General features: G+C 34.7%; 5 protein-coding genes and 1 pseudogene across 9 annotated transcripts; 4 read left to right on the top strand and 2 right to left on the bottom strand.

Annotated features, from left to right (window-relative positions):
- The first annotated feature begins 19,945 nt into the window (after positions 1-19,945).
- Positions 19,946-23,627, top strand: LOC126696747 (transcription factor JUNGBRUNNEN 1). Of its 2 annotated transcripts, none has more exons than XM_050393446.1 (3): positions 19,946-20,256; positions 21,714-22,009; positions 22,811-23,627. In XM_050393446.1, the coding sequence occupies exons 1-3, from the start codon at positions 20,058-20,060 to the stop codon at positions 23,201-23,203; spliced, it is 888 nt and encodes a 295-aa protein (XP_050249403.1). In that variant the 5' UTR covers positions 19,946-20,057; the 3' UTR covers positions 23,204-23,627. The 2 variants fall into 2 exon arrangements, with proteins under 2 accessions (XP_050249403.1, XP_050249402.1); XM_050393445.1 differs by having other exon boundaries at positions 19,953-20,256; positions 21,711-22,009.
- Positions 23,628-27,641: 4,014 nt separating this feature from the next.
- On the bottom strand, positions 27,642-37,050 carry LOC126696746 (uncharacterized). 2 transcript variants are annotated; one of them, XM_050393443.1, is made up of 10 exons: positions 36,861-37,050; positions 36,631-36,753; positions 36,150-36,211; positions 35,973-36,056; positions 35,815-35,846; positions 35,602-35,683; positions 31,744-31,972; positions 29,557-29,784; positions 29,065-29,357; positions 27,642-28,227 (listed from the first exon to the last, which is right to left on the bottom strand). In XM_050393443.1, exons 1-10 carry the CDS (start codon positions 36,882-36,884, stop codon positions 27,864-27,866), a joined length of 1,521 nt encoding a protein of 506 aa, XP_050249400.1. In that variant the 5' UTR covers positions 36,885-37,050; the 3' UTR covers positions 27,642-27,863. The 2 variants fall into 2 exon arrangements, with proteins under 2 accessions (XP_050249400.1, XP_050249401.1); XM_050393444.1 differs by having other exon boundaries at positions 36,631-36,735.
- A 7,210-nt stretch (positions 37,051-44,260) lies between these two features.
- On the top strand, positions 44,261-71,397 carry LOC126696745 (anaphase-promoting complex subunit 5). Of its 3 annotated transcripts, XR_007646088.1 has the most exons (21): positions 44,261-44,676; positions 44,805-44,964; positions 45,100-45,221; positions 48,579-48,828; positions 53,885-54,062; positions 54,162-54,240; positions 54,366-54,451; positions 54,937-55,066; positions 55,202-55,234; positions 56,061-56,309; positions 58,876-58,953; positions 59,072-59,334; positions 61,257-61,316; positions 61,494-61,561; positions 66,217-66,322; positions 66,433-66,574; positions 67,188-67,286; positions 68,037-68,301; positions 68,952-69,250; positions 69,980-70,047; positions 70,877-70,955. XR_007646088.1 is itself a non-coding variant. In XM_050393441.1 (20 exons), exons 1-20 carry the CDS (start codon positions 44,506-44,508, stop codon positions 71,036-71,038), a joined length of 2,769 nt encoding a protein of 922 aa, XP_050249398.1. In that variant the 5' UTR covers positions 44,263-44,505; the 3' UTR covers positions 71,039-71,397. The 3 variants fall into 3 exon arrangements, 2 of the variants coding, with proteins under 2 accessions (XP_050249399.1, XP_050249398.1); XM_050393441.1 differs by lacking the exon at positions 68,952-69,250 and having other exon boundaries at positions 44,263-44,676; positions 70,877-71,397; XM_050393442.1 differs by lacking the exons at positions 68,952-69,250; positions 69,980-70,047; positions 70,877-70,955 and having other exon boundaries at positions 68,044-68,203.
- Positions 71,398-71,524: 127 nt separating this feature from the next.
- Positions 71,525-82,022, top strand: LOC126696395 (4-hydroxyphenylpyruvate dioxygenase-like; annotated as a pseudogene).
- Positions 82,023-94,277: 12,255 nt separating this feature from the next.
- On the top strand, positions 94,278-97,389 carry LOC126696742 (4-hydroxyphenylpyruvate dioxygenase-like). The gene is made up of 2 exons (XM_050393439.1): positions 94,278-95,614; positions 96,970-97,389. The coding sequence occupies exons 1-2, from the start codon at positions 94,293-94,295 to the stop codon at positions 97,154-97,156; spliced, it is 1,509 nt and encodes a 502-aa protein (XP_050249396.1). The 5' UTR covers positions 94,278-94,292; the 3' UTR covers positions 97,157-97,389.
- A 1,538-nt stretch (positions 97,390-98,927) lies between these two features.
- Positions 98,928-102,138, bottom strand: LOC126696744 (GDSL esterase/lipase At2g42990). Its single transcript, XM_050393440.1, has 3 exons — positions 101,684-102,138; positions 100,011-100,497; positions 98,928-99,425 (listed from the first exon to the last, which is right to left on the bottom strand). Exons 1-3 carry the CDS (start codon positions 102,047-102,049, stop codon positions 99,232-99,234), a joined length of 1,047 nt encoding a protein of 348 aa, XP_050249397.1. The 5' UTR covers positions 102,050-102,138; the 3' UTR covers positions 98,928-99,231.
- Between the last annotated feature and the right edge of the window lie 2,297 nt (positions 102,139-104,435).

Genomic DNA, 104,435 nt, shown 5'->3' with positions numbered 1-104,435 from the left:
TCTACAAACTCTAGTCTTTTCTTGAATGTAGATATGTTTGGGTTAGGAGAATTCGCAACTCTGCTGCTCATACAGCAGCAAAAATAGCAATGAACTCCTACTCTTCTTTTTGTTTTAACAAAGACAATCTGCCAGTGCCCAGTAGTCTTATTCTCTGTTCTGTTCTTCTTCTATGAATAACATCGAAACTCATCAATATATGTATTGGCAGCTACAAACCTGTTGTATGCGCATGTGATTATTTTTGTTAGATGATTCCTACAGTAGCTTTTACATAAATACGTATACCTTCTAACAAGAAAATGCATTTAGCATGCATTTAATGATTCTCACTATACTAGTTTATTTTTCCTTTGTTTTAGCTTATTCATAGGAAAAAAATTCAGCCAAAAAATGTAATGACCTGGTGAAGCTATCAAAGGTTCATTCCAAACCATACCAGTAGCAAAGTTTTGAAAATCATTGGTTGCATTTTAAAATTTTGATTTTGATTTTCCATTTTTCAGTTGGGATTATCTATCTCATTGAAACTTAGTGAGTGTTCGGATCCGACTTATTTGCGCGTCTACGTTTTACATCACGCTTTGTTCTTTTCTTCTTCTTCTTCTTCTTTTATTTTTTCTTTTTTTTCAAGCTGCAACTTTTGACTATTCTCCCATGAACAGTGCACCGTGCACTATTTACAGGTCCTACAAACTTCACTTTTCAACCATTTTTTCATTAAAAATAGGTCTCACAGCACTATTCACATATTTAATAATTATTTTGCTACAGTGTTTTCAGTTTTCAGCAAAAATAAGTTGTATTCAAACAGACCCTTAATGTCAGTTTGGCAAAAATTATTTTTGCTAACTTATTTTATAGTTCAGCTTATTTTTGCTACTATTCATTGGTCCTATTTCACTTTTGGTACTATCCATGAGTCCTACTATATTATTTCAGCTAACTTTTATCTTCATCTACAATACTTTCAGCAAAAAGTTTTCAATTTTAACAAAATAAACAGATCCTAAATAGACCCTTAGAAAACGAATTGTAAAAAGAAGAAAGCAAAATATATCTCATACATCTGATATATACATCTTCATAGGAGGCTAGCTATATGTTATGAAAAAAAAATACATGTATCAAATCCATAGGACAATTATTGGAGAGAAAGAGAGGGAGAAAGGGGTACTTTTTTTGACAATCCAATCAACAACCACAATGAGCGTTTTCTTCAGCCATATAGCCTATATGTGAGGGATCATCAGTAAATGGAATAATAGAACAAACGATTAAATTGTAAGTAGTTTCTTCTACACGCAAGAAATGTGACAAGATTTAAAATTAATGATTAATTGTTTTTATCCAAATTAAAAATATCCTCCAGTAGCAAGTAATTAATAAAAAAGTGTGTGAACATTACAACAAAGAGTATTATTCTTTCCAAAGAATCTGTGCTGAAGAAAATGTTTTCCTACGTACTTTTGCAACTTTCCAGAAGCAAGGGCGGCGCCACCTTAAGGTCAGGGAGGTCCTATTATTCTTTCCAAAGAATCTGTGCTGAAGAAAATGTTTTCCTAGTACTTTTGCAACTTTCCACAAGCATGGGTTTACCAAACATGTACTGCATATACATGCATGCTTCAATTATAACTCAGATTCAGATGTTCATGTTATCAGGACAATACATAGACTAGAATTAAAGACACACCATCCGTGTATATATATATATATATATATATATATCTAGCTGCAATCAATTTTTGGAAGAGAAGTCGAAATCTTTTAAAACCACATCTTCATGAATGGGGCCATGGTGCTTTTCCATTTGCTTTGAACATCCAATTGAATTATTGAAATCATTTTTATGAAGAAAAGGCATTGTGGGAAGTGTGGAGATCCCACAAACTTGGCTCTTAAATTATAGGGCCTACTTTTGAAGGCAAATTAAAGAAGAAATTGACCAAACGAATGAGTTATTTTGGACTTTTCAGCCAAGTACTATTACAACAATCTAACCAATTGAGATTTTCTCTATTGCCACTTTGGAGCTCTAGATAGAACTGCCAATAATGTTGGTCTAATGCCATTGGGAATTCTATATGGTTTGAAAATCTGAACTCTGGAAATGATTACTTAACTAAGATATATAGCCGGGTAGGCATTGCAAATTTAATTAAGACAGAGATTGACAAAATTAGAATACAAAATGTGAACTAGAACTTATCACCTTTGATTCCAAAAAATATACATGTGAACTAGAACCATGGAAAAGCACAGGGGAAGGAATTAATGTAAAGCCCTTTTCAGTGTGGCATTTTGCCACCAAATATGACACATTGCTTAAAGATTGAAAGTGAAAGGTAGACTTTAAAAGTAGATATTTATCGTTAAAGTCATTGTATAATAATAATGTTTTTTGTTCCCATGCGAGAGAGAGAGAGAGAGAGAGAGAGACATGGAAGCACTTTTGACTTTATAAATATAATCTTAGCTAGTTCGGCCAGCCTCACTAATATTGTGTTCATCAAAAAAAGCCTCACTAATATTGTGAGATGCCTCCCCATTTCAATGGTTTGGTTATTTTGCATATACCTGGAATTAATTCTTGCTATGCTCGTAAAACATTTATCATATATGCAATTATATATAATGCATGTAGTTCCTCCATCTCCATCTCTTTGCCTGGTATTTCCCACATGACATGAGACCATTTTTTATTTAATTACACTTCTTATGATGATCGCAACAACTTATGAATTTTCTCCTGCTTTTATGATCTGTTTTTCTCTCACGTGGCCCTCAAGTTCCACGCCTGCTTCCTTATGTAATACTTGTAGGGTTTTTTTTTTTTTTAATTATGTAATTTAGTCAAGTTTTTTAACAAATGATAGTCACTCGTGTAAGGAGAACGACTTTTTAAAGTTTAGGGTTTATTTTATTTTATTTTTTCAGAAAGAAACACACGCAAGGCACGAGAAAGAGGGAGTGAAATTCTAACTCCAAATTGGTTTAATGTTAAACTTTTTTCATATATATAATTTAATAATTACAATGGAAAAAGAGAGATTTGAACTCTAGTAAGTCTCCCTTGAAAACTCTAGGTACCAACCACTTGAAGTACAAGGTTTTTATTTCCAAAAAATAAATAAATAATCTTGACCATAAATAGATACGATCTCTATTTCCCTTCAACTAAGGAGGATATCCCATCTCCTAGATATAGGGTGTCAAGGTTTCATTTGAGCTTGGAATATAACAACAAAAGTTTAAAGCTTGACATAAGCTATTGCTTGATGGCTAGCTTCAGAGTAACCTTAGTGTGCATTTGGAACGCATGTTGTATGTGTGTTTCTACGTTTTGCTGAAAAATAGTAAGCCTTGTGCATTATTCACGGGACCCGCAAGTAAGGAATTCAAAAAAAAAAAAAACCTTTAAAATTGGGTCCCCACGGCATTATTCACATATTTAAAAATTATTTCGCTACAGTGTTTTTAGTTTTCAGTTTTCAGCAATAAACAGTATCAAAACAAGCCCTTATTATCTTGCAATATAATTCAATACTTGAGTTAAACATAACAAAGCTTTGTTGTACTGCTGCGAGAGAGCTGCCGAGCTAGAAAAATTGGGTGCTATCATATAGATTTTAATTGGCTAAGTTCAAATCTCAGGTTTCAATTCTAGACAAGCTAGTGGTGGAAACTACTAATTAAGCTGGAGTACAGTAGGGGTAGAGGGAATTTCTGGTGGACTGGTGACTTGGTGAGTGATTTGTTAATGAATAGTGTCTCAATAAGGGTAGAGGTACTACAAGTTGTTAAGCCTGATACAAACTGAGTAGGTGATTTTAACTATATTTGTTGTAAAATTTTGATTTGTTAAGCTTGATGTTGAAGCTTTAATATTGTAAAAGTTGTGGAAGCATAACAATATGAACAAAAAAATTGAATTCAATAGAACTATATGGATAAAATAAAATTTGAAGCCCCGAAAAAATAGCAAAGAGAACGATAGCCATGAATATGTTGTTCACATGAGAGAGAGGGAGGATCTTTTCCAAAATAGGCTGGAGAGAAGCTATAGTGCATCAGACCTTTTATTTTATTTTATTATTTTTTTAAGCTATTACATAGCTTGGTGAATGACTATTAAGACCCTTTTGGTGAGGAATAGTTATTTTTTCTAATTTTGAAAGAATATACATTTTGAATGAATTGCTATTACTTGTAATAAAAATACAACTAAATAATTATTTCTAAAGAGTAGTTATTCAATTTTGATTATATTCAATGGTGAACTTATAATGATTCATTAAGACACACGTGCATATTTTCAGACAGTGCATCTAGCCTATGTTGAAGACTTTGTTTGAGACTCATAAATATTTTCAAACTAGTTGCAAAAACGTTTTCTTTTTATATAATGCGCTTTGTTTTCTTTGAGAAAAACATAACAAAAGTAAAAATTAAAGAAAAACCTTAATATTATTGTTCATAGATGACAAATATAATAGGGATATCTAATTTTTAACCCTGAAATCTGCAATTGTCATTTGGTCTATATTTCTAATCCTCCAAATGCAAAATAAAAAACAAAAATAAATGTTTTTTTTTTTTGAAAAATAAAGAATGCTTCTGTTAGAGAGATTCACTTAGGGCATGCTTGGTAGATTATAATAGACATTCTAATGTAATAAATATTCCAATGGTATAACTATTCAGTTATTTGGTTATGTTTTTAAAACTAATATAAGTTTTAACTTTTGAAATGTATGACTTCTTAACCATACATGTGATTAGTCTCTTGGAATTGGAGCAAGTACTAAAAGAATTTTTAGATTTTGAAATCAATAGAGCATTTATCAAACTACTTGATCAAATAGAGAGAAAATCTAAGAAAACATAGAAGGGAAAAAGAAAGATAGAGAGAATGAGGAAAGAATTACATATATAGATATTGATCTATTAGTTGTAATAGTTGTGTACCTTTTTGTTGATGAAGAAGAAAAGCATAGGAAAAAACAACTTTATTTTGCTATCAATAGAAAAGTAAGCCAAAGTCTTGGGAAAAATGTTTTTTTTTCAACGAATGAGCAAAAATTTGAAACTTTTTTTTTCTTTCTTATAAAATTAAATATTTTAAGATTAGTGTTATTAACACAACACTTTTAAAACAAAACCTAGGTGGCAAGTTGTTAAAGGTAAGAAAAAAGTGATGTTAGTTGTGAGTCCTGATAAAAACCAATTACAAATTGCCACTTAATCTTTATAGTGAAAGTAACATTAAAATGATCATATTCAAACTTATATTAACTAGGTTTAAACAAAATTTAAGTTGAAGAGGTTCAAAATTTTATTTTAAGGGCTAAAAAAGATTATTAAAAATTATATATATATATATATATATATAATTGGCATAAATGCACTTTTAGTCCCTACATTTTGCATCTTTTCCATTTTGGTCTCTACATTTTCATTTCACCACTTTTAGTCTCTAAATCAATTAACGCGTTCCATTTTGGTCCTTACCATTACTCACTTAACAGAAATTGCTGATGTAGCAAACGGAGTGCACTGTTGGCACATTAAATGCTGACGTGGCCAATAAAATAATATTAAAAATGCCACATCAGCAAAAAATAATGATTAAAAAAGACACATAAACATCCAAATTAACTTTTGACTTTGAAAATTAATTTTATCTATTTTAACAAAATAAAAAATGAAAAAAACAAAATTAGAACCTAAAATACGCATGAATTCAGATCTGGTCTCATCTTAAACATGAACAAGAAAGAACACTGCTTGCTCACTCCCAAGTGCAGGAGATCGTAGCAATATATTTCTCGGAGTACCAAGGTCGAACCACAAGGAGCAAGGTAAATTCAAAGACAATATAATTAAATAACAATTTGAGTGAAGAAGAAAAATACTTTTGCTTGGTGATTGTTAACAAGAATAATAATAAAAACTGATTTTAATTAATAATGTAAATACTAGAGCATCGGGGTGTTTCCCAATATCGATATGAAATTCTTTATGATCTAAGAAAATATCTATTTCATAATTGATTGTTCTTATACAATTAAAAACTTATGATTCGGTTGAACTGAGACAATTCAAGAACGCATGATAACCTCGATTGATAATGCGGTTAGAAAAGTTTTCAGAAAAACCCATTCACTTTAAATCCTGATTTCTATTTGAAACTATTAGAAATTCATCTACACAATAAGAAAAACATGATTGAACTTATTGAAAGTATGGAAGAACTAATACATCAAAAGAAATCTAATTGAACAATCAAATATGTCGTTGATAAAATCCTAGAAAGAATCACATTAAATATTCATACTGTATAGAAGAAACATAACCCCTAGCCCTAGCAACAAGTTTAGGCTGCCATTAGAGAAAGAAAAATACAAGGTTTTCTCTGCCAAAATTCGTTTTACCAGCCTCCCTTCAAAACCCTAATGTCTAAGTGTCCAAAGAAAATAAAACATTTACTGTTTTAATTTCCGTCCAGGTTTACAGCGGTAACTTGTGAGTTAATTTCGGCCTTCAAAAATTGAGAATTTTGAAAAACTCAAAACTGGAAAGTTGTAGATATTTAAGTCACAGTTCCAACCCATCTAGCCTTGTGTCAATTGGATTTTTGAGGAGAGAGATACGCCCAAAATACTGATCAGTGCTCAAATCAGATTTTTCCTTTTCAGATTCTGCTTCTTTGATTTCTTTCCTTATTTGAAGCTTCCAATCATGGTAGACGATCCAAGCACTACTCCAGTTGCACCTCCTTAGACATTTAAGCATGGTCCTTTAGCTCCACTTTAATTCTAGTTTGGCCTCCATTCTCTCACAAATTCTTGTAAACTCATCTTTCTCACATGATTTCCTGAAAGTAGAAAATTACACACAATGAATAGCATCTTATTCAAGAAATTATGTAAAGATAAATAATAGGGACTAATGCAAATCATGGCTTAATTGTACAAATTAAGTATAATAATAAGGAGATAACGTCCATATAAATATATAACAAGTATACATTTTAAGGCGTTATCAAACACAAAACCAAAATATTCAATCACATGAACACAAACCCAGAAAAAACTTCAACCTAAAACTTCCTTATCAAAAACCGGTTCCCCCAACCCTTCTAAAACATTCTCCAAGCTTCCTCTCTCTTTCAAAACTCAAAATTTCCTCTCTCTCTTCCAAAAAACGGAGATCTCTCTCCTCCAAAACATGTTCATGGCCAAAAGCGTCGAGCTCTACCTCCTTGCTCATCGCCACTGCCACCACCACAACTAGTTGTGGTGCTTTTTTTTCTTTCTCTAACTGACCTATTCTCTTTATCTCTTGATTTTGTTCAAACCCAAACCCAAACCTAAATGCCTCAAGCTCCTCACTCAGATCGGTGCTTTGCTCTCTCTTTGTGGCTCAAATCAATGTCTTTCTCTCTTGGTGGGTCTCTTTGTCTCAGATCAGTGTCTCTCCCTCCTCGATTCCCCTTTCTGCTCGCCCCTCCTTATTTCCTCCCCTCTCCACAACCTTCCATAGTTTTTATCTGGGTTTAAGGAGAGGCTATGATCGGTGTGATGGTAGTTGTGAAACAAAAATTAGTGGTGGTGGTCGATGGTTGTGAAGCAGTGGTCGGTTGGGTCTGGTGGTGGGTCGAAGGGTGGGTTTGTTGTTGGAGTGGGTCGTGGGGTGGGTTTGTTAATCGTTGATTGTTAGGTTTGAGATGTTTTGGTGTTCTTGTTGGAGATTAGTTTGTGTTTGTGTTTGGTTGACAAGAAAGGGTAAGAAAATCCTAGAAAATCTGAGTTTGTGTTCTTATGTTTCATCTGGGTTTGTGTTTTTATTTTATTTTTAATTTTGCTTTGTGTTGGTATGGTTGATCAGCTGGGTTTGTGTTGGTATATGTGGATTGATTTTTTTTTTTTGGATAATTTGGTTTATGTATATATACATAAATGGATTGATTTTGTTTGTACAATATTCATTTATGATTTTTCTGAGTTTGATTTTCTTGTGTTCTTATGTTTGATTTTCTGGGTTTGTATGATTTTTTTTGGGTTTGTGCTCTTCTGTCTTTTTGATGAATAGAATGGCAAATCTAAATTCATGTATTTTAGGTTCTAATTTTGTTTTTTTTTTTCATTTTTTATTTTGTTAAAATAGATAAATTAATTTTCAAAATCAAAAGTTGATGTGGATGCTTATGTGTCTTTTTTAATCATTATTTTATGCTAATATGGCATTTTTAATATTATTTTATTGGTCACGTTAGCATTTAATGTGCCAACAGTGCACTTCGTTTGTCACATCAGCAATTTCTATTAAGTGAGTAACGGTAAGGACCAAAGTGGAATGCGTTAATTGATTTAGGAACTAAAAGTAATGAAATAAAAATGTAGAAACCAAAATAGAAAAAATGCAAAATATAGGAACTAAAAGTACATTTACGCCATATAAAATTATGACCAGGTCAGTGGGTTCATTTGAACCCTTAGCCTTAAGTTAAAGCTGCCTCTGACTAGAGTAAGATCAAAAAGAAAATATTAAAAAAAAAAAAAACTAAAGCAATAATCTCTCCCACTCAAACAAAAACCAAAAAATTAATAAATAAATAAATTTCTCCCTCTCTAACACCTAATAGTTATTATTTTCGTCAAACTGAAAAGTTGACATTTTACATTTCTTGTACGGTGACATTATCCCTCTCCACCGTAATTTTGATTTACCTAACATTTGTTTCATTTCAAACTAAGACGTTTTCCATCTCTAAACCTCTACTAATCACAAGCTCAACAACTATCTGAAAATCGACATGCGAAAATACTTTCTTTGTCATGGTTTTTATTTATTTATTTAGTATATATGTATTGATTTAAAATAGACAATGATGTTAACTTAAAAAATATTCAAGTTTTGTGATAATTGAGTTCCATAACAAATGTAAATATAATTGTATAAGTAAGATATTCTTTAAAAAAAAAAAATGAAATTCAAAATTTTTTTAATTCAAATTTTATAACCAAGCGTATGAACAAAACTAGATACTATATTATAAGATCTATTATTTCCAATAATATAAGTATTTCTTCTTGACAATATTAACATACCAAAAGTTACCTCTTAGACTCGAGCAAGTATTATATGAAATAGTCTCATGAGACCTATGTCTCAATGACATGCGAGTCCCACGTGTGTGAGACCCACATGTCATTGAGATAGGTGTCATGAGAGCGTCTTATACAAGAATTTTCCCTTACACTTAATGGTTCAAGTTTCTCAACAACAGCAACAACCAAAAACTCAATGGTTCAATGGCATGATTGTAAATTGTAGTTACTAACAAAATAATGCCTATATGACATCACCAAAAAAAATCTATATGTATTTTTTGCAAGTCAAGTACCATTGCACATCGCTGCTATATTTAAAAACAAATATTAGTGGGTTTTATTTAACTCAACTACTAAAGTCTCTCATCATCAAACAAGAAATCTGAGTTTTGAACACTGCCTACATGAAAAACCAATTATTGTTTTGGCTTGATAATAAAAAGCAATCATCATGGAGAGAACACAGTTAGTTTGAAATACTGTTGCATCTCTAAAAAAACTCATATCTACTTCTCATACATTAATGATAAGAAACAGGGATGGAACTACCTAGGGGCTAAGGGGGGCCATGCCCCCCCCCCCCCCCCCCCCCACAGCCTTTAAAAAAAAAAACCCCTAATATATATATATATATATATATATTAGCATAAAAATTTTACTTTTGGCTCTAAAATTAATATACTTGGCCCCCCTCCCCCAAATAATTTACAAGCTGACCCATGAAACCAAAGATGAAAAAAATTATCAAATTATCCCTTGTTTGGTTGTCCCAAGAATATCAAGAAAAACATTTAACTAAACATTTGGACAATTTACAAATCCGGACAATAAGAAAAATCTACAAAACAATTCACATATTCAAATAATAAAAATAATAAAAAACTTTGGACACAGTCTAAGTAAAAAAAAAAAAAAAATATATATATATATATATATAACAAATTAATTATAAATCTTAACAAAACAAATCAGAAAAAACCCAATAATTTTTATCCAATTTTTACCTCTCATTTGAGAGCTTTTTGTCCCTCTCAAATGATTTCATCCCATAGTCACAAAGACAACTCCTATATTGCTAATCACTCCATCCACACACCAATTAGTGTCACCGACAACTTGGATCAGTTTGTGTCTTTAACTCAACCCATGAAAAATTTTTATTTTTTTAAAGAGCTGCTACTCTTTAACATAACCCATGGAAAATTTTTATTTTTTTTGAATGATAGAATTTTATTAATTTTTAATGTTTTATTAACTTTGAGACACACTTGGCATGTATGCATAAATGTAATACACATGTGAAACAACAATCTACTATTTTGTGCCTTACCTAAACTGTCACCAAAGCATGTGTGATTAGTCTGTTGGTAATAAACTTTGTGCCTTAGCTAAATTAATGTAGTAATGGGAAAAGCTTTATTATTAACATAGTTGAAGACTCAAAGTTACTATGTATTATCATGTGATTGTTTATTAGATATTTTTTTCTTTTCTTTTTTTTACTATACTTTTTCAAAATGAAAATTTTTTAAAGGAAAAGATCTCACATCTTTATGCTACTCAACCTTAACCAAGTAATTATAAATAAAAAATTCCTTAACCAAGACACCAATAATTGTCTCACCCTTTTTTTCGCTGAATATTAGTGCATGATGTTGATTAACCATTATTTTAGTTGTTTTATTAATGAAATACTAGACATGGATTTGAACTTTTAACTATAGTTTTTGTATTTTTTTTTTTTTTTTAGAATCTTTTATATATAGCTTTATGAAGTTATTAGGTATAAAATTATGTGAAAAGAATAAATAGATTAAAAAAAAAATTATAGTGTGGATAGAATAAAGAATTGGTCTAACCTCAGTTAGACCTTGAAAATATCAAGACGTACCAATTGACTTGTAGAACTCTTGATTATAAATATTTATTATTGAATTTTTTTAAAAAGAAAAAATACAAAAAAAATTAATGCTAATAATGCATCATTGTCAACCTCTAGTATTAATATTCCAACTTTTTAAAATTCTTGAACAAAGAACTTTGCCCCCCCCCCCCCCTCCCCCGCCCTAAATTTGAATCCTGGTTCCGTCCCTGATAAGAAAGATGATCTTCAAGTCTTCAACCGCTATCTCATGAGTGTTTACTTCAATCCTTAGCTAATAAAATGCCATCCAATAGAATTTGTAGATATAAATTATTGTGTAGACTAAAGACTGAAAGGGTGGAAGCATTTTCAAAAATTAGTTAAATAATAGGGATAGATTAAGAAATGTCAAGTAACGAATGACACAATAGTTTGAATATTCTGTAATCCCTTGCTGAGATTTATTGGATTAGTTAGTAATATAATGAATCAAGTTGTTTACGAAGGACTCAATGTGAGGAAAAAAACTTATCTATAATTTTTATTTAATAAGGACAAATTGAGAAATGCCAAGTTGCAAAGGACAAAAACGTTTGAATATTTTGTACTCCTCTATTGAGAATTTTGGGATTTGATAAGATTGTAATCTTATCAAGCTATTTATGATGACTCCACTCGTGAAAAGTTTATTTATTTAGTAAACTAGCTACACTCAAGTTCAATTTAGGCTTGGCTATTATATGAATCAAGCACGAATATAATAATTTAAAAAATGAATATAAAACTTAGTTTGAGTATGTATAATATTATATGTTTATATATGTGCACACGTATAAACTATATTTATATAAATTTGAGATTTGATGTTTAAATTTGTAAATAAGTTCGTAAGATATTAAATTATTCGTTCCATTATTTTGTCAGTCCCGCCTAGAAAATCTAACTTTTTAAGGAATATAATCTAATGTGTTATTTTTAAATAAATAGATACAAGTTTCCAAATTATCATTGTTAATTTAAATTTGAGTGAAAGAAGAATATTAACTTTTTAATTAAATAAAAAAAGGGTAATTAAGAAAGTTAGCAATAATTTATTCAATGACTTTTCAAGAGGACACCCCAACGTCAATGGAATAGAGGATCTAAAACAATTATTGAAATTTATTGATACTTAACACAGAGGTCATTTGAGTTCTGAATGGACCCAAGAGAGGGGCCCAAAGGGGCTCGAGTCCCCCGAGCCTTATAAAAAAATTAGGTACCTCCCCCCCTCCCCCCCCCCCCCCCCAAATATATATATATATATATATATATTCATATATATGCCCTTCTTCTAAGTAGCTTGCCCCCCTACCTCTCTAAATCATTAGCCCAACCCATGTAAATCATCTACCCAAAACATAACAAATTTTATTTAATAAAAAAACAAAATAAAAGCCAATGGTTTTGTGTATTTATCTTAGTTGATAATTTGTTAATACTATATAGATACTTATTTGGAGTTATTTATTTTTACTCCGGTCCTTCTAGCTTGAAATTCTAGATCTGTCCTTGATTTGAGTAGATATTTGTTCATGTGTCCTGGATGGAGAAGTATCTAAAACAATTTTGGTAAGCATCCTTATTTATATAATCCTCTTTAGAAATCAAAAGACTTATAATTTAGTATTATTAAAAATTTACACTTAAAGAAAAACTTGAAGTCAAATTCAAGTCCCTTTATTGCAAAGGGGAAAAAAATTACTTAGGAAAATAACATCATAAAAAAAAAAAAGTTAAAATGACAAATTTTAAATTTATAAATAATTAAAATGACAATTCACCAAATTTAAATGATATAAATTGTATTTTTATCCAATAATAATAATAATAATTCGCCAGCACTCATGAGATAAGATTACATCAAGGGGAGAATAGACAATTTCATGACCAAAACTTGTTGGGATCGCACAATTGCAAAGGAAGAGAAGCTGATTCTTTTGTTTGTCTATGGGAGGAAGGTTCTCAAGGGCTAAAACAAAAATTTTCCAATATCAAATCAATGACTTAGACTTTTTCTTCAATTATTTGTTTAATAAAGTAAGATCCTTTAATTTTCCTTGTATTGTTGACTTGAAATTTGGGATTCATAATTATCTCCCAACAAAGGCCTGCATTCTTCTGTTTTCTGGACCACGTTTGAGTACTTGGGTTGCACAGCATTTATTATTTTTGAAAAAATTAAAACCCATAAGATTCGTTACAGGAAAAGAGAACAAATATGATAATGACTAATGAGATTGATCTAGAAAATACTATTTTTTTAAATGATAAAAAAAGAAAAAAGTAATTATTTTTTTATAGTATCATAAAAGTTGTGTTAAAAACTTCTTAAAATAGTTTATTAATAATTATTTAAAAAGCTCTCATTAATTAGACTCTTCATTATAATAAAAAATATAACTTTCTTAAAACATCCACCTCCGAATTTTTTACATGCCGTACGTGCTGATACAGTACTTACTGTTCCTGAAAACATTTGCTAGTGTGACTGCTTTTACTGTAAAATAAAAAATAAATAAAATTGCACAATATGCCATATAATGAAAGAACTATTTTCTTTTTTTGAAATATTGTTAATAACTTTAGCAGTTGGACTGATAAGTTGTACTAAATTGATTAGAAAATCAGGTCAATGTTTTTCCATCTCAAGCCACAACTTTATAACTCCAAAAATTCTGGTCATGGAGTTAGGCTCAACTTTGTTTTGGAAATTTTGGTGGCGGAAAATTGCAATGAAAAATTTTCCATGTTTTTCTCTTGTATGTCTGGAAAATTATTGTTATCTTAGTTAGACCAAATCCAGCCTAATTTCTTATGTATTAGTATGATGTTAATGAAAATTAATTAATATGCAAATTGGGTCTAAGTGTCTAATTAAGCTGAGTAGCTGACTCACTCTTACTTTTAATTAAAAAGTGCCAAAGGTTTGCAATAAACTTATAGCCAGTCAAGATACCCAGCCGCTGTTTTAAAGGTTTCACTGTTTTTCTCTGAAATTCTTTTTTCTATTGTCATTATTATTATCATTATTTTGTTGAATATGAGATCTTCTTTATACCAGGAAGCAGTACAAAGTTTAAAACAAACAAGAACAAACTAGGACTACCAATTACTTAATTGTTTTTTCTAAATCCAATTAAGCTTAATTTCCTGTTTTCACATATTTAATTTAGCATTTTTGGATCTTAGTACTAATACAGCTACTTGGTCTCAACTTCACATCATGGAAATTGAATAGCTTTTCAGGGCACTTTAACTCTTTCTTGGAATTTTGTTTTGATGGAAAATGTCATTACTATTTCCTCACAGCTAGAAACAGTCTATGGTGTCTAATATGGCGGCCTGTTGATCTTGATCTTCTTGAGAATAGAACGTTTGTCCATTCAAAGCTACGAATTTATTTCTATTTTTGGGTGTTTGCGTAAGTATCTTTTCTTTTACTAGATAAAAATTCTATTTTAACCTAATCTAAATGTATATGTGTGTAAAACTCCCTCTTGAAGACTTGAACTTTAATCTTTACCCTCACACTTTACAAAAACTTATACTTGTGTTTGTGTATATATCTTGAATAGGACATACGACCATAAATCCAACTAAAAAACAGATATTTCTTCACAACAAATTGAGACCCTTTAAGTAAATTAATTACTAAAAAAAAATATAATTAATTTCTAATTTTATCAGTATATCATGCCTATTTTTATCTCAATCTTACCAAATTAAAATCCTATTTACTACTTTAATCATTTTCTATTTCTTCAGGAGTATTATTATCATATTATGGACATTATATAAGAGTTGGCCTATTTTATTGAAGACATCTGAATAATTTTGGAGAACTTGCTCTTTAAAAATTAGCTAGATCTACTGATTAATTATTGCCCCTTTGATGAACTCAAATCATTCTTTAATTCACTGCACTATATTATCATATTAACTAAGACTAGCCTAAACATGTAATTATGTTCCAATAAAATTTGCAAGCCAATCCTTTCTCTAAGTGTTTTCCAATTGAGCTATATTGATTTGTAAGTTGTGACAAATGTCTCCTAAATACATTACTATTTAATATTTATTGGGTGGAAGTATTTGAGTAGAAGGTTTTGGATTTTATTTTTTGGTTTAAATTACTTGAATATAGTATCAAAACTAAAAAAAAAATTCTATTTATAACATTCGTAGATGAATTTAAACTAATTAATATGTGAATTTAAAATGATTTAAGTGTAACATGTTATTTCAAAATTCATAACACTTTTTTTTTTGGTTGAACATATACCTATAGAACCCCAAATCTATGTATGTTGTTAAAAATTCATATCAAGTAATAAATTAATTCATTTTAAATCCTCAAAACCAAAAGTCAGTAGAATTTTTTTGCATTGAGTTTGGTATACATGATTACTTTATGCTTTTCCAAGCGCATAATTTGTGCACCAGGTGCATTTTTGTCTTTGATTATTTGTGCATTCAACCAACTCTGAAAAAGAAAACTCGAAGAGTGCTTTATTATTAGAAAGAAAACAATCCCTGGAAAAGGCATGGTTGAATTAGGATCAATAAGCAGACTTAAATCTGTTACAATGTATTGTAACAAAGAAGTAATCATGTTTATTCTTGGGTCTTTGTTGGGAGTCTCTGAAGTGTTTAGTGAAGTATCCGTGCTAGATTGCCTAACTTGTTTTATGCTTTGATCTTTCCTGGGTTAGGTAACTATCTATTTTTCATTTTGGTCATAGTGCTACTTTTTATTTTTAATTTCTTTTGTAGATAGGTCATAGTGCTACTCGTCTTGAAATTTTGCACCATTGTACAATTGGAATTAGATCACCGTACAGATGTACTTGGCATTGTGAGTACTCTTTTTTCATCCTCATATGACCTCATATAGCTGTCAAATTAGAAGAGAAATGTCCAAGAGAGAAAAAAAAACTGTAGAAATTAGATTTAGAAAACGTAAGCCAAATGAGAATTGACCATATTCATTATTCAAGTTCAAACCCATGTGGATAGGAAACAATATTTTTACAATAATTTTATAATAAGACTCAAATATTAAGTGCACGTTTGGACACATGTTTTTTCCTCCACGTTTGCGTCCCGTGCGTTTTGTGTGAGTTTCACGATACTATTAACATATTTAAAAATTATTTTGTTACAGTATTTTAAGTTTTCAGCAATAAATAATATCTAAATAGACTCTAAGTGTGTGTTTGGCAAAAATTAAAAAGTCAATTTATTTTACTATTCAGTTTATTTTTGTTACTATTTATAGTCTCATTGCACTTTTAATACTATTCGTAAATCTCACTGTACTATTTTAGCTAACTTTTACTTTTATCTATAATATTTTCAATAAAATTTTAACAAAATAAATGGATCTTAAACAAACCTTAAATTGTTAAGAATAAAATAATAATATTATTGATAGACTTGAAATGATAGTCAGTAACAAGTAACTATCTCGACTTTGTTACCACCTAAACTTTCTTGTAAAATTATTGTAAAATTGTTGCTATTCCAGCCGTGCAAATCTCCCTGTATTAGATTACTTTTTGCGATGCCTATGTATAGTAAGTTTCGTACGTATATAACTGTGTCAATAAAGTCATGGGCTGTAGTAATGACAATTATGTTTTATGTCAGTATGTATCTTTGTCACGTCACTCACGTCACAATGATGTACACAATACGCATATCGCACAATAGTCTTGAAAAGATAAGAGCACCTGTTTCTGTGATGTGAATTGGTTGAAATTATGCCTAACGAGCGCATTGACAAATGACAATCAATATGGGAGAATCCAAGAAAAACCTCTTTTTATTATGGTCTCTAAAATTTACAAGAATTTTTCTTTTTTTTTGGGGATAACTATGTATATTGCATAAAACTAGAAATTAACCGGTCTGTTACAGTACCTATTAGGTTTATCTTAAGCTAGGATTCTTTTCACCATAAGCGGTGGATTTAAAAATACAGCAAAAGATGATAAACAGCTTGCTCCTAATTTGGCCAATGTATCAACGTATTGGTTGGTTTCTCGATAGACATGGATTATTTGCTTGTTAGGTATTACCTTCAACAGGTTCCTGCAATCAATTAACAAATGCTCTATTAACAAATTAGCAGTGTTATTGTTCATGAGCAACACAACGCTTAAGGCATTAAGTTCAACAATAAGATTATTTACAAGAACTAATTAAGTAAGAGTTTTATAATTTAATAATATAATATGTTCTTTTTTATTAAGAGAATTAGGGTTAAATTCCCTTTTCTTATCATTATAATTATTGAATTATGAAAAAATTATCCTAATAACACCCTTTCTATCTACTCAGTACTCACTAACACAAATGAGTAGTGTGTAGTTTTCTATTTTTATTTTTCATAGGATAAGATCTTGAAATTTATGCATGATAATTATTTTTTTATAATTGAATAGTTGAGTTAAACCCGTGTGTAATGTGTATCATTAATTTTTTTTTTTTTTTTCTGTTGATAATTTGATGATTTTAATGAGGGTGAGAGATTTAAACACTAATTGAAAATATCAAAATGTATCAATTGAGTTACATGCTCTTGACTAACATTATATAATTTTTTTTTTTTTTGGATGAATAGCTAATAGTAAGTAAATAAAATGGTATAACATTATGAATTAATAATGATGAGAATAGCTCTTAGTGTTTTAAACGGAGACATCTAGCATTTACAGCTCACTCCTCCAACTAACAAATTATAAAATGAAAAGGAAATGATGAGGGTTATCAAAGTTTTACATATGGTTTCAAAAAAGAAAAGAAAAAAAGAAAGAGGTTCACATAAACCTACTCACAAGTCAAACCCACCACACAAGGGTATCATCCAAGTTCAAAATCCACTCCCTCAACTATCAAATCATTAATTTATAAGTACAAAGTTCTTGTGAGGTGATGAAGGGTTAGAGTCAGAGTTCAAGTTTCTAAAAGGAAGTTTTACACATATATACACTTAGATTAGACTAAAATAGTTTTGTATAAAAACTATTGAATCATTAAAAAAAAATGATGATGAGGGCAATCGAAGTTTTACATTTAGTTAGAAGAAGAATGGTTCACATAAAGTTGCTCACACCCAACATACGAGGTTATGACCATGTTGGTCACCACCGGCCCGATCCCATTAATGCATACGTAGCAGATTTGAAGTTCGAACAGGATTATAAGGATATAGTGATTTACAGTTGCCAAATTAGCATTAGATTGTTACATTTAATTAACATGACACTTATTTTTTGAGAATCAATTAACATGACACTTGAACTTGATCTATTGGTGTTAGTGAGGCACGGAATAATTAATTACGATAAATTAAATAATTCAAAGACTAGATTTCGATATATATATATTTTTTAATTTTTAATGCTGGCGAGTAGTGACCAAGTCAAAATGAGAGTAATATGTCCATTATTAAAACAACTATACATATATATTATTTATATTGGAATATTAAAGAATTAGTACAAATGTACAATTTGTTAAGTGGTCAAACCCTACAATCAAGTAATAATAAAAAGCTCAGCAAGCGATTGATTTGACATTGTTAATTTGCTCAAATCCAGAAATTTGAAATCTTCGATTAATGTTAATATTCAACCTATTATTTTATTTATTTATTTTTTTTATTCAACCTATTATTGTATCATAGTAAAACTTCACGGATCATTATTATTGTTCAAATCTCACAATCCAAGATCTAAGTTGCTAACTGTTCATACAACTTCAAGGAGAAAATTAGGCTGTCATGAAATCAGGGAATGTATAATGCCATTATTTAGTAAGACGATCAAATAAAGAATAGGTTGTACCTTTCACCTTTCTCTTTCTTGCAGTCCAAATAGGTGTCACAAAGAGACCAGCTTAAAAAAAAAAAAAAAATGATAGGGCACTTGGGTTTAGATCTTAGTTTTGAAAGTATGCATGTCTTGTGTGGCTTTAGGAGAGAAGAAGTGATACTAGACATATTACACATTTTTACATAAGTTTTATAAATTGATGTGTTGTTATTATTATTATTATTATTATTATTATTTATAGATACATTTATACAATTTCAATATATGCATGACATATGCTTCCTAATAATTGTTTTTTATTATTAAATTAAGACACTAATAGATATTTGGCATAAACAGAGTTTGAGCCAAAATCTTATATTTGATAATAAAAAACTTTATATGTTCAACTAATTAGAACCCATAATATGTCAATTTTTAAACACAATAAGAAATTAAGAAATTTATTTACTATATTATTTGATGTGATACTAATCCCATTTAATATCACATCAGTTATAATTTTCTTTTTTTTTCTAGAATAGTATTATTATCTTTTACATTTAATTTCCTGAGGAGAAATAAGACTCCACAGACAAGGTGGAGTAAGAACAGAAAAAACCCCTTTTCCTCAACAAGACCTTGTGTTTCCAAGTCTGACAAACCTTTTATTTTTCCAAGTTTGACAACCTAGTCTATAAAGGAGGGCCAAAGTTTATGCTGGATGGCATAGTAGCCTTGGTGTTAATGAGAAATTCGTCAATGTGTCTTCTAGACATGATTGTAGACTGATCATGGTATAGCTTTCAAATCTTTTTACCAACATTAATCTGTTTGTGAAAGCTTCAACTTTGAATTTTTCTCTATGCTAGTGTAAGTTAGCCTGCCTAAGTCAAAATGTGATGCCCACTCAGGTTGACTTTCACACTTATTAATTCCAAATTTCAAGGCCAATGTCTCATGATTTTTTATATTCCCCATCAAACCTATTGAACTATGAAACTTTTTTTTTTTTTTTTTTTTAAATTCTAAAAAATCACATAAGAAAAAAAATATCTAAAAAATCAAACATTTACTTTGTTAATTAATTCATTTAGTCATGAATTATTAGTACACCAAAGACTTCTTCCAGACGGCACACCTTATAAGAAGCTTCTACTTCGATACTAATTGAAACCACAGCACACAGGTAGAACTTAGAAGTACCAGAGAGATATGGAGGTAGCAAAGGTGAGTTCTACAGAAAACAATAACGATGAAGACAATGAAGTCATGCTTCCAGGGTTTCGATTTCATCCAACTGATGAAGAGCTTGTTGGGTTTTATTTGAGACGAAAGGTGGAGAAGAAACCAATCAGTATTGAACTCATCAAACAAATTGATATCTACAAATATGATCCATGGGATCTTCCAAGTAAGATCTGCTAGCTAGCTATAGCTCTTATCATCAGCTTTGTTGTATCGATCTATATACTATGTATAGTCTTCTTCTTTTCTTTTCTTTTCTTTTCTTTTCTTTTTTTTTGTGGAAAAGTTTCAACTGTAATTTAAACTCAGGGCAGTTGATGAAGTTAACTGGATACTGCTGACAATAATTTTCATCTCTTACACATGAACGTGTATATATATAACATAATATAACTCATCATCAAAGTAAGAAAGCAAGTACAACACTTGCTTTCATTTATTCTCTTCCCACTCTTTTACTCAAATGATCGAATGAAACCATAGGGTTTAAAATCTCTATCTGTCACAAATTCCATAAAAGTATATTGTAAAACTAATATTGTTATGTAATAATTTCAAACCTTTATTTCAAAACACACACACAAACATATATATATATATAGAGAGAGAGAGAGAGAGAGAGAGAGAGAGAGCACGATCATGAATGTTTAGAAGGCTCAGTAGGATTATCATTCAACTGTATATAATATGTTTAGTTTTTAAGAGAAATATTTCAAATTTTGATATTACCCAATTCTCTTCATGCGAAGATACTTGTGTTCAAATTCACAGTTCAAATCTCTTTCTCTCTTTTATACTCTCAAGCATTTTATACATGAGGAAGTGTTAATTAAATTATACGATTCTTGACTTCTTCTCTCCCTGAAAAAAACATACTCACATCGAGTTATAAGACAATAATAATATAAAGGGAAATATTGTTTTACACTTATTTATATCTACTGTTTAAATTTACATAATACTCATAATTAAAGTGTTCATGTGCAAATTTTAAAAGGTGAAAAGAAAATCTCCTTATTTAAAATATGAAAATGATAAAATGTTATTTAGAAGCTGCTTAAAGGAGCTAGCAACTTAAGTATGTGCAATCACCATGATATATGAATATATAAGTTCCATTTGTTTTTACTCTAGAATAAGCATAGGATCTAGGGGACTTAAGTAGTCTCTAAACACAACATATATTAAAGATCTCCCTTATCGACCACAATGTAAGGTTCACGGAAAGCAAGCACCCGAGGCCACAACATTCTCCTAATGTTCTTTTGATTCTTATTTTAGTTTCAAGATGAGACAAAACTGCACGGTTTCTTTGCATTTTCCTGTTCTTGACATCAGTGCCACATGAAAGAGATGAAGAAATATTCCCTTTTCTTCATATGCTAATAATGTCAATGTTATTTATCTTGATTCTACATTACCTACCACATTTTACTATCCAAGACCTAAATTTAGTATTTGTTTCAAGTTGAATTCGCCAGCATCTACAACTAACCTCATAGTTTAAATCTGTTGGCATGCCATGACTGACCTCATAATATATCTTGCTTCCTATATATATTAGTTTTAATTGTATCATGGACTTGCTTCTTATTGATCTTCTTTTGTTAAAATATGAAGAAGTTAGTACTGTGGGGGACAAAGAATGGTATTTCTTCTGCATAAGAGGGAGGAAGTATAGGAACAGCATAAGACCAAACAGAGTCACAGGGTCAGGGTTTTGGAAAGCCACAGGTATAGACAAACCCATATATTCAGTCCAAGAACCTCATGAATGCATTGGCCTCAAGAAGTCCTTAGTCTACTACCGTGGAAGTGCTGGCAAAGGCACCAAAACTGATTGGATGATGCATGAGTTTCGTCTTCCACCAAATGGGAAATGTAGCAACCTCACTAATGCCAATAGTGCTCAAGAAGCTGTAAGAATATTCTTCTCATTTATCTTATTACCCTTAAGTTTTGTTCTAAATTAGCTGCGCCACTTTCGCATTTTTTTAATGTTTTCACACCAAGGTATGCTAAAAATTAAAAAAAGTAGTTGATTTGTACCTTTTCCTAGACGACAAGCAACAATATCCATGATTCAGGCGGGAAATATTTTACTATTTCAGAACTCATAAGTGATTATATATAGACATTAAGTTTTATTGTATTACGTCAACATATATTTTAGTTTAAAATACATATACTTTTCAATCCTGGAATTTGGCTAAGTTTGACTTTAACATCTCAAATTTAAAAATTGCAATTTAATCTAAGAAAAAAAATTAGTAGGTATTAAGATCATCCTCACATTCATTTGCTGTTAAAAGAAATTGAATATGCGATAAAATGGGTGCTAAAGTGACAAGTTAAACAGCTATGCAGCATAACCATTTAAATGGACCGCATTTCTTAATGCTGTTTTGGGCCCTAAGGACTCTTTTGTGAAAGACAGTCAAACCGTTGAACCCATGAATCAAGGTCTTTGAACAGCGCAGACAAAAGGGATTATATATTACATTGACCACTTCCTTAACTTACGCTATTATTCCATCTAATCGCTTTTTAAACCTCGGTTGCTCAGTCCAAAACTTATTTTCTTACATGACTATGTTGGTTGCCAAGGAAGAAACGTCAAAAGTGTACAGCTATTTTGATAAAATATTTGTCAGTTTCTGATTCTAAGCAAAACAGACAAAGCTAATTTTTTTTTTAATTTTCTCTAAACGGTTTTGCAGGAAGTTTGGACACTCTGCCGAATATTCAAACGAATCCCATCTTACAAGAAGTATGCACCAAATTGGAAAGAGACCAGCACCAAACAAAATCTAACTGATTCAAGTCCTAAAACATGCAGTTTGGACTCTGACAATAGTGAACCATACATAAGTTTTGAAGACTCTGTTTTCCAACAACATAATGAATGCAAGCCGTATATCCAACAAGTTGATGAAACGAACCATTATTTTGTGGGTCATTTGAATACTCTAAATCAAGTTCCATTTACACCATCTTATTCAAACTTTTGGAACCCCAGTGGCGATGATTTCTTTACAAAAGGAAACTGGGACGAGCTCAGGTCAGTGGTTCAGCTAGCTAGTGATCCATCCCAAGTGTACAACTGTAGATGAGCAGATGAGGAGAGCATTCTTACTTGTCTCCTTCTTTTTATTTTCTTTGTTTTTTTTTAGTTCTTGGGGTGGGTGGAGGGGAGGGTAGGGGGGGTTTGGTTTGGTTAACAGTAGTTATGAACTTTAATAAATGTCATGTTTCATGAGTCAGATTAATTATTTAGTATTTTTGGAATACAATGGCATGATTCTTCCTCGTATCACATAATAGTGTATCTTACTAATTAAATTTGTAGTATGATCCATTATTTATGTGAAAGAATGAAGTATTACGCCGTTGTATTCTAGGAATATATAATAATTTTTCTGTGATCAAGTTACATACATTCTAACTATACTTTCACAGCATTAATAACTTTATAGGAGATTTTTTTTTTTTTGTATTATAAAATAAAGAATATTGTAATAATTATATATTTCCATATGTGGTTTGGACTGGTTGTATTCTCACCCGTAAAAAGCATTACTTTATAGACTTGAGGTTAACTCCATAATACAACCATAACCCAACTTGTGTCCACAGTTAAAAGACGCAACAAAACATTAGGATACACCATTTACACTAGTTGTATTTTACCATTATGCCAGAACACCTGTTATTCAGCAATAGCTTCCTAGAGATATATATAACACCATTTACACTAGTTGTATTTTACCATTATGCCAGAACACCTGTTATTCAGCAATAGCTTCTTAGAGATATATATATATATATATAAATCCAAGAAGTTAGATCAGATTTGTCATTCTGCAGATAAATATAATCTTCACAAGAATTTTTATAAGGTAGCTAGTAGGTTAGGGATCTCACGAGCACCAAAATGTTGACAGAAAGAAAGGGAGTAGAGTGTTGGATTAAGATAGTTTGACTCGGTTAATTAATTCAATTATTCAAGTTTATTAATTAAGTTAAATTGCATGCAAGCAGTGGAGGCATCAACAAATCACCAAAAATACCAAATGCAGCAAAAAATAAATTTGGTACGGTAATTTGTTGACAAATGGGAAAAATCTTTCGCAAGGCAAAAATCCCATTGGGTGATTTTAAGGTCACCACTCCCAAGAATCCACTAATCAACAATCAAATGGTCACAAATATAAGGAATCTTACCACTACACTAGTCTATCCTGAAATATCAACCTATAGTTAAACCCTTGCTCCAATACCCAATTGGGCTTGATCTTGTAGTAGACTTCTTTCCCTTGATGCACAAATCTCAAATTTGTGACTAACCCTTTTGCATAGATCCCAGTACGTGACTAACTCCAACAACTTAAATGAATGTTGTTGGCTACAAAATTCTTCACTTCATTAACAATGGAGATCAGGAAGCACTTGGTTACAAAACCCTATGGCGTACAAATGCAGTAACTTCTCATAGAGAAAAATAAACTCTTTGGTCTCTGTATCCATGTGTGACGGCTCTTAAAATAAGTCTTATATATGTCTAGGGTTGTGAGTAAAGAAACCCTAAACAAATACATAAGCTTTGGCCAAATTTCAGATTGAAAATCTTAATTCTCGATAGATTGAGCTTCTATCGAGCCATCTATCGAGCATTTCATTTAGTCTCAATAGTAGTATCTATTGAGCTATCTGTCGAAACTTAATAAAACAGCTTTTCTTCACTTGTTTCTTAGATCAATTTTCATGTCTTTAATACGAAGATTTGATATGCTTGAACAATATATTTCTTGACGTATTAAACCCAACCTAAATCTACCCAATTATAAGTAAAATGTATTTTATCAAAGATTAGCCAATTACATAAAATATAACCCTAACACACACTATTCAGCTAACCATCATTAATAGATAAGGAGCCAATCTTCCCAACCAGCAACCCCTCCGCACATGCATAAAGAATGAGGAAAATGTAAGAGTTTGAAATTCCAACCAAGTAGTAGATTAAAGGAAGTGATCAATCAAATGGAGCTCCTCAAGGCCCAAGATATGACATGACAGAATGCCAGTACTCTCATAAAGCATTATTGGAGAGCATCTTAGTGCATTCAAACATTGGCAAACCATTTATGGTGCACTATATATTCCATTATTTATTTTGGGATGACTGTTTTGCTTGTCCAAAAATTTATATATATATATATTAGTTGAAGCATAATATTTATTGTTACTTCATTCTTATTGAGCCTCAGTGTGTCATTTCAGTCAAATTTAGTCAATTTCGGTTATTCAGTCTAGTTCTGTTCGTCTGGTCCACTTGGTCAATTCCGGTCTAGTTTGGTTCATACAGTCCACTTCAGTCCATTCAGTTTATTTTAGTCTATTTAGTCAATTTGGCTACGATATGTTGCTCCTCAATCCACGATATTCCTTAAATATACAAAAATATGATAGAAATAACATAATAAATAAATTAGATAAATAAAATTGGAAAATAATTAGGCCATGTTGTTCTATTTTATATAAAAAAATTGAGATGCTCCGTGTAATGTATATTTCTTTTGTACTTCTTTCATATACTCATCTACATAAGCTTTTTACAAGTACTAAAAGTTCTTGAAATGATTATGTTAAGTTGTGATTTTTTTTTTTTTTTTTTTTGTTCTTATGGATATTCAGTAGGGGTGTTGGGGGGTCTTTCTCTTGGAGAGTTTAACTATACATTCATTACCCTTAACCCGAAGAAACGACTTGCAAACAACTTTGACCAATTTCACCCTATAAACTTATGCAATGTTGTGCATAAAATCGTATCCAAGATGCTGCCAAACTAAATAAAACCAAATTAGCATTTGTCCTTGGTGGACAAATCTTAGAGAATTTGGTCATGGATTAGTGTAGGAAATCATCCATAGCTTCAAGGCAAAAAAAGGAAATGAACGATTGTTGGGCATCAAATTGGACATGAGGCAAAGCATATGACCTAATGTAATAGTATTTTTTTTTTTTTTTTTTTTTTATCAAGGTAATTAAAAATTTTGGATTATGTGATAAATTCATAGTGTGGATTCACCCGTGCATATCAACTTCTCTATCTTGATCAATGGCTCTCCCCAAGGTAGAATTGATTCAAGCAAAAGTTTGGGAATATCTACTTTAAACTAAAAATTTTACATTCATTGTCTGAGTCCATAGCATCCTATCATCATGCTTGAGAACCCCGAGTGGAATTCTCAGTATCATATCATATGTATCTTATGCAGCTAGAAATTTTGATTTAGAATATCTATTGCAATAACTTAGTGTGTGGTTTCTCAAAAAAAAAAAAACTTAGTGTGTGTGCGTGAGGGAAGACTACACACACTTAAAAAAAATAAATAGGCTCTTAAAGAGTTCTGGATACACAGAAATAATAATAAAAATACATAAAGATGTGGCACAAAAAAAAAAAAACTTGAATTCTTGGAAAATGAACCAAAAATACAATTACTTCGTCTTTGCTTGTCCAAGGTTCCAGTTTTGGGTATGATTCAGAACAAAAAATGTTCCAATTTAGGTGAAGATGTTTTTCAATTGTCAAAAGAATATCAGACATCAACATGTTTGAGCCATATTAGTAAATAATAATGAGATTGGTAAGCTTCTATAGACGCATTTGGATGAACGGGGTGTGGTTAACCAATGTCTCTATAGAAGTTGGCATTGTATACAACTTCCATATACAATGTTGAGATGTTAATAAGTGTATCCAAAACTCTTCAAGAGCCTACCTATTTTTTTGAGTGTGTGTAGTCTCCCCTCGTGCAAACACACTAAGTAATTACAATAGATATTCTAAATTAAAATTTCCAGCCGCATGAGATACATATGATACTAGGAATCCCGTTCAGGGGTCTCAAGCATGATGATAGGGTGTTATGGACTCAAGCAAAGGATGTAAATTTCTTAGTTAAAAGTGCATATTCCCAGACCTCTGCTAGAATATCCATTGAAACTTCCTCGCTGCACTCATTGTAAGGCGTTTGGTCATTCCACAAATGTCTTGCAAAGAAAAGAAAAGCAAAGTTTGGATTCCGAAGGAAAATAAACTAACTCAGCAAAAGACTCAAAATGAAGATAATATCTGGTCAAAGGTCTTGCTTGAACGGATGTCAGTGGATGCACAAATGTTCAGTCATGAAACGGTTTGCAGTAAGTCTAGTGTCCTCATAGTTCCTCCGAAAGCAAAGGATCTATTAGCTTATGTAGTGAAAGTTGTAAGGCCTGGGAGTGGAAATAAACAAATAGATGGTATTAGCTACTGTAACAGTAGATGAGAATGCTCAGAGAAGGGGAAGACATGCAAAATCTGGATGATTTCTTGGATATCAATATTACTTTACAACATTCCATTGATGCCGCTTTGATCACCAGGCAGGACTTTTAATAAGAAGAAAAAGAGGAATCAGAGACGAGCCAAAGGTAAGCAAACTATTACAAGGTCATGCAAAGAACACTTCAAAGTAGGCTGTTTGTACAAATATCAAAAAATGGTTTATTGAGAAGCTCTAGAAGTACACTTTATATTAACTGTCCTCCACTGGGAAGGAATCGAATACCATTACATAGATATCAGTTTACCCTGTTCATAGCTCAATCATGAAAGAAATAGAAGGAAAAGAAATAGGTCGAGAAAGTTCACATTTTCCTGTAACTGAATGTGTGCCAATCCCTACATTTGAAAATTTTTGTTTATGTAATTGTGGATATTTAATATCAAGGCTGATGAAAAGAGTTTGCTCCTTGTTCATGGTGGTTATTAACTGGTTGGCTAACAACAGGAATATCCAAGCTGCTTCCTTCAATCTCAGGAGCAACTTCTCTTACATCAGCTATCCTTGCCTCTGTTGCCTGAATATCGCTCCATTCACCATCTCCAATTGGCCGGAGGTTGACCTGATCTGCTGCCACGTGGACTACACTCTCCCCAGGAACTGGGACTGCCCTAGAAACACTGAGACATGCTTTATCCACATTCTCCTCCGACAAGTCTACATGCTTTGTCAGGGGAAGCGTGTTATCAATACTTGAGCAAGACTCGGTCTTCTCCTCAAAGACTTGCTTAGTATCAATATGATGTCTGTTAAGAAAAAAAATAATTAAATTTTGATTATTAATCCCGAAAAAGTAACAAACAATTTTTTCATTACTTTTTATATTATAGTCTAATACTACAGATGTAACTTTAATGGAAAATTTTGGAATCAAGAGTGGTCTACATGTAGGCCAAACATGCTGAGCCTAGACATGTCAAAAACAAGGGGAGAAAATGACTAAACTATAGCAGTAGTTCCTCATATCATTAGCAAATTACATAAATGTCACACTATGTGAACTGTAGAGAATAATAACAATACAGGAGAAATGCATTATCTAGAGAGACACAGGCTATTGCTTGAACATGAGAAAAAAATAACATCTAGCATAACTGTTCACATTAACTATCATTTTGACATGATCATGCTTGGGAAATTCTTTGGGTGGAAGTAAAACTCAATATCATATCCCGAAATACTCGGTGAGACATATACACAAAATAAAAAATTTGAAAATGAAAATCTTTATAAACTCCTTCTTTTCTTTTCCATACTTCGTGTTTTGGTAAAACTTTATCCTTTTTCTTACCTATTAGTTCCACTTTTACATGGATGAGAACTCACATCATTTTCAATTTAGTTTAGTTTAATTTTTAGTTGGGTTTTTTTCCTCTCCCTCTCTCTCCAGTTCTATTGCTTGATTAGTTGTTTTACATCAGTGTCATTAGTACTTTATCATGTTACTTATAAAAAAAAAAGAGTACTTTATCAAGTCTTTTTCCTGTAACAAGGGGCCTTACGTCGAGCAGAATAAAATTGGGATTGATCCAGAATGATCCCTGAGTACTACGTGTATGGATAAAAGGGTTAAGATGCTAAACCTTTGGAGTTGTGTTTGTAACTTATTTACATATGCCAGAAGCTCTTGCTTTTCCTTCACAGCAGCTGACTCTTTCTGTACTGCCTCCTTTATTCTAGATTCAGCATCTGCCTCTGCAACCCTGACCTTTTCCTCTGCTCTCACAACAGCTGCTTCTAATATAACAACACGCTCTCTAGCTTTTGCAAGCTCAGAACGCCACATATGAGCCTCCTGATTAGCAGAGTCTCTCTGCTTGATCAATTGATCCTTTTCTCTACTCAAGGTCATAACCTTTTGTTCGTACTCTTTTAGCTACAAGTCAAATGAAAGCCAAAATATAGAGAGACAATTAAAAAGCGACATCTAAAATCACAACAGCATTTTGTGCAAGTAGAATTAAATAATAGGGAAGTTAGGAGATATACATGGCCATTGGCACAGGATTCTTTTTAAGCTGTTTACTCCATATCAGGTTTTATCAATACTATGCAATGAGCAATCAACAAAGTACCTTTGCCACACATGACTCCAGCTGCTTCTCGGAATCTCTTTTAACACGCTCAATTTCTGCACATGCAATTCTTCTTTGTTCATCCATTGTATGAGCTGCAGATGCAGCAGACTCAGCAGCTTCAGCTGTCTCAGATAATTTCTCAGCAATTTCTCTTATTGTTGAATCCCGTGCACGAAGGTCCTGAGCCAAATTGTGCAGTTCCTCATCCTTAACTCGTAGTGTCTCCTGCAGGATGTACTCAACACAGTTAAAGAATCAAATCTAGGTTAAATTAAAGACCAAATAGACTTGCAGGATTAGCGATGACTTTAAAGGAATAAGCTTAGCAAGAAAACAAAAACAAAAGCAATATATATACATATAAGAAAGACTTAAAAGGGATAAGAACCCCAAGATGGTGCCAACATGCCAAGCAAGGCCAGGCTCAAGCAGGACCATAACAACATCAACCACTAAACCTTGGTCCCAAAACTTTGGGTTTGGCTATGGATCTTCAAAAGACTAGGGTCAGTCACATGTATTCTTTTTTGACATTCTATCCCACCCAAAATATCACTCTGTTACATCCAATATTTAGTACCATAGAGTATAAGTGGTCTTATAATAAAAGGCACCTTTAAGGAGCCAAGCCAGCTTGATTTACATGACAACTCAAAATTATGGGACCCAAACACGTATTCGTTTATTCAATGACTATGCAAGACCAGCTTAAATTGAGGCGAGGGCATATCCACAAACAAGAAAATACACACAAGGCCCATCACAAAGACATTCTTCATCAACCTGTTCATAAATTCCTTAGCCAAGACAAATCAACATTAATTGCAGCCATAAAATAGTGGATGACTCTACAGGATGCTTATATGCCATTATCCAAACCCCCAAATTTTGCCTAGTCATCAAATAGCACCTAACAATTATGCATATTTTTCCATTGCTTCTACTTTCCAAAGTTCAATAATAATAATATGAAAACAAAGAGTTCTCTACCACTATTCTACTAGAAGCTATTGCTATTTCTTGCTAAAGTTGTCTGCCTAGTATCATGCTTCTGGTGCACTTAACTGCTTCTTAACTGTACAAAAAGAGAAACAAGGCTCTACATATATTTTATAATTTGTCTTCTAGATCAGATTTTATGTCTCAGTTTCAAGAAACTGGGTTTCTCAAGATAATCAATTTTTAGATTTTAATGAACATAAATTGTCTGATAGATTGAAAACACTATATACACAACATAGAACTTTTTTAGCGAATGAGCAGTATGTACCTCTGTACTTTCATTTGTACCAATTTTGATAGTCCAAAATCGTTCAATGTCTAATTCTATGTAACTTCATAAACTTAAAGTAAATCGTCTGAAAATTCTGAGAATATTAAGGCATTTATTAGGATAAAAGTAATTTAAAGGCTGAGCCTGAGCACTCTTGATTTTGAAACCAATATTTCAAAAAAATATTAATCTGATTACAACCCTTTTCTTTCCTAGTTTTGGGAAAAGAAAGCGGGGGGGGGGGGGAGGGAGATGTTAAAGTTTTTGTAACTCATGACTCATAAGCATTGCAATGTCCAGGATCCTATGTCCTTCTAACCCTTCTTCTTCTTCTCAAGGAAAATAAAATTGCCACAAAGCCAGAACCAGTCAATTAGGTAATTTATTGGCACAAATAAAAAATAAATATTTGCAGTAACTCTATATCCCTTGAACCAATACAAAGGCATATACTGGCATGTCTTAACTATTACAAATTAAATATTCCTTGTAGAAACATGAGAGAGGACATTCTAGCTATGCCTCCTAGATTTTTCCATCTATCTACTCAATGATCAAAGGCAGTCAAACAACAGCAAATGCATTTACAAGTGATGAGGAATGTACATTTCCAAGGAGGTTTTTTTTTTAAAAAAAATTACGAACTTGCATTTTCAAGTTTGTCAAACAATTAAAGAGAAATTGCAGGATATAAATCTATTGTAACTGCAGAAATGACAAGATTATATTTCATCCTATGCACCTGAATATCAAATGAAGGCATTAATCACCATAAACATGTTATTGATGAAGTACAAAAGCAATAAGAGTCTGATCTTTATATAAATATTATTGGATATGCAATCCATAACTGAAATTAGGACATAGTATCACTGCTATAAAATTGAAAGTGGAAAGCACAGGTAGAGTACCCTCATGATTGCTACATCATCCATTGGACCATCAGTTGTTCTATTTGTCACCATTCCTAGAGCATTTCTTAAAGAAATCTGCATTGCTGATTCAATTTCTTTAGAACATTCGAGAGCTGTTGAATTGGCAGCAGCAACTACTGCTGCGACTGTTCCTAATTTTGCAGAACCATTTCCACTTAAGGAATTCACAGCCTCTTTATGGGCCTTCAGAACCAATTGTGTTGCGCTGAATGTCAGAAGGCAATGAGAAAACAAAACATAAGTAGAGAAATAAACTGCAATATATGTATTTGATAATTCAGGCAAGAAGACAAGAACTCAAACCTAGCGAAGACAAACCTCATCAACAGATGCTCATTTTATGAAATGAAATTTAAAGAATAAAATTCAACTGTAAGAACAACTAGTTGTTCATTCATTAAATTAACCCACCTTAGTATGTTACTTTCATTTTTATTAGGTTACTTTAGAACAGAAGAATAAATTTCAAGAAGCTTTAAGTAGCCAACATGAGGTAAAGAAGAAAGAAGAACTCTCAAGGTAAAGCTTTAATAAAATATAGAATAAGATAACAGTAAAATCAAAAGACAACGTTTCTTTTTCTTTTCATTTATTTTTTTAATAAGTAAATCAAAGATAACATTTCAGTTGCAAGAAGGATCAAAGAATGTCGTAAATTAGGGAAAAAACTCAAATATAAAAAATTCAGTATCATTCTGAGCATGAAAAGAGTATGATTATGGATGCAAATGAGAATACACGTGGTGAACCCCAATTAGTCAGTGAGAATTCATGGCCAATCACAAAGTTTTGGGATTAAGTCTTTGTTGTTGTATCATTATGAGCATGAAAAGTGAAGTACTCATAAATGCTCTAAATTTTCTCCAAGATGTTCTTAGTTGTACATTTAAGGATAAGAAACAATACAATAAAGAAAAGTGATCTTTAATTTTTTTTTTTGATAGGTAATAACAAACTTTATTGATAATAAAAACACAATGAATTTACGATAGTAAACTCACTGCACTGAAAAGAATACAAACCAATCAAAAAGAAAGACTAACAAAATTAAGAAATACAAAGAATGACAATGCATAAACCCCCAAATACGGGACCACTCAAACAAAGTCCTAAGTAGCAAAGACTTCACACAGTTTACAAGTCTCTCAATTTCCTTAAAAGTTCAGGCATTGCACTCCTTCCAAATTAACCACATAAGACACGCTGGAACCATATTCCACACATTTGAAGTGTGACTCCCCAACCACCAAATTCTCTCCTAAAACCTAACTTTGGCACCCAACCCAAATCTTGATCTTTTTTTAGGAGAAAAATTAACCTGGAAGGCTGTTGCTAGTTCCACACTTCATGAATTCAGTGGAGGAAGGATCATAACATCATACAAGATATAGAAATCAATCATGTCATTCCACTCGCACAACAAACATACGGAAGCATGGACATATGAAAGGGCAAAGCACCTTCAGTGTGTTTCTTTCTTTGTGTGGACCGCAGCTTTGGATAAGATTTTTATGGGTGATAATTCGTGGAATAGGGGTTTTAATTTTGTTGATTGGTGTATTATGTGTTGTTGTTGCGGGGAGACCATAGACTATTTGTTGCTACATTGTAAGAGGGCTCATCAGTTGTGGAGCTTTATCTTTAGATCTTTTGAGATTTGTGGGTTTTACCAAGATCGGTTGCAAATTTACTTTTTGATTGGTGGAGTTGGTTGGGAAGTTCTCATCTAATATTTGGAATTTAATTCCATTGTATTTAATGTGGTGTATTTGGAAGGAATGATGTTAGCAGACTTTTGAGGACATGGATAAATCTGATGACCAGTTGCTTGCTTCACTTAGTGGTTCTCTTTTTGACTGGTCTAAGGCTTGGGGACTCACATTTAGTGATTCTATCAATGTGTTCCTTATTTCTCTCCTTTGCAATTAATTTTCTTTTTTATTTTTTGTTTTTCTCTTTTTTGTACTCTTTGGTTTGCTTTATGCTTTTTTCTGCATGAAGCAGTTTTTTGAATATATATCTTTCTTACTTACAAAAAAAAAAAAAGATAAACAAGTTGCAAACAAATCCAGACCATAATCTTACCAATAAGTCTGCTCACAATGTCCCCTATTGCTAATTTTTTTTTTTTTTTTTGATAAGTATCCCCTATTGCTAATGTTAGAAACCGCATTCCACTCAAATAGTTATCTGTTCCTTTGTTTAATAGCAAGGGAGGAGATGGGAGCAGGAATCCCTTCCCTTCTTTGGTTGTAGGGTGGAAAGGCAAGAATAAAGTAAATTACCAGAAAACTATGATTAATGATAGGAATCTGTTTATACATTGTTGAACATATCCCCCAAAATAAAATTTTATAAAAAAAATTGTTTAAGACATTGTTGAGATTTTAAGAAATTGATAGGGTCAAAAGGGAAGTACAGAGAAATTCAGTAAAGTCGGTGTCCTCTCATTTCTATTTCCCCAATTTGAGAGAACTGGAAAAAAGGGCTTTGATAGGGTACATTAAATCCCTTTTAATCATCTCCCTCTCCGTCAAATACATCAAACAAGGGGAAGGGTAATATCCCAACCCCTAACCTTCCCCTTTCCTTCCCTTTCCTTTTTGTTCATCCAATTACACCTTTCAATTTGAAGAGCTGCTCAGCCTAAACCCTCATAGTTTTCTGCCTACTTTCTATTGAGGTTCTAAAACAAACTTAGGTTTTCACCACTAACCAAAACAACAAAGCTGGAAGAAGTGATGCATCTCTTTCCAAATTCTCCCTAAATGACTGCATCCTTTCTTTTCAAAAACAATTGGGCAATTACAAATAAAAACCATCAAATATGTCAGACTCTCTCTCCCATAGTCTAACTTAATAATAATTTCATGGGACCAAATGATCAATGATGTTGGTTAATCTCTTTACTGGGGAGGCAACTTTGCATACCAACTATCCATCAATTTGCTAATATACATATGCAAACTAAGAAATTATAGGATAAATCATCACATAGTCCCTTGAACTGTGAAGCCACCCTCACAAAAGCAAACCATCTGAAATCTGAACCAAAAAAAAAAAAATGTTCCATGGTTTCGACCTAGAAGACAACTTCTCACAAAAATAAATTGTTGAGAAATTTCTTGTTGGATGGGTGGGGGGGGGTGGTGAGGAGTTCAAATACCATTTGGTTGGGTGGAATGCGGTTTGCTCTCCTATTGCTAATGGTGGTTTGGGTGTAAGGAAGATAAGTACTTTCAATCAATCTTTATAAAATGGCTTTGGTGTTTTGATTTGGAAGACACTCATGTATGGAGATGAGTAATTGCTACAAAGAATGGGGAAGATGGATTTTAAAACTGACTCAAGGGACACATGGAAGTAGCCTGTGGAAAAGCATTCGGACGGGATGGGATGGGCTGCTAAGATATGTAGGTTTTGATGTAGGGGATGGTCATCGCGTGTGGTTTTGGCATGACACCTGATGTGGGGATCATCCTTTAAAGGGTTTGTTTCCCGTTTTGTTTTCATGTTCCACAAGTAGAGGTGATTTATTATGTGATATTTTTATTGGACAAATGGCAGGGGAAATGAGAAGTTAGAAATGTCAGTTTTCAAAGAGCTTTTAATGATTGGGAGTAGGATTCAATGAGTGCTTTTCTTACTCTGCTTCAATCTAATACCCCTAGGAGAGATGGTTGTGATAAATGTATATGTGAGACTCTCCAAATAAATAACAGATGCACACAGGAATCATGACACACTCATAATTATTTATACAATCATAGAAAATCATTACAACAGACTCAGACCCTGTAAGAGGCTGCAAAAGGAAAGATCCAGAGAACTTACTTCAAGGTTGATACCCAAGCTCTAGCTGCACCTGGAGTCTCTGCACAAAGGAAGTAGTCTTTTTTCTGTGGGGTCCCAATATCTAATCACGCTAGTTAAGAAGCACATACGTTTAGAAATTTCAAACAAACCCCAAACCAATTCTTTCACTTGAAATCCAAAATATTTTCCACATTATTTAAAAAGAAAAAAAGAAATGATAAATCAGGATACAGAAACAGCAGCCATCATACTTTGGTAGTCCACTAAATCACATTGAAAAAAAAAAAAAAAAAAAAGCATTAGTAATCTTTAAAGCTAAAAGCCACTTGCACAAAGAAGTAGTTAAGAATTCAATAAAGCAAAGTTGTTAAGAAAAGCATTAATCTTACTGGAAGTTGACAGGAGACACTGTAATGGTGCTATTTGCATCAAATATAATGGATCCCTTGACAGTTGGTTCATTTCTCCTAATCCTAATGCAACCAAACAACACGAAATATCAAAGATCAAAATTGCTCCATATTAAAGTTAAAAAAGAAAAATTGAAATGCAAAACAAATACTAACTTGTACTCCATTCTCCCAGTGGTTGGGTCCAAAATCACCCACCGCTCGTTCCATTTCCTCAGCTGTTATAATGCACACAACTTAATTAGTTACGCAATCAACGACTTCCTCAATTCCCAAATCTTAAAATGGCAATTTAAACATAAAATCATTCTTATGTCAGTTCAGAATAAGCATACAGCTGTGTAGTCAAGTAGTTAGACTCTTGTTTACCCACTACACCCAACCAAAAATTTTTTCTTTTCTATTACTATTTCGGTTTATTTACGCAAACCTGAAGAAATTAGAGCTAATTACTAATTATAGATTCCGATAGAACATTTCTAAATTGACCCCAAATTTTTTTTTGAAAACTACGATTTAGCAAAGCTAAAATTTAAAAGCATTTATAAATTACCAAAGTACAAATTCTTAAAATAACAACAACAACAGGAAACAATCAAAATCTAAGAGAGAGAGAGAGAGAGAGAGAGGATTGTACGGTCTCAGATCGCTTGAGAAGTGGGCCTTGCAACAAATTCCTACCAGAACCGGACGCTAACTGGCGTTTGATCTTCTCCAAACTGTTCTCTGCATCACCAGGTCTCTGCTCCATCCCCAAATTCTTCAAGTTTATACATAATACTCCAATAACATTATTATTTTGTACATATAAAAATATACATATATTTATATAATCTCAGAGAGAGAGAGAGAGAGAGAGGGACTAACCGGAAGAACAGCATTGGAGGCCATGATAGAAGTGGACTTTTAGAGAAGAGGGATCAGGATGTCAATTATGGGAAAATGGAAGGGGCTATTTGCTATAAAAATCTCTCACTCGCTTTCGATGATATTTCGGAAAGCTAGCAAACAATGCAAGGCTGTTAGGTTTGTTTCCTGGACTTGCAGGTGGTAGTTTTAGTTGTCTTCTTTTCTATAATTATAATTTATAATTCTTATTTAGCCCCCAAAAATCCTCTTTTTTTGTGTTTTTATTTTTATTTTATTTTTTGAGCTGTTCTGTTGCGTTCGAAGGTTTACTTTTGACTATTGAGTGCTAAACTAAGCTAAGGCCCGATTCTCATTAAAAATAAAATAAAAAAAACTAAGCTAAGGCCCCGGCACGACACGAGCGACGTTGTACTTGTTAACGCCAATGCCACGGACCGTGTACGAGTGTGGACTCTACCACGTGCACCATGCCGCATTCCATTGCGTGATTACTATTGGTTGAAAAATAGTATTCTTTTTTTTTTTTTTTTTCTAATTTAATCGCTCAGTGTGAAGGTTTGAATATTAAATATATCCCATTGGAAATATTAGTAGACTCAGCTAATCAGTTGAATTACAAAGCTTTTTTGGATTTTGTTTTCAAAGATTATAGCTTGTCTTTTTTGTAAATAAATATAAAAGGTATGAATAATTGTGACTTTGTATTTACCGTCTTTCTACGTATGTTTTTATTTTTATTTTTTGAGTAATCTTTCTACATATGTTTGGTTGAAAAGCTACAAAGGTAAGAGAATAACATATATTAAGAACGTATACTGTAAGGACTCAATTTCACTAATAGGCCCAAAAGGTAATAGGATCTAAGTTCAATACAATAAATTTGTAAAGAGTGAGTTAGAAAATTAGGCTCTAATGAGTTAGATAACAATTATAGTATATTCAAATAACAATAAAACAAAGATAAACTGATTTTATCAACAAAAAAAAATCATCCTCGACACGGTCCTAGGAGATTAGTTATAGTATATATTTCTTTTTAATTTGATTACAAGTTCAATTCTTATTGCTACAGTGTTTTTCTCTCAATGCTCTGATCCCTCTCATTTAGGAGCTTCTTTATTTCTTATGCTCTCCTCTTCCTTCCATCTCCACCCTCCACGTGTAGATCAAGTTGCTAGCTTTGATCATTGTCTTATCAGCACCTTCCTGAAGTATCTAGGAGTAGCTGTAAGGCTGAAAATCACTGTCCAGATATCACTTTCACATTAATGCGCCTAGAGAATTAGCTGCAGAACATTTAATGAAGTGGTAGTAGCCTTTTCTCATATTTCTTACCTTTCCCATGTCTCGTTACTTCCTGATACTTATCCTTAACAATGGAATTGCTCGGAACGTTACTCTTGATCGTAGGTCAACCCTTCTAACCTTTGCACCGTTACAACAAAGGAGGAATTTGTCATCGAACCACCTTTCTGAACTCTTATGACCAGTCACCTTCCACTATTTACTAGCCCGCACTTCTACATCAACGTTCCCTTGTCCTTGGATAGGGCCATGGCCCAATATACGTTTCTGGGCCTATCTTCCCTACATTTACCATTAGGAAGATGTAAAATAATAAATATTTGTATTTTCCAACCTATGTAGTAGAGAGATAAAAAAAAAAAAAAAAAAATTGAGGAATAGAAAGTAAAATACTTTTATACCTTATGATTAAAGATAGAAAGATGAAAAAACGGTGATTAAAGCATTTGCAGCAATGGAGCTAAAAAGCTATAATGCTATTAGCTCCACCAATATACCAAAAAAGGCTTGCAATAGTGGAGGCAAACTTATAAATTTTAGCTGATTTGCTACAGTGCACATCTAAAAAAAAAAAAAAAAATTAATCCAACTCCGATTAAAATAATAAAACTCACTTTTTTTTTTTTTTTCATTCTTTTATTCTATCTCACCGTACCATCATCACTCTCGAGAGCTCTCATCAGTTCTCTCAAGAGCTCTCATCTCCCTCACTCATCAAGCTCTCATCTCACTCATCAAGCTCTCCACGCCGTCGCCGTCCCAGCCCAGCCCACGCCGTCGCTGTCCCAGCCCATGCCGTCGCCGTCCCACGCCATCTCAACCCACGCCGTCTGTCAAGCTCTCATATCTCTCTTCTCCAAGCTCTCATCTCTCTCATCTCCCAGCCCACGCCATCGCTGTTCTGTCCCAGCCGTCGCCGTCCCAGCCCATGCCGCCGTCCTCCCAGCCCACGCCGTCGCCGTCCCACGCCATCCCAACCGATCCACTTCAGGTTAGTGCTATCTCTTCTTTTGTAGTGAATTTTTTAATCTAGGTGTTTGTTGTTTTGGCTTAATTTTTATGGGTTTAGTGTTATTTTGTGGTGAAAAATGGTGTTGTTGCTATGTTGTTTTGGGCAAATGGTGTTTTTTTTTTTGCTAGGTATAACATTTGAATGGAGGAATGTATTGGAAATTTTCTGTTTGCAGGAATTTGTTGTGTGGTTTCTATGGTCTCTGTAATTTGTGCAGGGAAGTTTACATTTGTTGTGTTGATATAAATGTCTCTGTAAATGTAAGTTTGTTGTGTAATTTGTACTATAAATGTCTATAAATGTCTCTGTAATTTGTCTATAAATGTAATATAAATGTCTATAATTGTAATATAAATGTCTCTGTAATATAAATGTAAGTTTGTTGTGTAATTTGTCTCTGTAAATGTCTATAAATGTCTCTGTAATTTGTTGTGTTGATATAAATGTTAGTTTGGGAATTTTTTGTGTGCAGGGAAGTTTATATATATTTTTCCTAATTTTATGGAGTCATGTAGGGACACAGAGTTACATAGAGACCTAACATTTATCACAGGTATCATGAACGGGGATATAAAAATTGACTCACAATTTTTGGGAACGTCTTAAAATACTCCTGTGTCAGTTTCTGATTCTCCACTCCACCTCCACCACAAGTTGAAAATGCCTCTTCTACAAAAGGAAAACGGGGCTCTAACTTTACTGTAGAGGAAGATAAACTCTTAGTGGCAGCATGGCTCAATACTAGTGTTGATGCCATAAACAGTAATGAATAAATACAAAATACCTTTCGTCAACAAGTTTGGGAATATTTCATGCAGTACAATACATCCAGTACCACACGTACTGTTATCTCCTTGCTAAGTCGTTGGGGAACGATTAGTGAAAAGACAAATAAGTTTGCTGGGTGTATGGCTCAAGTTAACACACTTCATCAAAGTGATATAACCGAAGAAGATAAGGTATAAATTATATTGCAATAGTGTTAACATGTCCATTCACCAATAGTTTGAAGATATTAATCATGTTATATTTGTTTTAATTTTTTTTAGATTACCAATGCGAAGGCTTTGTATTTAGAGAAGCACAATAAACCCTTTCTTCTTGACCATTGTTGGCTCATGTTAAAGGACCAACCAAAGTTTGCCGATCCTAACAATGCTAGATCGAGATCATCCGTGCCTCCAACTTCAGAGTCAATATCTATTAGTGAAGGGGATTATGGGTTCAGACTTGGTGACACTTTCAATTTTGAGAGACCTATTGGTAGGAAGGCCGAAAAGGCCATTCGAAAGAACAAAACCACCGGAAAAGATGTAGGGGAATATTTGAACAAAAAATTGAAATTGATTGAGGATGTAACTCGGTTGGAAGAGGAAAAAATGTCTTTTGAGAGGGAAAAACTTGCGATTGAAAAGGAAAGTAGGGAAGAAAAACTTAAGATTGAGAATGAAAGAATCATGATTGAGAAGAAAAAATTTGAGTGGGAAGAAAGGTTAGAGGAAGAGAGAATCATGATGATAGATACAAGTGGCTTAACCGGAACATAAAAAGCTTTTTATGAACAACTCCAAGAGGAAATCATGGCAAAATGAAGATCACGTAATTAATGGGTTTAATTGTATTTTGGATGTAGCTTAGACTTTTATGTATTTTGTAGTGGCTTATATATTTTGTAGTGGCTTATGTCACTTGATGAATTATCTTAAACTAGATGTATGTATTTGTGTTGCGACTTGAAGTGCAATCTAACAAAGACTTTGAAGTGCAATCTTTTTTATCTTTTGTTAAGTTTCATTTGGTCTCGTGATAGACATTGATATAATTCTTTGATCCAATTAAACTATTATTTGATTCACTATGAGTATTACAACCACTATGAGTGCCTATTATATATCTTGCTGTTACAGCCGCTATGAGTGTCTTTCATCCAATTATTTATATTCATTGAACATTCCTAGTATCATATGCTTGGTTTTGAGATGACAGGTCTTATAATAAATCTATGAACAATGAGCATTCATAGTATTTCCAAGTAGTTTTTTTTTAGATGTATGTGTTTGTGTTGTGACTTGTGCGTGAATTGGTTATATTCATTTTGTTGTGACTTATGTCACTTGATTTTAATCTTGCATCTATAGTAATAATTGATTTCCAATTGTCTTGAAGGTTGCATCCATGAATCACTATTTGTTTCGCAAGTTCCTTCTTGATGACTCAGATGAAGATGAGATAATCGAAAAACTTGTTATGGAAACATCACAACCTAAACGTCGTCGTCGTTCTATCCAACGTAAACATTTGGTAGGCCATGAGAGGCTTTTTCTTGATTATTTTGCTCTCACACCAATATATCCACCCGCTTTATTTCGTAGGAGATTTCGGATGAAGCGTTCTATTTTTCTTCGTATTCAATCTCGAATAGAAGCTCATGACTCTTACTTTGTCCAAAAAAAAAATAGTGCCAACAAACTTGGTTTATCTTAATTACAAAAGATAACTGCTGCACTTAGAATGCCTGCGTATGGAGTATCAGGTGATTTGATAAATGAATATGTGTGGATTGGAGAAACTACTACATTAGAAAGTTTGAAAAAATTTGTTACTGCGGTAATTGATGTTTTTTCTGAAGAATACTTAAGAAAGCCAAACAATGAAGACATTGCTAGACTGTTAGCTCACGGCGAACGTCGAGGTTTTCCAGGTATGTTAGGTTCAATTGATTGCATGCATTGGAAGTGGAAAAATTGTCCATCTGCATGGAAAGGTCAATATTGTGGTCATATTCGTGAGCCTACTATTATTTTGGAGGCAGTAGCATCATATGATCTTTGGATATGACATGCATTTTTTGGGTTACTTGGGTCAAATAATGACATTAATGTGTTAAAGCAGTCTCATGTATTTAATGAACTTGCTGAAGGACGTACTCCTACAATACATTACTCAATTAATGGTCATGATTACACTATGGGATATTACCTTACTGATGGCATATATCCAAAGTGAGCAACATTTGTGAAAACAATCCAAGCTCCACAAGGACAGAAGTATAAATTATTTGCAGCAACCCAAGAGGCGTATAAGAAGGATGTTGAGTGTGCATTTGGAGTGCTTCAAGCACGTTTCGCAATTGTTCGTGGACCTGCACGATTTTTTCATCTTGAAACACTCAAAAAGATCATGAAAGCGTGCATAATTCTCCATAACATGATTGTTGAAGATGAGCGGGATGATAATGAAGTGTCAGATTTGGATTATGAACAAAATGATGGAGTGGATAATCCTCCTCTGCAAATGTTACGTGAACAAAGTGATGAATTTTTGTCATACATTGAAAGACATGGACGCATTAGAGATTGAGAAATTCATTTTCAACTCCTGTCGGACCTTATTGAACATTTATGGAAATTGTAAGGCGAGTCGTAGGAACTTTCTTTTTTGTATGTTGAGAAGCATGAGTCATAGGAACTTGTGCGGGTATGTGAGTTTTATTGTAATTTGGTTTGAGTTATGTATGTGAGCAAATCTATGGACTACATTGTTTTTGCTATAATATGTGTTCTATTTTATATGTTTTCTTATAAAGTTCATTCATTTCATAGTTCACATTATTCCAAGGTTGCTTCTGGACAATTGAGACGATAATAGGCTATCATGATAATTGAGAAATTGTTTTAGTAAAAAAAAAATGTATGAGTATAATTTGGGGTTAAAAAAATCACTTGTTAATACTAGACGATTATTTGCTATCATGTGGCGGTGGTAAAAGAATCGTCGGTGGCGGCGACGGCGGTGGCGGTGGCGGTTGAAGGTGGTTGTGATTGTTGTTTATTGTATAGGATATATTATTTTATTGTGATGTTTATATTATTTTATTGTGATGTTTATATTATTTTATTATGTTAAAAACTAAAATAGATCCATTGCTGCAGCATGTATGTAGGTAAAATAAATAAAGTAACTTTTGGTGGAACTAAAAAGCTAAATTTTTAGCTCCACTACTGTGGATGCTCTTATAAACTTTTATTCTCAAAGATTTTTTTTTTTTTCCAATTTGGAAAAAAAAAAAAAAAATTGTGAACACGATACTCGCTCAAGACATTGCTGACATGGATCATGTCTTTGTACAGCTACTACTCGTGCTCGATATGATTTTTGTATATTGCAACAAAATCTTACAATATATTTCACAAATTGTATTGTACATAAACTTTAACTTAACCATACGTTATATTGTTATAATTTTGTAGTTTTGTATTTTAGTCTCCTAGATAGCTTATGTGTAGATATAACTTTTGCTGTTGCTCCGAAATGATAACATCTCTTTTCTTCCTATTTTGTGTTTCCTACCAGGTCGGCAATTATTAAAGCTGGCTTTGCCTTTCTCTTTTGTCTTGTTGTATAATATCTTTATTTATATATATATTAAATTTATTTATTTATTATTAGTACTTGATAAGGGTAAATAAATTTAATAAAATTAGCTGATTTTCTTAGAAGGTGAAAATACTATTTTGATCATTACATTTTGGGGTTATTGTCAATTTGATTCTTATATTTTAGTAGTAGTTAATTTGTTCATTATTATTTGATATAAGATAAAATTCTACTTTAACCTAATTTAAGTGTATATATGTGTGAAACTCCTTCTTGGATACTTGAACCCCAACTCTTACCTCCCACACCCCACAAGTATTTATACTTGTGAAGTGACCATCGCATTAAGGGTGTGCATTGGTGGTCATTATTATTTTTAACTTGTAGTCAATTTAATCTTTATTATTTTTAATTTACCGTCATTATGGGTCCAAATTTAGGTTTGTTTTAGTTGTTGAGTAATTGATAATTTAAATTTATTTTTTTGTGTTTGATTGCCAAGAAAGTGCAAGAAAATTGGTGATTTGATTAAAGAAACTAAATTAATTACAAGTTGAAAATAACAACGATCAAATGGAAGGAAACCAAAAACCGTGGGTTGAAAACATTAAAATTTGCCTTTAGAGTTAAAAAAGAGAGAAGAAAAGAAAATTAGCTAATAGACTCCCTATAATTTATAGCTACTTGAAGATAAAAAGGAAATAACTCCACTCCGGCACATCAATTTTCCCGGTTCTTTTTAAAAACCCCAAATTTTCTTCCCCCATAAACCCTAACCAAATCCATTTGCCATTATCGACCACCCTACAACCAAATAAGTTAAACACCTTTATATTTCTCTCATACTCTCCCACTCGCTCACACTCACTCACTCACTCACTCGCTATACAAACGCATAGAGAGTGGGAGAGAGTGAGAGTCTGAGTCTGAGTCTCAAAATTCAAAAAAATGGCAGGGATTGTGAAACCGCCAGGCGAGTTCTCAATCACGCCACACAAAGTTTCGGTTTGCATTCTCCTTCAGATCTACGCTCCTTCCGCCCAAATCTCGTTTCATTTCCCCTTCGCCTCCGTCGCTCAGCACAACCGGCTCGGCTTGTTCCTCTTAGCTCTCACTAAGGTAAAACCGCCTTCACTTCAATCTCTCTTTAATTTCACTTCAACTTCTTCTTTCTCTCTAGAATTTCGCAAACGAATCATCTTATTTGTAGTAATTATATTCGAATTTCGCATTTTTTGTTTTCTCAGTCGTGTGATGATATTTTGGAGCCGAAACTCGACGAGCTGATTGGTCAATTGAGGGAAGTTTTTGGCGTATTGAACCCTCGTTTCATTGATCATTTAACAACTAGGCTTTCGGCTCTTTCGTCACCTGATGACTTGTTTAACTTCTTTTCCGAAATGCGAGGTGAGTTGGTCCCAATTTAAAAAGCAATGCGACTCATTTTCTCGTGTCTTCGATTTTGTGTACCTAATCACATTGCTTACTTTTGTAATTGTCTGATATGGATAGTTCGTTAATTTTATGTGTAATGTTGTTTAGGGATTCTTGGCAGCCCTGAATCTGGTGCTTTGGAAGATGAGCAGGTTATTTTGGACCCTGCTAGCAACCTAGGGATGTTTCTCCGTCGTTGTATACTTGCTTTCAATCTGTTAGCATTTGAGGTATTATGTTTTTCAATATTGTTTTGAAAGACCTCCATTTGATTTCACCATCATTTTTCTCAGTTTCATTATTGTTTAGCTGTGAATGAAAGTTACATATATATATTTTTTAAAGGTTCAATCTTTAATTATCTACCATGGTTCTTCTATATTCTTAGTTAATCTGATGTGTCCTTACCGACTACAATTCAAGCTCAATGTCGTATTTACTGTTTACATTGAGATATTCAGAGAAGGAACCTTCCAAATTCACTACCTCTCTAACCAAAGACGGCATTTATGTGAAAGTGAATCTTGGCTATTAAAACTTAAATCACCATAAATTTTAAATACAAGTACTATCTTGAAGACCACTTATATTGGTTCTGTTGTTAGATATATCTATTGCATGTATCACTTCCTCACTTCTAGTCACATGTAGTTTTATCTAGTTTGCCCATGGCAGTCAAAGACAAAGCCTTTTGTTAGGTGCTTGTCTTTAGAGCCTAGGCGAGCACCTTAAACCATGTAAAAGGGGCTAAGGTGAGAGCCTTTTTTAATTTCTAACTTTTTTATTGGAAGCTTGTTATAAAACCTATTGTTGGATTAACCTATCAAAAAAAAAAAAAAAAACCTATTGTTGTATTAATTAATTTACAAAAGCTTGTTTTAAAACTTATTGTTAGATTTATTAATTTATAGAAGTTTATTGTAAAACCTATTGTTAAAATGATAAATAGAGCTTAAACCATGTTAAGCATATTTTGAAATCAATTAGTATATTTCTTTGTGCAACAAATGATTATAATATTTCAATACATTAGATGCATATGATTTTAAGTCCTATATGTATAATAACTACATTTAGAATTTGGTGTTTTTATTTAATTAGACTAGTGCCTTTTTGTTGCCTCACGCCTTGTGTGATACAAGGCCTTGGAACCTTATGGCCTGTTTGAATGGAGGGGGGAAGGAGGGAGAGTGGAGGGGAGTAGAGTAGAGTTGGCTAAAAATAAGCTAATTTTATTCTAAATCTACTCTACTCTACTCTACTCTACTCTCCCTCCCTCTCCCTCAATCCAAACAGACCATTAAGGTTGCCTTTTGCCTTTGACTACCTTGAGTTTGCCAATGTATTTTGTTCCCTTTATCAATTTGTGTGTCTATTGTAGGTAGTCTTTTAGAGTGATGCAAGGTCATATAACAGCAGAGAAATTTAAAGGGAAGGATTATAAATTATTTACATGAATTATAGCAAGATATTCTCCAAATAGTTTTGTTGTCTGACCAATATTTAGGTTATTTGAAAAGATATTATCCTTTCTTAGGGTTCTCTTAATCCAAACCCAACTTAATTTTAAAAAATTGAGGCCAAGTTTATCCAAAGATAGGGTTGAATTCTGATTCTTCCTTCTGAGTTGTGGTCAAATTGTGAGGACTTGTTCTGTCAAATGCCTGTCAATTTCTAGCTCGTCTCATCAACTCTTCACAATAGTATTTGTATAGAGGCTTCTCCATTTCATTTAGGGAAAATACCTTCTTGTCCATTTATCTGGTAAACTATGATCTCTTGTATTTCATTTACTCTTTCCAGAATATGCTGAGATTTGGAGGCTTGAGGTGCTTTTGAAAATCAAAGCTTTTTCCTGATCAAATGCCTAGAAAAGTAAATCCTGGTGATCTGCCACGGGAGACCCTTAAAAGGCATTTTTTTCCAACATAGGCATCATATGCAAGAGTAGAAGTGTACACTACCTTAAATGGCTAGGTCTCTTACTGTTGAAGCAGAATCTTGTGATAAAATCCCATTGCATTTAATTTAAGAAATGGGGTCGTAGTCCTAGGTCCATCTTGCCTCCAATGGATTTAAAAAATCCCCCTCCCAAGTCCCAGCTTTCTACACCAATGTATATCGTGCAAAGCTTTAGCCAGATTCTGCCCTCATTTACCTTTTCAGGTTCTTTCCTTTTTCAAACATGGACACAAAAACATGTATACTACACCCACCCAAAATAAATGGAGTTGAACTTGTTATATGCAAATTACTTTTTCTTGTCAGTTACAAGTGTTAAGCATTCTGCCCTTTCAGTTGAATTGACAGGTATCTTAGATTGCAGTTGGTCAACCTTTTGACTTTCAACAATCATGTTAGACACATTTCTGAAACACGTGCATGCTAACAAATCTTAGTATCAGCATGAAAGAACTTTAAATTTCACTTTTTGCTCTAGAAATCTGCCATTCCCAATTCATAAGTGTATCACTTCTTAAGATTGCTTAGATGGTGGCAATAAATGCATAGAGATGACAGTCAGTTCCTCTTCCTCCATGCTTTATTCAAATTAAAGTTGGTCACTTGTTTGCCTTCTATCACAAGATTACTTATCTGTTACCATACATCTCTTGAAAAGATGTCTACCTGCCATCTGCATCAAATGCTTCAAGCTAAGTGGGCGTTTTTTCTGGATAATAATTTTATGGCCCTAACGACTTCTTCTATCCAAAGTTAAAAATGATGCCAAAAAAGCAATAATGTATTCTGTTAGAATAGCTGAATTCTTGATCAGCTGATAGTACTGCTACTGATGTTAAAGTATGGTTGAGGTTTGCAAAAAAAAAAAAAAAAAGGTTGCAAAAGAGGCAGACAGGAAGGCAAATAAAGAAGAAGAAAGGAATGATGTGCATTGTAAAAAAAAAGTTGCTTCTAAAAAATTCTTAAAAGAAAATATGATTCATTGTTTAACATAATACAATAAATTTGTATATGGTAATAACTTTCTGTGTATTTCTTATTAATTAAAGTTGTATTAATTTTTAGATACATCAGTCTTAATGCTAAATTGCATATTTGTTTATTTAATTTTGACAGTAGGGATATATTCTTCAATAATCTTTCCTTCATCTCTCTCTCTTCTCTTTATTTTTGATCTTTTGTTTTTATAAGAACAAGGTGGAGAGTGAGGTTGTGGGTTTAAGGCCTACTAAGTGCGTGTGTAATTACTATTAAAAAATATTGTTGTTACATTTTTCATATCTGCTTCCCACTGGTTCACTTTTTGTATTAATTTAACATCGGATGCAAACTGGAAAAGCAATGGAAAGGATTAAGAGCTAGAGCTATTAATAGTTGACATTAACTTTTGCACATATCATACTATCCTTGGTATTATTCTTTTCCAGCTCTCTAAGTTATTCAAATATTATTTCAAAAAAATCTATGTGCTTACTTTTTCTCCTTTTGTTTTCGCTTTATTTTTTCTACTTTGTAGTTGTGTTGTAATTTAAGCCTTTATGGGACAAATAGAATGTTAGATATGTGCTTTACTTCTCTCTTTCCACTTTTAGGATAACATTCTTGGTTTTTATTTTGAAGTGTAGGGTGTGTGCCACCTTTTGACAAATATAGGGGTATATTGTAAAGAAGCCCTTTCAAGTTGTGCTTCTTATGAGACAACTTGTTTTGAAGATTCCAGTAGCAATTTGGAGGCCTTTCCAGAATATGAAAACATGGACTTGGAAAATTTTGTCTTCAAGAAAGTTACCGAAGAAATTGAAGCAAGAAAAAGGGCTAGTGAGAGAATATCTTTTCATCTTCATGCGCCAAAAGCACTTTTTAATTTGGTTGAAGGTATAAATGCTTAACTTTTTACTTGTAAAGCATGTATAGATGTTATAAAAGCATAGGCCATAGAGCCCCTTGCCCCTTTTGTTTGATGACAAACTAGTAAGAAAGTGAGCTTGTGAAGATAATAGAGAATCAAGTAGTTAATTTTCCTAAGATTGCTTTCGGAAGGTATGCTATGATTGAATTATTGCATAGTTAAGCCAGTAAGACCCTAAAACCCTAAACCCTAAGTTTAAAACCCCAAAACCCTAAATTCTAAACCTGTGCATAAGAGTCATTGCTTTTCACTATATTGGTGCCTTGATCTTTGCCTTTTGGTGGTATTTTGATTAAACCGTGTTTTTTGTTTTGAACATCGCTATCATAGTTGAATATTTTTTGTAAAGCACAACAGAGTTGTATAAAATATTATGTTTAACTTCTTATGTTATTAGTTGATTATCTTGTTGCCAATTGATAATCTTGATCAAAATAGCAATGTAGAAAATGTAAAGAAATTGGAATAGCCTATGTAGGATTTGAAATTTTGAACATACAACTTTTGTGCAACTGCATGATGCTCTAACCATTTGAGCTAACGGGACTTTTTTGATCATTTGTGATGAATCTTTCTATTAGAAGCCCTTATACTTATATTCAAAAACTGTGTGCTTTACTCTAGTTAGGCCTGCACTTATGCTTTGTGCCGAGGCTCTAAAGGGCCTTTGTTTTTTAGTGTGCCTAATGCTTTCAACAACATTGTTTATAATTGTTTGGAGTTGATTGTGTTAGTGTTGATTACATGAAAGAACTTGCTATTACATACTTGCTAGATTACATTTTTTTTTTTTTTTTTTGGATAGGTAACGAAAAATTTTATTAAATAAGAAGCCAACCCAAGTACATTGGGGATGTACTTTGGGGTAAAAATCAAGAACCAAGGTTACAATGATCAAGTAAAACAGGAATGGAAAAACAAGAAAAATTTGATAGAACCACAGCCCAAACAAGGAGAATATGGCAGAAGAAAGACTTAATCTCTAGCAAGGATCGTTCACATCCCTTAAAACATCTAGCATTCCTCTCACTCCAAATACACCACATCAAAAAATGTGGCACAAGTCTCCAAAAGCATTGCGATGACGCCCAAACTTACCTTGCCAAGACTTAAACAACTCAATTACCTTATGTGGCATAACCCAATGAATTCCAAACAAACAAAACTCCAAAGACCGCAACTCAAATGCTATGGGGCAATGAAGAAGAAGATGATCCACTGACTCCCCACACCTCTTTTTTTTTGATAAGTAATAAGAATTTTATTAATCAAACTGAAAAATAGAAGAAAGCAAGTACAAGGTGTTTATGATGGTGAACACAAAGAAATGCTACAAACAAACAAACAGCAACAAACAAACAAACAACACCAAACAACAAAAATAAACTTAATGAGCAATACTAAGAGACGAAATAAACTCCAAGATAGTGGAACAATCTGAGAAGCCCCAACATCTAGACCAATCAAATAAAGTCTTTCGGCATAGCGCTTGTAACTGAACCAAGGATTTCTCGGTATCCTCAAAAGAGCGCCGATTTCTTTCCGTCCAAACAATCCACATCAAACAGCCAGAAACCATATTCCAAATGTTTGAATTAAATTTTCCCAGCCAAAAACTCCAACAATACACCAAACTTTCCACAGAACCTGGCATGACCCATTGCGTCCCAAAGATTTGAAACATATAAACCCACAAAGAGTGAGCTATAGGACAGTGGAGGAGAAGATGATCCACCGTTTCCTCATTCCGATGACACATACAACACCAATTCACCAAAATGCGACCCCTAAGCATAAGATTATCCAATGTAAGGATCTGCCCATGAACCGTTGTCCACACAAAAAAAGCGACCCTCTTAGGGATTAGCTTTCCAAACACCCTTCCACGGAAAAATGGATACAACTGCACCCCTAATGGTATTATAATAGGACCTGGTATCAAATTTGCCATTCCCTTTGAGACACCAATGAGAAGTGTCACTCCCACCTCCCCTAGGGATCCGAGGTTGAATGCACTCAAGGAAAGAGTAGGCATCCTCTAATTCCCTTTCATGAAAATCTCTATGAAATCTCAAATTCCAAATTCTAACATTACCATCCTCCTGGTAGCATACAACATCCGAGATGCAAGCTTCTTTATCATTAGAACACACATACAACTGAGGATAGAGCCTTTTTAGTGAGTAATCTCCAACCCATTTATCATGCCAGAAAAGAATACGAGTGCCATCACCCACCACTAAGGCCACATGTTTGGAGAAACTCTCCCAACCATCATGAATACCACGCCACAAACCACATCCGTGAGCCCTTCTGCATAATTTAGTAGTCCACCCCCCTTGACCCTCTCCATATTTGTATGCAATAACCCTTCTCCAAAGACGAGTTTCTTCTCGACCAAACCTCCATAACCATTTCCCTAACAAGGCTTTATTGAAATGCACTAACTTCCTGATCCCCAAACCACCTGTCTCTAGCGGAAAACACACCTTCTCCCAAGCCACCAAAGAATATTTGAAACACTCCTCAGAAGTTCCCCATAAAAAATTTCTCTGAATCCGCTCCAATCTATCAGCCACAGCTACAGGGTTGACAAATAAAGATAGATAGTATGTAGTAAGGCAAGAAAGAGTACTCTTCACCAGGGTAAGTCTCTCCCCCTTCGATAAATAAAGACGCTTCCAACCAGAAAGTTTCTTCTCCATCCTCTCCAAAATAGGATTCCACACAGATGCTGTTTTGAATGGGGTTCCCAACGGCATTCCCAAGTATTTCATAGGCAGACTACCCACCCTACAACGAAGAATGGTAGCCAAAGCATCTACATTTCCAACCTCCCCCACCGGAACAATCTCACTCTTCCCCACATTAACTTTCAAACTAGTAAATGCTTGGAAACAAGTCAAAGCCAGCCTAATAGATAACAGCTGTTCTCTAGAAGCATCACAAAACAATATGGTATCATCTGCGAACAGCAAGTGTGAAATGCGTCCAATCAAGAACAATAATACACCTTTTGCGAAGGTTATCAATTATAAGAATCTTTCCTAAGGAAGCAGACCATGAGAAAAAAAGCTACCCTTGGAGGAACCTTCGCTTGCCACACCATTCTCCAAGGGAAAGAAGTAAGAGTTGGGTAGAAAGAAAGGTAAAATCCTTTAACCTCAAAGCCTCTACTCCTAGCTGGATTTCAAAAAACCTTATCAGGGCCAACCCCCTTCACAGTTGAAGAGTAGACAATGCCCATAAACCGATCAAAAGGTTCTTGCTCCCAATCCTGAGGTGGAGGACGAAATCAAACATCCCAATGAATCCTTCCACCAAACCACCCTATAACCTCCGCCATTGAAGCATCCCTTGCCCTACTAAGCTAGTAAAGTTTTGGAAAAACCTCTTTGAGGGTACAATCCCCACACCACACATGCTTCCAAAACTTCAGTCTAGCACCATCACCCACCTCATATCGTAGGAGTTTAGAAAAGTTCAACCAGCCACTTCTAATAAACCTCTAGAGGCTAACACCTTACGCACTTGTCACCTTTTTCATAAAAAATAAGAGTTACCTTACCCCCTTTAGACAAATAAAGCCTCTTCCAACCTGCTAGTCTCCGCTTCATCTTCTCTAAAATAGGATTCTATATTGAGAGCTCCTTGAACTTAGCACCTAAAGGAAGGCCCAAATATTTCAAAGGAAGGGAAGAATGCCTACAACCCAACAACCCCACCAGATCATCCAGATTGTGCACGTCTCTAACTGGAACCAATTTTGATTTCCCTAAATTAATTCTTAAACTTGAAACCCCCTCAAATCTAGTCAGAATCTCCCTTAAAGTAACTAAATGATTAGGGTCAGCATAACAAAAAATAAGAGTGTCATCTGCAAATAAGAAATGAGACACCATCATCGAAGTACCAGCCGTATTGTGTACATAGAATCTCGAAAACTGACAAGCAGTTGCAGCCACCTCCAACATACGGCTCAATGCTTCCATAACAACATCAAATAGAAGCGAAGATAAAGGATCCCCTTGCCGAATCTCCCTAGAGCTTCCAAAGAAATCCGAAGGACTACCATTAATTAGAATGGAAAACTTAACAGTAGAAATGCAGCACACAATCCATTTCCTCCACTTCTCTGAAAACCTACAACGTTGGGGCATATACATTAGAAAACCCCAATTCACATGATCATATGCTTTCTCCACATCCAACTTACACAACAACGCTAGAATCTTTGTCTTGAGTCTACTATCAATACATTTAGCAACAATGTTTAGAGAAAGAGAGAGAAGATATCAATTTGGTGTTTTCTACTCTCTTGCTGAAATCATCCCAAAGTTGTTTAGCCATGAAATAGGATGCCTATTGTCAAAATATTCCCCCCCCCCCAAAAAAAAAAAAAAAAAAAAAAAAAAGCCTTGAAAGAAGTCCTTAAAATCAACCAAAGATGTAAAGATGATAGTGTCCCTGATGCAGGATAAACCAGAACTTTGCAACAAAAAAAAAGAAAAAAAAGAAAAAGAAAATAAAGGATAGAACCTGGGAGCCAACATCTAGGCTTGCTTGGAGTCAGCACCAAGCAGCAGAAAACCGCTAGGAGTCGGCATCAAACCAAAAAAAACAAAAGGATCTTTCATTCATCGAAATAATCTCCCCTTTGACTGGAGTACAATGTTTGCTTATATAGAGATACGAAACCCTAATTTTGTGGTGTAGGAAACCCTAATTGTCTTATCATAAATTAACCCTAACTTTAAAAAAAGTACATATAAACCTAATCAAATACTAGGGCCTAAAATAAAATTCAATTGACTAGCAAAATGAAATAATACTAAATTAAAGTAAATATCTCTTTTTGTCTCCCTCATCACTTTCTCATGCCAAGATTGTCTGCCAATGGTCGCATCTCCCTCCACCTCAGTATTTTGGATTACGGTCATCATGGCTGTTCTTTAAAATTTGATGTCTTATGTCTAGAGGCAAGGAAATGGTAATAGTGTATTTAGCTATCTAAACGTGCAGATATTGAAGCTCCTGCTGACCCAAAATCCAAGCATGGTGACAAAGTAGGAGAGGCTTCTTCATATGTGCATCCTCCGGATTATGCATTAAGAGAATTTGAGCCCAATAGTGGAATATTCCTACGAACAAACTGGCAGATACAAGGGTACTTACAAGAGCAGGCCGATGCACTTGAAAAGTAAGCAATATTCCTAAATTAAAGTTTTGTTTGTGAACTTATGAAGTTGCACTTTAGGTTGTACTGAATCTCAATTCTCAATCCTTATTCTTGTGGCAGGAATGGAAGCTCTTTCTCTTTGAATGCTTTCGAACTTATTTTAAGGCAGCTCCATAAATTGGCACCAGAGCTTCATCGTGTAAATTAATTTTCATTCTTTATTAATGCTTTTCTTTTTGGTAATTTTCTCCTACTCTCTGTTGTATCTTGCACTTTTAATATGGTGCTGCTGCTTTTTTTTTTTTTGGCTGGATTATGATGTAGGTTCACTTCTTGCGTTACTTGAATAGCCTTTGTCATGATGATTATTTTGCTGCTTTGGAGAACCTTCTCCGTTATTTTGATTACAGGTAAATCTGGATTTTAGCTTGCTATTTAATTTGTGAATGTTGTACTAGGTAAACTGCCTCTATCGTGGCTAAAATTTTCATGTTTTAACCTAAATATCTATAATTTCAAACTGAAAATGGAGAGCTGAGGTCTGGCCGCCTGGTGTACCTATATTGAAAAGAAGCTTCTGCAAAATAAGTTGTTGTCAGATTAATTTTTAGCGTTTCCATAACTATTTGTATGTAAGTATTCAGTGGCTTGACTACTTAAAAAAAAAAAAAAAAATCAATCTGACAACTTATTTTGCATACAACTGGTTATGGAAACACTAACTTAAAATAAATTATCTAAAATGCAGTCTATATTTGAAATTCTATATTGCAGCAAAGAATACATCTCTAAGAATTTTTTTATTTTATCAATTTTAACTTTATTTCCTTGTCTTCTTTTTATAAATTCAGGTTTAAGAAAAATGAACTAATCTGAAAAAATGTTGGCACAAAAGTGCAGGGACAGAAGGAATTGATTTTGTTCCTCCTGCATCTGGTAGCAATAGTTTTGGGAGATATGAAATTGCTTTATTGTTTCTAGGGATGATGCATTTTCAGTTTGGGCATCCAAAGCAAGCTTTGGAGGTGAGCATGTGGAATGCATTTCCCTTCCAAAAGAACCCTCTTGCCCATTTTCTGTACCATTTATGAAAGTAGACTTGTAGCATTCTACTTTATACCCCTGCAATTGTTTAACAATTGTTTTTCTTGGTTCTTTAGGTTTTGACTGAAGCAGTTCGTGTTTCTCAACAGGTAATCTCCTTATTTATGTAATTAACTTTGTTTTCTAGTTTGTAGCCAATGAGCTCTAGCTCAAATGGTATCTTCTTTCCTTGTAAGAACTGGATGGAGGTTGAGATTGTGGGTTCAAGACCTGCCAGGTGCATGTACTACTGACCAATAAAAAAAAAATTACCAGATTGTAATTTATTGGACTCTTGCATGAGTATATCCCATCTGCTTTTAGCTTTTAGAGATTTGTTGTTGATAGTTTGGATCAGTTGATTGTTAAATTAGCATTTGAGAATGGTTTAATATTATAACAAAACTCAAAAAATGATAAAGCATATAAAATCCTAATCTTTTTAGTGAAAAAATGGAGAAATAATATAGCTTTAAGTCTCAAAGAATCCTAATCATTTATTCAAAAAATTGGGAATCAGTTGAATTTTGTTAATTTTTAATTAATCGGCTCAGCTAAAGTAGAATTATAGCTTCTGGTTTTATGTGAATATTGTGGTATGTATATAGTAATAAGGGAATTGGCTTTCCTCTTGGTAATGTGGTAGATGCAAGATCAATTCAGTGTCAGACTCTGATTTTCTAGTGTTTAAATTAATGTTAAATAATATGTAATGTTTGTTTAAAAGATGTGGAAAATAGCTTTTACCTGAGCATATGAAACTAGAGAGCGGGTTCATCCCCATGGATTACACCAAGTGTAACTTGAAGCTCAATTTGGGCATTCTATTTACAATATGATGGGGGATTATTTGTTGCAAAGCACTAGGAGATTGTATTCTTTCTTATTTCAGTTTTTTGTTGCACAATGAGGACTGATTTATTTCAATTTGTGCAGCTAAGTAACGATACTTGTCTTGCATACACTTTAGCAGCTATCTGCAACTTGTTGTCTGAAATTGGGGTCTCAAGTACAGCTGGGATACTGGGGTCATCATTCTCACCTTTGACCAGTATAGGCATTTCGCTTTCTGTCCAGCAACAATTGTTTGTCCTCCTGAGAGGGTCTCTAAAGAGAGCAGAAAGTCTAAAATTGAAACGATTGGTGGCTTCCAATCATCTTGCAATGGCTAAATTTGATTTAACGGTAAGAATTGGAGTTACTATACTTTGTGGATTATCTCATTGTAAAATTTCTTTGTATGTCTTCCCCTGAAATTGGTAGTGATAATGTATTTCTATTATGAATTATGGAAATAAAAAACTATGCATGAGTTACAATTGCCACTTAATCCGCTTTGTGTTAGTGCTTTAAGTTACCTGTTTATCCATCATTTCCTTTCGTCAATGGCAATCACCTAAAAAGGTCATACTTAATGTACAAGGTCCCACTTCTATGGGCTCTGGGATGGGTGGTTGGTGGTAAGCAGCCTGACTTACTGCAATTTTGGAGAGACTAATTCTCATACTTGAACCTGCAACAAATTGGTTGGGCAGAAGGCTCTTGCCATCACACTAAGGCGTCAATAGCAATTACTTGAGCACCTAAAAAAGGCTTTCATATATAAGAAATATGGGACATGATATTTCCCCTATGATTTGGATTGTTCACAACACTTTCTCCCAGCTCTGACCTCTGCTTGCCTAGAGAATTGTCTCTTTATAATTAAATAAACTGTGGAGGAAGTGGAGTGATATAGTCCTTCTCAGGTTCAAATAAAATTACTTTTGAAGAATCAAATGTTTGAAGAATTTTACTCTATGTGATGTCCATAAGGAGCGGTAATTGATTATTTGATTCCTGCAATATTGGGATATTACTAGTATGTATTTTTTTGTCCTCTATAAAAATAAAATACTATGCATGAGTTACTGCTGCAACTTAATCCAATTTGTGGTGATGCATTGAACTTAAAGTACATGTTTGTCCATCATCTCCTTTGATCAATAGGAATCACCCAAAATGGTTCTACTCAATGCACAAGACTCGTTTTTACGAGGTCTGGTAGATATGGTTGATAGGTAGCATTGCCCCAAGTTGGAGAGTTTGATTCTCGAACTCAAACCTGCAACAAATTTCTGGGTAGAGGGAACTTGCCATCGCACTAAGGTCTATCCTTTGATTGATAGCAATCACCTAAGTGCCCAAAAGAAAAAAAAGAAGAAAAAGATTACAAGTAATGCATCTTAGCAGACCATCCTATCCTCCTCTTCACATTGAATCTTTACTTTAAACTATTCATACAAGAAAATTCCTTGGATTCTAACTCGCTTGAAATGCCAAAAGAAAAGATGGATTCCACAGTATAGGGTCAGTAGAAACATCCAGTAATCTGCCTGATGCAGGAGGCAGTGAGAAAGATTTATTATAATTTATGTATCAAGGGCAATTCTGTAATTTCCTAATATTCTAGAATGGGCTGTGCTTATTAGTCCATTGGGTCTTATTGAATTCTTATGACTAATTTGAATTCCAAAAGGACATATGTAACAATATATTTTCGTTTCTTATTGGATCAGTGTAAAGTGCAAACAACCCTTGTGATTTTCTAGAAGTTACCAAATATGGTAGCTTACAGGCTAATTGAAATTAGCCAAATGTGGATTAATTAGTATGAGATAATGTTCAGGGAACAGAAATTAAATAGAAAGGAAACATTAATGTTTTCTATCATTTTTTCCAAATATTTCTTTATATGCATAAATGCCCAGCAAATACTGGCATTTGCCACTATGTTTGCATTTTTATGTGTACATGCCCATCATGCACATATACATAAATAAATACTCTATTATCTAAATGCAAGATATTAGGGATGCATGAAGAGAATTTATGTATCATATACTGTGAACAGCTTCATGCAAGAATGTAAATAAATTGTTAGGGTTATTTTATGTTATTTTATTTTTTTATATAATTTTTTTTATATAAAAATTCTTGTGCATAAATGAATTGGTCCCTTGGTTTTGCACTGGATTAACTGTTTTGTGTACTTACACATGTTTCTATACTTAAAAACGTTAAGATCAATAGCTTTTATGGTTTTGATTTATTTTCGATTTAAGCATGGGGAATGTTTTTGGGAAGTGCTACTGAATCATTGCTAGATTAATAATTCCATTGAACTTTGATAAATTTTAGGATTAGGAATGTTGTGATATCCATTCAAAATGTGTGCCACAAATTACTGTGACACATTACTTCATGTCATGTATATATAATCTTTTTGAAGCTATATTTGAAAGAAAACCCATATTTTTTGATCCTTGTGACGTGATGAGTTACATGTTAAAGAGATCTAGGGAGGCCATCATCAAAATGGGTATATATGGTTGATGGTTCCCCATTGCTTATTGTGGTGCCTTTGGAGGGAGAGAAATAGTTGGTGCTTTGAAGATAAGGAGAGATCCATATCAGACTTGAAGCTATTTTTCTTTAGCACTTTAATGGATTGGTTGGCTGCTTTGCGGAACCAATCATTTTTATCTTTTCTTGATTTCTTAGATTCTTGTAATTTTTGTTCTTGATTGTTTGACCCCTTGTACACTCCCAATGTACTAGGGTGCTCCCCTTTTTTGATATCAATAAACTCTTTTCTTATATAAAAAAAAAAAAATGTTAGAGAGATCTAGGGAGTAGAATGGAATCTTATTTCTAATGGGTTTATATTATTGCATCTAGTAAATTGAAAATGTTCTACCATCATGTGCAGCATGTGCAAAGGCCTCTAGTATCATTTGGTCCTAAAGCTTCCATGAAACTCAGAACATGCCCCACTAATGTTTGCAAGGTAACATGAGGCATTTGATGATTATCATTTGTCTTTTGTCCATTTCAGATAAAATTCCAAATAATTTGATTTCTTAGTGCTGTTGCTTTCTTTTTCTTATTTTGTGTGATGTTTGCAGGAATTGAGGCTAAGTTCTCATCTGATTAGCGAATTTAGCTTTGAAAGTTCAACAATGACAACTGATGGTGCTTTTAGTACTGCCTGGCTTAAGAATTTACAAAAGCCATTGGGTTCAGCAATTTTGTCCCAAGAGAATGGATCTGGAAGCAATGAAAATGCTTTCCAGTTTTGTGTGCAGCCCAGTTCAATTCCTGGATCTGTATTGCAATTAATAGGTTCTTCATACTTACTTCGAGCCACTGCCTGGGAGTTATATGGCAGGTGATCTTTACTCTAGACCCTGTTATTTCTTGTTCATTTTTGTGCTTATTTAAATTTAAAAGCTTTTGATAATTATTGTTAGTGAATTGTCCTAGTGAAATAGGAAAACAAGGAATCATACCTTGATTTTTAGTTGATTTCTTAGATGCAACAATTATCAGATTGATATACTTCCATGCATGCATGCCCTCCCGTGCTTGTGCATGCACAGCCACACTTCCACATATAACATATTACAGGAACATAGGAGGCATCTCTATTTTCTTGGGGAAATCCTTAGAATTATAATTTCTTAGATAATAAAGACTGGACATTGCAGGTAGAATGCGGCATATGATAGAAACTAGGGAAAACTTCATTTTAAATCCTATAGTTTAAAGGGTGGAACAAATTAAACCCTATAGTTTTGAAATGTAACAAATTAAACCTCAAAAAATAACATTATAAGCTGCAAATATGTTTACATTGTTTTTAGAGAAAATTATGTTTTTAATGCTATAGTTTAGGGGTGTAACAAATTAAACCTTGAAATTTCAAAATTAACAAATTAAATCCTAAGGTTTCAAAATTAACAAATTAAACCCTAAGGTTTCAAAAAATAACAAATTAAACCCTATCCTATGTTAAACCCCAAACACAATCTACTTCAATGGGGTGAGGTTAAATTTGTTACCTTTCGAAACCTTAGGGGTTAATTTGTTACTTTTTGAAACCTTAGGGTTTAATTTGTTAATTTTGAAATTTCAAGGTTTAATTTGTTACACCCCTAAACTATAGCATTAAAAACATAATCTTCTCTAAAAACAATGTAAACATACTTGTGGCTTATAATGATAACTATTTGAAACCTTGAAACCCGAATCTATTTCTAAGTTTTGATTAATCCCAACAAGCCCTCTAAGGGTGTGTTCTTTATGCAAGAGTTTGGAATGAGAATTATAAAATCTTGGGAATTTGTGAAAATTTGGTTGTTCCTTTGACATAATTTTTTAGAATTACAATTTCCATGACGTGCAAGATTTCAAGTCCCACCTTTTATGTAGGAAATTTCAGTTCTTACAATATTTTGTACTTGTGAGAATTACTAATATGATACTTAGTGTGTGTTTGGCAAAAATTATTTTTGCCAACTTATTTTACCATTCAGCTTATTTTTGCTACCATTCATGGCCACACTTTTTGGTACTATTTATGAGTCTTACTGTACTGTTTCAGCTAATTTTTATATTTATCTACAGTACTTTTAGTAAAAAGTTTTTAGTTTCAACAAAATAAGCGGATCCCAAATAGACCCTTGAATTCAACTTTTCACTCTTTCCCTATAAAACTATGTAGAGTAAATTTTAGAAAAAAAATATATTTTTCACCCAAATAGAATGTTCCTCAATGTTCAAGGGTATTTTGGTTATTTACAAGACTATCCATAATGGTCCAGCATTATTTTTTAGTTACTAAATGAGTGTGTATATGATTATTTTAAATGATTGAAATATACTTTTTTTTTTTTACAATTTAGTAGTTGGGGGGGGGGGGGGGAGTGGATTCGAACTCTGGATGTCTTTGTTAGAAACATTAGAAGGTGTCAATTGAGTTACAAGGCCTAAGCAGTTGAAATATAATTTTTTTTATAAAATTTATTGTTACTTAAAATATGGAATAATTAAAATTCCTAGTGTTTTTGAACAATATAAATGTCAACTCTTTAAGGAATTTTTTTTTTTTGATAGGTAACTCTTAAGGAATTCTAATTCCTGGATTGTAAACTCTAAAATATATAGCTCTCAATATTTAGCGACTATACAAGTTGTAATAAATTCAAAGTGATGCTGTGTTTGTGTTCTTAATTTTGTGGTTATAGGTTTGGGAATTCTTGGATCCTTGATATTATTTCTGATATCCTTTTTTTTCCCTGCTGTTATCAGTGCCCCTCTTGCTCGAATAAATGCACTGGTTTATGCAACTTGCTTTACTGATGCTTCAAGGTAATCTTTAGCAGAAAGTATCACTTGATCATCCTGTTCGCATTTTTCGCCGTTTCTTTCCTAAATTGTAGTACCTCTTTTTTTCAACACAAATGTTATTGGACATGAGGTTTTTCCTTTTTTGGGCTGAATGTTATAAAACACGGGTTTACCTTACCTTTTCTTGTGTATCCTCAGCTCATCTGATGCAGCATTAGCATATGTGAAGCTCATTCAACATTTAGCAGTTTTTAGAGGATACAAAGGTCAGATTGAAAGCTTATCCAACATTTAACATGAGATTGCATTTTCTTGGGATAGTGTTCTTTGTTGATATACTATTTGTTTGTGAGAGATTGTTAACATTCAGAATTAGTTACCTTATGAAATCCTTATTGTTAAGTTACTTGTTTGGAATCTTTGGATAAGTAAACAATTCTCATTAATTGAGTGCAACTGGGTGCAACCAATGTCCACGCGGGTATACAAGAGAAAATTTAGTAAAGTTCTTTTAATTCCTCTGAAGAGCATATTTTATGGTTTTCTAAAGCTCTAATCTGAAGGGTCTGTGAAAAAGCCAAATTTTAGCTCATGTAAGAAGCTGAATCAGGTTTGATGAAATCAATCAATATATATCTATATATATATATACATATATACATAAAAGTAGAGAACTCAACTTATGTGAGAAAGCATGAGGTTTTGCTAAGTGATGCATTCTATGCAAAGAGAATTGAAATATTTTCAAATGCCACATTAGAAATAAATACAAATTAAATATTGATTTTTTGTTTTATTTGGTTCAAAATTTCAAGACTTTTCTAATTAAAAATAAATATTCATTGTATCTTTTGGTTCAATGTATGAAAATTTTTCATCCCTCACACATACACTCAAAGCTCTGCATTTCAATTCACAATTTTCACTTCTTGCACTTCTACCCTTTTATATATATAAAAGCAGAGACCTCATGTGGAAAAACATGAGGTTTTGCCGTATGGCGCATTCTATGCAAATAAAATTGAAATAATATTCTCAAATGCCACATTATTAATAAGAACAAATTAAATATTAACTTTTTGATTCATTTGGATTAATATTTCAAGACTTTTCTAATTAAACAATAAATATTCTTTGTATCATTTGGTTCAATGTTTCAAGACTTTTTATCCCTCACACATACACACAAAACTATTTGTATTTTAACTCATCATTTTCACCTCTTGCTCTTCTATCCCTTTATATATACCTACCCACAGCCTTTCATGCCATCCCATATCAAATACATACAGACTGAAAACGATGTCATTTACCTTCAATCTTTCAACAACATCTACCTAGCTCTAACGTTGTGTCTCATCTAATTCTAATCCATGTGAGTTAGCTACAACCAAGGAAGGGGAGCTTGTATTTTATATTGAGTGACAATGGCAATTATGATTTTGATGTTAAGGTCAAACGTTGTGGATTTGTGGGTTTTGTAAATGCTGTAATTGACGGTGAATATTTGGGATGTGTATTTTGTTTTAGAGTTAAGGAGAAAGAAAAAGACACATTTTATATCAACTTTTATTCTATCATATTCCTCCAAAGTTGGTTTTTTTTTTTTTTTTCAATTGAATAATTATAATGGATTGTGTGTGCAATTTAGAATTGTTGCTTTCTATGATGACCTCATCAGTAATAAAGTTTTATAACAATTATTCTATAATACATTTACAACATTCTCCAAAACCATCTTACATAAAATATTATAACATTATTCATGTATTGCACAGATAACTTACTAGTTTATAAAATGACTCAATTGCCCTAGCTATTTTCAATAAATGCCACACCTCCCTCTTTATATACGAAAACTTACTCCCAATTTACTTCTTTCTAATGAAGAGAGGGGGAGATCCTTGTTGCATGTTGTGATTGTGGACCGATCAGGTTTGTTGTGGGGAGGTTCTTGGAGGGAAGAAGAGGTTGCAAGAGATGGTGGTGTTGTGTGCCAGTGTAACAGTGATGGATGCTGACAAAGGCCAAATGAGATATACCCCAATCTTGAAGTCCTCCATCGCCCATTTTAAGTTGTGTTTGAACATTACAGACCCTAATGTTGGGTTAGGTGACATGCCTGGGTTGCTTTTGACCTCCATTGTCGCTTGAGTTTTGGTTTGTTTTCTTTGAGTGCACAAATCATGTGGCAGGTGAGAGTACATATTAACTGAATTTTATCAGTTAGTTGGTGACTTTGAGTAAGCCTTTTATTTATTGGTAAGTTGCATGTGCACCGGGTTGGTTTTTTACAAGGGGAGGAAGTGCTATTGGAGGTAAGAGTCCATTAGCACCTTGATGCAGGACAAAATTGAGGAATTTGCGTATGTGTGCTTGTGGTGGGTTTAGGGTTAGGAGAATTTGTAGGTTTTGATTTATAATTGTTGAGGAGAAGGTTATGGGGTTCTGTTAGGAATTAAAAGATAGTTTGATGAGTTTCTTGATGGCTATTTGGTAAAAGAAAGTTAGGGTTTTGATAGGTAACAGGAAGGACTTAATTTGGGGTTTGTAAGAAAGAAGAAAAAAGAGACAATTTATGGTGTTTAGGGGCTGTATAAACAGTACCCTTGAACAGCTTATTAAAAAAAATAATGTACCCATGAACTGTACCACAAGAAGGAGAAAAACAAAAGAGAGAAGAGAAAGGGAGAAGAGAATAGGAGAAGAACAATAAGGTTAATGTGCCCTATACTCTATCACTCATTTTATTTAACTCCATTTCCTTTTAGTGTTTATGCTATATGCATATACTCTTTTTTGTACTAATGGTAGGACTTCTATTTGACTATAAACTAAAAACCTAATAAAAGACTTAAATTGGATTTTGAGAAAATAAAACCTAAGACATGGATGGGACAATCTTAAGTGATATAGCAGGTGTGAGGTTGGAGATGGCTCTAAAGATAGTTTTTGTCTTGATCTACAGCAGGGAAAGAATACTTTCAAAGAGAGATATCTTGACTTGTTTTTATTAACGAGAGATACTAAAGCCACGGTGGCAGATTATGTTGAGATCAGACATGGCCAATGTTATTGGAATCCAGTGTTCATTCGTGCAGAGTAGGATTGGGAAGCAGATTTAGTGACACAGTTGTTAGAAGATCTTTACATAAATAAGAACTGTCCTGGGAATGAAGTTAGTGTGGATCCCTTCGCCAACTAAAGGATTCTAAGTGAAGAATTATTATAAGGTTCTGAGGGGAAGTGGTGGAGATTTCCCATGGAATAGCATCTGGATAGTTCAGGTTCCCCCAAAGGTGTCTTTCTTTTTGTGGTGAGTGGCTTTAGGGAGGGTTTTGACAATTGACAATCTAAGGAAGACACGCATTATCACTCTAGAGTGGTGTTTCATGTGCAATAAAAATGGAGAGGATGTAAGTAAATTATACTTACATTGTGTGGTGGCTTGAGGGATGAGGTCTATGAATTTTAGTCTTTTTAAAGATTCTTGGGTAATGCCAAAGTCAGTGCATGATTCGCTAGCCTAACATGTTGGAAGAAGCGGTTTGGAAGGAGAGGTAGTGGAAGGGTTTGGCAAACTGCTCCTTGTGTCTCATGTGGACCATTTGGAGAGAGTGCAATACTAGGTGCTTTGAGGGGCAAAAATCAAGTGAGGCAAAGCTGAGGTATCTATTGCTGAAGACTTTATATGATTAGGAATTCGCAATCTGTGACTTATACTGTTGAGGGGTTTCCTTGAATTCCTTGATTCTTTGAGTCTTTGTTTGCTCTTTCTTTTTATTTTATTTTTTCTGTTGTGCCAGCAGTATACTTCTTGTGTGCTTGTGTAGCACCTTTCTCTTAATTTTTTTTTATCAATAAATAAATTGATTGGAATTACATATTTGCCTGACTACAAAATTGATCATAAGTAATAAAATAAAGACTCAAATAAAAACCTGTTTTAACTCTAAAAGACTCATGCCTAGACCTTTAAATCTACATGACTGTTGCTTCAATTGGACTTCACAAGTGCACCGCATAATATAACTATTGAATAGGCAAATTTGCAAAGTAATTGCCAATCAATCTTCTATGGCTGCATCACACCTGATAAAACCTTAATGGTGGATAACCGTAGAAAGCAGAAAAATGGTATAGTAGATTGGTCTTACTTGTATAAGTGGCTAGAGGGTGGGGCCACATTTTCCTGCAATTCATCATTGCTACAGATCTTTTGTCACTTGTTTTCAATTTGTCTTGGACTTGAGGTTATGCTGGGGATGGGTATGTCAATGGTAACATGTTGGGAAGGGTCATTTATTGATCGTTGCGATAGTTTGATCTAAAATTTAGTTCCCTTATGTCTTAGATGATATCTATTGGTGAGAAAAAATTCTGACATATTATGGCCTTTGTGGTACTGTCATAGTTTATGAATTATGAGTTTGCTTCACAATTTTGATGGTGGTATCTAATTTCTTTTCTTAACTCCTTTCTTTAATTTTTAAGAGTCATTGAACTATAAAATTTTAGTTTCTTTTGTTTTTGTTTTTGAGTCCTTGTTTACTTCTGGTGGCCTTTCTTTTTATTAATAAATTCTGTTAATTAATTAATTAATTTTATACATATATATATATATATATATATCTAAAAGTTGTTTTAATAAATTTTTATTTTTGTTTGTGCATGGTGTGAAAAGGAGGTGGTGCCCTATAGTTAGTTATTATCATTGTTTTTATTTTATTTTTTCTTTTTAAAGCTGGTAAATTTACTTGTATTGGACCTTGTTCAAAATTTCTTGTGTTTTTGCTATATTTATTTATTCGTAAGGCTGTTTCTTGTGTGAGTAGCAACTCTCTTACATGCATAGACATGTGAGCATATAAGTACTTTTCAGCCTTGATGAACTATATTTTTTGTTTCGCTATATTTCTAGAGGCCTTTGCTGCTCTGAAACTAGCAGAGGAGAAGTTTTTGTCTGTATCAAAATCACGAATCTTGATACTAAAATTGCAGCTGCTCCATGAGCGTGCTTTACATCGGTAAGTTTACCGTGTGCATTGTTTTCATGATTTTTCAATATACATACTGCATGCTAATTGTACACATATGTCATGATATTTAATATAAGTTTAATATTACACTCATGTAGTGGACATCTGAAGCTGGCGCAACAAGTATGTGATGAACTTGGAGTTTTGGCATCATCTGTCACTGGTGTGGACATGGAGCTGAAGACAGAAGCAAGCCTTCGCCATGCTCGTACATTGCTTGCTGCAAACCAGTATAGTGAGGTTTAGTATTTCAATAAACCTAACTTATTTTCATAGGCTTGTGTGGTCCATCTACCTTATTTATAGTAGAGCTTCTTTTTATTATGCAACCTATAATAAATTTTGCTGTAGCTTGTAATAGATTCTAAACATCAAGTCTAGTAGGGAGACCAATTGAAAAGCTGGATGTGTTGTATATTGCAAAATACAAATTAGTAATGACCTTGGTATAATTACTAAGTAATAGTATGTCCAGTATAAGTATGTAAGGTAGAGTTATAAGTAATATAATGTCCAGTATAAGTATGTAAGGTAGAGCTATAAGTAATAGAATGTCCAGTATAAGTATGTAAGGTAGAGTTATGGTAGACATGAAAATACTATTCAAACAAATAGAGATGTTGGTTAGAGTTTCTGGATATCTAGTCTTGTCAAGATGATGCAAGTCAAACCAATGTATGAGCAAATTGATGCTTGGTTTGGTGAAAAACTAAATTGCACAGCCTAGCATGAAAATTAACAATCCTGCATGATCTATTGATGTAACTATTTGATAGAGGCCTGGGGTTCAATGTATTTGTTTTTTTTTTTTTGACCCATGGTTCTTATCTGTTTAATACAATGCTATTTGCAGGCAGCAGCAGTAGCACACTCCCTGTTTTGCATGTGTTACAAATTTAATCTACAGGTTGAGAATGCCACTGTTCTTCTTTTGCTTGCTGAAGTCCACAAGGTACACTGCTACATTTGACTAAATCCCTTGGAGGTTAAGGCAGATTAAATAAGCTCACTATTACTTAGCAAAAACAAGCTGACTATTTTTTAAAATCTGTTTCCTGTTGTCACACATGCAAATGAATAAAAGCACAACCAATTTTTGAATTGTGAACTGCACAAAGCAGCCCAAGCAAAATTGCATATGTAAATTTAATAATAATAAAACTTAACAAAGTAACTTGGCAGCCCTGCTAATGTTTGTTGATTAGAGCCCATTGCCCACCAACATTATTCTGTGGAAGTGTAAGATAATAAAAAATAAGTAGTACAAACATCATTCTTTACTGTATTGTGTATTTTCTTTATTTTAAATCAAGATAAGCATATTTTTTTGCTACTTATTATTGCTTATAAAATACTTTTAGGCACATTTTCAACATTTTGATGCTTTTTATTTATTTTTCTAAGTTAAAAGTAACATGAATTATACCAAATAATATATTTCAAGTAATTAATGTCTCTCCACTGTATCATTTGTGTTGTATTGTATCCATGTTTTGTGTTGGTATTGGGGCTTCCTAGATTTTATATTGTATTAACAAATCTTAATGATTTGATCAATCATGGTGTTTTCACCTCTCTCCTCTCGGCCTTGTGGCTCTGGAGTTATTTGTCAATCTTATATTTTACTATGATTTTTCTCTTCTAATTTCTTTTGTGTTTGAGTTCTCTACGGGTAAAACATTTCTTAATTTCTTTTTGTCAGCGATCAGGAAATGCTGTTTTAGGTCTACCATATGCATTGGCAAGTCTCTCCTTTTGCCAATCATTTAATTTGGATCTTCTCAAAGCATCAGCCACTCTCACACTGGCTGAGTTGTGGCTCTCACTTGGATCAAACCATGCAAAAAGAGCTTTAAGTCTTATACAGGGGGCTCTTCCTATGATTCTTGGTCATGGAGGTTTGGAGCTCCGTGCTCGAGCCTATATTGCAGAAGCAAAATGCTACCTCTCTGATCCAAGCTTTTCAGGTAAGTTAGGTCTTTCTTCTTTTAATTTAAAATATCAAAGCGGTTAAGAACCACCTTCCTCCCCCCACACCCCCACCTTTTTTTAAACCATTCTTGATAAAATTTGGAGAACTGATATATTATGTGTTTGAATGGTTGTAACTTTGATTACTTTTTATGCTCTAAGTTAGATATTGAATTTCATCTTCATGATTACTTTGGTTGCCAATCTGATTTTTTCTAGATTACTATATTAAGCTTTGTTTGAACTTTGCATTAAAACACATACTATCATTCAAATATGATTTCTGTTTGGCTTTCAAGTTACAACAAGTAGGAGAGGGGGACTTGAACCTAGAACCAGGTAGTGCCATTAAGCCACAAGGCTCTTGGCCTCACAAATACGATTTAGTCTCCAGTAAATTGTAATGGTTGCTAGTAAAGGTTATAAAAGCTACCTATGATGTTTTTAAAGCATTAACAACTGTTTTTTTTTTCCCTCTTCCCCAAATAAAATAGACGTACATGATTACTTGTTGAATGATTTCAAGTGTGAGAAGTTTTTATGACCTAGACAAAGTCAAAGATGTCACACGATGGATATGAAGTTTGTTGTCATACAATGGACATAAACAACTAGAGGAAAGATTCTTACAATGAATAATCTGCAGAAGAGAAATATTTGTATTGTCGAGTGGTGTTGCATGTGCAAGAACAATTGGGAGTCTGCGGACCATTTGCTCCTTCAGTGTGATTATGCGCAAGTCTATGGGTTTTGTTGTTTGTTTGTAGTCCATTGGGATATGCCCAAGTGGATGGTGGATTTGCTGGCTTGTTGGAAGGGGGGATTTAGTAAACATCATTGTGCTGATTCATGGGGGGCTATTCCACTGTGTTATGTGGACTATTTGGAGAGAATGAAACCAACGTACCTTATTCCTTATAAGGGGTTGAGCATTGGTTTGTGGAGGTAAAACTGTTTTTATTATGTTCCATTTGTGATTAAATGACTGCTTTGAGTTGGCACTCCTTTTTTCATTGGAACATTTTCTAGATTTATGTAAGTTTAGATGACTGTTGTAGCATCCCCGTGTACACAGTCTGTGTACATGGGGAGTATCTTTTTCGATCTTTAACAAGTTTTTTAATTACCTATTAAAAAAAGGACTGATACACACTGAAGATCTTTTGTTAATTTCATGTCAATTAATGTGCGCGTACCCTCATCTTTAAATGCATGTAGGAGTATCATTACTAGTATTATTAATGGGATGGAGGGTGAGGCCATGGATTCTCAAGACCCACTGGTACATGTGTAACTTATGAATTTAAAAAAAAAAATGTTGTGTGATCAAATAAAACTCTGCTGTTTCTAAATGCAATTGACAGGTCAGGTCAATTTTGCCAACTCCGTCACAGGTTCTGCTTTTCAGGGCTGTGGGACTATTAAAACAATTGGTCTCATCACTCATGTAGCATTATATACTTTACACAAATTATTCTTTTAGCTGTTTATATACTTCACACAGAATACTAATCATAATGCTTTTGTAGATAAACAGTGTGGTGCAACATTTTGTTCATTAGGGATGCCTATTTTTTCTGCCCTTGCTTTGGTTTTTTTTTTTGGTTAAATTAAAATTTATTTTTAATTTTACTGAATTAATACATTTAGAATTCTGTTCAATTTTTTCACCAGTTTCTGAGAATTCTGAGGTCGTACTGGATCCTTTGAGTCAAGCTTCTGTTGAGCTTCAAGTGCTGGAGGTAAAATTATCTTATGAGTTTGAGAAGATCTATGCATTTGAACCAATTGTGGGTTTTCTGTTTTATCTTGAATTCTGTAAGACAGCATGGTTTGGAAACCTAAAACTGTAATTATGCTGTATCCTATAAATAGTGAAAGCTGCAAGTATAATCTTTCTAAAATTTCATTTTGTCCAGTTTTGCTGAATCATGTAGATTAGCCGTAGGTGTGATGAAGTGAAATATTGTTTTAACATATAGCAGTTCAAATACATAATTTTTCATACTTTTGATGTTGCACTTGTGTGATCTCATGGCAAAATATAGTGAGAGTTCAACAGACCCACCTTTTAGACTTTGTTCTTCACTTTCTGCTGAGTCTGAAGTTTGTGCTTCCAAAAACTAGAAAGAAGCATGAGGCTTAAATTAACTTAAGATTAATTTGTAATGTCCTTCCACCATCCAAGTAAATATCCAAAATATTAGATTAACTTGCAAAATTTTGATATTTGGGGTGCACATTGCAAATGCTCATTTAGATGTAACTGACCCAAATAGAAATTTTTTTTAGCTTGTACATCAAACAGTGGTTTTCAGGTTGTTGTATCTCCTTTTGTTTTGGTTTTGGAGCATTTCAGTATGTTATATATCTTTAGTTTAAAATTTAGAACCAGTGAACCCTGGTACAAAACTAGAATGTTAGATTTTCCTAGTTAAATCCTCCAGCTGATCATGTATCTGTTGTGTGTCTTCACTAAAGTTTCTTTCGTATGGATTGATGCTTTTTTTCCCCGATGTTTGCTTTGTACAATATTCTCAAATATGATATGAAAATTCCTATTGTCTACAGTATCATGAATTGGCAGCGGAGACTTTCTACCTAATGGCTACTGTATTTCACAAACTGGGGCAACTAGAGGAAAGGGAAGAAGCTGCAAATTCATTCAAGAAACACATGATGGCTCTTGAGAATCCTCTAGACGATGAAGATCCTCTATTCAACGTCTTATGATGAAGCCAAGTTGTATATTAATCTAGACAAAGCCTGTATAATATCCATGATATCGGTAGCTTTCTCCCAATTAAAGTGTCTAGTTGTAGATATGGAAATATAATGGTTTCATGCTTGGGGAGAATGAATGCTTCTCTATTTGTTTCTTTCTTTTTATTCCTCTAGAATTTTCAGCTTTGCACCATGTTAATTTACAGAGTAGTTTGTAAGGCAATTAGGCTTTGATTATTACGTTGAAAATTTTGTCAGCATTTATGTAATTCATGTCCTTGTAATTGCTTTTTAAGGCACTATAGTAATTGGAACAAGTCTATCGTGTACCATATGAATACAAATCCTATCTCACTTTTTGTGTTCTAGTTTATGCTCCGCTAATATGATTTGTATTCATCAATTTGTTGTTCATAGCAATCGTTTCATGTTTATTAAGAAGCCGTACAAGATGAGCATCCAAAACCTCTTTAGAACTATAATGGCAATATTGTAATGGGAAAAGTGGCTGCTATATCTGCCCTGCGTGTCATGTATGTAGTGCTTCTTAGTATGTAACATGTGGTCTTTACGAGTTGATCGCCTAGAAACCTTTTAAGCTCGTTTGTGGCTGGACTATTTATGGGATTATTATTTAAGCTTGTTCCTTCACTAATTTTTGGGCCTCCTCGTGCGGACCCATTTGGGATTTCTTTGTTAATGCAATATTCGGAGCATTAATCGGTCGAGGATAATCTGAAGGAGATCTGTTTCCTTTAATTTATGGGAATTTATGGTGTGCTTGTTTCTATTCCTCAAATGACAATAGGGTAGTGGCGCACTAAGCTCTTTTTCTTTTCTGATTGCAAGTTTCTGTGTCCACAAGTTTTTTTAACAGGTGTTGTTTCTGTTGCATAATGATCTTGCCGTGTATTTTTTTTTGGGGGGGGGGGGGGGGGGGGTGTGTGTTGGTTTATGGAGGGCTGCGCCAAAGATTGTAATTTTTGTAAATTTGTTGGGTTGGAGAATAGTTGAGTTAACTTATGTCTATCTTTTTAATAATTAAATGATTGCCAGATAATTAAAAAATGTCATGTCTGCACTTCGTATTAGGCTAGACAGCTATAGGAAGTTAATAAATGGACCAATATTGCTTATTTACTAAACTTTATGGACTAGTAGTGCTCATTTAAGACTTCAAAAACTAAAAGTGCTCAATATGTAAAGATAGAGATTATTAATATATTTTGGCTAAACTTTCCAATGTATAATATCTCTAGTATCAATTAATTTTTTGGCGAAACTACATTATTGGTCCCTAAAATTTACCCTGTGAGCATAATTGGTTTCTCAAGTTTGAAACAAGCACAATTAGTTCCTTAAGTTTTAAAACTGAGTTGTATTGGTCCTTTTACTAACTGCTGTTAACGGTGTTACTTATGTGGTGTTGAGGGCCATTTGTGAGAATCCAGGTGGAAAGAAAGAAAGCCCAATAACAAGAGCAACAAAGAATTGACAAAGCAGACAGCAAAACCATTAGGCCCAAGCGGTAGGAATAATGGATCACAGGCCCAAGAAATAAACAAATGGGTCGTGAAGAGGCAAGTGGGCTCAAAGAAGCCCGGAAAGAGAGAAATAGCATCCCATGGGCAGTGTATGAGATAGAAAAGTGAGAAAGGGCCGCCGCATGCCCAAGGTAATACAAACTAAGAAAGTAAGGGGATTATCACAGGCCATAAACCCCAAGGATGAGAATAAAGTTATTGGGACAGGGAAGCCCGATGAAGTTAGTAAAAAGCCCATGAGAATGTAGAATTAGCAAAAGAGCTGAGGAAGCCCAAAGAAAGCAAACGGGTCGAGGATGCCCAAAGGAAAGCCAAAAGGGACATAGGAGCCCATAAATAAAAGCAAATCAGTGGCCATGCCAAGCCACTGAGAGAAGGAATAAACGGCTGGACTAAAAGAGGCCCAGCAGGATTAAGTTATTACAGCAGGAATAATAGAACAACATTGCAAAAAATAAAGGAAACCAAGGAATAGGCTAAAGAAATGTAAGATCCATCATCAAATAAAGCCTAGCTCCTGAGAGAAGCGGGAAAACAAAGAGCAGCCCACATAAAAGGTCAAAAAACACGAACGGTGAGCCTCCAGACCACAGTAGACGAATGGGCAGCAAGCAAGTTTTGGACACATATGGAATAAAGGCACGCGCAAGGCCCAGACACCATCAGCCTGTACCCAACCAATACAGAGCATGGTGAGGTCGGGGGGTCAGAGGATCAGAGGGCATGGTTTGGTGGTGGGGAGAGGGGAAAAATCTATTTTTATGGTTCCGGCTCAGGCTCTTTCGGGGAGGTGTCTTGCTGGGATGACTTACTACCCAAAAGAGGCAAGCTGAGTTGGAACCATTAGGTGCATGTCATGAGAGATAGGGAGAGAGAAATAACCCAGACCGTAGCAGGAAAGGGTGCCACGGCAGACTAGCAAACAAAATACTCTTCTTTGTCTGGCGATGGGAAGGACGACACACAGACGGAACAGTGATGGTTGGCCAGTACACCCAGACCAGACAAAGGGAGTTAAGGGTTAAAACAGTAAAATCGGGTTATGGCAGGCACTATAAAAGGAAGGTCTTGCCGTGAACAGAGGAAGAGGAACAACAGAACTTTGACAAAGAAATAGAAAACTTAAAAGAAATAGCAAAGAAAACGAAGTGAGAAGAAAGAAAGAAATAGTGAGAATTAGAAAGGTAGGCATGCACCGGTAGATTAGTCCATTTTCTTCCTCATGAAATCCGGCCCTCTGTAAGAAAACTCGAGAGTACTTATGCAGAAAACTACTTAGACCCGTTTCCCTCAGGGCGGTTAACCTCTGCGGCAGGACTCTTTCCTGAGAGATTGACTGCTTTGAGGAGAAACGTTCTCCCCTTTATGGTTCTGCTCCTGCGGATTGAATTTTCCGATCGATTTCCTCTAATATTCTGACTAACCCATGCTTATAAACATTTGATGTCCTCTGTTATGCTTTTTTTTTCTCTTCCGTAAAAAAGAAAACAAATAGTATTGTTATTGTAATTGATTTTAAGGGATGTTTGGTCAATTCCCCATTAAAGTGGCTAGATATTTTCTGTTTATTTTATTATTATTATGTCTGCCTGCCACGATTTGTCTGAAACAATTTCGCTTGCTGTGAACACGTCCCTGACAGATTTGGCCTAGTTTGCGCACAAGCTGGACCAACTTAAACTGAAACTGGGCTAGTCCCGACTCTCTTATCTAGAAAACTTGGGCTTAGTGCAGCAGGAGATAGCCCAACACCACTAGCACAGCCCTCCCCCCTTGCATGTGGTTAACGGAATAATGACTTGGCATTTTTTTAAATGATGTGGTGTAAGGGGGTGGGCTGTGCTAGTGGTGTTGGGCTACCTTCTGCTGCATTAAGCCCAAGTTTTCTGGATAAGAGAGTTGGGACCGGCCCTGTTTCAGCTTAAATTGGTCCGATTTGTGCGCAAACTAGGCCAAATTTTGCCAGGGATGTGCTCACGACAGGCGAAACTGTTTCAGAAAAATTGTGGCAGGTAGACATAATAATAATAAAATAAACAGAAAATATCTAGCCACTTTAATGGGGAATTGACCAAATAGCCCTTAAAATCAATTACAATAGCAATACTATTTGTTTTCTTTTTTACGGAAGAGAAAAAAGGCATAACAGAGGATTATAAGCATGGGTTAGTCGAAATATTAGAGGAAATCGACCGGAAAATTTAATCCGCAGGAGCAGAACCACAAAGGAGAGAATGTTCCTCCTCAAAGCAGTCAATCTCTTAGGAAAGAGTCCTGCCGTAGAGGTTAACCGCCCTGAGGGAAACAGGTCTAAGTGGTTTTCTGCGTGGGTACTCTCGATTTTTCTTACAGAGGGCTGGGTTTCATGAGGGAGAGAAGGGACTAATCTACTGGTGCATGCCCACCTTTCTAATCCTCACTATTTCTTTCTTTCTTCTCCCTTCGTTTTCTTTGCTATTTCTTTTTAAAGTTCTGTTGTTCCTCCTTTCCCTTATTTACGGCAAGACCCTCCTTTTATAGTGCCTGCCGTGATCCGATTTTACTGTTTTAACCCTTAACTCCCTTTGTCTGGTCTGGGTGTACTGGCCGACCATCACTGTTCCATTTGGGTGTCGTCCTCCCATCGCCAGACAAGGAAGTGTATTTTGTTTGCTAGTCTACCATGGCACCCTTTCCTGCCACGGTCTGGATTATTTCTCTCTCCCTATCCCTCATGGCATGCACTTAATGGTTCCAACTCAGCTTGCCTCTTTTGGGTAGTAAGCCATCCCAGCAAGATAGCTCCCCGAAAGAGCCTAAGCTGGAACCATAAAAATAGATTTTCCCCTCTCCCCACCACCAAACCATACCCTCTGATCCTTTGATCCCCCGACCTCACCATGCTCTGTATTGGCTGGGTATAGGTTGGTGGTGCTTGGGCCTTGCGCATGCCTTCATTCCATATGTGTCCAAAACTTGCCTGCTACCTATTCGTCTGCTGTGATCTGGAGGCTCGCCATCCGTGTTTTTTGACCTCTTATGTGAGCTGTTCTTTGTTTTCCCACTTCATTCAAGAGCTGGGCTTTATTTGATGATGGGTCTTACATTTCTTTGGCCCACTCCTTAGTTTCATTTATTTCTTGCAATGTCGTACTGTTATTCCTGCCGTAATAACTTAATCCTACTGAGCCTCTATTAGGCCAACCGTTTATTCATTTTCTCAGTGGCTTGGTATGGCCACTGGTTTGCTTTTATTTATGGGCTCCTAGGTCCCTTTTGACTTTCCTTTGGACATCCCCGGTTCGTTTGCTTTCTTTGGGCTTCCTCGGCCCTTTTGCTAATTCTACATTCTCATGAGCTTTTTACTAACTTCATTGGGTTTCCTTGACCCAATAACCTTATTCTCTTGGGGTTTATGGGCCTGCCATAAACCCCTTACTTTCTTAGTTTGCATTACCTTGGGCCTGCGGCAGCTCTTTCTTACTTTTCAACCTCATACACTGCCCATGAGATACTATTTCTTTCTTTCCGGGCTTCTTTGAGCTCACTTGTCTCTTCAAGACCCATTTGTTTATTTCTTAGGCTTGTGATTCATTATTCCTGCCGCTTGGGTCTAATGGTTTTGCTGTCTGCTTTGTCAATTCTTTGTTGCCCTTGTTATTGGGCTTTCTTTCTTTCCACTTGGATTCTCACAAATGGCCCTCAACATGTGGCATGATTTTAATTAAAAATTAAAAAAAAAAATTCCACATTAGATGAAATTGAAGAACCATACCTGTCACCAACCATTAAGGAGATTAGATCATTTAAAAAAATAATTTCCACGTTAGATCAAATGGAATTTCCATCGCAATTAGATTAGGCTGAGAAGAACCATACCTGTCGCCAACCATTAAGGAGATTAGACTGAACAGATCGGATAATCACTAGGTGGCGATTGGATTTGGGAGAAATAGGAGAATCCAGAAACTTTGAAGACCCAGTGAGATAACAACGGAAAATGGCACAATCGGGTGAGATCTTGGTAGAAAGAGACGAATAATGGAGAAGATCTAGTGAGATCTAGTTTAGATTAGATCTCATTGAATCTGGCAGATCTAGCCGGATTGTACTTGGGTCATCATCGATCAACCCGCTAGAGTTGGGTTTTGAAGGCAGAGACCTGTCATCAACCTCCACAGCCATCGAATTTGATCGAGTCTGGTTTGAATCCGATTGGATCCCTTGGGTGGATCAAGTTAGTCAGTCTCTTGGACACCCTTGGGTATGCGATAACTATTTGATTGATGTCAAAAAATACTTTGCGGCAACTCTTTGTTAAAATTATTTTTGTTGTTGTTGTTGGTGATGCTAAAAGATTTTAAATTTGTGTTTCAACTATCTAGAACACCCTAAATGCTTTAAAAAAAAATTATTTAACAGTTCATATGATTTTAAATCTGTGTTTCTACTATCTCTGTGGTGCCTTTGTTAAACAAATATCAGATTTGTTTTTAATCCTGTCAATATGATTTTTCAATTTCATCTAAAGTGGAAATTATTTTTTTAATTTTTAATTAAAAACATGTCACATCATTTAAAAAAATGTCAAGTCATTATTCCGTTAGCCACATAAGTAATACTGTTAACAGCAGTTAATAAAAGGACCAATACAACTTAGTTTTAAAACTTAAGGGACTAATTGTGCTTGCTTCAAACTTGAGGGACCAATTGCGCACACAAGGTAAACTTCAGGGACCAATAGTATAGTTTCGCCTAATTTTTTGAATTTTCTTTCAAGTGAGGTAAAAAACAATAGGAAAAAGTTTACTTTTAAACTAGTTTGGAGGAAACATCCTCCAACCTATTACGTGCATTGCAAGAGACTATTCACATGCACTTTTGTTTGTAAGAACCTAAGGTTCGACTGTTTCAAGGTCAAGCGGTTCCACCATGCTGAGTTCTGTTGCACTGTCAACACCAACTTGGCGCCATGTTTCTCATGGGTTTTGGGCATGCCCATTGTGGCCAAGTCCAAGGGCGGCTCTACATTGATGCCAGGGTGGTCATATGACCACTTTAACTTTGAAAAAAATAATTATTATATATAAAGTTTAAAGTTTTATGATTTTTTTACCTTTAAAAAAAGTTGTGACCATATTAAATTTTTTTAGGTCCAACATAAATAAACTTTAGACAAAATTTGACAACAAAATTGGTTGTAGATTAAGGTTATAACTCCATTTAATATATTTTTTTAATTGAATGTGAATTTTGACAAATTTACAATTAGATTATATTTTCTTCTATATCCTCCATGCATGCTGTTAGGGTCATATTTTCCATGTAATTGACTAATCATTTGACAAAATGCACTTTACTTGTAATTGGATAGGTCTAAGTTAGGTTTAATATATCAAGAAGTATGTTACTCAAATATATCAAGTGGTATCTTTAAAGTCATGAAGATTGATCTAAGAAACAAGTGAATAAAAGCTGATTCATTAAGTCTTGACAGAAGCTCGATAGATACCGCTATCGAGGTTAAATGAAGAAGCTTGACACAAGCTCGATCTATCGAGAATTACAATTTCAAAAATTCCAGATCTGAAATTCGGCCAATGCCGTATTATTTGATTAGGGTTTCTTTTCTCACAACCCTAGTAATATATAAGACATTTTAAAAGTCGTCATACACGGATACAGAGAACTAGAACTCATATACTATGTGTGAAGCTACTGCGTTTGTACGCTTTAGGGTTTTATAACTAAATGCTTCCTGATCTTCATCATTTATGAAGTGAAGAACTTTGTATCCAACAACAATCATTCAAGTTGCTGGAGTTAGTCACATACTGAGATTCATGTTAGTCACAGATTGGAGATTTGTGCAGCAAAAGGAAAAAAGGTTGCTACAAAATCAAGTCCAATTGGGTATTGGAGCAAAGGTTTAACTGTAAGTTGGTATTTTGGGATAGGTCGGGGTAGTGGTAAGATTCATTATACTTGTAACCGCTTGATTATTGATTAGTGGATTCTTGGGCTAAGGTAGTGGTAACATCGCATTGGCATGAAATTTGACACGTATTTTCTTCGACTGCTCTGTGTGTTGCAATTTTGCATTCAAACACGAGTTGGGCATGCATGCCATCCACATTGAGGTCGAGGATGCTAAGTTTGCCTTGCACATCAGCGTCTCCCATGGTGCCATGCCCGTGTCTCCACCTATTAACCTCGACAACAAAGACAGCTCCTCTGCCATTCTCACCAAGGTTCACCTCTTAGGTGACGTCCTTCATCAAATCATCAAACTCTGATGATTCATTGTTATTCTTGCCCAATTTCGAAAGTGTGGATGAAGTCTCATCCTACCCGTTGTTGGATTTCAGGATCCGACGGCTTGGTCACGTTGTGAGCAGCGTCCCCAAAATAGCCCCTGTGGTTTCATACCTGAAGAACTTCATTAGATTCCATGAATTCACAGAGTTCATAGCTGAGGACGTAGGGACCTGTGAGAGTGGGTTAAACTCTGTAGTTTTGGCCAACAATGAGGAAATAGTTCTTTTACCATTGACTGAGTCGGTGTTTAGGACAAAGAGAAAGAGCCAATTATATATAGAGGGGTAGGACTAGTGCACCACTCAGCATTGGAGAGTGAGGACATACATATTCAGAACACTGAGAGAGATGAGCAAGCGGAGTGGGGTACTAGGGGCCGGGGTTTGACTTCACGCAGTTGTTGCCGCCGACGTATTATAAGAATTTGAAGAACAGGGTAAGGGATGTGTTGACAGATGAGCGGATTAAGGGGTGTGAGGAGTTAGCTAGGGATTATGGTGGATAGGGATGATCAGGGGACATTATTCTAGATCTTCTCCAAGCCTGTATGAGATAGGTATTTCAATTTCTGCTATGTGTGTATAATATGTAACATTAATAATACATTATAGTATAATATAATGTAGAGAGTTAAGAGTTCATATATATTACTAATGTTACGACAATCTAGTATGTATTTGTTTGATGATAAAGAGCTATTATCATAAGCGGACTTCATAAGTTGAGATTCTCTATAAAAAAAAAAAAGTATTTCTTTGCTAGGTGGTGGACTCAATAGACAAAAAACTACTACCATATTATCCATTCTTGAAGTGTTTTGGGTGTTTCATGGTTTTATGAGTAAGAAGTGAAATAATATAATTAAAGACTGAAACACTACCTTCATTCGAATACAAAGTGAAATAATTTGCTTAAAGTCTGATTAAATATGTCCTGAACTTAGAATTGGTATATGTTGTCCTATTTTTATTAATACGTGCATGGTTTGGACAATGTGCATGAAGTGAAGTGGACGTAGAATAGAACCATATATGTTAGTGCGTGTAATAGGAGGGTAGTGTTACTCCACTGTTTGTGTTAAGTTAGTTTAAGAATTATTTGAGTATTATGTTAACCTTAGTTGCTTGCCCATACCAAAAATAAATTAGGGTAAATTTCATCAACTACCCCAAGGTTTGGCCAAATATTAAGGAGGTTTAAAAGATTTCAAAACTGATCATTTCTGTCATTAAGTTCAAATGGACTCTAAGGCCATTATTTATTTTAGTTTCTCTTTCTCACCCTCAAACCTTTCTTCTCATTCTCTTTGTGGCTCCCTCATCCCTTTTTTTATTACTCTTAGGCCACTCTCAGCTCTCTCTCTCACACTCTCTTTGGCTCCCTCATCCCTTTTCCATTCTTAGACCTCTCTTCTCTTCTTGTGGTCTTTGTGACGGTGCAGTGGTGTGGGTAAGTGGTGTTCATGGGTTTCAGTGTGGATGTGTGTTGGCTTTCATGGTCTTTGTGGCGGCATCGTGCTATGGGTTAGCAGTGGTTTGTGGGTTTTGGTGTGAATCAGCTTTGGAGGGTTTAGGTTATTTGTGGGTCGGCAGTGGAGGTTTGTGGATTTTGGTTTGGATTGATTGTGGGTTGGTAGTGCAGTGGAGGCTTGTGGATTTTGGTTTAGATCGGTTGTGGATCGGCAGTGGAGGTTTGTGGATTTTAGTTTGGATCGGTGGTAGTGGGTTTGCTTTGGATCTTTTTTTTATTTTATTTTTTTATTATTATAATTTTTAGCAAAGTGTTTGAGTTGGTTTGAGCTAAGGTTTTGTGGGTTCTTATGAATGGTTATGTTAGTGTAATATGGGTTCGAAGACTTTGAGGGAAATGTTGGTGAGTGGATTTGAGCCTGATGAATTTTGTGTAAACTGTGCTTATTGCTTGTGCTTAAACTGTGGTGGTTTTGCAAGGGAAATAGATTCATGAGTATGTTAGGAAGAGGAATGGGATGGAGACAAATGTGTTTGTGGGGACCGCACTTGTTGATATGTATGCTAAGTGCGGGTGTATATACATGGCTGAAGAAGTCTTTGAGGGGATGCCTAAAATGAATGTGTTTTCATGGACAACCATGATTGAGGATTGGTAGTACATGGGTACACAAGGAAGGCAATTCATTGTTTGGATATGATGCAAGTAGATGATGGGATAAGGCCTAAAGGGGTTGTCCTTCTTGGGGTTCTAGTGGCATGCACACATGCAAGAATCTAAGAGGAAGGCCAATTGCTATTGGATGACATGGAAAATCGATATGGTATTAGACCAAAACATGAGCATTATAACTGAGGTTAACAGTGTTAGAATTTGTTTGGACTAAAGGATTGAAATGACCAGTTTTGATATCTTTTGGACCTTCTTGGTATTTGGCCAAACCTCAGGGGTAGTTAATGAAATTTACCCAATAAATTAATATTTCTAAGTGTGCTATATATATATATATATATATATATTTATTTATTTATATATTAAACAAAATGAAAGACTTGATTCTAGCTGAACAATGCAAGATAAGACATACTACTAAATAATGCTCTCTTCTTGTCCTTTCTTTAGTGGTGAACCAAATATAGTGGTTGAGTTTATAATTAAAATTCCCTATTCTGTTGATAGTGTTTTATTTATACTCCACCAACTAGAGTATGTTATGTGTCTCATTATTTTTAATTTTTAATTTTAATTATTTTATTAAAAAAAATATATGTGACAAATTATGATTGGTAAAGCGTAAAGTGAAATACTCAGAATGGGAAAAAGAATTTTTTATCATCAGAGTTCATAAGTTGGGGAGGTCCTAACTTGTAATAATTATAGCAATGTCAACATAATTTAATGTTTTTTTTTTAAAGTAATTTTATTTAAAACCAAAAAAAGAAAAGAAAAAAAAGAAAAAAAGAAGAAGAAGAAGAAGAAGAAGAAAAGTGGAATAGGAATTTTGATTAATTTTTTATATTTCCAATATGTTAGATTAATTCAGATCGAAAGTAGGGTGCATGCTCAAGGATGAGGAAGGGAAGGAGTACCAAAAAGGCGGATGTGGAGGGTTTGGGAAGGGTAACTTCTCCGAGTTCTTCAAGTCCATCGAGGAATATGAGAAGACACTTGAAGCCAAGTGAATTTTTGAACCAGATGTTGCATGAATAAATTCCTTGTGGCATTTTCACCAATAAATCACGAGTATTGTTTTACTTTATGAATAAGGTAGTTGCTGGAGCCATGGTTTGGTCATAAATCATAATGTTAAAAAAAAAATGGTGGAATAATGAAAGATCTTGTTATGCACAATAAGCTTCACGGTTCTTCTAAAAAAAAAAAAATAATAATAATAATTGATGTGCATTGATAATAGCTTAATTTTGCATATTTATATTGTAGGGACACGATTTATTTAACAGCCCAAGAATGACGTTGGGCTCGTATGCAAAGGGCCCCAACAATATGATTTGTAGAGAGTGGGCTTGAAAGGTATGACCTTGGGCACAGGTGGACGGTTTAATCGTGGCGTCTATGGAAGTTCTTATATGGGCGGGCTTGGCTTGACTAGCTAAGCCCTCCATTAGTACGGGTTGTAAGACTTAAGTCCTCGGACGCTGTCCAAGGAGCCTTATATCCTTCCCTTTCTCCCTTTCTCCGGGGGGGGGGGGGGGGAGTCCCTTCTTTTACTGGGGGGTTTTTTCTTTTATACTAGTGTTTGTTTCCCCCTTTAGAGTCCACGTGTAAGTTTCACTTTTCTGGGGTGCAGACCTGTCCTGTCAACCTATACCTAGAGTGGTTTGGGGTCGTTGGGAAAGTTAAAGGGTATGGTTTAGAGTATGGACTTGTCAGATATAGGGTTTTGTATGATGTTGGCAACTTTTTCCCTTGCCCTGCCCCTACATTCAGTTTACCCCTTTCTTCAGGCATTTCGTGAGGTTTCGAGCATGAGGTCGTCCTCGGCAATGGTTCTCCTCGGCTTGGGCCCTGGGCCACGAGTTCTCTGGCCCTACAATAGCCCCTCAAAATCCTACTGTCCGACTTTTAGTTGGGGAGGAGGGTTTTGATAATGTTGGGCTTACATCATAGCTGGTTCAGATTCCGTACTCTACTAATATTTGTGTTTTTCCATTTACATGGAGGACGTGCCAAATCGAGAGGCGTTCCTTTACCCAATCACGTGAAGTCCTTTGACGCTTCAATACTCGAGGCGCGTCTTCACGAGGATCTTCAGATCCTACGGTTGTGAATGGCGTTGGAAATTGAGCCAACTCTGCCTTGTCCGTAGCATTCCTTGGAAAGTTACATGAATTGAATGCCACCACCTTATCTTTTATATAAGTAGGATAGGAGGTTGTTTTCCTTACATACAAACCTTCCGATTCTCTTCTAAATCACAATCCTTCAGCAATAATCACAATTTCGTATTCAGTGCTATCCGTCCTTTGTGCAATATGTTTGAGACACGAACAGGGGTAAAGGAACTCCATCCGCCACAGAGGTGCCGGGTCCTTCCAAGACTCAAGGTAGCGTGGTCTGGGCAAGGGAGGCACAGATTCAAGAAGATCTTCCGTTTTGACAAAGGGGGAAATGGTATTTCTCCTTCTTTTAGTCAAAATCCGAAGCAGGTACTGGTCGCACTAGATTCTTGGTGCATCAGAAGTAAAGTTTTCCGCCATCAGCGCCGTCTGCTGTATCGCAGGCGTGGTTACGTGGAGGCCCATCGACTTCCGGCTGCCTGCACCTTTTCTTCAACGGTGCTGGCCTCAAGTTGGATTCCCTGCACCTTTTTTTCAGCTGCGCCAGCCCGAAGTCGGGCTCTCTACGCCTTTTCTTCAACGGTGCAAGCCCCGAGTTGGGCTCTTTGGCTGCCTGAGTTATAGGCATGTAAAAGTGTTGAGGAATGGTTTTCCTTGAACAACGTCTTGGAACAGCAGCCAACCTCTCCTCTGCACTTCTTCCTTGGCTTTCTCTTTATTCTCTTGTATCTTTCTTTTCGCTTATGTAGTTAGCTTTAGTATAAGCTTATTCCAGCTTTTCATTGTACGCTGTACTATTTCTTTGTCTTAATAAAAGATGAATTTATTTCTTTGTAAATACTTTTCCTTTCGGCAGCAACTACTTTGTAAACAGGTGCGCTATGTATGTACCTTCCTTTAGTGATGCTTAAAGCAGGAAACCTTGAAACAGAACCTTACCAATTGAAATTACGGCTTAATGCCCCGTAATGCATGCGCGGCGACCGTCCGAGAACGATAAATACTAAATATTTCATCCGAGAGGGTAGCCGAGCAGCGAGGGACTTTAACTGTGTTTTGACAACGTATGACCTTATATTGCAGTTGCACCAATTCCCTTGGTACCGAGAATCCGAGGGTAGGCTGGGGAATCCATGCATTCCTGGGACTAGCCCAACTATCAAATGGGGAATTCTTTCTCAGGGTAGATTCTAAAGGCCATCTAACGTCCAAGTTGTGTCTAAACCTCGCATTGTCTCTTCTAAGTAATTGGTTTCCCCAGAGTTGGTTTTGTCTAAAACTTGTAATTTTTCTTCTAAGTAGTTGGTTTCCCCAGAGGATTGAGTCCGAGGACCATACAAGGCCTTGGTTCTGTCCAAAACTTGTAGTTTTTCTTCCAAGTAGTTGGTTTCCCCAGAGGCTTGAGTCCGAGGACCATATAAGGCCTTGGCTCTGTCCAAAACTTGTAGTTGTCTTGCAAGTTGTTGGTTTCCCCAGAGGCTTGAGTCCGAGGACCATACAAGACCTTGGTTCTATCCAAAACTTGTAGTTCTCTTCCAAGTAGTTGGTTTCCGTAGAGGCTTGAGTCTGAGGACCATACAAGGCCTTGGTTCTGTCCAAAACTTGTAGTTTTTCTTCCAAGTAGTTGGTTTCCCCAGAGGCTTGAGTCCGAGGACCATACAAGGCCTTGGTTTTGTCCAAAACTTGTAGTTCTCTTCCAAGTAGTTGGTTTCCCTAGAGGCTTGAGTCCGAGGACCATACAAGGCCTTGGTTCTGTCCAAAACTTGTAGTTGTCTTGCAAGTTGTTGGTTTCCCCAGAGGCTTGAGTTCGAGGACCATACAAGGCCTTGGTTCTGTCCAAAACTTGTAGTTGTCTTGCAAGTAGTTGGTTTCCCCAGAGGCTTGAGTCCGAGGACCATACAAGGCCATAGTTCTGTCCAAAACTTGTAGTTGTCTTGCAAGTAGTTGGTTTCCCCAGAGGCTTGAGTCCGAGGATCATACAAGGCCTTGGTTCTGTCCAAAACTTGTAGTTGTCTTGCAAGTTGTTGGTTTCCCCTGAGGCTCGAGTCCGAGGACCATACAAGGCCTTGGTTCTGTCCAAAACTTGTAGTTGTCTTGCAAGTAGTTGGTTTCCCCTGAGGCTGGAGTCCGAGGACCATACAAGGCCTTGGTTCTGTCCAAAACTTGTAGTTGTGTTGCAAGTAGTTGGTTTCCTCTGAGGCTTGAGTCCGAGGACCATACAAGGCCTTGGTTCTGTCCAAAACTTGTAGTTGTCTTGCAAGTAGTTGGTTTCCCCAGAGGCTTGAGTCCGAGGACCATACAAGGCCTTGGTTCTGTCCAAAACTTGTAGTTGTTTTGCAAGTTGTTGGTTTCCCCAGAGGCTTGAGTTCGACGACCATACAAGGCCTTGGTTCTGTCCAAAACTTGTAGTTGTCTTGCAAGTTGTTGGTTTCCCCAGAGGCTTGAGTCCGAGGACCATACAAGGCCTTGGTTCTGTCCAAAACTTGTAGTTGTCTTGCAAGTTGTTGGTTTCCCCTGAGACTTGAGTCCGAGAACCATACAAGGCCTTGTTCTGTCCAAAACTTGTAGTTGTCTTGCAAGTAGTTGGTTTCCCCAGAGGCTTGAGTCCGAGGACCATACAAGGCCTTGGTTCTGTTAAAAACTTGTAGTTGTCTTGCAAGTTGTTGGTTTCCCCAGAGGCTTGAGTCCGAAGACCATACAAGGCCTTGGTTCTGTCCAAAACTTGTAGTTCTCTTCCAAGTAGTTGGTTTCCCTAGAGGCTTGAGTCCGAGGACCATACAAGGCCTCGGTTCTGTCCAAAACTTGTAGTTGTTTTGCAAGTTGTTGGTTTCCCCAGAGGCTTGAGTTCGAGGACCATACAAGGCCTTGGTTCTGTCCAAAACTTGTAGTTGTTTTGCAAGTAGTTGGTTTCCTCAGAGGCTTGAGTCCGAGGACCATACAAGGCCTTGGTTCTGTCCAAAACTTGTAGTTGTCTTGCAAGTAGTTGGTTTCCCCAGAGGCTTGAGTCCGAGGACCATACAAGGCCTTGGTTCTGTCCAAAACTTGTAGTTGTCTTGCAAGTAGTTGGTTTCCCCAGAGGCTTGAGTCCGAGGACCATACAAGGCCTTGTTCTGTCCAAAACTTGTAGTTGTCTTGCAAGTAGTTGGTTTCCCCAGAGGCTTGAGTCCATACAAGGCCTTGTTCTGTCCAAAACTTGTAGTTGTCTTGCAAGTAGTTGGTTTCCCCAGAGGCTTGAGTCCGAGGACCATACAAGGCCTTGGTTCTGTTAAAAACTTGTAGTTGTCTTGCAAGTTGTTGGTTTCCCCAGAGGCTTGAGTCCGAGAACCATACAAGGCCTTGGTTCTGTCCAAAACTTGTAGTTGTCTTGCAAGTAGTTGGTTTCCCCAGAGGCTTGAGTCCGAGGACCATACAAGGCCTTGGTTCTGTCCAAAACTTGTAGTTGTCTTGCAAGTAGTTGGTTTCCCCATTGGCTTGAGTCCGAGGACCATACAAGGCCTTGATTCTGTCCAAAATTTGTAGTTGTCTTGCAAGTAGTTGGTTTCCCCAGAGGCTTGAGTCCAAGGACCATACAAGGCCTTGGTTCTGTCTAAAACTTATAGTTTTTACTTATTTATTGATTTAATTTCCAAAGGTTAGCCCCTTGACCCAGGTGGGGAGGGGTTAGCTTGATGTTGGAAGCCCCTAGAATTGCCCGTGCCCTTGGCACTGCCTGGCATAGCTCCTAGTGGGAACTTATGTTGGAACAACAACAACATGTCGCTGGAATATGAAGGCACCCTCGCAGACCCTTGCTTGATAAAGGCTCAACTCCGCCGCCGCCTGAGCCAACGCGCAAGCCTTTCCCACAGACGGCGCCAATTGTAAGGGCGATTTTTGGGGCCCAGGCCCAGCAAACGAGCGATTCTGGCCCAAAAGACCCTCAACAATGAATTTATAGAGAGTAGGTCACAGAACTAGGTCTTGACAGAGTAAACGTAGTTATAAGCAAGCCATGCAACCATTTGAACGTGGGGATATTCCATTAAGCTTCCTGGGATACCAGTTTGTGGGGCTGTATCTTATGCGGGACACGATTTATTTAACGGCCCAAGAATGACGTTGGGCTCGTATGCAAAGGGCCCCAACAATATGATTTGTAGAGAGTGGGCTTGAAAGGCATGACCTTGGGCACAGGTGGACGGTTTTTTTCGTGGCGTCTATGGAAGTTCTTATATGGGCGGGCTTGGCTTGACTAGCTAAGCCCTCCATTAGTACGGGTTGTAGGACTTAAGTCCTTGGACGCTGTCCAAGGAGCCTTATATCCTTCCCTTTCTCCCTTTCTCCCGGGGGGGGGGGGAGGGGAGTCCCTTCTTTTACTGGAGGGTTTTTTCTTTTATACTAGTGTTTGTTTCCCCCTTTAGAGTCCACGTGTAAGTTTCACTTTTCTGGGGTGCAGACCTGTCCTGTCAACCCATACCTAGAGTGGTTTGGGGTCGTTGGGAAAGTTAAAGGGTATGATTTAGAGTATGGACTTGTCAGATATAGGGTTTTGTATGATGTTGGCAGCTTTTTCCCTTGCCCTGCCCCTACATTCAATTTGCCCCTTTCTTCAGGCATTTCATGAGGTGCCGAGTATGAGGTCGTCCTCGGCAATGGCTCTCCTCGGCTTGGGCCCTGGGCCCTAATGTAGAGTGGGCTTGGGCCACGAGTTCTCTGGCCCCACATATATCATTGTTAGAAAGTATTATCATACTTATTTTGAGTTAATTCATACATTTTATATTTGGTTTTGGAATAATGCTGAATAATTAATTTTGTGCTTAATTGAATTTTATTGCGTGAATTTGTTTTTTTGTAAGAGAATGGAATTAAATAAGTGGATTTGTTTAAAGAAGAAAGCTAATGAACTTTACTTTTACAAGGGCCATGATGAAGTTAAAGAAGGCCAACTCAATCAAACTTAAGTCCAATTGGAGCAAGGAATCAAAGGAAATTTGCACCAAATTTAAGTCCAATTCAGATTAGGATTCTAGCCTGCACATCAGTTAGTATTTTTGGTATGGCTTTCAGCTCAGATATCCAATCGAGATGATTCAAGTTGGGCTGGAAATTTAACTTAAAGGGATACAGCTTTGTAGTTTACCAAAAGTGCGAATTATGACGTTAAATGGGCCAAAATCGTCGGTTAAGTGAAGCCTAAAAATCTGGGATTTTCTCCTAATGGGAATTCAACTTGTAATAGGATTCCTTGACCTATTTAAAGGCTCTTTAGGGCAAAATTCAGAGGAGGCTAGTGCTAGGGATGGGGGCTAGACTTAGAGAGCACGGCTACCTCCTTGGTTTTCTTCCATGATAGTTAGTTCTATTTTATTTGTGTAGTTTAATGTTTAGTATTTTATTTCAATTACCATGAGTAATTAAATTTATAATTAGGGTTGAGGATGAAACCTTGTTAAGGATTATCAATAATATTTATGTGATTTGATTTTTCCCACAATAGTTGTTCTTTAATGATTTAAATTGTTCTTGCTTCATATCAATTGACTAAGATGAGATTCTAGATATGAGTTCAATCATGTTTTTCTCATGATTTAGGATTTGTCTTAATTAATTGAATGTTTGGTTTATTATTTCTTGATTTTAAAATTGGATATCTCTTGTGATTTGTTTGGCTACGGATACAATTGATAATTTGGTTTTATACCTAAGAAGCGAAGAAAAGCATGCTTTAGATATTTAAATAGAAGTTTTAATGATAGTATTCTCCATGGTAGCAAGATTGATTTCTAGATTATCATGTAGTGATTGGGAAAAATTAATGATCGTAAATATATGCTGATATGAATTAACAAGGCGGATTCCAAAACCTTAATACATTTCTCTAGATTGTTTACATCTCTTTACTGCTTTATATTATATCATTTTTCAGTTTAATTATTTGCTTAGTATATTTAATTTCAAACAACCAATTTTTATTAAACCAGATTAAGATTAATTTGGTTAAGATTTGATTAATTTTCCTACGTTCATTCAAGTCCCTATGGGTTCAACCTCGTTCTTGTCAAACTATACTTCGGTACAGTTCGTACACTTGCGAAAACTTTAAAATTTCACAATAATAATAATAATAATAAAGCTTCATGGTTGTCATTTTATTTATTTATTATCTTAATGTGGGTGTTAAAAACCCTTTGGGTATCTGATTATTCTCATGAGTGTGTGTAATTTCAAAGAGAGCCAATTTCATATTAGAGATCATTTTAATTTGACTAATTAAGGGAATATATATTTTGGTCAATATCAATTTCAATTGCTTTTTGGGGTGTGATCGTAAAACTATGTAAATCAATTTGTGTGCAACAAATTTAACCCTATTTGTTCAGAGCTTAAAACTATTAGCCCATATTTAAGTTAATATGCCAATCTCTAGCACAACAATTATAATAATCGACACATGAAAAGGAATCACGAGAAGATTCATTTCAGCCCACAAAACATCTCTGTCACAAAAATGTGAAGAAAGGAGAGAGAGATGGTCATAATAGAAAGAGAAAATAGAAGTAGAGAAGCAGAGATTGACGAAGAAGAAGAAGAAAAAGAACTGGAGAAGAAAATGCAAGACTCGCAATGCAAGTCAATAATTTGTATTGATCAATTTTTATTTTCCTTGCTGAAAAGGTTGATATTATCTGCTACATCCGTTATAAACTGATATTTAGTATGTGTTTAGATAGTGCTGAAAAGCACTATCATATGTCTGCGCTTTTTTTTTTTCCTTTTTTTTTGGAAAAACGCGTTTCAGCAAAGTCAATGCACTTTCAGTGGATCTCGTGCACTGTTTACGGGACCCACAAAACTCTTTTTTATCAAAACTTTCATTAAAAATTGGTTTCACGACACTATTCATATGTTTAAAAATAATTATTTTGTTACAGTATTTTCAATAAAATAAACAATATCCAAACACACTCTTATAGTGTGATACGTTTCGAATGAATTTATATACCAGTTCATCTATGGGTACAATAAATATAGGTCATACCGGCTGGTATGTACAACATCGACTCCTTTACTAATTTTCTGGTCATGCGTGATTTTCACTCGCTTTTTACCAATTCATCAGCAAGGCATGGTAGATTGGATAAGAGAGAGAATTGAACACATAATTCAGCAATGCATTTAATTCTCTCTTACTTTGTGCTTCTAATTCAGCACTACCAATCCCAAAATGGTCATAGACTTTTACACGATTTATTGTTAGACATTGAGTTATACAATGCCGTACGGGACACAATTTCGGTTATAATTGTAATACAATAAAATTGTCTTTTTAAGAGTTACAACTCAAATCGTGTTGTTATATGTCCGATACAGACGATAATGTATAACGATCATCTATCAATAGCCAGCCAAATGACTAATGAGTGAAGGACTCCGGAAGCCAGAAAGGGAAGAATATAGAATAAGAGTGATTGGCCATTCTGATAAACGTGCCACATCATCCCATCAATATCCCTACGAGACAATTCCACCACATGACCCCAAAAGCTTACGTGCGGACTCAACTCGCTTGATGGCCATTTGTCCAAACCCACATTCCAAAACCAAATACATCTCTATTTAAACCCACTCATTCTCTGCCACGTACCTCCTTCACTACTCCATTAGTCCATTTCCCACTCACTCTACCCCAACTAGCAACAACCGGGTTCAAAAATTGATTTTTCATCAAGTATATCCATTTTCTGAGGTTTTAATTCCTCAATATATATATATAAACTATCGGTGTGGTGTAAGATTATCATTATGAATGAACAGATTTAAAAATGTGATTTACTTCATCTTAGATAAGGCAAAGTGTCATTATAATTTTTTTTTTTTTTTTTTGAGAAGAATTATAAACTTTTATTTGGTTTAAAAAAGTGATAGAGATTATTTGCTATGTGAAAATGTGGAAAATTAAGTAATTGATGTTGACAATCTATGATATAAGATATTAGTTTACAAAAGTTAAAGCCTTAAAACAGAAAAAAAAAAAATAATAATAAAATTATGGTTTTCAATTACATTGAGTTTTTATTGTCCTAATATTTTGAAGTCCATTTTTGGAAGTGAGAAAAATAGTGTATTACCCATTTTTTTCTTATCTTTTGAACCACTTCTTATCAATTTTTATTTAAAAAAAAAATGCTAAAGGTATTACAAATTTTACGATATAAAACATACAAACTAATATATTAATGTATGTTATTAGTGAGTTTTGACCTTCTAATAAATGAATATTTTATTTTATTTTAGAATTTTTTTATGGGAATTTTGATTTTATAATTAATGACACATCAATTTGTTAGTTTTATATAATAAAGTTTGTAGTATCCTTAATATTCTACAATTTTGGGCCTTTTTATAATAAGGCATGAGTTTTTTTTTTTTTTTTTTTTTTTTTTTTTTTTTTTTTTTAATTTATAAAAAAAACCATTAAAAAATGCGGGCATAACTCGTAAATGGCCTAAAGTCTTAAGCCGCCACTAGAATCTAAAAAGCACAAGTTTTAAACAACACAATTTGGTCTAAGTGGATGGAGGGGGAGTAGAAGTAGAGGTGTTTACGGTTTGGTTGTTGGCCAATTTTTTCACTGCACAATAGGGGTCAATTTCCCCTTCATCGGCTCCAATGATAACCATTGGAGGTTGGTTCTTTGGTCTTTATGTTTTCGTCGGATCGAAAGTTAATTGCACAAGATTCCTCCATGAGTGAGAGAGAGAGAGAGAGAGAGAGAGAGAGAGAGAGAGAGAGAGAGAGAGAGAGAGAGAGAGAGAGAGAGAGAGAGAGAGAGAGAGAGGAATATGAAAATCTAAGTTCTAAACTCATAAATCTTAGATCAAAACCCATAGATCTAAGATCTCAATCCAAAAATCCAAGATATAAATACCAAAACTTAAGATCTAGACAACAAAACCCTAGATCTAAAGATTCTAAACCCAAAACCCTAGATCTATACACTAAAACCCACAACAAATCAAACCCACATTAGATTTTCTTTGATTACAATGAGAGGGAGAGAGGTTTGACACTTGGTTGGGTGGCGATGGAGAGATGAACCACTGGTTAAGGTTTGGTTGGTATCAGTTCTTAATACCCAGATTGAGGGTGCCATTGAGAGAGTTTAGAGTTTTGAATAAAAAAAATGAAGATGAAAGGATAGAGAGAGATAGAAATTTGATGATATATATTGGTTTGGTTCAGTTACTATTAGAATACATGATCTAGCTTCGATGAGCACACCGCATTGGCATTGAAACTAACTATCTTCTCCAATTACAAGTTTGAATTTAGTTAGTTGGCTTGTGGAGCAATGTGGTTTAGTCGGTTTTGGGACAAAAGGTCAATTTGAGTACTCTCCTACACCTCGTCTCCCTCCCCCATCCAATCCAACCACTAAACAACAGAAATACTCTAGCGTATGCACTAGCTAGACAAACTTTGGAAGCTTGTGACTTAATGTTTAGTTGGAAGAACTCCTATATTTACTACTTCATTATTTCAATTAATAACAACACTACATTCTTATTAAAAACCAGCCTCACCACACGTGCTTCACATGTGTGATGAGGTTTTTTTTTTGGGTTTTAGTGTCAAAATTTTCCAAAAAATAAAAGAGAAAGAAGCCACTAAAAATCATATGAGCAATAAAATGATTAAAAAATCACTAAAATAATTATCTTGTAGGAAAGGACTACTCCCTCCTCTCCTCTGATAGAAAAAAAAGAGTTAAAAAAACTTACATGAGATGAGAGAGATGGATAGAGTGAAAAAAAAAAAAACTATTTTATTTAATTTATCTAAAATTTAGAAATGTTTAAATTAGTAACTTTATATATTTATCTTTATTATTTAAACTTGAGAGTATTTTGGTGTGTATAATGATGAAATCAAAACAAGAAATTCTATTATTAGTAATATGGATATAAATGGATAAATAAATTCAATCTAAATTAGTGTCCCCACCCCCCAATAAGACTAAAAGAATACATTATCTTCAAGATTTTTTTTTTTTTTTTTTTTTTTAAGATAAAAAATAAGAATACATGGCTTATGCTTAGTTATGCTCTTAGCTACAATCTAAAGAAAACTACAATCCTTTGAGTTCTAGCATATTCTTAAAACAAAAATTACACAAAACTTGAGTATTCTCTGAGACGTGTTTGCATATCATTACATACGTGTGTCAATTATTCTAAATCCATTTGTAAATATCATATAACTTTATATAACAAAAAAAAAAAAAATGATATATCACTTATTACATAAACTTTTCAACTAATTGTAATTTTTAGGTGGTGGACTGTTTGGTATCCATTGTGGGACCTTTCTAAGGGCTTGTTTGGTGAGTTAGTTTGAGTAATGTTATTTGAATGTTTTTGATATACGCGTGGGTGAAAAAGTATATAAAAATGTGTATTATGTTGTTTAAAATGTGTAGTTTTATGTTTGAGTGGGGCTGCTAATTAGGAAAGTCTAGAAGCCAAGAATAGGAGTCGTTTGCTTACCGTGATAAACTTCCACGTCATCCAATCATTATTCCATCCACAAGCAAAATCTCAACCCATGTTGACTATAACGTTTAGGCCATTTTGTAGTTGTACTCTGGTTATATAATATATTATAAATCCGATTTAAAATACTATTATTATTTCGTGTGTATTCTAATAAGTATTACTGTTTACTAAAAAAAAATTAGAAATATTTAAATTAGTAACTTTATATATTTAAGCTAGAGAGTATTTTGGTGTGTAGAATGATGAAATCAAAACAAGAAATTCTATTATTAGTAATATAGATATAAGTGGATAAATAAATTCAATCAAAATGAGTGTCCCCACCTCCCAATAAGACTAAAGGGTCCGGTTAATGTGTACACTTAAGGTATACATTAAACCATTTATTTTTGAAAATATTTTTTCGAGAATTGAAAAAACTATCAATACTTTTTCAATTATCAAAATTTTTTTTCTAAAAATAATTTATTATTGTGTGTCTTTAATACACACATTAGTAAAATCCAAGACTAAAAGCCTAGAAGCCAAGAATAGGAGTCATTGCTTAAGGTGAATCCGTGATAAACCTTCCACGTCATCCTATCATTATTCCATCCATAAGCAAAAATCTCAGCCCATGTTGACCATAACGCTTACGTGCGGACTTCACTCGCTTAATCCAATCTCTCCAAACCCACATTCCAAAACCAAATTCCATCATCTCTATTTAAACCCACTCACTCTCCACCATTTTACTCTTCCACCACCCAATCATTTCCCACTCACTCCGCCCGGTAAACCCAACGTTACCCGAAACCAACAACCAACAACCATGGGCAACAATCCGGACGAAACCGGGTTCAAACTCGTCGGATTCTCCAACTTCGTCCGGGTCAACCCGAAATCCGACCGTTTCAAGGTCAACCGGTTCCACCACGTGGAGTTCTGGTGCACGGACGCCACCAACACGGCCCGAAGATTCTCATGGGGCTTGGGAATGCCCATCGTAGCCAAGTCGGATCTATCCACTGGTAACTTGACCCACGCATCCTATCTCCTCCGCTCCGGCCAGCTCAGCTTCCTCTTCACAGCTCCGTATTCTCCTTCTCTGGCCACCATGGAAAACGTGGCCCCCGCAGCCGCGTCCTCCATCCCCACCTTCGATCGCGCCGCCTGTCTCGACTTCGCGTCCAAGCACGGCCTCGGCGTTCGCGCCATCGCCGTCGAGGTCGACGACGCCGTTTCCGCCTTCCACGTCAGCGTCTCCCACGGCGCCACGCCCGTCTCCCTTCCCGTCCACCTCGACAAGGACGAAACGACCGCTCTCTCCGAAGTCCACCTCTACGGCGACGTCGTTTTGCGCTACGTCAGCTCCAAATCCAGCTCCGATTCCTTGTTCCTCCCCAAATTCGAGGCCGTAGACGCGACCTCATCGTTTCCGTCGCTAGATTTCGGAATCCGACGGCTAGACCACGCCGTCGGCAACGTGTCCGATCTCGCCGCCGCCGTATCGTACGTAAAAACCTTCACCGGATTCCACGAGTTCGCCGAATTCACGGCGGAGGACGTCGGAACGAGCGAGAGCGGATTGAACTCCGTCGTTTTGGCGAACAACGAGGAAACGGTTCTGATACCGATGAATGAGCCGGTGTACGGGACGAAAAGGAAGAGCCAGATACAGACTTACCTGGAGCACAACGAAGGAGCTGGAGTGCAGCATTTGGCACTGGTGAGCGAGAACATATTCAGGACACTGAGGGAGATGAGGCAGCGGAGTGGAGTTGGGGGTTTCGAGTTCATGCCGTCGCCGCCGCCGACGTATTACAAGAATCTGAAGAACAGGGCTGGGGATGTGTTGACAGATGAGCAGATTAAGGAGTGTGAGGAGTTGGGGATCTTGGTTGATAGGGATGATCAAGGGACCTTGCTCCAAATCTTCACCAAACCTGTTGGTGATAGGTATTTTATGCAACAACTAATTTAACTCTATACTCTCTATTGCTGCTGCATTTTTAATTTGTTTCCAAACTCTAGAGATCATTTTTCACATTTGAACCAAAAATTGGAAATAGGTGGGTTAAAAAGCAACCATCTTGGAGTGAAAATTGAAAATGAAATCGTAGATTGTGTTTTGAATGTAGTTTTGGTGGTTAATTTTGTATGTGGTGGTTAACATGGTCCCAAGTGTAACCTTGGCTGGTAACCTTTTGCCCCCACCTTGATTGCTTCACTTTTTATTGAAAAGGTGAAAAAGAGAAAGAATGTAAATTGAAAGAATAGAAAGTTATGGGTTTATTTTTTGCTTGATTAGTTATGTGGAGAATGTTAAAAGAAAAGAAGACTTTCCCTCCAAATCTCACCTTTTATGTAGAGGTAACTTCAGATGGATTTTTGAGAAAGATTGTAAATTATTTTTGTGGGGGGTCAAAAACACCAAGAAAAAAGAACAACTAGATGATTAAGATCAACACAACTAATTTGTAAGGAAAGAGAAGGTAATTTACAATGGGAAGATTGGAGAAAGATTGAAGATCAAGATGGGTGAACTGAGTATGTTTCATTAAGAAATGGCCTTAGCCGAGATACAAAAGATGAACTTAAGCTATTACAAAGTCTTTCCTCTCTCTTTTTCTCTTCTAAAACTGGAATCCCCTTCTTCTGTGGGTTAGGTCCTCCTTTTATCTTTCCCCTCCTCCTTTTCCAGCTGTTCATTATCTGGCTGGATCTCAAAGGAAGCTAGTCCCATCAGACACTTCTTCTCTTACTTTTTTATCATGAAAGAAGAATTTTGGGGTGTCCTTACAGTTCAGGCTGGTCATTCATCATTCAATGCGGCCGACGCTAGGTAGGAACATCTAATTAATGAGGAGTTAACTATTGCTTAAGGCTTTGTGCTGTTTTCTTAGTGTCCTCAGCGAGAATTCTGGGCGCCGAGACTTCAACCTTGGCAATACTCACCTCGGCCTGTAGCTCGGGTGATTCTGCTCTTCTTTGGCCTTTGGGCTTATGATACTGAGACTTGGGCCTAATCCCATCCTCTTAAGTTGCTGCTCCAATAGTCTTTCTTTGGCCTGCAATCCACGTGGTGTAGATACCCCCTCCCACAATTTTCTTATCTATTTCTTTTGGTTCTTTTCCTTTCTTTAGTGGTGATTGGTGAACCAAACATGGTGGCAGAGTTCACATGTAGTTGGGATTTAAACTTGTAATAATTATAGCAATTTCAAATGTAATTTATTTTATTTTTTAGTTGCTCTGTTTTGCCCTGTTTACATTATTTTGGATTGATTGGTTTTGGTTAATCATATGGACAGGCCAACCATTTTCATAGAGATAATTCAGAGAGTGGGATGCATGCTCAAGGATGAGGAAGGGAAGGAATACCAAAAAGGTGGATGTGGAGGATTTGGGAAGGGTAACTTCTCCGAGCTTTTCAAGTCCATCGAGGAATATGAGAAGACGCTTGAAACCAAGCGAGTTTCTGAACCAGCTGCTGCATGAGAATATAGTCTTTGATGTAACGTTCATCCACAGACCACAATACTATTTTTCTTCGAAGAATAAGGTAGTTGCTGGAGCCATGGTTGGTTATACTATTTTTACAAAATTTGTGGACCAATTCTAAGATATTGTCATGCATGTAAGCTTCATGTGTCACATGAACCATCAATTCAATGTACAAAGACATGAATGCTGAAATATGTTTATATAGATTGTCTAGTGTATGTTTATTATTTGATGATTTTTACTTATAAAAAAAAAAAGAAAGATTGTCTAGTGTATGCATTTTGGCTGTAATTTTCGGCAACTTAAATGAGGAATAAATTCTGGAAATTTCTTCTGTAATACATGTTTTTTATTTGTCCCTTGGGCATTTAGATATTGTTTACAATTATGTAAACAATATCTAAATAGATGTTTAGCAACAGTTGTTAATATTTCATTTTTGGTATGAATTGAGACTGGAGGCTAATTGGCAGTGATGAAATTGAGTGTTGGAGGATTCAAGCTATGATGAATAAGGCATGGTGTATTTTGCTGGTAGTCCATTAGGGTATGTATAAAGAAGCTACTAGAGCTCTTGTCCTAAAGGTTTCTTGCTACTCGGTGCCAATTGCCTAGAAAACCCAAAGGAGGATAGGCTGGCATCTCCAAAGGAAGGGAGAAAGTCCATCTTGTAAAGTGAAAACAAGTGTAATTTCCAACCAAGTAGATTCAGTTCCCAAATTTTTTTTTTGTTTTTTTTTTTTTTAAAAATTTAGGTGTGAAGCATGTCAATCTGGAATTGGTGGTACCTTTTTGAAGAGAACTAATAGAATAGGAGCGTGAGAAGTGTGGAGCAATTTGGAATATGTGATGGCAAAGAAGTAGGGGTTCGAAGGTTGTAGCAAGCAAAGGTAGAGAGGCAAAATTAGTAGATATACCCATATCAAGTTCCAAATAAAAACAAACTCATTTGGGATTTTTCTGACACTGCATGTTCAGTAAGCTAGAAGGTAGAGAATCCCAACTAGTAGTATTACTATTTCTCATACAACTGATACAGGAAGCCTTAAAATTCACCAGAACAAAATCAAACTGGCTTAATTGGCAAGAACAAACAAACCCAGCTCTGATAATTGATAAAATGTTAGTGAATCTAACCCAAAAACTGGATCTATTAAATAGAGAGCCCAACTAGTACATAGACGTATATTAAGTTATAAATTCCGAAACACAACAATCGGATTCAGTTTGACTAGTATGACCCAGTTTTGGAACTCGTGTATTTCTTTAGAGAGTAACAAAAAATTTCTTCTCATTGGCTTTTAATTGATTTGCAAAATCAATCAACAAATGATTGGAGACAACGCCAAAAGTTTCTACTCCAAGAAAAAGAAAATCAATGTACTTTGATGTGAGATGTATGTCGTTCCACAAATAGAATATATTGCTTTCAAATTTACTAGATACAGTTGAAGCTTGAAATATTTTGGAACTTTTGCATGACCACAATCATTGTCAACAGGGTGGTTGTCACCTTGAATGCCTGCACAACTACATTCCGCAAACCACAATCATTGTCAATAGGGTGGTTGTCCTCCACATTATGTTTAACCATATTACGAACAAGCTTTGATATCCTTGGTGCTGAATAGAAAGCATGAAAAAGTTTGATTTATTTCCAGCTAGATGTGACCTTTAAATCCATAAAGGGTTCACTCAAATCCATAAAGGGCCCATTCAATACACAGGAAAAAAGAGAGGGAGATTATGAATTCACGAATTCACATACCAAAGAAGATAAATCGATAGTAATTTTATAATAATAAACTTCTATTTTGTTTACAAATTAGGGCATATTTAAAATCTCTGACAAACTTATTTTCCAAGTAAGCATCCCTAAACATATTTTAATTAAAGTAGTACCATAACAGAACCTAAGTAGTTGACTACAAAAGGCTTAACTATATCTGAAATTAAGAAAATAAAATCCTAACCCCTCAACTTAATTTCATAAAAATATAAAAAATGAGCCCCATATTTTCTTCTACATATAGCATGAGAACCAGACATCACACGCTATAACATATATATCACAGAAACTTAGCTAGAGAATTTTTAATCAAATAATTCGAGATTATCTGAGTTGCTTTCTCTGAAGGATGGAAAGCATCCCAAAACACATATTTATTTGCATCTGAGCATGTAAATGGACTCTGCGGATCACACATGTAGCTCATCTCAAATAACCCAGTGCCACAACATCCCACACTCACAACATCGAACCCTGCAACCAAGAGCAAATAGTTCTCAAATCCAATGGTTTAAAGGATAAAGAAATAATTTAGCTAAAAAAGAAAAAACTTAAGACATCTCAAATTTAATTTCAAATTTCATTAATGCATGCTTTTGCAAGTTTATTTGATAATTAAATAGGAATTACAAAAAAAAAAAAAAAAAAAAAAATTCCTTTCCTTCTTTCTAAAATTACTAAAATTTTCTGCTAGAACAATAAACAAGGAAGTGATATTTGTGGCTTAATATAGATTTCCCAACTGACATATTAATCGACCTTGTCTTGGTCCCATTATGGCTGTTCATAATTCTGTATCTTAAAATAAATATACTATATGTAAATATGTTCAGTTCCCCATGGTTGCCTACCGTAGGAGTAGGGCCATTTAGGAACTAGTCATTAAATAAATATTGGACAGGCCAAGCCCACAGTTGTTTCTCAAAGCAATTATTAATTGAATTTATGAAGTTGGAAAGTCGTTTTGGTATGATCCAAAATAAGGAATAATGAAATAAATGTCAAGAAAAAATGAGAAGGAAGAAAAACTAAAATGATGTATACGAAATCAAAACTTACCAAATGTGGAAGGCTTCTTAACGATTTGAAGAAAAATGTCATATGCATTTGCAAACACTAGTTTAAGACCAGGAAGCTCCTTGTTAAGCTTTGCCACCAAACTCTTCAATTTCCCATTAAATTCCAAGGCTACATTGTTATATTCCTTCACACAGTCATGATCGAAAATGTTTTCTGTTCTCTCCAATGGCAAACACCCCATTGGAGGAACCCCAGTTAAGGATATTTTTCGAGCTCCTAGACCATGTAGTGTGTGAATGAAATTATTGGCAAGTCCGATTAGAAAATCCTGGTACTGTTCGATTGTGAATTGGGATTGTCGGTCTGGTAATGTGTAATAGTTCTCAAGGAAGTCGTTTGTTCCTACACTAATCAAATATAAAGACTCACTTAATATTTCTTTTGCCTTCTCATCGCCAGCATACATTTTCAATTTCTTTTGGTAGTCCTTGTAGTACTCCACTTCCTTCCATAGAGGTATAACACCCTGAAACGGGATAAATTACATGAATAAATTTGTTTACTTTTTAGATAATCTGTTGTTATAACTTATTACAAGGGAGATAATAGGAAGTGAGAATTTAAACCATAAATATCTTCTTTAAAAACACTAGGAAATAGGGCCGTAGGGATGTGTATGGGTTGGGTTGATGGGTTTCTTCAATCTGATGACCCAATCCATACACATCCAACATGATTGGGTTGAAAAAAATCCAATCCAACTCAACCCATCACAGGGGGTCTAACCCAACTTACATGGATCTGGTTGGATCCATGGGTTTGACATATTTTTTAATTTAAAATTTTTAATTGAGCATTATAGCAATACTAATACAAATAAGAGAAAATTTTAATTACCTAATAAACATGAGCATAGAACCAAACCAATGCAAACTATTTTATTAGTGCTTCAAAGTTAGAAGGATATCATATATTTCTATACCAACTCAGTTGTTGAACAAAAGAGTAAATAATAAAATTATATAACATATTTCTTAAATATATATTAAATATAGGTGGGTCGAATTAGATTAGATGGATTTGTGAATTTGTTGACCAACACCTAACCCAACCCATCGTAAAATAAATTTTGACAATCCAATTCAACTCACCAAACCCTACAAATCGACCCAACCCGACGGGTTGGGTTGATTTTAGCGGATTAGCAAGTTGGCCACACACCCCTACCAAGAGGTACCAACTAGTTGAGTTACAAACACACTAACATATGAACTAAAAAAAGTAATACTCTTTTTGGCAGAATTTGGGAGATATGATTAGTAAATCTTATCTTCGTTTTTTTTTAGAAAGGCTGATTCCCAAACTCAAATTCATGACCTATCACTTTTGATGGAAGACATTTACCATAGCCCTTACGCATAGACTAATGGGTTAATTGTTGCTATGTAGAATTTGATAAATAAGGCATGAGTGTGTGTAGAGTGCAATGTGATGTGATGTGCATATTGATACTTATGCACACATAGAATTAACATGCCAAATTCGTTGTCAAAAGTCTTGTAATTCAACTAGTTGACAAGTCCTACTATTTCCAACGAAGACATTTAAGATTCAAATCTCCCCACAACTAACTCTCGAATTGAAAAAGAAAAAACAAAAACATTCAAAATTGGTTAACGTGTATGTATTGGAAAGTTCATATTGGTACTTACTAGCACATCAGAAGTGGCATTATCATAGCCAGTTCCTGCAGAAGCAAAGCAAACTCCAGTAGCAAAATCTGAGATATTATAAGTTGGATCCAAGTAGGCAGGTATTGCTGGCTTGAGTCCAAAAGCCTCAGAGATGAAGTCAGGAGGAATCCGACCATTGGAGAAGCGTCCGGTTGGGTGGCCGCCAAAAAAGTCACGACCATAAGGCACGAAGTTGCTCTTGGCAATCGTTTGAATCTGGTTATTGTTACCTGAATCCACAGATGAGTCTCCAAAAACTATGACTGCTGGAACTTTAGCTTTGGATTTTCCTACTAGTACTAGGATTTGGATTAAGAACAGCCATGGCATGTAGATGTATGCCATCGCAGTTTTTTTGTATCTCAGTTGCTTGAAGCAACAATAGAGATTGGCTATGGAAATGGGATGTGGGAGAAGAAATGCTAATAATTTATTGCATAAAGGAAATGAGAATTTAATTGGATATCGACCTGAAAAGTTTGGTGGTGTAGTTATTATTGCTTTTAATTGTGAAGTACCAAGGTCTACCATCATTATGAGGTTGTGCAGGGCTTAGCTATCAAGACATCTTGCAGTAACGTGCCGATCAAAGTCGGTGTTCCCAACATTTTGAGTTCATATTTATGGTGCGAATTGTTGAAGTCAAAAGTATTTCATGAATTTATTTTGTGTGTGGTTGGTTGCGTGTGGAAAAGGTTAGAAATTACTACACTAAAATGCAGCCTCTGGCCCCTTACTGCTCCACCCGGTCCCCCCCCTGGATCTCATGCACTTGTTACATGAAGGAATCACTTGCATTTCTTGAAACTTAGTACAACCTTTATGGTTCGTTGGGTAAAATAATTAGCTGTAAACTAAAAAGTGCTTCTTGAAAAAGCAGTTCCCTTTCTACTTTTTTCAGAAAGCATGATTTAATTCACAATTTTGTAGAACCAACAAATAAATAAATATATATATATATATATATATAGTCAAATATATATATATATATATATTAAATTGCATCAAATGAGCCTTTATAATAAATTAGAACATTTAACTAGCATAGAGGTGATTTATCAGGAGGCTTAGCTTCACCAATGTTTTTGTTTGAATTTATAACGCTACTAGGAGTAATGAAAAAGTTGATAGATGCTTTAAAAATATTTGTTAGAAAAATATTTTTATTTTTAAAAATTTATGGGAAAAGAAAAAAGTTATTGTTTTTTTTTTTATATAATTTTTTATATTTTTCATGAAAGTAGTATAAAAACTTTTTTTTTTTTTTAAAGATAAACTATAGAAGTATAAAAACTTTTTTAAAATAATACATTAACAAATGTCTTAAGACCACCTATTAACTAGACCCATTTATTATTTGATGAAAGTTTTTTTAATAAACTATTCTATGATGAAAGTTACTAAAAGACAAAAGATCAATACAGATGAGATTAAGTAAAGATCAATATAGATATTTAAAAGACAATAAGTCATATATGATAGGAGGTAGTATACCTTTTTCGGAGAATATACCATCTCTCTCATAGTAGGTGGATCCTATATATCTTTGTATTATGAATCTGATCATGAAATGTAAGTTATTTTAATATATCAAAAGTGAGATCTAATATTACGATTAAAACCTCAATATATTGGGTAATCACACGTAGTGTTGAGGGAACTTCTTAAAATGAAATCCATAATAATCTCTTTCTATAGAAACATGAAATATCCCATTAAGATAAATTTAATGGGAGCTAATTATTCAACATTCTGGGCCTAGCCACTTTAATAAAGAGTTACTAAAATTTATATTTAATGAAATTAGCTTATATAAAAAAAATATATAAATAACTAAAATATTGAACTAGTGACTCAAGGAATAAAATAGTTATTTACAAAGGCAAAACTTAGGTATAATACTTAGGTGCTATTTCTTAGGTTTCCATCTAAAAATTCAACCATATGGCAATACCTTTATCCCATGAGAAAAAAACCACATAGCTAAATTTTAAGAATGGGAACCTAAAGAATAATACTTAAATACTGTACCTAAGTTTTGTCATATTTATGAAGTGACAATTTATTATGATTTTGTTCATTATGGATATTTCATGCATGGGTCATATTGGGATGTAATTTATTAATAAGGCTTAGATTGCAATTATATTTTCATAGTGGTATTTGTTATACAATTAATGGTAATTTTGGATTTATCAAGAGTTGATGAAAGCCTGAAACCCATTAGAGTTAAGCCTTATTTGTCCTTTTGGTCCAATTTCAAGCCACACACTAGAACTTAATTGGACTGGCCCAAAAGGCTAATCTAGTTAAATAATCAGTTATTTATTTAATAAAACTTATTAAATAACGTAACTATCTAGGCAATCAAAACGTACATATGATTAAAATTAAGAAGAGAACAGTTTTCTCTATAATCTTTCTTGAACACAGTTTTCCATACGTAAGAGAATGTATGTAAGAACTGATTAATAGACCACACATTTTGGGCACCATGTGAAATTGGGATAAAGATTGAAGGTCTTCTCAGGATACTACCTAATTCTTGTTTTTAATTTTCATTATATCAAGGTACGTTTTCTATTCTTTGTTTTAGAATTAAAAGTTGTATATTATCTCTCATGAATGAAGTAGATCCTTGTACTGCTTCCATGCTTGTTTTGTATAAAATGCAAAACTATGTTTTCCAACATCTTCTTCATCATTCTCTTCTATGTTTATAGCTTGAGGT

This window comes from Quercus robur, chromosome 8 (genome assembly GCF_932294415.1).
Source record: "Quercus robur chromosome 8, dhQueRobu3.1, whole genome shotgun sequence".
Classification (NCBI taxonomy): Eukaryota; Viridiplantae; Streptophyta; class Magnoliopsida; order Fagales; family Fagaceae; genus Quercus; species Quercus robur.
This window is presented reverse-complemented; position numbering and strand designations above follow the sequence as displayed.

Bases quoted from the DNA above. Each gene is read 5' to 3' on its own strand.
- LOC126696747 (XM_050393445.1), top strand. From the start codon at position 20,058: ATGGAGGTAGCAAAGGTGAGTTCTACAGAAAACAATAACGATGAAGAC. The intron at 20,257-21,710 runs GTAAGATCTGCT...TAAAATATGAAG, and splicing joins TGATCCATGGGATCTTCCAA to AAGTTAGTACTGTGGGGGAC. The intron at 22,010-22,810 runs GTAAGAATATTC...ACGGTTTTGCAG, and splicing joins CCAATAGTGCTCAAGAAGCT to GAAGTTTGGACACTCTGCCG.
- LOC126696746 (XM_050393443.1), bottom strand. From the start codon at position 36,884: ATGGCCTCCAATGCTGTTCTTCCG. The intron at 36,212-36,630 runs GTACAATCCTCT...GCATTATAACAG, and splicing joins TTCTCAAGCGATCTGAGACC to CTGAGGAAATGGAACGAGCG. The intron at 31,973-35,601 runs GTAAGTTCTCTG...TCTGACATTCAG, and splicing joins GCTTGGGTATCAACCTTGAA to CGCAACACAATTGGTTCTGA.
- LOC126696745 (XM_050393441.1), top strand. From the start codon at position 44,506: ATGGCAGGGATTGTGAAACCGCCAGGCGAGTTCTCAATCACGCCACAC. The intron at 54,452-54,936 runs GTAAATCTGGAT...TTGGCACAAAAG, and splicing joins CTCCGTTATTTTGATTACAG to TGCAGGGACAGAAGGAATTG. The intron at 55,235-56,060 runs GTAATCTCCTTA...CAATTTGTGCAG, and splicing joins CAGTTCGTGTTTCTCAACAG to CTAAGTAACGATACTTGTCT.
- LOC126696742 (XM_050393439.1), top strand. From the start codon at position 94,293: ATGTTGACCATAACGCTTACGTGCGGACTTCACTCGCTTAATCCAATC. The intron at 95,615-96,969 runs GTATTTTATGCA...TCATATGGACAG, and splicing joins ACCAAACCTGTTGGTGATAG to GCCAACCATTTTCATAGAGA.
- LOC126696744 (XM_050393440.1), bottom strand. From the start codon at position 102,049: ATGGCATACATCTACATGCCATGGCTGTTCTTAATCCAAATCCTAGTA. The intron at 100,498-101,683 runs GTAAGTACCAAT...ATCCCGTTTCAG, and splicing joins ATGCCACTTCTGATGTGCTA to GGTGTTATACCTCTATGGAA. The intron at 99,426-100,010 runs GTAAGTTTTGAT...TCTTGGTTGCAG, and splicing joins TAAGAAGCCTTCCACATTTG to GGTTCGATGTTGTGAGTGTG.